Below are 124068 nucleotides of genomic sequence, written 5' to 3' on the forward strand. Positions count from 1 at the left end.
GGTTACGACCGTCCGATTTGAAACGCATTTAAGACGTCTATAATCAGGCCTTCAAAGGCCTTCATTGACCGTTTTACGATACAGAAACTTATAACACGGCTCGGAACACATTTGGACAGCTATGGTTCTACCGTGCAATGTAGTAGAAAGTGAGCGAGGTTTATTTTTCAAAAGCTCAAGCAACTGAAGCAGAGGAAGAAGGCACTATTTTTTTAAATAAAAATTTATACAAATGTATTTGTCAATTTAAGTAAAACATGTCACGTTCGTTTGACCTCAGAATTAATCAAATTTTATGTGCTAAATAAAAGTGGGTGGTGTGCATGAAGCAAATTTAACACAGCAAAAGGAAGCCATCCACTTTTATTCAGCACATCAAATTTCATACATTTCTGGGGTCAAAATGTATTTTCTACTTTTGAGTGAAAAAGTGTGTGCGTTCAAAAACTCGTGTTTTACCTAATTATTATTTTACCGTAAAAACTATTTTAACTATTTAACGACGAAATCTTGACTTAAAGCTTTCATTACTGCAGGAATTCATATTCTTTGGGTCTTTCGGTAACGTCACATAGATAGGTTGAAATGAAAATAACAAACCTATCTACGTGACTTTACCGAAAGACCCAAATCATATTTAACGACTATTTTATTTGACCAGGTATAGCCCACTGAGCTATGCAGCTCTTTTTCAGAAGCGACCTGGCAAGATAATGGCAACGCCAAACACCGGTTACGCGAATCTATTATCCTCTCGGCAAGAGCCAGACATCTTGAGACTTCTGAATCTCCGCTACTAAGTGAACTGGACATTGTCACAACAAAAGATCCCCCGTATAGCCTTAACAGACTGTAGGGGCAAGTGCTGTTAGCGAGCATCTATAAAGGCCGGCACGGCACACGAGGGGGTGGGTGGCCAACACCACGCCCGGCCGCCTTTGTCTCCCTAGTGGCGATGTTTACACATCGGACCAGGTACTCATTTGAGGCTGAGTCGACCTAGGGGAGGCCCAGGGCCGGTTCAGATAATTGTCACCGGTGTTGGCCGTGGGCGGGAATCGAACCAGGGTCGCCAGGTTCGTAGCGCAGCGCGCTAACCGCACACACACATCCACACACACTTCAACAACACAAGAGAAAGTTTGTAATCCCAACGTGACTGATAAACAAACTCATGTTACTGTGTTGACCCGAGTTTCAGTGTGCTACTCACCACTCCACTCACATTTAAGTTCGTGAAATATATCAAATACGAATAGAAGTAGCACTGGCAGATGTCTGCATCAAACAATGTAAAGGCTTAATTTGGAGCTTTCGTGACTGCAGGAATTACTCTTTGGTTTTCGCCTGAGGACGGCTGCTTGCGTTGTGGCCAAAACGTCGTGAGAATTGTTTTATTATGTTTTATTTTTATTATTTTATTACTTCCCTTCTACGTGACTTTACCGAAAGAACCAAGAAGATGAATCCCTGCAGTCACGAAAGCTTTAAATCGAAAAATACTCTTTGGTTCTTTCGGTAAAGTCACGTATAAAGAAGAAACAAAATGTAAAGGCTGACAATTTAAACCAGGAACTTGTGGCACTACGTAAAAAAGTATGACCAGGAGGAAGAAATACTGCACAGCAGAACACAATACACGGGCACGGCCATTCAATGTGAACACGTTTATTTATAGAGAACTTCATATGCGGAGCCTGGGACCATGACGGCTCCAGGTATGATCACGGCACCTAAAATCTCAAGTCTTGGAAAAGGGGTCACGGCATGGGCGTGACCCCTAGCCCCACCTACCCTTACCGCTGGTATACAAGGACATCCTGGCCATATAAATATCTAAGAGCCTCCCTATATATATTACACCAATGTTTAAATACAAATCATAGACTGCCTCGTAATATTAAATAAGCAACTTAAACCAACGTGTATGTTAATGTTTTTTCATATGCATTGAGATACACGTAAAATTGCACACACTACGTAGCTTCAAAATATCTCATTTAAATACTGCGATGAAATATAAAGTACAATACATGTGCATCGGTGCATGGCACATTTTCTCATTTACCTTCCTAACGGGTTGCAGTACAAGCTCAGGCACATGCCCAACAATTGCACAGTGATATTTTGCACCGAAAAACTGCTCTGCATCGTACGTTGCAGGGATCTCTGTGCATCTTTGCACGCAAAGACTACGGGGAACAAACAATGGCATGGACACGCTTCATGTGTCTCTACGTATGGTGTAAGTTCTGAAGTTAAACAGCCAGTCCGTCTCCACGTCGCAAAGCCTGTTCCCCAGCGGGTGTCAAGGTGAAATGGTCACCTGTACACATTTAATCGCCACGGCACGAGTTTGACAGCTTTTTCAAAGCCGCATAGAGAACGTACATCGTAACGCCCTTCCTACTGTGCACTAAATTCAGCGTTCCAAAGGTGTCGCACCGTTCTCCACGCCGCTCCAATCGCTCAGCTGCCGAGCGCTCCCACAGCAGCGCTACTGTATCGTACACGCTGAAAGAGAGCACAACAAACAACACCGAGCTGGTTTAAGTACAGCTGCTGACGTCACAAGTGATGAAAACTAAAATGTTTTTATTTTAACTTGAGCATGGTTGGCTACGTTTAGCATGGCCGGCTACGTATGGTGTAAAATAAGTTCTAAGTATATGTACTTAGAATGCTGAGGGCAGATTCACTGTGAATTGTACAATGAGAGCATCACGTGAAGCTGGGCTCATGGAGTGAATGGCGGCGTAGAACTGCCCATTGTCAGCATAGAAACGGGGTTCGACTTGAACCCAAGAGGTGATTTTGCCGACAGCGAGGAGCTACATTGAGAAGAGCTGAGGATGGAGCCTCGTGGGCCACCATCGCACAGTCCTTGCGTGGAGATGGAGGAGGAGCAGTTTGAGAGGGCGGAGCGGAACCAGGAGACGAGTGTCGAAGACTCCTGCGCGGTCACGAAGACGCTCAAAGAGGGCTTCTTTAATTCTTTAACGGGAGACTGTGGGGGTAATGTGTTGATTTCACAACAGCCGAGGGATCTCGCGAAATAAACGACATTTCGTGGCATCAGCAACAATAGCCTTGGTGACCTCTGGACCTGAACTCATCTGTCACGGGGGTGGAAGCTGCAGACACGCGCATGTCTGTGTTATTGGCGAAGCTCAATTCACAATGTACCTGTTCTCACAGAGTCGGAGAGCTCCCCTGCTTCCAGAGCAGTGTCCTTCGACTCCCGCATCTAGAATTAAACAAATCACAAATCAGTGACAAAACTTTGTTCCATTTAACACTGTAGCTCTTACAGGTCCCATAGCTTTAGCATTGGTCTCAAACATTATCTCTGCGCATGCATAACTGTCCGGAGTGGAGTACGTGTACCCCATGCTGCAGACACAATGAAAACAAATTAATGTAAGTCCTCTTCGTGTAACGCGTGCTCACAATGCGTTTTCGCTGCAACGCGGTTCTTCCATTTGGCAACACTTTTCGCACAACGCGGAATGCGTCCATTACAACGTGGACCGGGCGCATCGCGTTACAACGCGGTTTCTGAGAGGTTGATCACGAAGTACTTGTATCGACCACACAGTGTCGGAAACACTGACTATAAAAGCACAACTCAAAATGCAAACGCATTTGTAAAGCAATTAAAATATAATTAAATCGTATATTTTGAAAGGAACTTATTATTATTATTCTTTTGCATACCTTTACACATATGTCTGGCTGTACGTATGTATGCACATCGCTGTGCATCAATGTCTTACAAGTATTAGTCACCGTTATACACAAAAAAAGAGACGCAACACTGGTGGAGAGCTGCACCTTATTGTCTTGTTTGATGCGCTCGGCCCTGCTCATGACATTCTGAATCTGGCAATGAAAAGACATATGTTGTTCGAAGCTGATAAACAACACACACCACCTGCTCTGGATTGAAACGCACATGAGATCGAACAATTGTGAATTTGCGATTTGTTACGGAAGAAACATGATTCGCCTATCAAGCTTTGTGATGTCTACCAAACAGCAGTTGTTTATACGTCTTTACTGACACTCTTACACGGCACAGCTGTTTTTTGCCCCAATTTCTATTTACTTCATCGCTGCACTTTATTTTATTTGTTTTTCTCTTTGTCATTTTCGTGACCCAGGTCACTCGTGCAAGTGAGATTCTAATCCTGGGCTCTTAAGTTCCTCACTCGGTTAAAAACATTTACTAAACTTGACTTGAGAGCTACAATTCTGTTGCAAGATTTACCTCCGAGTGAAGGAGCTGCTTTCTTCTGCCTTCCTGTTCAGCTGTAAAAATAAATTACCTGGTTACTGGGATACAATGACCATTTTGTAGAATTGGGTAATTAATAAAACATTTTGACAAAACACACGAAGACCCGAGTCCTCGCTATGAGTGTCAATCTCTTGAGATGACTCACATTTAACCCGGGGAAAATGTATTTTTTGCGACTAGATTGATTTGTTAAAATCACCGTACAAGTTACCTCGTGAAAATACACTTATACAATCACGAGCAATTAGTTAAAACTTGTTCTAATTACTAAATTGTTACTAAATCAAAACCATGTAAATAAAGGTCATTAGGTCACGGATATAAATAGAACTCCAGGAGAAAAGCAGAGTTTGCATTAGGAAGCTCCTATCTGCATTGAGTATCACAATGCAGATAGGAGGAGGTCTCTTCTCCCGTAAATATGTTATATTATCAACTGCTTTTAAAATGTTTGTTATTGTCCTTCCCCGTACCTCCGATTGGCACGGTTGGCTAAGTACAGTTGCAAAAGAATTTCAATGTACATACGTACATTTGCAATTCCTTATCAACACTCCAATGGTGTGATAAAGCGTAGCGACGCTCGGTGCACTAAGATGAGCGAGCGACTAGACAAGCGATGCCCTGGGAGCGTGTGGGCACCCGCCATGCACTGCCCATCCACGCACTGCCCCTCCACACGCTCCCTGTGCTGCGTACTGCCCTGCCACACCACACGCTGCCCCTCCACACGCTCCCCGTGCCACGCACTGCCCTGCCACACCACACGCTGCCCCTTCACATGCTCCCCGTGCCACGCACTGCCCTGCCACGCCACATGCTGCCCCTTCACACGCTCCCCGTGCCACGCAACGCCCCACCACGCGCTGCCCCGTGCCGCCCTCCCCGCGTGTCCCAGTGCCGCCCTCACCTGCCAGCATGAGGATGAGCTCCCCCAGCGCCTCCTGGTAGAGCTCCAGCACCGGCTCGGCACCTTCCTCCTCCTGCGGGCCAACGCACGGGCTTCAGCATTCGCCGGCCTGCCCTCCCTTAACCAGAGTTAACCGGGTGGTGGGGGGTACTACACAGCCTTACGCAATGCGCTCTCAATGTTACACGAATTAATAGTGTTAATCGAGTGGAGGATGGTTTCATGTATGGATCTGTGACAACCGCTATTGGTGAACAGTGCCCAGTGTTGGCTTTATAAGCGTATTCAAGGCGGTTAAAACTAATTGGCTCTGTCTGCCTCTCGTGATCTTTGTATTTCTTCGGTGATGTTCAGGGAGGCGTGGGTGGCTTCCGAGCCACGTGTTCCCGATTTTAAGTTTTTATCCCAAACAAAATGACAATCGAGCTTGGATATGTAAATCATGGCACGCCAAATTGTTTGTTCAAGTAAATAAAATCCTGAAATGTGTCATTCATTGTGAGGAAACACTTGTATAATAAAATAACATTTTCTACGGGACCTTTTTGCCATTATCAAAAATTATGAAAAATAAAAATAGGTTTTACCCTTTCTGGCAATAAAACAGGTGTTAAGATATTCAAACACCAAACAGTAAATTTTGCAAGGAATCAAGTCAGCATTAAGCACATAGTTGTAGTAAAACATGCAAAAAACATGCTCCGATAATACAAAATGACAATTATATCATACAAAATCCCACGGTTACAGTACAAATAAAAAATGTTTTTTTTTCATTGGACACGTCATTTCTACCCAGCTAATGCGCAGCCCCCCGTGGACACGAGTTCGAGACGCAACAATCCGACGTCACGCAATGTGTGATGTTGAAAGCGACGGGACAACGGGTGACTGAAGAACACGGAGCCACGGCAAGAGCAATGGTCCACCTACCAGCGTGACGGCTTGCTGTGCCAGCTGGAGGGCCTTGTGGAGGCGGGGCTTGTCTTTCGACATTTCTGAGAGCAGAATCATACTACATTTAATCCATCGGCCGTTCACTCACGAAGGACAATGCCCGTTTGGCGCTGAACGTGGGTTACGCCCCCGCCAAAAACCCTCCGGCGAATATTCGCCGACCTTGACGCCTGTGGCAGAGCACCCGGAATGCACTCGATCCGGTCAGACCTGGAGGAGCTATGTAAGGTTTGATTCTGCCTAGTGCTTGCGGATGGTGACCACCGTGCACTTGAGAGATCCACAGTACGCCTACTTAAATTGTCATGGGGCGGTGCAAGCATTTAGAGCGCCGATTGTTCTCGTTTCAGCTCACAGCGGTGAGCCGAACAACAATACTCACAAACCAAATTTATCGGCGATTAAGATACGCAGCGTTTCTGCTGCGTATCTTAATCAAAAGCAGGCATCTTCGGGACAACATCCGGGAAGTCGGAATAACATTTGGTCAAAACTATTGTAAGGTCCAATCAAGTAAAAATATTGTCTACGAAAGTCTACGGGTTAAGTTAGCCAAAGGAATGTTCTCTTAAAATTAAGCAGGCGATGCTCGGCATGTGTAAGGCGCCGCAGTGGCGAGATGTTAACGACCTCGCTGGGTACACAGGAGGTCGTGGGTTCGATCACAACCCTGGTCACGTATATTTTTCTCCGGGTACTCCGGTTTTTCCTCCCACATTTAGAATGAACGTGCGTTTAGAGTATTTGACTGCTATAAATTTCCACATGATAAGCCACTTCGTCGAGCTATAATTTTTGAAAGAGAGCTACAAAGCTGAGTGGGCCTTACCTGATAAGTTAATAATAGTTAATAGAAAACAAGAGAGCGCACGGTGCGACGTCGTGGAAACAAGTACCCAGCAGGATCTCGCGGGAGGTGCATGCCCGCACGCAGGTCTCCTGGAAGTTGCACCTCAGCATCACCTTGAGCTCCTCGGCCCGCGCGATGTACTGAGTGACCTACGGGACGAGACGACGACAATGACGACGAGCCGGGGATGCCGTCGTCCAACGGCTGTCAACGTTTGAAGAAGTCAACCATGAGATGACGCAAACGACGGCAAGTTGTCATTCACCGTTAAGGCCGTGCCAGCACGCAAATTGTGGAGAGGCCCTCGCACGAATTTAACTGAAAGGAAAACAATTTTCGTGCTCAAATGAGCATTGAGACGGTGCTCATTTCACGTTCACAGCCCTGATCCACGTTCCTATGGCAGGAACGAGTCTGTAGATAAGAAAGCTACTGTTGACTTCCCCACAGGGTGGCACTTATTGTAATGATTACGGAGGCATGGTGTGTGTCTGTATGTTGAACTTCTTCTGCCACCGTATGCAGCGAGGCGTTATAGGGCGTCTTCTTCGTTTGCTACCTCGGCCGTGTCCACTCGGCTTGCTTCGCTGATCACATGGTCTGAGCTTACGGGCACATTGTCCATGTCTGCTGGACAAAGTGTTCACGGATTCGAGTGCCCCCGTTTCTTGGCCAAGCGTGGTCATCCTTGAACTTTGTTTGCAAGCTATCCACCTTTGTTAGAGCCATCGTGTTGGTACTCAACCCGCCTAACCGATTCTTTATAGCACCCCACCCCCAGTCCCCCCCGAAGCAGATTCCACAAACTCACATTTGTATTTACAAGTGCAGCTACAGAATGGAGTCCCGTGTACGGTATATATGCTCGTGTTATTACGCAGTGGTGATTCGTGACTGCGGGGACACCGGGCCGTCGTGGTTCCTCCACTCCCAATGTGCGCGGACGGCAGTGGCAGCTCAACGCACCCGTTGCCTCCTCCGGTCGTGCTGAGATCAGCCGGCGTGCCACGGCACTGCTGCGGGGGCCCAGTGGCTTTGGGAGTTGTGCTACATTGGGGCTCGCGAAACTTTGGCCCTGTAACTATCAACCTCAGACCACTCCTGCTCATGACACTGCTACTCCCCGCGACGACGGAGCCAGCCTCCCGCGACGAATAGCCCTGGGAACTGAGGCAGAGAAACGCCGTGTCGGCTGTGCCGCTGCAGCAGCGTGCACGGCCACAGGGGAGAAGTCATTCGCGCCCTGAGAACGCTTGTTTAAGGGCACTTTATACATTTTCATTATTTTTATCGTGAGCCGGAAGACACCGACCTTTTTCCTCACCGCTTCCTTCCGTCGGCAGTCAGTTTCATCTGCAATCGAAAGGTGACAACATCTCAGCTTTTGAGTCCATTCATGGAGCCAACGCTTTGGCTTCACAATAAAGCTGTTCCCACGTTCAGAGCCACTTGGAAGATCTCAGAAGCTAAGCAGGTTAGTGCTCGTATGGGTGAAGACCATGCATAACAGGCATTATAGGCTTCGGGGCTATGTGGTGGGGAGCAGATGGTAGTGCAGAAATGTTAGTTGTTGCGCTGTGCTTCTATGCTAACCACCTTTTACAGCTCACACCGACCAGTGACATGGAGTTTTGTTACATAGCCTCCTCGACTTACGTGACATGGGGGGCCCTCATCCAGCAGTGGATTGCCAATTGGTTGTGCATCTATCTACATGCAAAGAAACACGTGTTAATATGGACAGGCTAACAGCTCCCGGTTGTTTGCGAGAGAAAAATATTTTTAAAACACGGAAAAATACCGTTTAGCTAAGTCACCCAGCCAGTTTGCAAGGGATGTCTGTCATGCATCGTCACGGGAACAACAACAGCAAAGTGATCCGTACAGAGGAACAGGCGGCAACGTCGGAACACAACGGAGGCCAAAAACGTACAACGTAAACAATACGACACCGGCAAACTGCACCGAACACGAGGGGGAGAGGCAGTGTGGCGAAGCGAACGCGGCGGATCGAGGAGAATGCAGGTGACCCCCGACCCCCCCCGCCCCCCCCCCCCCCACCGCTTTCACGACCATTCTTATCGTAAGACCCCCACAGTAATGACCACCTAACGACTGCTACCGACGGCGAGGTGACGAGTCTGTGCGTGACGCGGGCAGACTCGTCGCCTTCCGCCGTATGTACAGTGTAGCCTGACGGTCTGCAGCTGCACCCGGAGCGAACGCATTGTCTCTTCCGTAACGTTCCTCATTGTTTGTCAATTTTCTTCAAATTTTTTTAATGTTTTTCGCCTCTCGTTACGTCTGAGAAGAGGAAATGTGATGCGCATGCAGAAACGTGCTTAAGGATTTTAAAATTTAAGTGTTTGTTCTTATTTAATAAATGTTTATAAAAGCATAGGAGGCTCTTTTTTGTCACGAACGATTTAAAACGGTGGAGAGAGGATAGGGAACCGAGCCTGAGCTCTGGGAGGCAAGGGGGGTCGCTCTCTCTCTCTCGCGCAGAGAGAGAGGGCGATTCAGAGGCACCAGGAGGAGAAAGAGCTACAGACAAGCGAAGGAAGGCAGCCTAAGCGGTGAGGAGCCGGCACCAACAAGCGTCCAAGCTCTGCGGTCCTCTACATATGAATGTGTTCTCGGGCGATACAAGAGGTTTTACCCGTAGGACGGCACGATGGCGAGTGTTTAGTCGGTCCTTTGGTGTGGCCACTTACAGTGCAGTGCGGGTATGAAGAACTCTAGGGACTGGCAGTAGAGGTTTAGGGCGCCTTGCAAGTCTCGCTTCTGGTCTTTCTGCACTGCTTCCGTCACCAGGGAAACCTGCGGGCACACGGCCCGCGTGAGCACGCTGCGGGCACTAATAGTCACTATATCAACTTGCAACACGCACAGTGTTCGCTCACTCTCTCAAAGAGAGAACGGATTCAAGAGGCCCCAGGAGCAGCTGCAGGCATCCCAAGCAGTGAGCATCCGGCACCAACAATTGTCCAAGCTCTGCATTCCTCTATATATCGAGGTGTTATCGGCCAATTTAACGATTGTTAACATGTGGCAGGAAACCGCAGCACCCGAAGAAACCTCACGTGTGAGAGGGAGCAACACTTTATTCCATTCAGACGGAATTGTTAACAGTGAGTACCTAGGGCTCATCTTGGCATCTACCTCGGAAGAAAGCTTACTGTACACACCCTTTGTTTGATAGACACTCGCATACATAGGCGTTTTATATTGTTTTTTTCACCCCAATAACGATATTCTCCATTACAATCTTTGTATCATTATCATTTGAAGCTTCCACAGTGACGGTGCTATCATGCATAGCTGTGATCCAGAGATAGAAAACTTGGAAGAAAATCCACGTTAGCATTTGGCCACCCTGGGTGTTACCGAATGGTTGTTTTGTTGGGCTCGCGGCTCAAGGACCGTTGAAGCGGTGGCGGCGGTGGACTCACTGCCATCTCCAGGCTGCTGGCGCTGGGCATGTGCTCCAGGTCGAGGAACGGGTGCGAGAAGAACTCCTCAAACGAGATGCGGCGCTCGGGGTCGCGCACCAGCAGCCGCTCCAGCAGGTCGCGGCACGCGGGCGACACGTGCACGCCGGGCGGCAGCTGCTCCGCACCAAAGGCAAAGGGCCCCCAGTATAGCCTTAACAGACTGTAGGGCCAAGTGCCGTTAGCGAGCACCAGTAAATGCCGGCACGGCGCACGAGGGGGTGGAGTGGACAGCACCACGCCCCAAACGCTTTTGCCTCCCGAATGCCGATGTTTACGTACCGTACCAGGCACTTATTTGAAGCCGAGTCGACCTAGGGGAGCCCCAGGACCAGTTGACATAATCGTCACCGGTGTTGGCCGTGAGCGGGAATCGAACTTGGGTCGTCGGGTTAATAAAGGCAGTGCATTAACCACTACACTATCGCACCCCAACACACACAAAGACTCCCCGTGTAGCCTTAACAGACTGTTGTGGCAAATGCAGTTAGTGAGCACCTATGAAAGCACAAGAAGGGGTGGGTGGCCAGCACGACGCCTGGCCGACTTTGTCTCTCCAGTGGCGATGTTTATACACCGCACCTGGTACTCATTTGAGGCCGAGTTGACTTAGGGGAGGCCCAGGACCGGTTCAGATAAAAGTCACTGGTGTTGGCTGTGAGCAGGAATCGAACTCGGCTTGCAAGGTTTGTAGCACAGCGCGCTAACCGCTGCACTACCACTCCCCACAACACACACACACTCTGTAACACACACATACACACACAGCGTGACACAAGGTTAAGCTGAACACAGCACATGTATCCTGTGTGTCTATTCAGCACTGGCCCAGAAACGCCAGCAGCGATGAACACTGCGTCACTCCTGTCTGAGCCAGGGGGGGGGGGGCCCACTGCGACTTGATTCTGACTTTTGCTTTACATTCTCACACGACACACGCTTGAGCTACTGGGGTCAATTTGTCAGCGTACAACAAGGCGGCACTTGTGAACACGGCGTACCTCGATGGGGCGATCGCTCTTGATTTTCTCCTCCAGCTCGGTGAAGGAGCGCGAGGCGAAGGGTGGCTCCCCAAAGATCGCTTCTGCAAGACACAAGAGCCAGGGTGAGCCCTCGCCCACCCCAACAACAACAACAATTCCACGGCGTTCTCTGTTCAAATCCCAATTCTTCCTGTAAATGACGAGAAGCCCCATCGCAGCGGGAGATGCATGCAGGCTGGTGTGCTGCTCACAAACTCCCATCATGCCTTGCGTGCATGTCATGTGACACCCACATTGCAATGCTCTCAGCCTAGTCTGCGCCACCAGATGAGGCGGTAACTATTTTATCGACTCTGGAATGAAGATTGGCAGAGTCAATTCCCAATCTGGATTTGAACTCGCAAGCTTCCAATTGCTCCACCGCTGAGCCACTTTGGCTCAGATAGGAGATGTGAACGGTCAATTGCCACGAGCAGGTTTCTGTTTGAATGTTGCGAGTGTTGTTTATGGTGGCCTACGGCCGGACTCTGGCCCCGCCGTACCTGTCTTGTGAACACCCCCTCCGCCAGCGCCGTCTACACCAGCACGGTAACACGGTTAACCCGCCCATACTGGAGATCTGTGAAAGACAGCTTTGTAATCTCCTCGGATTCCTTCAGTCCAAATAAAGATTCTGATTCTGAATCCCAGCCTGGGGGGGAAACGCGGTCATCATCCCACAATTTAATACCATCCTGTACAAAGGCTAACTGCCCAGTGGGAGGTCAGACTTGTCCCTGCCATAGGAATTAAAACTTTCAAATATTTACATTTGTTTTAAAAATAAATGTCTTGCAAAGCGAGCGGAGGACAAGACATACACCGTGGTGTGCTCACACACCGCAAGCGATAACACGATATGCTCCTGCATGAGAGCGTGGCCATCACGGACTACTGCTGGCACCCTCGCCGATCGCCAGGCACGGGTTCTACCGACCAACAGGGTTATCACCGGAACGCAGCGGCAAGCCGTGCAAAAGGACGCACCGTACAGAATGATGCCCACAGACCACAGGTCCGCTTTGGCATCGTACTGGCCTCGGCAAACCATCTCGGGCGCCATGTAGAGCGGCGAGCCGCGGAGTGAGCGGCAATCGTCCTCCAGCACCATGTACTGGGCAAAGCCGAAGTCTGCGGAAAGGCACGCAGCGTCATTGACACTCGCAGATCGTTCCCGCTTTATCACATGCAGGATCGCCACCTGGCCTGCATAAAAAAAAAATACTACACATTTTATTAAGTTCTTGTCTATAGTGTATTCTCTTTTGATTAATTTATCTCAGCATCTGCTGTAAAAAAAAACTTGGTAGGAACCTCCTGAAAAAGGTGTACTGAGACTCAGTGAGGCTCTTCTGGCTACTAAAACATGACGATAAAACAATAACAGGTGGTGGGCTACTGCAAGCACACAGAGCTAGAAGGTATGCGCGTCAACTCAAGATGATGACGTGATGGAGAAGGGCGATGGCATCAACGGGAATGGTCCCGACAGCCGTACCTGCCACTTTGAGAGTCGGGTGGCTGCAGGAAGTGAGCAGAATGTTTTGGGGCTTCAGATCCAAGTGGGATATTTTGCGCTCGTAGAGATGCTGCAAGGCTGAAGCTGCCACGGAAAATGTCACAATCAGGCACATACACAAAACACGAAAGCTGGGTCTAAGGTGAGTGAGACATCGTGACCAGTGCCGACAATGCTGCCAGATCCCAAATGTTGCATAATTCGCATCTGACCTACAATGGAATGCAATTGTTTCTATTTTTTTTTGCCTGCTTATCTCAATAATTGGTATTGTTATAACTCGGTCTCTCTGTCATGTCTTTCATTTGGCTTTTCACGTCTTTAATTGAGCCTGCATCTTCTCTCGTTCTTCCAAGTGTGTTTCAATCACTCGATTTGCCTCCCTTGAGTTTTGCAAGAGCTTAGACCTCACCGCAAAGTCCATCTGAAGCTACTGTAGCGGCACTCTTACAAGTCTTAAACTTCGCCCTGTCAAAAAATCCACCTGCAACTCTGACTCGTTTATCTCCCCTGATTGGTATAAATGAGTCGTAACTTTTTTGCACTCCACCACCGCCCCTCCAGTGAAGGTTTCCTGGCTTGCTTGGGAAGTTGGGAAGTTGGGATTGTGGTCTGGGATGTGTAGTAGACCTTATGGACCAACGTCTTTGTTGTGGCAACTGTTATTTGTGCTTTATGTTTTGGTGCCGATTCTTAATTTATTTATTCATCATTGGAACCTCATTTGCCAGTAAAAAAAAAAAGGTGTCAGTTTTGTTGCTAGATAAAAGGGTAAAAAACAATTATGTTATTTATTCATTTTAGATTTTTCCCTGGTAGTAGGGTTTTCATTTGCTTGGCAGTGGCTGTACATGGGATTTGGTCCTTATGTATATATATGATTGTCAGCATTATGGGAGGCTATTAGCATGAATGACGCTGTATGAAATGAAAGTATTATTATTAGCTTAACATCTGCAACTAAAAGCTTATAATCTGAATCCTTGACCACAGCCCCATGCAGAGCTTCAAATACCTAGCAGCTTAAATATATCTTGATTTAATTTAGCTTGTTGACCCAGAAAAGCCTCGCTGAGTCTCAAAACCTTTTCAGGAGGGTCCTGCCAAGTGTTTCCAAGTATGGGATGATGTTGCTGCTGTTGCTTCTGCTGTGTAATCCCGATTGAGTGTTCCCAGGTAATATTTCAGCATTGGGATGTTTGGCCAACGGCGGTTACATTGTATGGTTGTTTAGTTATGGGAGTAAATCACATACCTGTCAACCCCTTATCAGTGCCCTACCTTATTACAGACTAATTCAGACCTTATTGGTCACCCCGTGCTCCTTATGAATCTCAACGTTCATCCTAAAAAGTCCCATCACAAGGGAGAAACACAAATACACAAAAAAACATGTTTTGCCCGGATTGAAACGGCTGTATGCCGTATGGACCTCAAAACTCTATCTCCCCGTACAAGGATACGGGTAAACCGTATGGGTTGACAGCGATGAAATCAGAGCAGCTGAAGGAAACCAATTGAGACCAGCGGGGAAATACACAACCCCCCCCCCACCCCCAACGAGTCCGGAATTGAACCTGGGCCGTTCCTGCTGCGGGCTACAAGTGTGACCACCGCGGCACCCTGCCGCCCTATGAAGAAGTAACGTTCAGACGAAGGAACGGTAAAGCGTGGTGGTGCATGTACCACTCTCAAGGAAGCGTGGTTACCCATCCTCCCTGTGTAGGTGCGCTCTTTTCACTGGGGAATGTCTCGCTCCTGCCACTGCCGGAGGAAAAGCCTCCGAGAGCTCTAAGGGGGCATTTGGTCTACTCTTCCACGCTGACCACATTACCCCCACCCACACGCGACCTTCCGATCGACTGTGGTGAAGCTAATTAGTAACGCTGGGTGAACGTAGGTGGTGGTGGGGGGGAGGAATTTTGGAAACTGTTGGGTCGGGAGATGTAATTGAACTGATGGCCTCTGGATTGCAAGTTCAGTGTGTTAACGATGATACCGCTCTGGCGTGGCTCCCTTCGTTGCTCAGTTAAAAGGTGAAACCACCGTGTTTGTTGCTCGACATTCTAGACGTGCAGTAAACCGGTAACCGGTTTAAACCGGTTTCCTCGTTTGGTTCGCGGCAATGTGAAAAAAAAGTGACGATTTCAACGACCCTGGTGCGCACCCAGCTGCTGCAGGAAGCGGCGCACGGCTTTCTCCGGGAGGCGGCGTCGGCTGCGGATGAAGCGGGAAAGGTCGCCCCCCCCGCAGAACTCCATGATGAGGTAGATGTTCTCATGGTCCCACTGCGAGACACAAGGCATGAGGGTGCACACAGCGCCACGGTGGCAAGATTGTTAACTACCTCGCCTGGTATACAGAAGGTCGTGGGTTCGATCCCGAGTTTGCGTGTCTCTCTCTCCCCGTGGTCGCGTGGATTTTTCTCTGGGTTTTCCCTCCACATTTAGAACCGTGCGTTTAGAGTATTTGGCTGCGATCAATTTCCACTTGAGAAGCCACTTCGTTGAGATATCATTTGTGTCCAGGTCGCCTTTGTAAAGGAGCTATATAGCTCAGTGGGCCTTACCTGGTAAAATAAAAAAGTTTAGTTATCGGAAACAGAACCTTGATTTAGACTGGAGGAGGAATCTGATGAGCTATGAAGATCTCCTTCACAGATGTCCAGTCGGGACACGGCGTCAGCAGGTTACAACAACAAACAATGAAAAACAATGATAGGAGTGTAAAGTAGAGAAAAGATGAGCAAGTGGCACCACGTGTAACCCACAACAACAATAACACCGGGGAGCCACCCGGCGCTCATCTACACCGGTACCACCGAGGTGGAAATTCCACAGTCCCACGGCAGGTGGCCCGGCGATAGAGCAAGCGGCTCACAATCAAAAGGTTGCGCAGTCAAATCCTATTTGGGGGAATGGTTTAATTGACCATCATACCTCTGGGGTCAATAAAACGAGTATCACTTTGTACGGATGGTAAACCGAGTTGACCATTTAAAATACATACACAGAGACCCACAGACACCTGTACCCAGACACCCAGACCCATAGAGACTCACAGAGAGCCACAGAGACACCCAGAGAGACACCCACAGAGACCCACAAATTAGCACGGTTGGCTTACGTACGGTGCGAAGGGACTTCAACATACATACGTTATCCATAATACATGATACACAAGTTACATCCGTGGCGGAGTCGCGCGCGGCGCACCTGGAAGTCCTTGAGCTCCACGATGTGTGGGTGGCGAACGCTCTTCAGGATCTCTATCTCGGTGAGCAAGTTCTCCGTGGAGCTGCGCGTCAGACTCTTCTTGGAAATGCACTTCACGGCCACCACCTCCCGACTGTTAGTCTAGTGATGGGGGACAGCACAAAGGGGGCGGAGGCAGCCCAGAGACCAAGCCGAGTTACTGAAAAGAGACGGAGAGTTTAACAAACAAAAAAAGTTGAACAAATGTCGGAATACAAAACCCAGGAATAGTTACAGATCTTGTGGCCAAGACATGATCCATGTATTCCACATTAGTGTACCATAGTTATTTGTCAATTGGCCAATTGTCATTCGATATTAAGCAAATATAGCACACATTCATATTGTTTACAATATAAAGTGAATTAGGAGAGAATGCTATGGTTTTATGAATTTAACATCAAACAGTGTTATTTGTATCCTTGCTTTAAATAATATAAACCAGTACAGACAGAGGGCTAAGTTCAGTTGAGGCTGATGACATCAATTATCTTCATGGACAGATGCACGAGATGGCTATAAGAAGAGCACGGAAGCAATTCTTGACATACTTGAAGATTTCCACGGTCGCTTTGTGTTGCATGCATGCATGTACGTTGAACTTCTTTCGCGTATATAGTCAACTGTGCTTAATCGGAGGTGCGGTCTGGACGTGTCACAAGACCAGACCGGCGTTATCATGTTGCAGGGTCATTGACAGCAATTACTTCATCTGTTAGCAAGTGCACATTTCAGTTTCATCAAGTGGGCAGCATTGACAGTACTAGTTTCATCAGGGCACAGCCCAGCAAGCAGTTCCCAAATTGTTACTGGCAGAACTCAAAGCCTTAAATGTGTAGAGACAGTGCGTGGACTAGCGGCCACGAGTGGTAACTACGGGTGTGGAGACAGTATAGGAGACGAGTGGTAACAAGAGACAGTATATACGTCTAACTAGGCCAGGGAACGAAGAGGGGAACGATCTGGGAGCTTAAGGAACCTGCGAGAGAGTTGGAGAAGAGGGGCGTGGCCAGGGGCGGTCACTTTGGGGGATAAAAGGGGGCGAGAAGCGGGGTTCTGGGCTGCCGCTGGGGATCAGGGTCGACGTTGTCATCGCTCTCGCCGCTACATCGTCATTCGTCGCTTTATAGTCAGTCGTCGCTATGTCCTCAAATTGTCATTGTGTCATCGAGTCGACACTGTGAAGAGACCGTGTAAAAATAAAGAAACCCTCTACAGTCCGTGCCTCCGAAGTCATTACAAATCTACTCCTCAACAGTCCTCATTGGCGATGCATTGCAATGGCACTGCATCATTTGTCCTGTGTGGATTCTGGTTCCGAACGATGGAACCAGGCTCCATCTTGCATCACAATACAATACTCAGCAGAGATCCATTGCTTTCTCTGTACATAGCCTTACGTCCCATAGGGGATGAAGAGTAAGTACTTGTACTTATTATTGGTTTTAGGGCGCCGAGTGGTGAGATGTTAACTACCTTGCCTGGGATGCAGGAGGTCGTGGGTTCGATCCCGACCCTGACGCCTGCTGTATAAATGGAGGTTGCGTGTCTATCTCCCTATGGTCATGTGGATTTTTCTCCAGGTCCTCTGGTTTTTTCCCTCCACATTAAGAAGCAACATGCATTTCGAGTATATGCTCTCAATTTCCACACAATGATAAGCCACTTCGTTGAGCTATCATTTGTGATAGCCAGGTTGCTTCTGAAAAAGATCTAAATATAGCTCAGTGGGCCTTACCTGGTAAAATAAAAAAACAATAGTTTAGTTTAGGTTACTATGCTGACACCGCGTGAGCTTGTGGACACACCTCAACATCTTGATATTACACACAGACGAGGGTCAGCTTTACCGTGAAAATGTAAAAATTTTTTATTTTTATTGTTTTACATTTAGTCCGTCAAGTTATGGGGGGCTTATTATCCATTGATTTCTAAGCAGCATATGTTAAAGAAGTCAAACACCGGACCGGTTGAGTATGACCCATGCAGCCCAGCTCTGACCTGTACATCCGCATGGACATTAACTCACCTGTCAAACACCCTATAGAGATATAGTTGACCACTACGGTACACTTGGTTACACGCCTGCAGTTGCTATGTTTCAGACTCTGAACAGGACTCAATACGGACATACAATCTCCCATACAATAATAAAGTGTAACTTAATACAGCACCATTCATGCTAAAAGCATCCCATAACACCGCTACCATCACCGTCCACAGAGCCCTGACACAAACACGGCCCTGACACACACATACAGCCCTGACACACGCGCACAGCCCTGAAACACACGTACAGCTCTGACACACACACGTATAGCCCTTACACACACAGTACTGACGCACACACGAGCCTGGCACACAAATAGGTCTGACACACACACATGCCTGACACAGAGCCCTGACACACACTCACACACTACAGGCCTGACACACACAGGTCAGATACAGCTTTGACACACTCACACTACAGGCCTTGACACACACAGTCAGATACAGCTTAGACACACACACTCACACACTACAGGCCTTGACACACGTCACAGCACAGATCAAATATAAGACCAGCCGTGAGGCGACGGGCGAGCAGTGCGAGCGGGTGGTGTTGGTGTGGGCGTTGGTGTAGCCTGGCCACCTTGCTGTAGCCCCGGTAGACCGTGGCGTGGCTGCCCGAGCCCAGCCGCTCGGTCAGCACCAACCCGGGCAGCCGCGGCGGGGCCAGCGCAGACATTGCGCGGCTTGCTGGGCGGGTCACGTGACGCGCGGCGGAGCGGGTCACGTGACGCGCCGGGTGGTTGTGCTCCGTCAAGGCTGAGCGGAAACTGCCCCCCCCCTCCTCTCCCCCCATTCTCCTCCCTTCTCCCTCTCTCCTCCCCTCCTCCCCCTCTTCCCCCCCTTCTCCCCCCCCCTCCTCCCCCCTCTCCCCCCCCCTCCTCCCCCCCTCTCCCCCCCTCCTCCCCCCTCTCCCCCCCCCTCCTCCCCCCTCTCCCCCCCCCTCCTCCCCCCCTCTCCCCCCCCTCCTCCCCCCCTCTCCCCCCCCTCCTCCCCCCCTCTCCCCCCATTCACCTCCCTTCTCCCTCTCCCCCCCTCCTCTCCCCTCCTCCCCCTCTTCCCCCCTTCTCCTCCCTTCACCCCCTCCTTTCCCCCCATTCCCCCCCTTCTCCCCCCCTCTCCCCCCCCTCCTCCCCCCTCTCCCCCCCCCTCCTCCCCCCCCCTCCTTCCCCCTCCTCCCCCCTCTCCCCCCCTCCTCCCCCCTCTCCCCCCCTCCTTCCCCTCCTCCCCCCTCTCCCCCCTTCTCCCCCCTCTCCCCCCCTACTCCCCCATCCTTCTTCCCCCGCCCCCCTTCCCCCCACCGCTTTCCCACCTGTCACGTGGGGAGGGAGAGGTTCGGCTCCAGGGGTTGGAGGAGGTCCCGGGAAAATATCAGCATCGGAATATTTATTCATACTGGAGGAGAAATCCGATGAGCTCTGCCGCTCTTTTTTCGCTGATGTCCAATAGGGGCACGGGGTCAGAACTGCGGGTTGCTTGACCCGATGCTTTTGTAGCTCATCGGATTTCTCCAGCATCAATAACGATTCTGATTCTGACAGGACAATGGCTCATCGTGCTGCTGCTGCTGCTGCACTCTAGCGTCGTCTGCTCGCGGAAGCTCGCGAGCAGGGGGCTGACTCGCTCCCCCACCCACCGTCACTTGCCCAGGCTGAACCCAGCTGAGACGGGGGCTCACAGGGATCGTGGTGCGCTGCGGGTGGTCATGGGGCTTAGAGGCGAGGCGCCCGCTTGGTGCGAGAGAGGCCCCGAGACGCCTGGGATCACACAAGTAAAGCCTGGGCGATATTATACACTTTTGGCAACCCCAGCTACTCCCGTGACTAAGGGACGCGTTGACTCACACTCAGCGGGCTCCCACCACAGCTTTGTTTGTTGATAGAGAATGCGCGTGTCTGTCTGCCTGGCTCTTTGCGTACCTTCCCGTATTGAGAGCATGGCATGGCTTCTTAACACGGCCACGTGAAAACTCCATTCAGAGGCCGTCCATAAATGACGCCACGCACCTAGGGGGGGGGGGGGTCAGGCATTTGTGACGATGTGTGACGAGGGGGGGGGGGGTTGAGAAATGTGATGTCACATCAAAATGAGCAACTTTAAATAAATATAGAATTATATTCTTGGTTCTTTCGGTAAAGTCACGTAGAAGGGAAATATTTGTATTATTTTATTATTTTCCTTCTACGTGACTTTACCGAAAGAACCAAGAATATGAATCCCTGCAGTCACGAAAGCTTTAAATCGAAAAATATAGAATTGTTATAACAACACTAATTGTTATAACAACACTCCTACAACATCAGAGTGCAGCGCCACATTAAATACGCACTACGATGACAATAGTTTAAAGCGATTTGAAGCATGTTTTATTTTCAAAATGGAAATATGGTTTTGGGGGGGGGGGCAGTGCTTTGTGATGCCGTATGACGAGGGGGGGGGGGTCAAAAATCGTCCAAAATCGCGTGACGTCATTTATGGACGGCCCAAGAGACAATCTCCCACGGCGAATGACTATTCTTTGACACGGGGCATCCATGCATCAACGCCGAGAGAAACTTGCCAAGATGCGGTCGGCGCGACAGAGACACCGGCTCGCATTTTTGGTTTGTGCCGCATTCGCTACTGGTCCGACCTGTCGCTGCATATTCGGCGGAGAAGCCCCGGGGGTGACCACGTCGCTTGGGCTGGGTGGGTGTGCCACCCGACCCGGCTGCGTTAAGAGCCCTTTCCCCGGCCACACAGCGCAGACATTTGCCGAGGAAACGATCGAGGTGAGTTCCACGTCTGCCGACACCTAATCGCTTTGTGCATGGCCGTTGGCCCGGTCACCGCCTTATCGCTCCTTTATCGCTGCTGCCAGCGTGGCTCTTGTGGTTTCCGTGAACTTAACTCGTTTATTCGTTCACCCACAGTTACAGATATGCCACGCGTATTCTGTCGACACTTACCAGACAAACGTGCTCATCCACATGTTTATATTATTGTGCGTCGCTTGCCTACGTGAACACGTCAAAGTGTGTGTGTATACACAGTTTTTGGAGGAGCGGTAGTGTAGCGGTTAGCGCTACGCTGCGCTACGAACCCGGCGACTCGAGTTCGATTCCCGCTCAGGGTCAACACCAGTAACGATTATCTGAACTGGTCCTGGGTCTCCCCTAGGTCGGCTCCGTCTCAAATGAGTAGCTGGTGCGATGTGTAAACGTCGCCGCCGGGAAGACAAAGGCGGTCGGGCGAGGTGTTGGCTACCCACCCCCTCGTGTGCCGTGTCGGCCTTTATAGGTGCTACTCGCTAACAGCACTTGCCCCAACAGTCTGTTACAGGCTACACGGAGGGGTCTTTGTCTTTGTCATATACAGTTGTGAAATCTATGAACGCTAAGCACGGTAACGATTTGCCTTTTCAATTCCACACTGTGGCACGCAGCAGACAAACACACAAGCGCAGAAACATGGCCCAACCCAAACTGGACGGAATCATTAAAGACATCGTATTGGTGTTCAACGCCTACTCTTCCGAGTCTGGCGACGCGACCACGCTCAGCAAAGAGGAGCTTGGGGAATTAATGCGCTCTGAGCTTCCTGGATTCCTGGTACCGTATTCACACACGCACAACTTGCCACCGCAATTGTCTCTGGGTTTAATAATAATTTCATTTTATATAGCGTAAGTTATGCAATTGCATCCCACAATGCTGCACATCAAGTATCCAGTTCCGTACAAAAAATTTAACTCCACTAATTAGCAAGCAAATAAAAAAAGAATACATAAATAACGAGAAAAAATGCATCGCAGAGAACATAATTGAAGGAAACAAGACTGCCGGAAACTACTTCACGGAGAGACGGCTGCGCAGATGGGCTCGGAATGAATGTGAGAGGAAGAAAAGTCACGCACAAAATAATTGGAGACATCTTTCAGAGGCACCCAATTGGAAAATAGCAGTGAGTTGAGGGCCGACCGAGATCAAACTTCTTAAGAGATGCTTTCTGGAAGCTAATTTTGATCATGAAAATAAAGACATCAACGTATAAAAGCAATATGACGCTACGACGAAGAGATTTTTAAGCAGTGCATATCCAAACTCCAGATGATCCAAAATATCGCTGCCAGACTCTTCAATGGCACCCGCAAATAAACCAACATCGCCCCAGCGTTCTGCTGACTCCACTGATTCCTAATCCAATCCTGGTTTAATTTCAGGATCACACTCATCACTGCTTTCCTCTCATTTCACTCGATGCGCTCTCCTCTTCAGCATCCAGAGCTTTCTGTAAAAGCTCCCAGTCAACCCTTGATCAAGTAAGAAGCCGCTGATTCTCTCTCTCTCTCTGCTGCCCACACAAGTCTGAATTTTCCTTCACCCAGCCACCTGTGATGTGGACTCCTTGCCCCGGTTTAAAGTTCAAGACTTTCCGTTTTCTCAGCCGGTCACCACTCTTCTACAAAATAAATACACGCAGTCTCTGTGCAGTGTGCTGATGTGTGGTCGCATTTATCCGTTATGCAAATACACATTGCATAAGTATAGTACGCAAATTTCCTTAGGCGTGCTCGGAGCATGGGGAGACATGGCCAAGAGAGAGATAAAGGATTCAACAATCTGAATATCTGAATCCTGACCACCACGAGCTCAGACTGAGCCAGCCTGGACCCAAGGGCCAGTGCGTTTCAGCCTCTCTGCGCCGACGCACAGAGTCTTCGTGGGCTCTGGCTCAAGAGTCTAAACGGCTCCTTGACTCCGTGGACTTGCAGCCAATGTAGTGCTGCAGCCTCTCCACATGAGCATGAGCCGGAGGCGCGGGCGAGGCCCTCACGGGCGAGGCGCGGTGACGCATGAGCCGCCTCCTCAAGCCGCACCTGCCCAGGCAAGTCGCAGCGGGGAGTGAGGCTCACGTTACTTTCAGCACGTCTGTCCAGCGTATGGGTTTGTCCCGTACCATTCACGCAGCATCTCGTCAAATGGTATATTTATACAGCGAACGCCTTAGGGGCCGTCCATAAATGATGTCACGCACCTGGGGGGGGGGGGGGTCAGACATTTGTGACGATGTGTGACGATGGGGGTGCCCCCACCCCCATGTGACGTCACATCAAAATGCGCAACTTTAAATAAATATAGACAACACGTTCTACTTAATTAAATATACTTTTTTATCAATGTTTTCTCCTACAACATCAGAGTGCAGCGCCACATTAAATACGCACTACAATGACAATAGTTTAAAGCTATTTGAAGCATATTTTCTTTTTTTTGGGTGGGGCAGAGCTTTGTGACGTCATATTTGAGGGGGGGGGGTCTGACTTTTTGTGACGCCGTGTGACGAAGGGGGAGGGGGGGTCAAAAATTGTCCAAAATCGCGTGACGTCATTTATGGACGGCCCCTTAGCTCGAGGCGCTTGACATCGCTTGCAAAACGGCGCCGCAGAATGGAATGATGGAGTCGCAAGGGGGCGTACTAGGATTGGGGAATGTGTGACAGCGATCGAGGGGTACGTGAGGGTCACGAAAGGGTAGGGGAGGGACGGGAATAAGTGAAGGGGCCAGGGGAGCGAAGAGGTGAGGCTTTAAGAGAGGTGGCGAGCTGTTAACTACCTCGCCTCGTATACAGGAGGCCGTGGGTTCAATCCCGACCCTGACGGCTGCTGGAAATTTGGAGTTCGCGTCTCTCTCTCCCGGCCAGCGCAGATGAAGATGACTCGGATGTGGGTGGTTTTGTGCCGCTCACTGAACTTGCAATCCAGAGGATTTGATTTCCCACCGGTGGGACAGATGAAACAATGGGCACGTTTCTCAACCCCCCCCCTCCACCGCCCACCTCTGTCTGCCCAGCAATAAAAAAATAATACACGACAGTCGATAGTCATAGGACGCAATGTGGTGGGGTAAAATGTGTGTACGCCCATCTCCCAATACACACACACGTGACGTGCGGTCAACGTGGAAGAGCACTTTGTTGTCACTAACCCCCGCGCACCTCCGAAGAGCACGGTTGGCTACGTACGGTGCGAAAGAAGTTCAACGCACGTACGGCGCATGTCAATGAGCCTCTCGTTTGCGCCCTGGCGGAGGCCCCTTCGGCCAGGCATTTGGTGCGAGCGAGCAATTGCAGGGCCGCACCTTTAACCTTGCGTGTGTAACGTCACGTGGATCGCCTGCAGGGTTGTTGTTGTTGTTGTTTGCTCAATTGGGGCTCCACCCAATCCAACGCAGCAACGCAAAGTGGAGAGGCACGGATAACGAAACACTCCAACGCGTTTGTCAATAACACTGTGGTCGTTAGTGGAAATACAGGGTGCTTCAAAAAAATGTTAACGCTTACACGGGACTATCGTTTATAATGGAAAATAGAACGGACTGTAACGTGATAACAAATGTGATGTTAACAGCTTCAAAAGGTCAAAGAGTCTCCACTTGTTCGCCATCATCGTCAACGCGTGCCTGGAATCTTCTCCAGGTGGTCTCCAGGTGCTCGGAGACAGAACAAGTTTTTTGCAAATTCTTAGAAGTATGAAAACATGTTTAAGCACCCTGTATATATACAGTACGGGGAATACGAATACGTTTGACACTTTCCGGCAATAAAACAGCAGGTGTTAAGATGTTGAGAAATGTGACGTCACATCAAAATGCGCAACTTTAAATAAATATAGACAACACGTTCTACTTAATTAAATAGACTTTTTAATAAATGTCTTCTCCTACAACAACAGAGTGCAGCGGCACATTAAATACGCACTACAATGACAATAGTTTAAAGCGATTTTAAGCATGTTTTTTTGGGGGGGGGGGGCAGAGCTTTGTGACGTCATATTTGCGGAGGGGCCTGTCGTTTTGTGAAGCCGTGTAATGAGGAGGGGGGGGGGGTCAAACATCGTCCAAAATCGCGTGACGTCATTTATGGACGGCCCCTTTGAAACCGATTGGCCTACACCAGGGACAGCAGCCTTCTTTATGGCCCAGTCTCACCAGGTGTCAGTAGACCAGAGAACGCCAAAATGTTAACGAAGCCCCCTCCCACGTATATATTCTCCACTACGACACCCACGCTTATCTTGTGTCATAGTATTATATCATGTTTGCGTCGACCTAGGGCCCGTATCTTCAAGATAGGCTCTTTGCCCATAACATCGTTCAGTTCACCAGCATTGATTTAGAGCAACCCTGACTGCCGAAGAGACACAGCATGTCGAAACCGGTCCCGGGTTTGCTCATATTGAACCAACGCCACTGGCAATTACGCACTCCCAGAAGGTGTCTGAAGCACATCATCTGCCGTATCTTTATATTGTTGTTTAGAATCAGCTCGAACCGGGGATGCTGGACCAGTTGATGCAGGACCTTGACACGGACGAGGACGGCCAAGTGAACTTCCAGGAGTTCATGTCCTTGTTGAGCATCATCACCATCCAGTGCGACGAGGAATACATGAAGCTCAAGCAGAAGAAGAAGGGGGGGCGATCCTGAGAATTCGCGTGCCCAAGAGCGCGACCCATGCCTCGTGTTCCCCCCCCCCCCCGTGCCCCCCCCCCACCTGTTCAGGCGCATGCTGTGTTCATGGTTACACAGGGGTTTGGGTTATGTTGTCATTTGTTGTTGCAATAATCATGTCTACTGCACGCACGACACGTGGTTGTTTTAATCTTATATTTGGTTAGTGATCTGCAAAAAGTTCGCACTCTACAGAAATTGGGCAATCCATACGGCTACGTGTTTCAATGTCGGGGTAATTAACAACTGGGCGGTGTTCGCCTTACATTTGGCATAATTGTTACGTTCAAGATATCCTCACGTGTGTTTCCTTCGGCGTCACGTACTCACACAGACGTCGTCACGATGGCTGATGCGGTTCGACCACAGGCATTTGACGACCCTCGTGATTCAATGTACTCAGGGACTCTTCTACTTACGAACGAGGTCTGTTCGTAAGTCGATTTGTTCGCAAGTCCAACTTTGCTCCTGTCGATTCAAAACACGTTGGACAGGATGTACACTAAACGCGGGGAATGGTCTAAAAAGTTGTATAATCTCCTGTAGACGTAGATGCCACTGGTTCTTCATGTTCTGCCGATTTAGGTGCCACCACCGCCATCTATTGCGCGGCGGTTGAACTTACGGCTCTCGTTATCTCTGAAAGTTCGTAAGTCGAATGTTCGTAAGCAGAGGAGTCCCTGTATTGTCGTGTTTGCACTGATTACATCGCTTAACAACATCTCTGCTGTCTTGCCTTGTCATCATTCAAACGCATGAAGTTCAGCCGGGAGATCCAGCTGTGGCGAAGGCGGAAATGGAGTGATAATTTTCCTTGGTAACTCATCGACGACCAGACGAGAATCCACTTTCTCTCATGACTCAACTGCTTGGACGTGCGCGAAATTCCGCATAACCGTTGTGGCTGTGGCAGTGCGCCCACAACTTCCCACCGTGAAGCGGCTGACGACACCGTTGACGCACGGGGCATTCATCAGTCAGGAGTCAGGGGGTAGAGAAATATGGGCGCCAGGAGATGTTAACTACCTCGCCTGGTATACAGGAGGTCGTGGGTTTAATACGTGGGCTTTCGCGACCAATATCCATAATGGAGGGGTTTTTTTTCGGTTAGATCGCGTAAATTTAAATGTGTCGTTAAACCCGCCACCACCCGACACAGCTAATTGGTAAGGTTTGTCACGTGAACAAAACGTGCCAATTCGTTGCTAGTGCAGCACACCGGTGTGTTGGAGAGTAAACCCACAACATAGTGTGCTGTACGAGTAAGGAATTGGCATATTACGTTTACGTGACAAACCTTACTAATTGGCTGTGTTGGGTGGTGGCGGGTTTAACGACACATTTATATTTACGTGATCTAACACTAATAACCTCTATTATAGGAGGTCGTGAGTTCGATCCCGACCCTGGAGTTTGCGTTTCTCTCTCTCCCCGTGGTGGCGTGGATTCTTCTCCAGGCCCTCCGGTTTCCCCCCCTCCACATTGAGAAACCAACGTGCGTTTTAGAGAATCTGATAAGCCACTTGGTCCAGCTATCATTTGCGACAGGCAGGTCGCTGCCAAAAACGAGAGCCACGTCGCAGCGGAGTGGGCCTCTCCTCGTAAATTAAAAAGTACAACTTAGTATGTGTAATATAGTTTAACTTGAACAAATATGCCTACGGGTTAAACCCTACTGAGTAATACGCTTAGGTTTTTTCGGTGAAGTCACGTAGGATAAAAAATAAAATAATAAAATAATAAAAATAATAGAAATAATAACAGAAATAAAATAATAAATCACGACGTTTCGGAGGCAACACAAGTCTCCGTCATCAGGTGGGACCGTGTGTTGTTCGCGGACTTGTGTTGCCTTCGAAACGTCGTGATTTATTATTTTATTTCTATTATTAGTTCTATTTATTTTATTATTTATTTGCTATTTGTTAAATTCTTTCCTACGTGACTTTACCGAAAAAACCTAAGGGTATGAATCCTTGCAGTCACGAAAGCTTCAAATCTAGAACCTACTGAGAAAGTCTGCTGACTTATACAACGTGCCTTAATGAACGCGGGCAATGCGGGCTCTGTCTGGCTAGCGAGGTGCAGGGTTATTGGCGGCCACGAAGGCTGATAACCCACACAGACTTTGAACTCGACTCGATGCGCCTTGTGGGCGCAGGGCAGCTGTGAGTTGCCGTGCGAGCACCCAATATCACCTTTGCACTGGCACCTTTGAACTCGACGTTTGACATTCGCCCCGGCTGAATGTTGGCAGTTAATACATTAATGACTGGAGAATTGTAATTGGTATTTACCAATTACAATTCTCCGCGTAGCCATTAGTGAGCAATTTGGCACGAGACGCCACAAGTGCAAAGTCCATGCTGTACACAAATCCTCAGCATAGAATGCTCCCAAATCTGAAACACATTTTACATTTCACAAAATGTTCGCCGATCGAGAAGGGGTTCGCGTCATGTGATGGATCTTTTGCTTTCCTTTGCAGACTTATACGCCTGCGACTGTGTATTCACAAACACAAGGAATGTTGAGTGTAGAAAACAGTAGGACGAAACAGCAGATGGGGGACCTGGGGTGAACAGGGGATTCCGGTTTGTAGTAAAGGTCTTTGGCTGGAGCCACGCATGTGTTGGTAGTCTTGGGCACAAAGGTTGGACACTGGAGCCACAAGAGAAACACTTGAAGACGGTGAATGAGAGCAGTTAGAAACGGGGCTCCTATAGTCGGACAACAAGTGTCGCTAGCAGGATCGCATGTCCCAGTATAGTCTGTGGGTCTCTGTGTGGTGAGTCTATGGGTCTCTGTGTGGTGAGTCTATGGGTGTCTGTGTGGTGAGTCTGTGGGTCTCTGTGTGGGGAGTCTGTGGGTCTCTGTGTGGTGAGTCTATGGGTCTCTGTGTGGTGAGTCTATGGGTCTCTGTGTGGTGAGTCTATGGGTCTCTGTGTGGTGAGTCTATGGGTCTCTGTGTGGTGAGTCTATGGGTCTCTGTGTGGTGAGTCTGTGGGTCTCTGTGTGGTGAGTCTATGGGTCTCTGTGTGGTGAGTCTATGGGTCTCTGTATGGTGAGTCTATGGGTCTCTGTGTGGTGAGTCTATGGGTCTTTGTGTGATGAGTCTATGGGTCTCTGTGTGGTGAGTCTATGGGTCTCTGTGTGGTGAGTCTGTAGGTCTCTGTGTGGTGAGTCTATGGGTCTCTGTGTGGTGAGTCTATGGGTCTCTGTGTGGTGAGTCTATGGGTCTTTGTGTGATGAGTCTATGGGTCTCTGTGTGGTGAGTCTATGGGTCTCTGTGTGGTGAGTCTATGGATCTCTGTGTGGTGAGTCTATGGGTCTTTGTGTGATGAGTCTATGGGTCTCTGTGTGGTGAGTTTGTGGGCCTCTGTGTGGTGAGTCTATGGATCTTTGTGTGGTGAGTCTATGGGTCTCTGTGTGGTGAGTTTGTGGGCCTCTGTGTGGTGAGTCTATGGATCTTTGTGTGGTGAGTCTATGGGTCTCTGGGTGGTGAGTCTATGGGTCGCTGCCTGTCCCCCGCGCGGCAGCTGCGCGCATCTGGCGGAGGTAGAAAGAAAGGCGCTGGCGGTGACGTGCCCTGCTGTCAACAAAAGGCCCTTTCGGTCACGGTGACATCTCGATTCGCGAAAGTTGACTCGGGCGACGTGCACGCGAGTTCACTGCTAAAACTTTTTTTTTGTTACAAGCTCCTGAGGACACACACAGGCAGGCATGCACAACCAAATTTCACTTTCGTTATCAGCAGTTCCGGATTGTCCCAGCAGCACAAGTAGCTACACGTGTAGGAGCTACGGGCCCCGCACTTTCAAAGGCACCGCCCGAAATGCTTTCAAGCTATCAGATCTGGTTCAGTGATTCTGCACTTGCCCTATTACTATAGTACTATACCGCGTTCAACTCTTATGAACGACTGGGTGTTTACGATTAGTGATTTGTGGTATTATATGGCTGTATAGCAAATGCAAACATACAATTACTTTACTATGCGAGTTAAAAATGTATGTGTTTTAATATTTCAGTTTTTTCAAATTTAGGGCCCCTTTATAACATCATGCTACAGGCCCCGCACTAGCTTAATCAGGAACTGTTTCTAAGGGATGGGGGGGGGGGTGCTGTGGGGGCGGGAGAGGGGAGACGGCAAACTCCCTGCCCCCCCAGCCACGGGGAAGACTTCCCAGCAGAGGGCAGCAGCAGCAACAACCCACAACCCAGAGCAGCGGGTGGGAGTCGTGGCGCAATCGGCGAGTTGGGAGAGCGTGGCTCGCCCCCCCCGTGCGTTACAGGGGTGGAATAAAAGTGGCCGATTTGAGTCAACGCACGCGCCCCATAGTGCTCCATTGCACGAGCGAGACAGAGAGAGAGACAGAGAGAGAGAGCCGCCTCTGCTGCTGCTGCCGCTACTCACCGTGAGTCACCTCGAGTCACACCTCGACGTGCGCGCCACCCCCACCACCCCCACCCACGGGCACGCGCACGTGCCGGACTGCACGGGGGACGCCCGCGTCGCGTTGTGCCGCAGGGGGCGCCTCCCCCCCCCACTCCTGACGTGCGTCTCGTGTCACGGCGTCGATTTTCATTCATCCACCCCCGGTCGTTACCCCCCCCACGCCCGCGCTCCGCATCTACATCACCATCACCACCTTCATCACCACCTTCATCACCACCCAGCAGCAGCAGCGTTGGGAGTGCGGGGCGCAGCGGGGCAGCCGTACAAAACAGAAGTGCCAATCGGTTCTGCCCATTCACTACCCCCGGCACTCACCCTCCACTCACCCTCCACTCACCTCACCCTCCACCCAACCTCCACTCACCTCACCCTCGACTCGACTCACCTCACCCTCGACTCACCCTCCACCCAACCTCCACTCACCTCACCCTCGACTCGACTCACCCTAAACTCACCCTCCACCAACTCTCCCTCACCTCACCCTCCACCCAACCTTCCATTCAGCATACACAGCGTGCTGCTGTTACTGCTGAGACTACCCAAGTGACCACCGGTAAGGGCACGTGTGTGGCTCACAGGCGCTGTTGTTGTAGAGTGTCGCTGTTGTAGTTTACTGCTGTTGTAGTTTCCTGGATTCACAAACGTAACTCTCGCTGCTGCTGCTGGGGGCTGGCGTTCCGTCAGTCGAATCGTGTGGGATGTGTCTCGTACGGGAATTCACACTCCCTCGTGCTGATGAACCCAGACTCTGCGGAGTGTTTGAGTGCGGTTCGGGTACAGTGTTGGACTCGCGTTTAACACGAGGCGTGCGTTGATCTGTTCCCCCCCCACACACACATGGAACGTTTTAAATTCAGAGGTCATTGTAGTTCCGCTCCATCATCATCATCATCACCGCCACTACCGAGAAGAACCCGAGGGCATTAGAATGAGTGCCCCATTGTGTCAAATCCAGATTTGGTACCTCGACTAAGGGACTGCCTTCCTCCAGAGAAACGTCGAATGTCCACCACTGAAGCCTATCTCCAGCTGTGAACCCATCTGGGCTGTCAGTTCCCACCGATGTAGGAGGAGCTGCTGCGAGAGACAGCGCCCTGGGCAAGGGGCTGGCGGGGTTCGGGCTCCGGAATCAGTCACTTCGGGACGCTCCGCTGCTGCTCGTGGCCGCGGTCGTCTTTGGCTTGACCCACCTGGACGTCAAAGTGTAGCTGTCGATCAACATCGGCAAGAAGGAGTGGATTGCAATCTCGGCCGTGTCCCCTTTCTTTGGCTGTCGCTCCCGTCATTATTCGCCCAAGACCTCCGGCTATCGTCAATTCTAGATGTGTCGCCCCCCCCCCTCCTGCCTAATGCCCGCGGGCTCCTCTGATTTCATTTGAAACATTCCTGAACGTTCACCATCGCCAGCTCAAAGTAGCGCCTCTTTGCCAGTTATTATTGCCCAGGGGCAGCCGCGACAACGAGCCAAAAGCCACCGTAGGCTCCAACTTCAAGCGGTGGCAGGATAGACCCCCCCACCACCTCCCCTAGCTGTGACAACTTATACGTGACTCAATCTTGATCTAGTGTCGGAAGCGGTGAATCGCCATGAACCCACAGGGGGCTATCAGCCCCTTCATCACTTATTCTGCACGGTATCCGTACCGCAGCCTGTGCCACCACGTGCTGCTGCTGCTGTCTGTGTGGCTCTTCCTCGACGCGGCCGCAAGGCCCGAGAAGAGTCGCGTGGTGACCCCAGCCACGGACTCCCGGGGAGGGAACAAACGCCTGTGTGTGTGTGTAGGGGCTGTGTGTGTAGGCTGTGTGTGTGTAGGCTGTGTGTGTGTAGGAGCTGTGTGTGTGTAGGGCTGTGTGTGTGTAGGGGCTGTGTGTGTAGACTGTGTGTGTGGGGCTGTGTGTGTAGGAGCTGTGTGTGTGTAGGGCTGTGTGTGTAGGACTGTGTGTAGGGCTGTGTGTGTATGTGAGGTTTTGTGTGTGGGGCTGTGTGTGTGTGGGGCTGTGTGTGTATGTGGGGCTGTGTGTGTGTAGGGGCTGTGTGTGTGTCTGGCTGTGTGTGTGTGGCTGTGTGTGTAGGGGCTGTGGCTGTGTGTAGGCTGTGTGTGTGTGGGGCTGTGTGTAGAGCTGTGTGTGACGTTTTGTGTGTGTGTGAGGCTGTGTGTATGTGGGACTGTGTGTATGTGAGGCTTTGTGTGTGTGTGGGGCTGTGTGTCTGGCTGTGCGTGTAGGGGCTGTGTGTGTATGGGGCTGTGTGTGTATGGGGCTGTGTGTGGCTGTGTGTGTGTGGCTGTGTGTATGGGGCTGTGACTGCGTGTGGCTGACCGTGGCTGCTGTGCCTGTTGAGTGTAGCGGCCTTGCCGCACAGGAATGTTGCGCTCTGGGTACAAAGGGCCCCTTCTGTCTGGGTATTGGCGCTGGCGAGCGGGAAGGCTGCGCGCGTGGGCTGCGTGGGGTGCGTGGGGGGGGCGCGTGGGGTGCGTAGGGCGCGTGGGGTGCGTGGGGGGGCGCGTGGGGTGCGCGGGGGGGCGCGTGGGGTGCTTGGGGAGCGTGGGGGGGCGTGGGGGGCGTGCGCGCCCTGGTCACTGGCGCAACCGCCAGAACTTGCAAACCCGCAGAAGCGGTACCTGAGGCCCGACCAGCCCGGGGAGTCTCGTGGGGGGGGGGGCTTTCACACTGTGCCAGCAGCAACTGCGTAGCAGTGAGCGGGGGGTGGGGGTGAAATCAGCCGCGCATGGAGCCGTGAAGAAGAACACGTGGCGCGGGAAGAACACGTGGCGCGTTCCGGGGTTCAGCGGACGAGGGCGGTGCGTGGGCGCGGCGCGCTGCGGAACTGAGTCGTCAAGCACGGAGGCATCAAATGACGGCCGCGTGAAGCGGGTTCGTCACGCCGGACTCAATTCAGGTTGCCCCGGGCGCGCGCTTGTCCCCAGATGCGGAGTTGCGGAACGGGGATTGAGAGACTTGAGTGAGATTCGATCGATTCCACGCACCGCCCCGTGCTGGATCCAGCGCTCCGAACAAACCGCAACAGCTCAATTCCCACCACGCTCGGCCTCCTGCGGGAAGTCGCTGCCCTGACTCAGCGTCACCTCGTCTCGTGCGTGACCCCGCCGCAGTTCAGGGACTCCGCAGCAAGCAGTGGACCCGCGTGTGCGCGCTCGCAGGCTGCATCTGCACGGCAGCTCGCTCGCTCCCTTCTTTCTATTCAGGGAGCGGTGGTGCTCGTGTTAGCAGCTGTAATGGAATGGGGGCGGAGGGGGCACTCTCATGTTCGTCTGCCATCACTAAAAAAAAATCATTTTCAATAAATTAGTTTTCTAGATTGAAAACTCACTTCTTTAGAACTGATGTGTGTGTGTGTTTAGTTTATTGTCCTTGCCCCGCGCCATTCGATGAGCACGGTTGGCTACGTACGGCGCGACAGAAGTTCACAACACCGTACATGCACCCCCACCCGTTTCACTCGACACAAGCAGCGTGCTGCCTTCTCCAAGCGGCTCACTCCAATTTTGAGCGATTGGCCTCGAGCCAGGAAGTTGTCCGGGATTCAGGTGGCAACCCTGGAGGCAAGGCTCGCTGCTGTGTGTGGGTGGGGTGTGGTGTGTGTGTGGGTGGTGTGTGGGTGGTGTGTGCGTGGTGTGGGGGTGGTGTGTGGGTAGGGTTTAGGTGGTGTGTGGGTGGTGTGTGTGTGGTGTGTAGGTGGGGTGTAGGTGGCGTGCAGCATGGTCGAGTGAAGCCGAGCTTGCCTGTCAGCTGTTTGGTGACACAGACACCTTGACAGCATGGGTTGTGCGTTGCAGAATTGACCGACGTGCACATTTTCTTTTCCAAAACCAAGTTTCCTGTTACTTGAGTCGAGTATTTTTAGTTGTAAAATGCAACAAGTGGACGACATTTGTGTGATGGAGTGGAGGAGAATATTTCGACGAATCTTGTGGAGTGGATGGTGTGTGTGTGTACCGTGTGTGTGTACCGTGTGTGTGTATGTAGTGTGTGTGTATGTAGTGTGTGTGTATGTAGTGTGTGTGTATGTAGTGTGTGTGTATGTAGTTTGTGTGTTGTAGTGTGTGTGTATGTAGTGTGTGTGTGTAGTGTGTGTGTGTGTACCGTGTGTGTGTGTTTGTACCGTGTGTGTGTGTATGTAGTGTGTGTGTGTAGTGTATGTAGTGTGTGTGTAAGTACCGTGTGTGTGTGTATGTAGTGTGTGTGTGTATGTAGTGTGTGTGTGTGTATGTAGTGTGTGTGTAAGTACCGTGTGTGTGTGTGTATGTAGTGTGTGTGTGTGTGTATGTAGTGTGTGTATGTAGTGTGTGTGTATGTAGTGTGTGTGTGTATGTAGTGTGTGTGTATGTAGTGTGTGTGTATGTGGTGTGTGTGTAAGTACCGTGTGTGTGTGTAGTGTGTGTGTGTGTATGTAGTGTGTGTGTGTATGTAGTGTGTGTATGTAGTGTGTGTATGTAGAGTGTGTGTATGTACCGTGTGTGTGTATGTAGTGTGTGTGTAAGTACCGTGTGTGTGTGTAGTGTGTGTGTATGTAGTGTGTGTGTATGTAGTGTGTGTGTATGTAGTGTGTAGAGTGTGTGTATGTAGAGTGTGTATGTAGTGTGTGTGTATGTACCGTGTGTGTGTGTATGTAGTGTGTGTGTATGTACCGTGTGTGTGTATGTAGTGTGTGTATGTAGTGTGTGTGTATGTAGTGTGTGTGTATGTAGTGTGTGTGTGTATGTAGTGTGTGTGTATGTAGAGTGTGTGTATGTAGTGTGTGTGTATGTAGAGTGTGTGTATGTAGTGTGTGTATGTAGTGTGTGTTGAACTTATTTCGCCACCGCACGTAGCCAACCGTGGCTAATCGGAGCCGCGGCTCGAGTCGGAGTTGACTCCGAGCTTCGAGTCACCCCACCGCCGTGAACGACCTTGTCCGTGGTTGGGTTCAAAATAGAACACCCGAGTGTCCGGTGGCCCCGGGATGGATTTTCGTGAGCACAAAGCGGACGCCTCGCTCCAAACAAACAAACATCACCCGAGGAGACAATGTCCCCGGGCTGAGCGAGAACTCTTCCCTCGACGCACGATTTAGAAGACGCAAAACAAATCGCCTTTGCGGCAAAGCGCTCTTCCTCCGGTACCCAGATTTGAAGCTTTCGTGACTGCAAGGATTCATACTCTTTGTTTTTGTCGGTAAAGTCACGTAGGTAAAAAAATCAAATAAAAGACACACTTAAGCGGTTGTGCTTTCGCTACGTTGTCCCCACCTGAAGAAGGACGCTTGTGTTGCGCCCGAAACGTCGTGATTTAATTTAGTTGTTTTTATTTATTTGATTTTTTACCTACGTGACTTTACCGAAACAACCAAATAGTAGGACTGGTTCCTATTTTATCGACCCCCTCCCCCCGGGGAGGGACCAATGGGCTGAGTCAACCCCCTGCCAGTATTTGAACTCCTTCCGCTTGGGCTGAGCCACCCACACCTGCTCGACGTGTACGAGCTGCTCTTGTGTGACCAGCAGTGTGATTGGCTGGCATGTGTGTTGAACTTCTTTCGCACCGTACGCGGCTCCACCGCGCTAATCGGAGGCGATTGTTGGCGCTGCCAACCGTGAGGAGTGGTGGGGCAGGGGTTGGCGCACGGCGCTATGAACCCGACGACCCGAGTTCGATTCCCGCTCACGGCCAATACCGGTGACGGTGATTTGAAGCGATCCTGGAGCCTCTCCGATGACGACTCAGCTTCAAATGAGTCCCTGGTGCGGTGTAAAATGCATGATTCTAACAATCAAAATGTTGGAGTGAAACTAAAATTTGAATTACTTCGCCCACAGCGAAATTTCGATTTCCTGAACTCGGAGGTAGTCGAGTGCCTGACTCAGTAGAAACTGCACAGACGTGGCCATCAGTTGCGCGTTCCGAGTGGAAGTCACGTACGACGCTTTGAACGCAGAGTCCCTTCGAGCGGACGGCGTTGAGGAGGTCCCACCCGTGGTGGAACCGCGGAGCAGAGCGAGAGATTTCCCCCGCATTTTGTGGAGTGCAGGAGGAGCCATCGGCATTTGCCAGAACTTTTTTGTTTGCTCTACCAGGGCGACCCGGGGGACTGACCGTGGTGTTAGGACGGACAATCGCGAACCGTTCTGGGTGTGCGCAGAGCAGGCGGAGTCCGGGTTTTGACGGTGGCCACATTTCACCCCCCCACCACACCACACCACCCTGAGCGATGGCATCTGTCATCAACAGTCGGCTCATAGGTTAACCCCAGAGTCTTTGTAACCTGCTGGTGGTCGTCGTCGTCACAATGACCCCCCCACACCCGGGATCTCGTGGTGCCGCCCCATGGCTCTGCATACCAGTGAAATACAATGGCATGCCAACTCCTGCTGATACTCAAACAAACACAGACAAATGATCCTCATTTTTTCCAGGGGTGTTACTTAAACTCCGCGACTGGGGTACCTATCAATCCGAAATCAGTGCTACTCCACGATGTCGAAACGCAGCGAGGACGATTGCGCTGAAACCCTGAACGCTCATACGCACCGTGGTGGTGCATCGTGTACAACTCGTCGAGATGAGTCAATTGCCGCATCACCAACCATCAACAGACTAAAAATGACTGCATCACGGACATCGTGTGAGAGCCGAGGTACTATGGAACCCCAGGGTACCGCCATAAGGCTCAAATATCCCCCGTGTAGCCTTAGCGAACTGTTGGGGCAAGTGCTGTTAGCGAGTAGCACCTGTGGAGGCGGGCACGGCACGCGACGGGGTGGGTGGCCAGCACCACGCCTGGCCGCCTTTGTGTCCCCAGTAGCGATGTTTACTACACACCGCACTAGGGGAGGAGGCCCAGGACCGGGTCAGACAATCGTCACCGGTGTCGGTGGCCGTGAGCGGGAATCGAACTCGGGGGTCACCGGGGTTCGTAGCGCAGCGTAGCGCTAACCGCTGCACCACCGCTCCCCCAGCAAAAATCTGGCTGCCGCCCGACGATGCCGATTGTAGCTACTGGCGGAACGTCATAAATGTTGTGGATTGTCTCTCCAACACGCCGGTGTGATGTACTAGCAACGAATTGGCACGTTCTGTTCACGTGACAAACCTTACTAATTGGCTGTGTTGGGTGGTGGCGTGTTTACCGCCCCCCCCCCCCAAATATCTTATTATGGAAAATACCACGGCGTGTGCAGCGCCCGCCGATACACAAACGCTCGCCGCGCCACCGCTGCGGGAGTCGACGAAGTTCGGTCGCTCACTTTGAACGGACGTGAGCGACCCTGCAAGGTCAAAGGGGCCCTTTTCGTCTGAGCGAGCTGCCAAGTATTTCGCGTCGGTTTCAAAGTCGCGTGGCTGGAGCACAGCGAGGGGGTGAGGGGTTGGCAGTCGTCTCGTTTGCGATGCCCCGTTGCTTCGGACAATGGCGAGTGAATGTTTTGCGTGCGCTCGCCACAGTTCTCATGAACATCTCCTTACCCCCCCTCAGCCCCCCCTTACCGAACCCCCCTTAACCGCCCCCCACTAACCCCCCTTTCCCCCTAACCCCCTAACCCTCCCCTTACCCAACCCCCCCTGACCTCCACCCCCCCAACCCCCATACCCACCGATATGCATGGCCGTCTTCCAGCGGATTTGGGGGAAAGGATTCCGCGATTAATATTAGCGCTGTGTGTAAACTCGCTCACGCACGTAGGCGCTTGGCATGCGCGCTCGTTTCTAAACCCCGCGCTCCCAGCAACCTTCACACGGGAAACAATATTTATTTATTTAAGTTTTTACCAGGTAAGGGCCCCATTGAGCAATGTAGTTGAACGGTAGCTCTCTGTTTCAGAAGCGACGTGGCTGTAACAGATGATAGCTCAAGGAAGATGGCTCATCGTGTGGAAATGTACGAGCAGCAAAATACTCTAGACGCACGTTGGTTATGAATGTGGAGGGAAAATCGGAGGGCCCGGAGAAAAATCCACGCGACCACAGGGAGAGTGAGAGACACGCAAACTCCAAATATACAGCAGCAGGCGTCAGGGTCGGGGTCGAACCCACGACCTCCTGTATACCAGGCGAGGTAGGTAACATCTCCTAGCCACCGTGATGATGATGAGAGAGAGAGACACGCAAACTCCAAATATACAGCAGCAGGGGTCAGGGTCGGGGTCGAACCCACGACCTCCTGTAGACCAGGCGAGGTAGGTAACATCTTGCCACCAAGGCGCCCAATGCACTCGGCCTCACCTACGGGTAATAGAGGTAACACGGCATACTGTGGCTTCTCAAAAAGATCTGAGCGTGTGGGAGGGTTGGGAGATGGGTCGGGTTGACCCAGCTTCAGGTGTGATGGGAGTCCACTACTCACGCACCACCGCTCGCTGACGGAGCGATGGAATTCGCAATCCTCGTAGCCCGGAATCACCGCACCTGCTGCCAGCTTTTTTCGGTTGTCGAGTTCAAACACGTCGCAAGGGTTTGAGTGTGGTCTGGTTTGTGGGATCAGATGCGTGATGATCCAAATGGTAGTCTAATTCGGTTAATAGTTCGAATAAAAGCCTGTACAATACTAAGAGTTATTTTCTGTAGCTACACGGCCGTGAGCCTGGCCTATGTCCACTCGTTTTTAATACGCAGCAAGCTCAAAGCTCAATAACTTTCAATGTTTAGAACACTTTTTCTTTTAACAAATAACAATATTCGGAGCATTCTAAAATGTAAATATTCAGAGTACACGAGGGGCAAGAGAGCATATCACGGTTTCAAATGTAAAGTATTTATCACACCGTAAAATGCCAACCCCAGTTTTCTGATAGGAAGTGACCGCGTTCGATTGAATTAAAAAGGAGCATCTGCAACAGGATGAGAGAAGGGCCCACAGACGCGGTCTGGAAGGCTGCCACATCAGGAGTGAGAGATGGAGTCGCCACCTTTCCCCACCGAGCAAATCTGCACTCGTGTCTCCGTCGGTCTCATCAACACTGTGCAGTGTCCGGTGATAACGTTCAGCACAAAACCAGTACTGGATCTCAAATAAATTCCTGCCACCCGGACACAGATGCGAGTTTCCCAGACTGTGCGGATTTGACCCAGATTATTTTTGCCTCGTCTTGCCATCGCCTCCTGGAGTGGAGCAATTAGACAATTAGCCTCGGACCCCTCAGTGTAGTAATTACCCTGGCCACAACACGTTAACTACACAGTTAAAGACCCGGGCTTCCAAGAGGCCTGGTTAAGAGTACACGGGCACGAGATGGCCTCTCACCGCACGCCCTTGTTGCTGACAGAAATGGGTTGAGATGGAGCCTCAACCATTCCACTGAACCAAGGCAGTGAGGTGAAGAGAGAGAGAGAGGACACACGCCTGTTCTGTCAGTAGACATGGCACCCTCCGATTAGCACGGTTGGCTAACGTACGGTGAGAAAAGAAGTTCTAAATACATTAATACGAAGTGCGATTCGGTGAAAAATGTCAAAGAAAGTCAAGGTGCAGAAACCCAATTGACTCTACCCATCATCAAGAGGGCGCTGAGTCGTCAGATGTGGGAGCAACACTGTGCCGCTCGGCACCAGGTGTGCTATGCGGCAGCGACCCCGGTTAGTAGAGGGCCAAATGATCGCCTTCCTGCAGGTCAGGCTCCTCACCAGACACACAAAGTGTTGACACTCCGACTGATGCTCCTGCTGCTGTGGAGTGACTCATGCAGCCAGCTATGGCTGCAGAGTTTGTTAATACATGTTGTTGACGTCGTTTATTGTGAAAATTCGGTCACAGTTCCTGTGATCACTGTTTCATTGCTTTTATGGCTTTGTTTTGGTGAGTTTTGAAAAAAAATTCGGTTTGGCCATGTTTGTTTGTTGTAGTACAGAGTTAGACTGATGGCCTTAATCTAAGTTGTCTTGTGGTAGTTGTTGTTTGAGTTACATCCCACTTGGATTTTTGCACACAGTGTTGGTGTACGGTGCTTTTTCAGCAATATTTTGCTGTCTTTTCTTGGATTTTCTGTTTGCACATAGTCACTTTAAGATGTTTTCTTGTTCATGTTTTTGTTTGTTGCGGTTGCACCCAATTCAAGAGCCGAATGGCTCACAGGGCTATACCTAATAAATGAAACTTGAAACTTGAAACTAAGAGTCACCGGCTGCCTTCCCGTAGCCCTGTGCTCGCTCCGACCTCGGAGTCAGCTCTCACGATGCTCCCCGAATGTCTTCTCAGTCCCCGCTCTCTCTCACTCTCTATCACTCTCTCTCTCTCCCGCTCTCTCTCTACAATAAATCTGCGCGGCAATGCGGGTCGCGGACACCGCAAATTGCGAGTGGGACGGTGCGGTCTGGGTGGTGTCCCTGCCACGCGGCGTGTGCGTCCTCCCACGTGTTGCGCGTGGCTTCTGGCCGCCCCACGTCGCGCTGTGCGTGCGCGTCACGCGGTGCGGGGGTTCTCGGTTCGAACCCAGCAGGCCGCCCTGGTTATGACTGAGTATGCGTCAACCGTGAAATACTACTACGCGCCGTCTGCTTCACAATCGATGTTAAAGATTCCGTGATGTAGGCTATTGTGTCCCAGTGTCACATTCAACATTTTTCCAAATTCCAAAAATGAAAAGGCAAATTATTCCATTTGGATTACACACAGCAGCAATAATCATTTCCCCCTCCTGGCAGACTAATGTCCCGATTACAGGCGAGGCGCTGGGTCACAATATGCCCACAGGGAATGGCTGTCTCGGATGCGGGGGGGGGGGGTGCGCTTTCACCCGTGTTTCGACGAGGTGCGACGACGTAGAGCGCTCGGAGACGCCCGTGCGGCGATGCGTCGAAAACCACTCCACGCGTAACGTACGTGTGTACATATGCTGGACTTAATTTGCACTCTACGTAGCCAAGCGTGCTAATCGGAGGTGCGGAGGGAAGGGAAACAAGCTAAATATAAAAACGCAGTTCCAAAGAAATGAGTTTTCAATCTTTATGATTTAATAGTGCATAGCTCCAGTGGCTTCCTAATATCAGAAGAGCGTTCCAGACGGCCGCAGAAGAGCATCTGAGAGCGCGCGATGCTGCGACCGTCTTTGTTCAATGGCCAACAGCCAAAAGACGTTGATTTGCTGATAACTGGAGTTTGCGCGATGGTTTATGTTCCTTGACGCGATCAGCCAAGGTGGTATTGTGGTTCATGTGTGGCGAGCACTTTGTGTGTAACGAGTGCGACCTCGCAACGTGTTCGTTCGGCAAATAGAAGACAAAGCAGCTCGCAGCGCCCGTCACGACACGTGCCAGAGACTTTGTGTGACGCCAGCGTCGTGTCCCTCCCCGTGCCGCGTGCAGCTGCCGCCGCTGCCGCCGCCACAATGCCGGCGCCGGTGAACGTGAAGCTGGACTACGTCCCGCCCGACGGGGGCTGGGGCTGGGCCGTCCTCGTCGGCTCCTTCATCTCCATCGGCTTCTCGTACGCCTTCCCCAAGGCCATCACCGTCTTCTACAAGGAGATCCAGGAGGTGTTCGGCGCCTCCTACAGCGAGATCGCGTGGATCTCCTCCATCATGCTGGCCATCATGTACGCGGGCGGTGAGTCTCGCTACGCGCCGGGCGAGTGAGTCCGTTAAATGCGGCCAAGTTGCCCGTCGTCAAATTCTTGCCGTTGTCGCTGGTCTGGCGTTCGCTATGCAAGCAATGCTCGAACGTGCGGTGGCAAGCCGCCTTACGCGGCGCGAGCACGATGGGCATCGGCTGCAGTGTTGGGAGGCGGCGGTGCGATCCACGCAGATCTCGCGGCGAATTCATCACGGTCGCCCGTGGCTTAGACAAAAGGTGTAATTTGTGCACATGGACAATGGGATCCACACTTAGTGACTCCCGCATGAAATCGTACGGGAGGAAATTTCCGCTGCACACATCGGAATGTGAAGTCTCTCCACAACGTAAGCTGCATGTAAAGCGTTTTGAGGCTTTGTGCGAATTGCGCTGTGAAAGAAAACCGAGATTATTATTATTGTTGTGGGAGGAAACCACGGAGACAACCCATGCAGCACAGGGGGAGAGAAGCACACAAACTGCCGAGCCGGGAATAGAACCCTCGCTATTGTTGGTGAGTTGGCATCGTCGTCGTCGTCGTCATCGGCGTCGTCGGTGGCGGCCTGGCTCGTAGAGGGTGAGGCCGGACAAGGTGGAGCAGGGAGCCCGGCACGAGGGTCGTGGCGGGCACAGCACGTGCTGTGCCCCGTCGCCCCGGGACGCGCTGTGCCCTCCCGCGTGCTGACGCCCGCCGCACTCCGCCGTCGGGTTTCCACCTTCTCAAATTGCTGGACGCCGACACGGAGTCGCACAATTGCGTCAATCCCGATGATGCAACGGCGTCCCAAACGAGCAGCTCCGTAAATAGCGGCGCAGCACCTCCCTCCCCCCAACCCCCGCCCCCCCCCCCCGGTCCCGTTCTCCATGCCCCGCACGTGCTGCCTCGGAAGAATTTGTCCGTGACAGCCCCAGTGCAGTCGCACGTCGTGGGGACCGGTGGTGCAGCGGTTAGCGCGCTACGCCGCGCTGCGAACCCGGCGACCCAAGTTCGATTTCCGCTCACGGCCAACACCACAGTGAGGAGTATCTGCACCGGTCCTTGGCCTCCCCTTAGGTCGGCTCAGTCTCAAATGAGCACCCGGCGCGATGTGTCAACATCGATACGAGGGAGACAAAGACGGTCGGGAGTGGTGCTGGCCACCCACCCCCTCGCGTGCCGTGCCGGCCTTCGTAGGTGCTCGCTGACAGCACTTGCCCCTACAGTGTGTCGAGGCTATACGGGGGATCTTTGCAGTCACCCGTGACAGCCCCAGTACAGTCGCCGACGCCAGTGCGGTTTAAACGCTCCGCGTACTGCCAGGGTGAAATGTAAATATCCACGTTTCCTTTCTTTGTGTCAGGCGAATGTCTGACGAGAGCGCGGGGCGACGAGAGTGTGGCAACGCACGACGCTCCGCTCCGCGGTCCCCGAGAGCCCCAAAGTTGCGTCAAATGCAGCGCGCCAGCTCCAATGTTACAATCCTCGGGGTCGTGATGTGCAGCGGCGTCCTCGAACACGATAAGCGTTCTGTGAAACGCCGGGTGTCGAAATGATTGAAACGACGATTGACGTGGGTCACGCGAGGACACTCCTTTCGGCGTGGGGGGGGGGACCACGTGGCCATCCCCCCACGCAGACCCCGTGGCAAATGTTTAAAATTATCCCCCCGTCCCTGTGTGGAATTCTTCCAGGTACTACTGTACTCCAATTTCCTCCCGCAAGTAAAGCGCAGTCTTAATCACGAGATAAGGGTTGGTGGATTGGCACAAGATGGGGGGGGGGGGTTGGTGGATTTGGGGTTGTGAATCGTTATCGGCTGCTGCTATCAGCAGCGTCATTTTAATTGTCGCTATCTTCACCACCACCACCATCATCATCTTTGTCATCATTATTTTCATAACTGGCAACATTGTTTGCAACGAGCGCTAAAGCTGCCTTTGGCTTAGCGTTACCATCGGCTTTGGGCATCTCACTCCATGGGAAGAAAACAACTGGGCTCTTCACCAATGGGGATTGCACGTTCATGAGCGTTTCGCTTGAGGCTTCATGGCATTTAGGACTTGCGGCTGAACTTGCCCTACGAGTAACCGTGGCCATAACTTTGCGAGCTCACACCCAGCGCGTGGGATTTTATATTGTTTTAGGTGTGACCATAAACTTTTCGACAGCTGTATCCCTCGTACAAAAATTCATTATCATCATCATCGTCGTAAATAGGAATGGCTTTTTCCATTAGATACAAAAAAATAGGGATGTGTTTTGGACATTCCAACTCGACTCATCACCTAAAAACATACACCACCAGTGTCAACTTTTTCGCAAAAAAGGTAATTATAAAGGACATAAACGTAGAAAAATATATTTAATAAGTCATTAATTCGCACCAATTTTTTTTGTTATTCACCTCCTGAGGGAACTCGCCAAAAGATCATCCATCTGCGTGTTGGAATGACTGTCAAGGGCGTTCCTGCTCCCACTCTCGGGCACTGTCACGGGCGGATGACGCAGCATCCCCCCCACGTGGTTCTTCTTTGATCTCGCGGTGCGTGCCGCGAGTGAAGTTCAATTAACGCAGAAATTCGGTGTCTTCCCGAGTGGCGGTGTTTTTTTTTTACACACACCGCGCCAGGTACTCATTTGAGCCTGAGTCGACCTAGGGGAGGCCCAAATATTTGTCACCGATGTTGGCCGGGAGCAGGAATCGAACACGGGTCCCCGGGTTCGTAGGGCAGCGGGCTAACCGCTGCACTCCCGCTCCCCGCTTTCACAAAGATCCCCCGTGTGGCCTTACCAGACTGTTGGGGCAAGTGCTGTTAGCGAGCACCTATGAAGGCCGACACGGCACACGAGGGGGTGGGTGGCCAGCACCACGCCCGGCCGCCTTTGTCTCCCCAGTGACGATGTTTACGCACCACACCAGGTACTCATTTGAGGCTGAGTCGACCTCGGGGAGGCCCAGGGCCGTTTCAGATAATCGTCACTGGTGTTGGCCGTGAGCGGGAATCGAACGCGGGTCCCCGGGTTCATAGAGCGGTGGGCGAACCACTACACAACCGCTCCACACACACACACACTCTCGTTTTAACTCCCACACACACACAATCTCGTGTGCACTCCCACACACACACATTCGCGTGCGAGTTGCACAAGTGGGGAGGGCACTCGGCTGCTATTCGTCCGCGTTGCTGAGCGGGCTCCGCAAACACACAAGCCGTGTGAGCGGCGTCAGCGGCGGCGCTTCTCAAAGTCACGCCAAGGTCTTTTGTTCCTCCGACTGCAACGTGAGCCCCCCGCACGTGGCTACTGTAGCAGATTGATACAGTAGTGGATGCTTACGTTGCGAGGTGATGCACAAGGTTATTTGCTGCGTGCTTTTCCTTGCTACGGTCTCTTCCTCCTCCTCCTTATTGTTCTCACCAAGTTTACTTTTCCTCGAGCACCCCCAGCTGGTCTGGCCCGACCTCACCCCCCCCCCCCGGACCACTCCGTCTGGACGGCGATGAGACCCGTGGCCACGTTGCTGTCTGTCCCATCGACCGACTCGCAACACTTAAGGCGAACCTCTCCGCGCCTTCTGAATGGAACCAAGCTGCGTGGATGTCGCCAAGGATCCGGGATCCGGCCGCCGTTTGAAAAACGAGGCCGTCGGGGCGCGGATTGCCACGTGCCTCTCTCACAGTGGCCAAGGCGATGTGAAGTCGAGTTAAGAATCTAGTCGTAAAAAAAAATTCCCTTTGATCGGGCTGTAACCAAGGTGTCACCTGTAAAAACCCTGGTCCAAGACTCACCCCTTACCCCACGTGACAGACGGAACAGTGCACAGCGAACCACACGTACAATCGGTGATCAACACCGGTTGTGGGTGCTGCAGTTAGGGCCGTTAAAATAAAATAAAAATGCTGCACATTGTCCCCGAATCTCGCGCAGCAGGGAGATGAACTCGGGGTCGGCCGAGGGTTCCCGTCGCCCGAACGCACCAAACGCCTCCGCCCTCCACTCTCAAACGTCGCCGTGCCTCCACGATGCCAACTAAATGGCTACTTTCAAAAAAAAAAAGTTCATGAGCGCAACGTGATCACTCGCCCTGGTTTAAAAAAAAGAAAATCCCATACGCGTCGAGCGTTGCGTTTATTTAAAGAGGTGAAGAGATGCCTGCCTAATGTGCGAGTACCACTACCACCACGACCCAGTCATTGTTAATTGAAGCCCTTAAGTGCTCTCCGTAATCCATCGTGGAAAGTTGTTCTATCAGCACTTGGCAGACGGCCTCCACCGTCGCTAAAATAGGTTGCAGATATCGTGGGCGGGCGAGCGGCAGAGTCCACAGTCCCTGCAGCGGCGGATGTACAAAGCGCTTTGCCCACCTTTGAACCCTGGTCCCAGCTTGCGTTTGCAGCAATGCGCAGCGCCTCACCGTCTCATCCCACGCGAGATCGCAATTGGGACATTCTCTCTGGCGTGTAAAATATAAAGGAAGTCAAGAGTTGATTTCGCGTAGCCATGGTGGGAGCCCAAGGGACCGGGGGGGGGGGGGGTCACCAAACAGACAAAAGAAAGCAAATAAAATGAAGAAATAGCAATGAAGGAAACGTAAATAGTCGAATGATTAAACAATGATCTCAACTTGTAACGTGACGCAAGGAGAGAGAGCGACACGGGGACGTGAGGGGGAACCGCAGACGAGCGGGAAGGGCAGCAGTCAGGCACAAACATTGCCCAAGCTCTGCTGTCCTGTAAACATTACGGTGTTTTTTTTGGTATGAATCCAGATCAGCCGGAGAAAACCCCCGCGCGCGAGGGGGGGGGGGAAACACTCTACCCCATACAGATGGAACAGATTGGGAAGTCTGCATTTTTTGCGGCCCTGCATTTAAGGTGACATTTGCGTGACGATCCACCAACTCTCGCCTGCACAGTGCGGGATTACAACAGGCCGCGTGCACAAGCCACCTTCGAATTACGCTCGCGCGCACTTCCCAGCCCGCGGGGGTGAACTGTCGCAATCCGCTGACGCCGCCCTCCGCGGCGATTGCCGCTACGCAACGCTGCCCGTGCAGTCCTCGGCACGCACGCGACGCGCCCCAAGGTTACCTGAGGTTACCTGCCCACGGCAGCTCACCTCCCCGCCTGGAGGGTGTTGACGCCCCGCGGAGTCTGGAGCGTTGTTTTAAAAATTGCGGTTGGTAAAAAAAACAAGCGGTTTGATCCATTGCGCTTTAGACAAGAGCCCAAGGGAATGAATTCCACCTCCGATCAGCACGGTTGGCTACGTACGGCGCGAAAGAAGTTCGACGTACATACGTACTGATGGTCCATGTTTTCGTGGTGACGCAGGTCAGTCGAGCAAACGAGGCTATTCTGGTCTGTTGAGTTTTCACGTGTTTAAGCAAATAAAAGCCGACTTGAAACTTGACTTTTTTAAGGATAATCTGGGTTTCCTATTTACATGGCAAGTGTGGTTCATCGTTATCAGCCATCATCAATCCACTGCTGGACAAATGCTACCCCAGGCCATCACCGTCTCCATCACGATCCCACGATGTAATAATAACCAACACGCTCGACCCCAACACACGAGCCGGTGTAATCGCTCCGTCTCCTCGCTTGACATCCTCTCGTGGACACATTTCATCCCTCGGCTGCACACTCCGTGACGTGTTCCCTACCCAAGCCCATGTTTCTTAACACTTTTAATTCCACTATTAAAACCCACGCATGTTCTCCCATCCACGTGTTCCCCTTTCAGACTCTCTCTGCGCAATTCCAAGCCCGCATCTTTCCAGGTTTTTTTTTCACTCACTTTCTTTTTTGTCCGATCTTGTTCGGTCGATGACCAACGGTTCTTTCTGAACCGCACTTCTCAGCAGGCACTACGTGCGCACGTGCATTGAACGTCTTCCGTGTCGGCCGCACGTAGCCGGCCACGCTCATCGGAGCCACGCGTCGATTTAAAGATGTGCCCCCCCCCCCTCTGGGGCAACGCTGCTAGGTTACTTTTCGGATTTAAGTCCTCGACGCTGCTCTCATCCGCTTCTCTTGTCGTTTAGTTCACGGCGGCCGCCACCAACGCCCACCCCCCGTCTGTACTCTGCTGCGTTGCCTTCCAGTCTCGTGTCCCCCCTCCACGAGAGGTCTCCGCTCGTTGAGCCTTACTCGTCGTACGTGACCCCGTTGTTTTAATGTTTTTTTATCCCGAGCCCATCTTGGCAGACCTTCGCGCCCCTCTGTCGAGATCTTCTCACATTTCCCGCGGTTGAAGTCCCCGTTGGACGATACGTTGCCCGCTTTTAGTCGACAAATCAGAGACCGTGAATGATGATTTTGTCCGTGTATATTCCGAGCCGTTATTTCTCAAATCGAACTTTCGGAAAGTATTGCCGTATGTCTTCGCTGGGAATAACTTTGGCGAAAGCGCCGCCACCATCCGTGCGTTGGCACTCTCGTCGTGCAATCTCAGCGTGGCTCTTCTGTTTCTCTAGAGAGATGCTATTGTTTACGAATATTTTTTTGTTATCTAGGCCTCGGCTTACGAGGGCTTGGATGACTGCATCAATTTCCACCGAGATCGTAGTCTACAACGGCGAGGCGTAATGGTGTTTGATACATTTATTTATCTTTCCAGAATCTGATTCCTCGTATGTCATGTGGTCGCTGAGAGAGAAACCTTTCCTAAACCCTACCCATTCCCGTGGTTGTGTGCCCTCGAATGTGTGCATTATTCTGTTCCCATGATCTTCCTGAATGATTTCTGTACGTGAGATAAGAGGCTGATAGGCCTGTAGGTTCACGAGTCGGTTCCATCACCCTTGTCGAGTAGAATAATTATTAAGGCATCATTTAAACATCTCAATGTAGGACCACTGATATTGGGCAATTATCGGTGGCGCCAATTCTGGCTGCCTTCCCGCTTGGCTGTGCTTTCCCACGCCTCCGTGCGAAAACCGCACTCGTTATGAATCCTACAGCATGTGTGAGATGTCACCGGCATGAATGGTGCTAAGTAGAAAACATTACGATTAATAATGTCTCGAAGGCACAGCAAGCGAGCATCCCTGGGAAATGTGGCCCCACGTTAAACAGGCGATTGAGAAACGACGTGCGAACAGAAGCTGCGGACATGATTCCATGCAAACGGTTTTTGTTTGGTGTTTAAACATCGTGACACCTGTTGTATTGCCAGGAAGGGGTCAAACCTACTGCTTATACATCACCCGCTGCGATCGCAGGAAAAGGGAAAATCGAAAGCGCGCAAAAGTTCGTTTGTTGCGCGGCCGCTCTCCCGTTGCGGAGATCTCCCCCGAGATGTTGAGAACCTGCGAAGCGTGGACACGCTTCCTGGCCAGGGGAAGTCAACCCGGCCGAGACACCGCAGGAGCCCCCCCTCCCCTCCCCCCCCCACCGTGGGCTCGCTCTCCGGCAGAATTCCGTCGAGGCCTCCTGCAGTGGGCCGTGGCACCGGGGGACGAAACGTTTGTTTCTCCGCAGTCGCGGGCTTTGCCTTTGTGCGCCGTCGCAGCTGGGCGAGGCCATTTGGGTTCAAACGCCAAATTGTGAAAGGGGACCGGTGTTTGGTTGGTGTTGTTGTTGTTGGCGACTTGGCCGAGACGATCAAAGTCTCTGGCCATGGGAACATTTGAAACGTGTGTTTCAACCACAGGGCGTCGAGGGCTTCACACGCAGACCTCAGTGCTGGCCAATGAATGCCCTCACAATTTGGGTCACAGTGATGAAAATGTAATAGGATACATTTTTTTACCCTTTCCAGCAATGATACAAGGTGTAAAGATGTCCAAACACCAAATAAGACAAATTTTTTCATATCGGCATTAAAATAAATGTCCCCCTAGATAATTCGTTCGGTCACAGCTTTAAAACATCGAGGGCTCTATCGCTAAATGCCCACGGAGAAGCGTCACTCCGGTAGCCGTAGCGCTGCCCACAGATGTCGCAGACCGCAAACCTCGGGACAAATTGCTGAGTCAGAGGTTGGGTCTATAGAAAGACAAAAAACTACTGCGACTGAGACGGTCGTAAAGTTCGGAACAATACCACAAAGGGGCTTGGGAACAGCCTGGGCCACCGTGGCGCCGCGTAACCGAGTGGGGTGGTGGGGGTTGGTCAGAGCCGGCCCTAGACCTTTGGGAGCCCTAAGCAAAATTTGGTTGGAGGCCCCTTTGATGTATGATTTTTTTCACCCACGAGCTAGCAGTGACTCTAGGGGGCCCTCTGCTGGCCACGGGGCCCTTTGCAATTGCAAGGGTCGCTTAGTGGCTGGGCCGGCTCTGGGGTTGGTTGATCACACGCGAATTTGGTGACGCCCCCCCCCCACCGCTGCCCTGCGAGACGTCGCCATCTCCTGGCTTGGCGAGGGAATGGGCAGCGCAGCGAGCGGGCTAAAACTCCAGCCGCTGTCCACGTGGAGGGTACGGGGCCCACGAAGGTCTCACGTTTCCTGACGAGGGCTTCAACGGTGCCCACGCGCAGACCGCTGGCAACCCGCCGCTGGACGCGGGTTGGCCTACCTCGTGCGGGCCGTGGAAGTTGTTTGGGCCGTGCTTCACCGCGCTGGTCAACGCGGGTTGACGGAGACAGGGAGCAAAAGACGTGGAGCGTCAAAGCGCGATTGGCTACGTACGGTGTGAAAGAAGTTCAACATACATAGATCCGTCTACTGGTCGCTCATCCGAACACTCTCCAGGCTCAAACTCCGCTTAGCTTCTCAGATCTGATGAAATCTGCCGCGTCTCTGTCAAATTGGTCAGAGGCGATTTGTCCTCGCTGAGATCGAACATTTTAATGACGACGCTGACTCACCCGGGAGGATCCCGCCAAGGTTCCGTAAAAGGCTGCCACGTTGTTACGGGCAATCCGAATTCAGTGATTTGTGGGTAATTCTTCAGCACTAAGATGTTCGGCGAATGCCAGTTACAGTCACGTGGTGTGGTGTTTTGAATTAATGCAGAGAGGAGGGGGGGGGCACATGCAAACTCAAACCCATGCGCTTCTTGCTGCGAGGCACGGGTGCTACAACTGCCCTGCCACCCCCGTGACCCAAAATGAACAGCTTGAATCACATGATCATATGTAGGTCTCTTTTGTTCATTGCCACGAGAGTTGGAAACGCAGCCAGGTCGAGGATTAGCAGCTCTGACTAATCTCCCTTCCTGCAGCCTCTGGCTCACTCTGAGATTTATGGATTTTTCTTCTTGGTTTTTTCGGTAAAGTCACGTAGAAGGGAAGTAATAAAATAATAAAAATAAAACATAATAAAATGAAACAATTCTCACGACGTTTCGGCCACAACGCAAGCAGCCGTCCTCAGGTGAAGAATGAGACAATCCAAGCTAGGAGCTTACATATAAGCTGGGTTGGGGTGGGAGAAGAGCGCCTTAACAAAAAGAATGTGCATATCAAGAGGAATTTAGCATATACATGGGAAATGCGCAGGGGGCGGGGGGGCTTCAAAGTCATACCATGCCCACGCACTATGCAGGATGAAGAGCACCAAGGGGGGGTGCAGGGATTAGCATTAACAAAGGAAAGGAATGCCAATGATATGTAGCTGCAGTTACTAAACAACACCGTAGAAAACTAAAGTATAAACTACATACAAAAAACTAAAATATAAACTGCATAGCACCATCAGTATACTTACTATACTCTACAATAAGCTGAGTTACTAACAGCAAGTAATACATTACAATTCTACGTCGTAAAAGTTATATAATATGCTTCCATCTAAACTTTATTCTCTTACATCAACCGAGCATATACCGTACTATATACTGCCATAGATAAACCCAACATTAAATTATATACTGTATTGCAATAAACCACATTTCAACATAACACTATGTATTATTCTACCTACCCTAATGTGTATCAAAATGGTTTATTACGTCCTTCCAATGATTGCTAAGCCAGAATCCATCTTCTCGATTAAAATTGTCTCTGTGTTTGTATATGTGGATCGCCTCATGAACGAATCTCTCATGATAGCCAGGTGGCTTGCAGAGAACCTCTGTCTTGGAGAAGTCAATGTCATGTGAGCCCACTGAGTTGTAACAGTGATCTGCCACGGCTGAGGTGTTTGTCCTACCGTGTTTCAGGTCAGCTTTATGTTCACGGATGCGGTCCGAGACATGTCGTTTGGTTTGTCTAATGTAACTGCTACCACAGAGGCAACTTAGTTTGTAGACACCAGGGTGCTGTATGTCTGGAACCACATCTTTTACAGACGGTACCAGATCACGGATTTTATGTACTGTGTTGAATCGGACCTGGATCTTGTGTTTAATCAGGATTTTGGAGATCTTTTTTGTGACCCCAGCAATGTAAGGTAAGGTGATGGTCTTGAAAGGCTCCTCAACAGGATCCTTCTTGATGGTTGGAGAGATGGCTTTGCGGATTGTGTAGTCGGAGTAACCATTAGCCTTAAGAGCTTGGCATACGTGTTTGAGTTCACTGGAAATGTGTTCATGGTCGGATATGCATTGGGCTCTATGATATAGAGTCTTGATGAGGGAATTCTTCTGGGAGGGATGGTGGTGGGAATCCGGTTTTAGATAAGCGTCCGTATGGGTGGATTTCCTGTAGACAGAGTGGCTCATTGAACCATCAGGTCTCCTTTTGATTAGGACATCCAAAAAGGGTAGCTTGCCATCTTTTTCGACTTCCATGGTGAATCTGATGGCTGGGTGTATGGAATTGATGTGCTCAAGAAATTGGTCTAGAGCAGGTCGGCCATGTGGCCAGATGACAAAAGTGTCGTCTACGTACCTCTTCCATAAGGTCGGGCGTAGAGTGGCAGTCTGGATGGCGTCCGTCTCAAATTTCAGTAGAGAACTCTACTGACCTGGTATCGACAATCAAGGGGATTGCCCTGTCCCCAGACGACCTGCTTGTCAGTTTTGATGTGGTTTCCTTATTCACTAAGGTTCCTGTACCTGACACCATCGCAATCATTGAAGACTTGGTTCATCAGGGACTGAATGCTGGGGTACCCCCCCTGGTGAGACACTGCTTAACCAATACATACTTCACCTGGAATAAAACTTTCTACAAGCAAATTGAGGGCACCCCAATGGGCTCCCCCCTATCTCCGGTTGTAGCTAACATCTTCATGGAGAAATTTGAGACGGACGCCATCCAGACTGCCACTCTACGCCCGACCTTATGGAAGAGGTACGTAGACGACACTTTTGTCATCTGGCCACATGGCCGACCTGCTCTAGACCAATTTCTTGACCACATCAATTCCATACACCCAGCCATCAGATTCACCATGGAAGTCGAAAAAGATGGCAAGCTACCCTTTTTGGATGTCCTAATCAAAAGGAGACCTGATGGTTCAATGAGCCACTCTGTCTACAGGAAATCCACCCATACGGACGCTTATCTAAAACCGGATTCCCACCACCATCCATCCCAGAAGAATTCCCTCATCAAGACTCTATATCATAGAGCCCAATGCATATCCGACCATGAACACATTTCCAGTGAACTCAAACACGTACGCCAAGCTCTTAAGGCTAATGGTTACTCCGACTACACAATCCGCAAAGCCATCTCTCCAACCATCAAGAAGGATCCTGTTGAGGAGCCTTTCAAGACCATCACCTTAACTTACATTGCTGGGGTCACAAAAAAGATCTCCAAAATCCTGATTAAACACAAGATCCAGGTCCGATTCAACACAGTACATAAAATCCGTGATCTGGTACCGTCTGTAAAAGATGTGGTTCCAGACATACAGCACCCTGGTGTCTACAAACTAAGTTGCCTCTGTGGTAGCAGTTACATTAGACAAACCAAACGACATGTCTCGGACCGCATCCGTGAACATAAAGCTGACCTGAAACACGGTAGGACAAACACCTCAGCCGTGGCAGATCACTGTTACAACTCAGTGGGCTCACATGACATTGACTTCTCCAAGACAGAGGTTCTCGGCAAGCCACCTGGCTATCATGAGAGATTCGTTCATGAGGCGATCCACATATACAAACACAGAGACAATTTTAATCGAGAAGATGGATTCTGGCTTAGCAATCATTGGAAGGACGTAATAAACCATTTTGATACACATTAGGGTAGGTAGAATAATACATAGTGTTATGTTGAAATGTGGTTTATTGCAATACAGTATATAATTTAATGTTGGGTTTATCTATGGCAGTATATAGTACGGTATATGCTCGGTTGATGTAAGAGAATAAAGTTTAGATGGAAGCATATTATATAACTTTTACGACGTAGAATTGTAATGTATTACTTGCTGTTAGTAACTCAGATTATTGTAGAGTATAGTAAGTATACTGATGGTGCTATGCAGTTTATATTTTAGTTTTTTGTATGTAGTTTATACTTTAGTTTTCTACGGTGTTGTTTAGTAACTGCAGCTACATATCATTGGCATTCCTTTCCTTTGTTAATGCTAATCCCTGCACCCCCCCTTGGTGCTCTTCATCCTGCATAGTGCGTGGGCATGGTATGACTTTGAAGCCCCCCCGCCCCCTGCGCATTTCCCATGTATATGCTAAATTCCTCTTGATATGCACATTCTTTTTGTTAAGGCGCTCTTCTCCCACCCCCAACCCAGCTTATATGTAAGCTCCTAGCTTGGATTGTCTCATTCTTCACCTGAGGACGGCTGCTTGCGTTGTGGCCGAAACGTCGTGAGAATTGTTTCATTTTATTATGTTTTATTTTTATTATTTTATTACTTCCCTTCTACGTGACTTTACCGACAAAACCAAGAAGATGAATCCCTGCAGTCACGAAAGCTTTAAATCGAAATTTATGGATTTTGTTTTTGTACTAATGCTGATTCAACAAGAATATGTTAATAATTCATTCATGTTCATTAGTGCACTGGGGGAGGGGGTGGGTTTGGTTAATGGAGATGTCCTTTTAAAGGACAGGACCCGGCTAACCACAGACTCGGATCACCAGAGTGAGAACGTAGCAGCCGTGACTCATTAACTCCGTGGCCAAAGCACTGTGACCCACCACCAGGCCCGAATAGCATCCCCAACTACCAGCCCCTCTACGAGCATTAATGAAGTGTTTGGGTTTGGTGGTGGTACATGTTGTTCATGTCGTTTATTGTGAAATTTCGGTCACAGTTCCTATGATCACTGTTATTTTGGTGATTTCGAAAACTTTTTCGGTTTGGCCATGTTTGTTTGTTGTAGTACGGAGTTAGAATGATGGCTTTAATATAAGTTGTCTTGTGGTTGTTGTTGTTGTTTGACTTGCATCCCACTGGGATTTTTGCACACAGCGTTGGTGTACGGTGCTTTTTTCTGGAATTTTTTCTGTTTTTTTTCCTGGATTTTCAGTTTGCACATAGTCACTTTAAGATGTTTTCTTGTTCATGTTTTGTTTGTTGTGGTTGCACCCGATTCAAGAGCTGAATGGCTCACAGGGCTATACCAAATAAATGAAACTGAAACTGAAGTTCTAAAACTATTTACAATTTAGTATTTTATTTTACCAAGGTAAGGAGCTAAATAGCGCAATTTTTTCAGAAGTGATCCGTCTATCGTGAACGACAGTGGGTCGTGGCGTGGTAACCGCGCAAAAACGGTGGTAAACCGGTCAACGGCGGTTTTGCCGCACGTGTAGGAATATCCAGAGCAGCAAACGTAGCAGTGTCAGATTTCTATCTGAGAGACGGAGGGAGCTGCCACCACCATCTCGCGGCGCGGCAATTCAAACAATGGGCCAAGTTTCTTGAATCCCCCCACCGCGACCACTGTCCTCCCTGGAGTACAAATGGGTCCACCGCAGTTGATCCGCAGGTCACGTGTGCTGGTGGTGATGAGGTAAAGCGTGGGTTTGCTCATCTCGTTCGTCCGTTCCTTTCTCAGCCGGCTTGTCCTGGCGAGGGTCGTGGTGGCAAGCATGTCAGGCAGGGCGGTCCAGACCTCCCTGTCCCTTGCGACAGACTCTAGCTGTCCTTGGATGAAAATTCCCAGGCATTCCCAGGCCAGGCGAGCGACGTCGTGCCGCCAGCGTGCCCTGGGCCGGGCTCTTCGTTTGCTCATCTCTTCCTCCTCAAAATTTTACTTTCGGAACTGGTCGTTGATTTCCGACCCGGTAACATTGACTGTGGCGACGACCCCGATGGTGAGGAGTGGACATGTAACTGCCGGTGTTCTCTGGTGCACAGGCCCCATCAGCAGCATCCTGGTGAACCGGTTTGGATCGCGCCCGGTGGTGATCATCGGGGGGTTGCTCGCTGGCCTGGGGTTGATCATCTCCTCCTTCTGCACCAGCATCGTGCAGCTCTACATCTGTGTGGGCGTCATTGGAGGTCAGTCCGCGCACGCACACGCACGCGCACGCACACACGCACACGCACGCACACGCACACGCACGCACACACACACAAAGACAAAGATCCCTCGTGCAGCCTTAACAGACTGTTGGGGCAAGTGCTGTTAATGAGCACCTATGAAGGCCGGCAGGGCACACGAAGGGGTGGGTGGCCAGCACCACGCCCGACCGCCTTTGTCTCCCCAGTGGCGATGTTTACACACCGCACCAGGTACTCATTTGAGGCTGAGTCGACCGAGGGGAGGCCCAGGACCGGTTCAGATATTCGTCACTGGTGTTGGCCATGAGCGGGAATCGAACTCGGGTCGCCGGGTTCGTAGCGCAGCATGCTAACCGTTACACTACTGCTCCCCACACGCACACACACACGCACACACACACGCACACTGTGGCTGGAGTCACGGCAGAATTGTCTCGCAGTCAACTTGCCCCGGAGCAAAGTTCCTCCCTCCTCATCCCACCCGGGACCCACACAGGACCCACGCTGGGCAGTAGTTGGGGCCGTCTCGAGTGTGGCGCCGAAGATGTGGAACTCTCTCCCACCGGCCCTCAGATTGGCTCCGAGCACCGAACAGTTCATAAAACTCTGCGAGGCCTCTTTTCTTTTTAGCTTTTCCTTTAATGTGTCCTCTCATTTTAATATTTTATATGCGTCTTGATATCATAGGTAGGCCTACTTCCGTTTAATTTAATAATACATTGAATTAATTAATTGAATGGACCCCACCCCGGACCCACCACGGACCCACGGCTTTATTACGAAACTGGCAACCTTGCTTCGATTCCCCCCCTAATCCCACCCGGGAACCAACCAGGACCCACCATGGATGTCACTGCAGAGCCACTCCGGACCCACTCCAGACCCACAGCTTTCTGATGAAACTGGCGACCACGCTTCGGATCCAGGTCAATCCAACGTCAGTGCCGAACATTGTCCGAACGGTGCCCCCCCCCCCCACCTTCACCTGCACCGTGCCACGTTCGGCAGCGCGCGGCGAAGCACGGTCAAACAAACTCCCGTGGCCAGCAGGGCACGGAGGAGGGCTTCATCTGCCAGTGGATTGGCGAGGGGCCTGAGAACTTAATGATCGTTAGAAATCAAGCTGCACGTCCGTTGCGGCTCGTGCCACCCGCAGAAGGGGGCCCAGCACTGGCAGCCCATCGCGGTTGCTGCTCGCCGGCGCTGTGAGGAGGGCGAAGGCAGCGCGCGTGTGGAAACGCGCGTCCGGTGGAAAGCCTTGAAGCTCTACCACAAAACCTCACCACACTTCACCCGGAAAACGAAATGAATCTGTACATCACTGTTAAAGTTGTTTTGTTGCTAGTACAGTATTATTGATGGGTTCGTTGTGCGTAAGCTTCGTGCACCACTGCCAACGCACTCTTGATTTTGCTTTGTCATCAAATCTGAAACTCGACAATGGCATCGTCCCGTCACTGTGGAAAACAAAAGTCGAAGGTGACAAAAAATGTAGATGGCCAAAGAATCCACCGAGCCTCAAAGGTAGCAGAAATTATTGCAGACGGCAGTGGATGAAGGGGCCGAAGGCAGTGGTGTGCTAGCGATGCCAAAAAGGTCTTGCATGCGCACATTATACACTACACTATACACTACACTACATTATATACTACACTATACACGTACATTAAACACTTTACTATATATGTACATTATACACTACATTATACATTACATTGTAAACTACACTATATATTACACTATACACGTACATTGTACACTTCACTATACACTACACTATAAATGTACACTATACACTACACACGACACTATACACTACACTATACACTGCACTATACACTACACTATACACTTCACTATACACGACACTATAAATGTACACTATACACAACACACTACACTATACACTACACACTTCACTATACACTACACTATACACTACACTACTATACACTACACTATACACTTCACTATACACTACACTAAACACCACACACTACTGTCATCACGAACACTGCCCTATTCCCACACGTTACACGCGGCCTCGCGTGCAGTGACTACTCCCTGTGCTGTGTTTGCTTGGTGAACTATGACGCGGACAAACGCCGTGCGGTCATCACTCTGATTTTGTTTGACTCTTGGCCGTTCGTTTTCCCGGTCTCAAAAGAATGTTTCGAGTAAAACAGTGCAGCGGGGAGTCTGCCCGTACAGCAGAGCGCACGGTTCGGTGCGGTGCACGCGGCACTCGGGAGGGACCAGAGGATTAGGATTCAGCAGGACACATCCGTAGTAGGATGGGCAACGGCAGGAAAATAAAAGGTGTGTAGTTGTTGTTGTTGCTGTTCGGGAAAAATGGAAGGAACCGGAAAGAGAGGAAGACCTAACAGAGAAACGGCTTGATGGCGACATCGTAAGAGATCGGTGCCAGAAAGACGTGGCCACTCCAGGAGCATGTTGGCGCGAGACGGAGGAAGCGTGGAAGCAAATGACGAAAAGTGCGGTGGACACCTCTACGGGGCTATCTGCCCATGGACCGTGGTGATGATGATGAAGAGGTGCAAATGAAACGACTCCCAGGCCTGGCTGTGGGAAGCGTTAAGCAGACGCAAGTCTTGATTTGAAGCTTTCGTGACTGCAGGAATCCATACTCTCTGGCTCTTTGGGTAAAGTCACGTGGGTAGAAAAAATAATGAAAGAAAACACGGCGTTTCGATCGCAACACAAGCGTCGGGAGGGTAACAGCGGCGCAAAGTCTCGGTGCTGGGTGAGCGCAGGGAGCAGCGGGGGTGGAAGGTGGAGGAGGGAGCGCAGGCCGAGGGCTAAAGACGGGGTGGAGGGCCCGGTGTTGATCCACGTCCTGTGTGGTGGCCGAATGAAACAAGCACGCAATGCCCACACACACACCGAGCGAGCGAGAAAGACGCGCCAGGGGGCACCCTGCTGACACCACGGCACCCCCCCTCTCCCGCCCGGTGTGCCACTGGTGGGACGTGTCGCACCACTGGCACACCTTTCTGTGCCGCAGTGAGGAATGTTTTTTATTTTATTGCCGTTGACAGACGGCGGCCGTGTCGAGTTGCCTCCGTTTCGTGGTCTCGCATCGCGACAACCGGGAAGCGCTCGCGTGCTGGGAGCGTTGTGCAGGTGCTGACCCCACGTGATCTGAGAGAACAATTTGTTTGCTGCTGGTGCAGATTTTTATTGTTTTTATTTGACAAGAGCCCCGGGAAAAGGCACGAAGCGTAATAAGGGGGGCGCGGGGGCGGGGGGGATGCAGAAATTCCGCGGACCGAAGATCGAACTGAGTGCTCCTGGGTTCCGGGACGGGGAGGAGATTGGGCTCTCTGCCCCACTCACGTAGGGACTGCGGGTGGGTGCATCGTTTTTTTATGGTAAGGCTCACTGAGCTGTAGAGATTTTTTTCATAAGCGACCTGGCCACAAATGATAGCTCAAGGAAGTGGATTATCATTGTGTGGAATTTTATAGCTGCCAAATGCACGAAACGCGGGACGTCATTTCTAAAACCAGAGGACTCGGAGAAAAATTCACGCGACCGCCACGGGACGAGAGAGAGACACGCAAACGCCAATATACAGCAGCCGGCGTCACGGTCGGGATCGAACCCACGACCTCCTCCGTACCAGGCGAGGGAGTTAGCATCTCCTAGCCACCGTGATGATGATGAAAGAGAAAAAGACACGCAAACTCCACATATGCAGCAGCAGGCGTCAGGGTCGGGATCGAACCCGTGACCCTCATTGCCCCTGGCGCTGCCCCTTCCCGTCGTGCCGTCTCGCCCCAACGTTGACGGCATCCGAAGTGACGCCCGTTTTTGTGCCCTGGTCCTCAGAGAACAGGTGGGCCCTCACGCGTTCTGGTGGGCCACCGGATGAGCGGGGCCTTCAGGCTTTGCGCACCGCCAGGGCACACACAGATATCACGCCTCTCTCTCTCACATCGCGCCTCCTTTCTCAATCTCTCCCTCCACATACAATTTTTTTACACATCCCATCAGCAGCCACGGCCTTCTTGGAGCGATTTCTCTTTCGGCAGCATCGCTTCAACACAAGCGAAGTCTGTACGAGGTTCTGACATTGGGCGTCAGGCTCGCTTGACCCAGTGCTCGCGAACTGCCGGGTGGTCATAGGCCATGAGGCTCTCCGTTAGATGCGGGTCCTCCATCCGGCCCCGGACAAAGTCACAACTCAAGATGTCCCCCTGGGCCACCCCTCGGCAATCCTCTGACACTTCCACCTTCGTGAAGAAACGGCCCCTTCGTGTCCCAAATCCACCCCTCGCTTCACGCCGACGTTGAGGAATGTGGCGCAGGGCAGGGGGAGAAAAATGTGTAATTATTTCTGTCACTCTAAGTTAATGACCAAATTATTTAGCTCGGATGTGTAAATAATCAACTTAATTGCGCTTCGCTACGTGAAGCCACTGTGGCCCCATGACGGGGGGGGGGGGGGTTGTGCAGGGGGGGGGGGGGGCACGAGGGGGGGGGGGGGTGAAACATCGCAACATCTCCCCGTCTCTCGCCGTGTGGTGGGAACACGCGTGTGGTGGGAACACGCGTGTGGTGGGAACACGCGTGTGGTGGGAACACGCGTGTGCCCCACAGTAAAAAGCACCTTGATTCAATTTCCGACTCTTCGTGGAGTTTGTATGATCTCCCCCTGTTTTGCAGAGTGTGAGTAGTGATTGAGTGGAGTTTGTATGATCTCTCCCTGTTCTGCAGAGTGTGAGTAGTGAGTGAGTGGAGTTTTATGATCTCCCCCTGTTCTCAGCGCCAAACACAAAGAGCCTGCACACTGTAAACCGGTATTAGGCCAAACATCCCAATGCTGAAAAATTACCTGCAAATCACTCAACGGGGATTACACACAGCATCGCCTCCAACTAAACTGTGAAGAAACGTGGCAGCAGGAGAAGGCTGCCTGAGGGTTTCAAGAGAAGTCCCTGGTTGCTGAGTATGGGTAGATGAGACTACATGTTTAACTGTATGTGAAGTGTGGGTACGCTCGACTCTTCCAAAATGCCTGGGCAGCTTGGAGGAGTAGACCAAACAGCATATAGAGGTCCCTCTGTAAACTAAACTATTTTTATTTGACCAGGTAAGGCCCACTGAGCTATGTAGCTCTTTTTCAGAAGCGACCTGGCCACAAGTGATAGCTCAACGAAGTGGCTTATCGTCGTTTGGAAATTTCTAGCAGCCAAATACTCTCAACGCATGTTTCTAAATGTGGAGGGAAAGAAACCGGAGGACCCGGAGAAAAATCCACGCGACCACGGGGAGAGAGACAACGCAAACTCCAAATATACAGCGGGCGGCAGGGTCCGGATCGAACCCACGACCTCCTGTGTATCTAGTGAGGTAGTTAACATCTTTTAGCCACCGTGGCGAGATGTTAAGAGGGGAGGGGAGGGGTAGGCGAGGGGGCAGGTTTGTGGAGGAGCGTGAGGCAGTGGAGGGCGACGTTGTAGTCGGCCGTTCTCGATCGCACCTGAATGCATAGCTTTCCTACTTCCCTGTTATGAAACCGTTCACTCACTATTGTACAAAACTGCTCCACCCTGTCTGGTATGAATGCCGTTGTTGAAAGGCGGTGTTAATGAAGTTATTTCAGCCTTTTTACTTGTACACAATTACCAAACCAGTCTCTTGTTTTTTTTTTACATTGAACTGAGACGATGTGTGTTGTTTGATTTTGTTGATTTTGCTTTCTTCCTGCACCCAACACGGAAAGCACCAGTTCCAGCAGCGCTGGAGGCATAAAGGTAATTTCCTATAGGATTGCATGGGTTCCACTTGTGTGTGCGTGTGTGTGGGCAACGCCTTGCTCTGCTCTCCCCAAGTCACGAGAGCTCCATGGGCCTGCAAGCTCGAAGTCCGGAGCACGCATAGACAAAGATCGCCTTCAACAGACTCTTTGGGGGCAAATGCTGTTAGCGAGCACCTGTAAAGTCCAGTGCATGCGCACACACACACACACTCTCTCCTGTATCCGCAGCAGCGGCCGCGATCGTCCTGTCCTATGTTTCTCCCCGAGCCCTCTGGCCGCCCCTTCACGTGCTCCGTCTTTGCACTGCAGGTTTCGGCCTGGCTCTGAACCTGCAGCCAGCGCTCACCATCCTGGGCCGCTACTTCGATAAGCGGCGGCCGATGGCGATCGGCCTGGCAATGGCAGGCAGCCCTGTGGTGCTGAGCAGCCTGGCGCCCTTCAACCAGGTGCTGTTCGACGCGTTCGGCTGGAGGGGCAGCTTCCTCATCCTGGCGGGAATCCTCTTCAACTGCTGCCTGGCCGGATCGCTCATGAGGCCTATCGGGCCAAAGAAGGGCAGCGCCCCTGCAGGTACCGCATCAGAAAATCCCCCGTGCTCTCAAACACTGAGGTCTGTGTTCTTGGGCACGGCTCGACTCTGGCTTGGCTCTGGCTCAAGTGAGCTGGCTCAGAGCCACGCTTAACTCGAGCCGGTTCTTGATCACAGTCCCAGCCGTGCTTTGGAACAAAATGAAAAATTTGATGAAATAACATTCAATTCGAAAAGGGCAAAATATGTAACGGAACGTAATTTAATGTCTTTTGTTTTGGAATGTTCCAAAAGTGCATCCTCGTGGCAATTGGGAACATGCTGAATTGCAATAACATTCGGGAATGACTGCCCTTCACATGCTTCGACAGGCCCCAGTAGGTTCTCATACATTCTGCACATCCACTGCCAGTTGCAAAAAAACGCAGCGGTCTGGTGCCTCCACGCTCGCTGGGCCCCTCAACAGAAGCGAGACGGCTTGGGACAGCATCACTCAGCTCCCTCCATCGGGACGGCGAGACTCGGCAGCCACGCACGAGCAGGAGTCTAGCACGTTGACCGCTGCGACCCCTAGAGTCGAGGCTGTAAATCTGACGGTTGATCCTTGAGTGTGGCACAGGGCGTGGGAGGCCTTTGCCGCGCTGTGGCTCAGGGTCGCCACCTCTTCCACCGAAGACCAAACCCAGATATCTCTCTGTTGGCGTCGGCCTATTAAAACTGTGCCACATGCTGCAATCAACACAACACTGGAACTAGATTCGATTCCGGCCACCCGAACACGGATCTCAGTTCTTGGACTGTCCGGGTCAAACCCATCGGCATATTGTGAGCTTATTTATCGAGATAAAAGTGTGACATCTTAACGGATGACTCTGCCTGTAACTGCGCAGAGAGCGAGGGGTCCAAGGCGGCCGAGCCGGAGCCCGGCATTCTGGCCACCATCACCCGTCTGCTGGACCTCAGCCTCTTCCGGCACCGTGGCTTCCTCATCTACCTCGCCGGCAACGTGCTGCTCTTCTTCGGGCTCTTCGCGCCGCTCATCTTCCTGGCGCCGTACGCGAAGCACATGGGGGTGGACCAGTACTCGGCCGCCTTCCTCCTCTCCATCCTGGCGCTCGTGGACATGGTGACGCGTCCGCTCACGGGCATCCTGGGAAACCTTAAGGTGGTGCGCCCGCGCATCCAGTACCTCTTCAGCTTCTCGCTCATCTTCAACGGCTTCTGCCACCTCATGGGGCCCATGGCCACGGACTACAGCGGCCTCGTCATCTACGCCATCTTCTTCGGCATCGCGTTCGGCATGGTGAGCGCCATGCTGTTCGAGACGCTCATGGACCTGGTGGGCGCCGCCCGTTTCTCCAGCGCCGTGGGGCTCGTCACCATCATCGAGTCGTGCCCCGTGCTGCTCGGCCCGCCCATCGGAGGTGAGCCACTCGCCGGGGGACTCGCCGGCTCTCAACGCTCGCCGCTTGCCGCCCGTAGCGCGAGGGGTGATGCGGTTCGGGAATTTCGCGATGCGACGATGATCGCGACACAGTGGTCCCTCGGTTAACAGCGACATCGGTTCACGGTTTTCTGGTTAACGTTTCGCCTCCCATGATTTCGACGAACGTTAAAAATTTGAGCATAATAGAGATTTTGGGTTAAATCGTGTAAATATATAAAAGTGTCGTTAAAACTCGCCACCACCAGACACAGCCAACTAGTAAGGGTTGTCACGAAAAAAAGAACATGCCAATTCGTCACTAGTACAGCACACCGGTGTGTTGAAGAGCCAAGCCACAACATTTATAATCTGAGTACGACGTTTCGCCAGTAATAACAACTGGCTTCATCAGGTGACAGCCAGATTTGTGGAGAAGTCCACCTGTTTCGTTCCTTATATATAGGCGTAGACGTGTTGATCACCCTTCTGCGCTCTTTGAATCTCTGCAAACCTTACTAGTTGGCTGTGTCGGGTGGTGGCAGGTTTTAACGACACATTTATATATTTACGCGATCTCACCCAAAACCTCTATTATGGATGATATTGGTCGCGAAGGCCTACTACGTGTTAACATTTTTGATTAACGGTACGTTTACGTTGTGCACGCGAGTGCCAATTTCGGCCAATTACTACCGCCCGGATTAATGCTTTGAACACGTAGTTCCTATATTCGATCAGTAGTTATTTGGGTTAACAGTATTTTCCGTGGAAGGGATTAAAAACGCTAACCGAGGAGTATCAGTTTTTTTTGTGATCGTAATTGATCGTTGATTTTTGGGTAAAGGCACGTGATGAATTATCTGCCTAAAAGTTATGTCTTTAGACCCTCCCCACCACCAACAATAATTCAAATTAATTACAGTGCCAAGTGTGCTAATGTTTTAGCGTGCCATTGTTGCTTCAGCTCAGATTAGCGATGTTACTACACATTTATACAAACGCACATTTACGTGGGTAAATGTACGTATCATTTTATGGAATAAATAAAAGTTACATATTGAACCGTCAACAATATATGTTGATTGGAACTTTTGGTGAAAAAAAAATCCGTGAGGTAAATTTAGATGTTTTATTCTGCTGCTGTTGGTAACAATACCTTATGCAATCGGGTCTGTCGACGGTCAATATTCTCTGTTACAGGGGGAGAAAAGAAGCCCGCAGTACATTTTCCATTTTGGTTAAATTCACGCCTGCCCAGTCGTGTTTCCGGTCACTCTGCAGGTCGATATAAGGAAGGATACTCCGATCTGCGGTACGCAAATACTGCAGCCTGGCGCTCCTCCCCGATTCAAAGTGCCAAAGTGATTTTCTGCTCAAATTAGCATCGAGGCGTTGGTCATCTCCATATTACAGCCCTGAGCCAATGGTGGAATTCCACATTCCTCTGGCGTGGGGGGGGGGGCGCACCATAGGACAACTACTCTTGACTTCAAAGTGGTATCTATTTTATCAACCCCCAGAGAGAGGGGATTATGGTCTGAGTCAACCCACTCACCACCCCGACCCCCGAGTCCAAAAACGAGCGGCTCGCCGCTCTCGCGCTGAGCCACCGGGCCGATAACGTGACCGCGCGACGTCGACCGTTCGCCGTGCGCGACAACTTTTTTGAGCCGCGCGTTTCGCCCCGGCAGGCATGCTGGTGGACGTGACGGGCGAATACAAGTACATGTTCTACGTGAGCGGCGCCATCCTCTGCGTCGCCGGCATCTTCCTCTTCATCGCCAACTTCATCAACTACCGCCTGCTCGACCGCGAGCGCGAAGCGGCCGAGCGCGGCACCGAGCTCGCCGAGGCCGCCAGCTTCCTCAACGGGCCGGGCTCCGCCGAGGGGGCCCGGGGGAGGCCGCCGGGGTCCGAGGCCGGGGCGGCAGGGCCCGTGCCCCTGGCCCCCGGGGAGAGCAACGCGTAGTGCGTGTGCGTGCGAGGAGTCGCGGTGGTTGGAGTCGGGTGGGGGGCCGGCGGGGAGAGCCCGGCCACGAGCGCCGCATTGCTGCGGCGTAATGCGGCCCTGTAGGTTTGCCCGACACATGCATCTAGCAAAGAGGACACCAGCTCAAGTGCGTGTACGGAATCGCTGTCACCCATCTGGTGCCAGCGTCGCCCGTACGGGTGTCACTGTCACCCGTATGGTGCCAGCGTCGCCCGTACGGGTGCCACTGTCATCCGTGTAGTGCCAGCGTTGCCCGCACGGGTGTCACTGTCGCCACTACGGTGCCAGCGTTGCCCATACGGGTGTCACTGTCACCCATCTGGTGCCAGCGTCGCCCGTACGGGTGTCAGTCACCCGTATGGTGCCAGCGTCGCCCATACGGGTGTCACTGTCGCCACTACGGTGCCACTGTTACCCGTACATTGCCACTGTCGCCCATCTGGGGGCAGTCGCCCATACTGTGTTACTGTCGCCCACACGGTGCCACTGTCCCCTGTACAGTATCGATGCCCCCTGCACAGTACCAGCCACCTGTACAGTGTCACCGTCGCCTGTACAGTATTACTGTCCATAATAAAGCTTTTGGGGTTAGATCACGTAAGTGTGTTACACCGGTGGGCTGAAGAAGTAACTAAGTGGCACTTTATGGGAACCTCATTTGCCAGTAAAAATATGATAATTGGTTTTTTACCCTTCTATCTGGCAACAAAACTGACACCTTTTTTACAAGGAGTCATGTTTGCATAGACCGCAATACCTGCAGTCATAATACAAACAAAAGAACATAACTCTGATAATGTATGCACTGTCCTTGAAGTTGATTGGTCCACACCCGAGACAGCTTTCCTTAGAGCCTAGTCTCACATGGGTTGGACCAGATGACGCCAAAAGGCGCACAACTCAAAGACAATGCACCATCAGAGTATGAGAGCTCGGGGCAAGCATCTACACTATGGGAACCTCATTTGTCAGTAAAAATATGATAATTGGTTTTTTACCCTTCTATCTGGCAACAAAACTGACACCTTTTTACAAGGAGTCATGTTTGCATAGACCGCAATACCTGCAGTCATAATACAAACATGTGAGACTAGGCTCTAAGGAAAGCTGTCTCGGGTGTGGACCAATCAACTTCAAGGACAGTGCACATTATCAGAGTTATGTCTTTTGTTTGTATTATGACTGCAGGTATTGCGGTCTATGCAAACATGACTCCTTGTAAAAAGGTGTCAGTTTTGTTGCCAGATAGAAGGGTAAAAAACCAATTATCATAAGTGGCACTTTGTTAACGTGACACATTGTTTACTGATTGGCCGTGTCGGGTGGTGGAGGGTTGCGACACATTTATACTTACGCGATCTAACCCAAAAACCTTAATTATGGATAATACTGGTCGCGAAAGCTTACTACGTGTTCAAGTATTACTGTCACTCGAAGTGTTACTGTATCGTGTACAGTGTCACTGTCGCCTGTACAGTATTACTGTCATCTGTACAGTGTCAACGTCATCTGTGTGATGTTTCGCCGCTCATCGAGTTGAGTCCGCGTGGGACGTAACTGGAATGTCACCGCTATGTATTGACGTTTACAGTTATGGGAATTCAACATCAACGCTGCTATCGAGCGCAAACGGTAGCAAGGTGGCCTCCTGAACGGATGGTTCGAACCAGGACGGTTTGGCCAACTGAGGGCACTAACGCCCGGCCCACGTAGCCACCTCAAGGGCTTCCTGGGAGTTTTCGTGCGTCGGTGGACATTTCATTAGCTGATAGTTATATCTGAGTGTTTAGATTAATGAGAACCGAATAAATGAGAAACTATTATTAACTGTTGGAAGAATCAAGTGAGATATTGCGTGCATTTGTCACTCGCAGGAAACATTACCCGTGTGTCCTGAGATTGGGTTAGTTTGTTTTGCAATTACCATGGATTAAATTGTGAGTGAAGACCACGACATAGTTCTCAAACGTCCTTCAATTCATCCCGTGATTTGCAAAATATATATATTTTAAATGTGGCAGATTTACACATTTAGAGCTTTCTGCCTTGGCTCTTAGTTGTGCCTTGGCGCTGCGCTGCCATTTGGCCAGGACAACACGGATCGGGGTTGCGATTGCGGTGGCGGATTTAACGACACATTTATATTTACGTGATCTAACCCAAAAAACCCTCTATTAAGGGTTGCGATTCTTTGCCAAAATAAATGGCCGGATGGTCAGATAGTTGCATACACACACACAAAGCGTAACAACAAATTCAACACGTAGGATGGCAAAATCGCTGGTTGTAATTACCAGCGAAAAGAACGTCGTACTACTCAAGTTGTAAATGTTATTTACTCTCCAACACGGTGTATTCTTAAGTAGTAACCTATTGGCACGTTTTGTTTACGTGACAAACCTTACTAATTGGCCGTGTCGGGTGGTAGTAGGTTCACGACACATTGATATTTACGCGATCTTACAAAACAAAAACCTTTTATCTCTAACGACACATTGAACATGAAGATTTTTTTAAATGAATAGCTAGAAAATCACCTGCAAGCCTGTTTGGTTAATCTAGGAGTTTAATTAATTTTATCATTGCGCTTTAAAAAAAATATATTTAATTTTAAGAATGAATTCTGCATTTTAAGTCGTGTCGTGCCGTTTATTCTTTTCCGGCATCTCTTAGGATGGTTATTTTCCATCGCAAAGGGTGTTCAGAAATGTTATATCGTTAGAGGGAGCGCCCTGATGGTTCGAAACAGTGACGTTGAAGCCCATGGAGGCGTCTCCTGTTTTAAACTCGTGATGCCACAAGGACACGTCGCCCACAGGGTGGGTTGGATGACTGATGAAGTGTTATCTCAATTTCTCGATTGGATAAACTACGTACCTCTTTATTGTATGACACATTATTCTGTTTGAATGTCCTGCCAATTAATACGAAACCAAAACCTCGAGTGTAATTGAAAGCGGAGTACAAGAGGCGATGCCATGGATTTGAGAGATATGAAAACACTAGGTAAGAAACATTCTATATTTTATGAACACCGTAACATTTCCTACATTTAAGTAAATATTTGTCTGTACACTTTTTTTGGTTTTAAGTCACAAAATCAGAAGACATTTGTAATTGTATTGCTATGGAGTAAGTGCCACTGTTGGGGGCACCACGGTGGCGAGATGTTTACTCCCTCGCCTGGTATACAGAAGGTCGTGGGTTCGACCCCGACCCTGATGCCTTTCGCGTGGATTTTTCTCATCCACATGTAGAAACGTGGGTTTCGTACATTTGGCTCCCATACATTTCCACACGATAAGCCACTTCGTTGAGCTATCATTCGTGGCCAGTTCGCGTCTGAAAAAGAGCAGTATTGCTCAGTGGGACTTAATTTATTATAGCAGAAAGCGGTAAAATATTTCACCTGTATGGTCTTAGATTAAAAACATGTGGATATTTGGGTTGGCTGAAAAATATTCCTGGGGCCAAAGTCAGCAAGCGCATGCTTCGGGCCCAGGCAGCTGTCCCATGTAGATGTCTAAGCCCAGCTCCTGGCCCGCATATCAAATTAATAATAATAAAAAATGAGTCCAGTGCAGACGCATTGAGTCGACCGCAGAACCGCATGCTTGGCGTGAGAAGTGCCATCGCTGAGAGAACGCAGAGTCCGGAATGCGTTGCAGGTGACGCAAGATGTTGCAACATCACTGGACATCTGTGAAGGAAGAGCTTGATAGCTCGTCGGATTCCTCCAGCTATCAATAAATATTCTGATTCTGAGTGTGACCGAGACGAGTGTGACTGGAATGAGGGGAGTGATACAGCTCCGCACCGATAGCTTCACAACATCCATTGCTGTGGCTTCTATCTCGTGCCCACCTTTGCAGACAGTCCCAATCCTACAGCGTATGTTTATTCCCAATTAGTTTGCCCACTCAATCACGAACCAGGCCCAAGCCTGCTGGCATTGTCAATGCAACATTCTTCATGCGAGGCGGGGTGCGAATATCCATTAATCCAGAGCCCGATCGAGGGAAATCCTCTCCATCCCTCCCATCCAGTCACACCCTGGGTGAGACTCATTACGGCAAACTGTCACACTTAAGTGTTGGAGGGTTTAATGTTTGAGGACTGAGGTTCAGAGTGTGGGAAAGGAACATTGTATAGTTCGTGAGAATTAATTTTGTTATTTTATCGAATTAAAGGGCAGTGTTGGACATTCCAGAACAACGTGGTTCTTTCTGTCATACACAAGATCAATGATTAGTAATGCTAATGTGTATACTGTCAATTTAACAGCGTAACAGTCCTTAGTAATAAGCAGCGTGTTCTTGTACAGCCTGATTTGTCTTTGTGATGTCAGCTTGGATCAATAGCCCCTTGGTGTTATCAATATTTAGAAACATGCGTGTAGAGTGTTTGGCTGCTATACATTTCCACGTCATAATCCACTTCGTTCAGCTGTCATTTGTGGCCAGGTCGCTTCTGAAGAAAAAAAAACTACATAGCTCAGCTGGCCTTGGCTGGTAAAAATAGACAAAAATAGTTTCGTTTTAACCGATGTGATACACCTCTGCCATTGCTTAGCTTGGACAATTGTATTATTTATACCTCTGCCCTGTTGGCGTGCAGACATTTTCATGCCATTTGTAAAACTTCTACTGATGCAAATAGTTTAGAAAAGGGACAGTACAAAGAACCTCCCTTCTCATGTCAAGACAAAAGTGTGCATTAACTTTGAAAGGACCGCATGTAACCAAAAATGCAAGTGTGATTTAAGATTATAACTGACCAGGGTTAATTGAATCTCCATTGGAATGAGAACCTTGCTAAGTGGCACACACTTCGGTCTTGACGTACGCTGGGTACCCGCGCCATGCCTGCTGGATCCACATGTATCCGTGGGTACCCACGCATTGGCGAATAGCTTCTGCCCTCGAAGTAACTGTCGTACAAACGTGTAACAACCGTGCTGCCTTAACGCTTCCTGTAGCCACTCGCCTCTGCCGGATGTTGCAAAATTTGAAAACAGAGACCAGTGCCGTTTAAGCAGATTTAGATGGACAAAAAAACTATTCTTTATAAAACGTGAAATTCTGAAACTAGCGTTTGATTTTTTTTATACCCTAAGAACTTACACATGTCTCACAAGAATGTTGATCTGCTATGATTAAGCGAATTAACGATGGCCGTTTGCCACCGGGGTACATTTTACAAGGTGCAATGCTCGCGTGTTTTTTGGGGCAGAGCCGATCTTTGGGGCCCATTCGTCTAGGCCAGGGGATGGGAACCTGCCACTCGGGTGCCGCATGCGGTGGCTCTTTGGCTTAAAACAAAACTTCACATCAAGATAATAAGCAAGCAATTACATGTGACAAGGAATGGGTCCCTGTGGAAGTTCTCGGTGATGACAAAATGCGCAGTATTGTTCAACAAGGGGGAGGGGGGGAATAAGAAAATCAAATAGACGCAGTTTTTTTCCTTCAGCTGTTCTGTTAAAGTCCGAGTTAGATTGCCATCTGCTGGATACCCGCTGCTCTGTTCGCGTGGTGCTGGCCACCCACCTCCTCGTGCGCATTGCCGGGCCATCGTAGGAACTCGCTCACAGCACTTGCCCCAACGGCCTGTTCAGGCTATACGGGGGATCTTTGTTTTGCTAGGACTGAGATACATACAGGATAGTTGCCTCTCGAGATGCACAGCTGGTGGTGAATTATACCCTTAGAAACCGATCAGCGAGGTAATTAGTATGCAAGAAACTTAAAAAAAACATCCCTGTGATCCTGCATTTTTACTGCTTGACCCCGAATAATACAAAAACAACCCTGGCTAGAATGTGGAGAAACACATAACTCTGACTTGTTTACTGAACTTGATTCTCGCATTACAACTCTGCACACGGGGCGAGTAAGTGTAACCACGTCAGCCATCACTGTTTACAAAGCCTGCACTTGTGCACTTTCACCCGGCGAAATTACATTTATATATTTTTTTAAATGTCCGCGTACTGCACACGGGTTGTGTAAAGCAAAACGTATTACCTCCGGTCCAGCTGGCAGATTTTGCGTGTGATGTAGCATTGCTACAGGGAAGGGCAAAGTCGACGTGACTAGTCATCGTTATCACCACGATCTGTGGGCAGATAAGCCCGTAAAGTGTCCACTGCACATGTCGTCATTTATTGTTTCCACTTTCACATCCGCATTGCAGTTTTCAATGTGCTCAAAGTAGTGGCCACGTCTTTCTGGCAACCAAATGTCTTATGATGTCGTCAGTCGTCAAGTCATTTCTACTGTTAGGTCTTCCATGTCCCCCCCAAACAACAACACCAACAACACCGCACTTTTTAATTGTCCTTTTGATGTCCATCCGACATGTGTCCAAGTCGTGCCAGTGTCCTCGTCACTGGCTGCATCATCAGCATGCCTTCTCTCAGGCTGCCTTCTATGCTGCAACCTTTTTCTATCTTTACCGTGTCCAGTACAAACTCTTTATTCGATGTAAACTCTCTCACTCCATGTGACCCCTGAACAAAAGCGATCTCTCCTCCTCCTCCAGAGCAGCAGCAATGTCTCTGCCACCCAGGGCTGTTATTATCCAATAGGCACAGAAGGTACTACACCAATGCCTAGGGCCTACGGGAACTATGTTTGTACCACGTTCTTTTGTATGATGAAACAAAAACATGAGAATAGGTTTTCCCCTTATTTCTGGTAACAAAAAAAACATAACGAAGATATCCTCTTGAATAAATATATGTATAGAGCAATGATATAGGCACAGTGTATACACAAGGAGGCAGAGTCATGTCAATTTGTTTTTGTTCATAAGTTGAGCGAAATTAACGCCGGAGATGAACTTTTCGAGATTTTATAAAATTGAATTTTTTTTAAGTAAAATCTTCAAATTGTGTTTTTCGGACAACCTCATATCTCAACAGAGGTGTAGTGCAAGTCGAATACAAAGGCGTTGTTGTGCTACGCGTGAAACAAGCGGAGTGACTGCGGCGGAAGTAGCAACATGGGGCGGTAGTAACAGCAATCGTAGAGAGTGATCACTGAAGGCCAACGAAACATGAGTGACTTGGGCCAACAAGAACATTCATCCCACCCTGCTGCCACCGTCTAACCAGCCAAGAAACCTCTCTTCTCTCTCCTCCCTTCGTTTAGACAATGTCCCCCCAGCTCAGTTGGCTGCTGACTGGCCTGGTCGAGTGGCAAGACAAACTAGTACCCACAACAAGGGAACACACTTAAAAACACATCGGCAGCCACGGTTGTAATGCACTTGGGGGTGGGGGAAAAAAAGGACAAAAAATCGCCAAAACAAACCATTTACGGATCGCTTTCTATGGCTGTACAAAAACAAACCCTCTTGCTAGGCAGAAATAACATGACACGCAACCAGGCATCTCGCTGGGAGTTTGAAACATTAAGGCAAGCCTTGCCCGACTACGCTCCCATCCTGGGTTTCACCAGCGAGAATGGATGGTGCGAGGAGCCCCCCGCAGATTCTTGCAAAGATCCTGGACAAAGTCCCAATCGGTGAGCGCCTCCGGGCAAGCGAGGAGGCGTTGGCTTTGGTGAACGTAAGCCGACGCATGGCCAGCCAAGCAGCTTCTCGTGTGGCCGGATAGATTGATGGGGCTAAATGGGCGCGTTGTGACATGTGTATTTTATGTCAACCGCAGCACGGCTCTTCCATGTCACATTATGATGAATGCGGTAATCCGCGTGATACCTAGGGAAGCCTCGTTGAGTCTCAACTTTCTTTTTATAGGGGGAGTCCTGCCAAATTGTTGCAGTAGGGGGCGATGTAGCTGCTGCTGCTGCGAATAACAATACCCAATGAGTCATTTGCAGGTAATATTTTTAGCATTTGGATGTTTGACCAATTGCCGTTTGCATCATGTTGTGTTTAGCTATGGCAGGAAACAGACAACGAGAACACACAGCACACTGCAGGGCGCCCGAGTCACTGAATGTCTAATCCGGCCCAGAGTTGTCCTCGAAGGGTCTTTAACACTCTGGGTTTGTCATGCCGAGGTCGCCGGTTTGATTCCATCGCGCACCCAAATCACCCAGCCACTCACCCCCTCACTCACCCACACACCGCCTCACTCACCCCCCACTCACCCACACACCTGCTCACTCACCCAGTCAACGCATCACCCAAACAAAGACAAAGATGCCCCCGTAAAGCCTGTAACAAACTGTAGGGGAAAGTGCTGTTAGCGAGCACCTACGAGGACACACAAGGGGTGGGGGGCCAGCACCACGCCCGGCCACCTTTGTCTCCCTAATGGCGATGTTTATACACCGCACCAGGTACTCATTTGAAGCTGAGTCGACCTAGAGGAGGCCCAGGACCGGTTCACCGGTGTTTGGCCGTGAGCGGGAATCGAACTCGGGTCGCCGGGTTCGTAGCGCAGCGTAGCGCTAACCGCGACACCACCGCTCCCCACACGGGACAGACTCACACAGTGATAACAACATCCACAGGAGACCCAGTGTGTTTCAGAAAGGTTTACTACAAGGTAATAAAAATGTACAACTATACAACAACAAAAGCAGGCCAAGAGAACACTTCCACTACAGGACACCAATCTGCCGTGTGTATAAAATAACAACCGAGCCCATAGCACCGTAAAAAAAAAACACATTCAACAGAGTTTCTGCGTTCACACAGGTAAACCTCGACGCCTCATCGCTGCTCTGCAAGGCAATAATGCGTACGATACATAGCGGGGTTGTTCCAGTGACTTCGTTATGTTAAAAGTTCTACATTTATAGTTTCAACCACAGGCACTCAGAAAAGGCAACAATACTAAGGACATTTAAAATGAATATATAACTGCATACAATGTAATATTTTCATAACTGGAAGGATAACAAACACACACACACATGCACAATAAACATTAGGGGTCAGTGTTTCATTACATTATTGATCGGAAGCCGGCGGGCAACCGTGACGCGGGCGGCAATTCGCGCGGCTCCGTCTCTCCGAGTCGGCGGGTTCTTCTCCTGTGTGTGGGGGGGGAGCTTCACCTCTGGTTTACAACACCACCCCCCACCCCACCGAGCGGGCGGTGGCAATCCACACATTCCTATGCTGCGGAAAACCACAGGACAACCCACTGCTGCCATCTTAATTATCTGGCACACAGAGCAGCGTGGTCACACAGCGGTGTCGGCAGTGGCACATCCCACACACCCAGCGCCAGGCCTGCCCCAGTTTGGTGCCGTTTGATCTTCAATGGGCTCACGGTAAACGGATGGAAGCACCGGGGTGACCACAACAACGCCAAACGTAGGCGAGCCTCCGGGTAGGCCGATGGCATGGACAATACGGAGCCAACTCCCTGTGACAGGAGGCCCCGGATAAGGGCTCCCCCCCCCCCCTTCTTGGAGACTCGGACGGCACCCCAGTTATTGTTCCATGCAGTTCACACCCAAGTGCCAGGGTGCCAGGGCGACCTGCAATAGGGGATCACCAAAGCCGCCTACCTGGCCGGGAAATAACAGAGACCCGAGAGTCCAAGGGCTGGAGCAGAAATTAGTACCACGGAAGGTAGCAAAAAAAAACTCTTTGAAGTCTTATGGATTTATTTAACACGGCTAATACAAGCGAATGACTCGATAGCCTCACTCATTACAAGTGGTTATCACACAATTTCACTTTTATTGGCCACACTTAGAAATTGAAACCTTTTAAGCTACGCGACCTCAGGTGGTACCGACAAGCGAAATCTCTGTTCCGTGGGACCATGACAGGAAGTTGCTGATTAACGCCGAGAGAAGCCAAGGACACTTGAACGTACAGAACCCTCCGTGACGCTCGCAAGGCGAGCGGCACTGGTTAGTGCACTCACGCGATGTATGAAACGTGCGGTGGGTGAAACAAGACGCACAGAGACGCGGGACATCGTGACATGCTTTGGCATCGTAGGAAAAACGGATGGAAGCATCAAGCAGGGGACAGGGATTGTCGTTCGTTGTGAGTGCAAGAGGATAATCTCGTGCATGGCTGTGGGTGAGCAGTCTGGGTGATGTTTAGCAGTGTGTGCGATATGAAACCTGCTTAAGAGACGATGTCACGAGCACCTCTGACTCCGCGCTGTACTCTCGGGTACGAGGCCTGAGCCCGACATCCCGCTACAAGGATGCTTCGAGACGCGAGACGGCACAAGGGAAGCATGGCGTGGAGTCGTAGCTGCGTTACGAGAATATGTGGAGGCGCTGTGGATCTGCTTTGGACACTGCTAAATAGATTCACAGCCTATCATGTTCTTCCAGCTGAATAATAATAATGTCCAAAATGCAGGAGGTTGAGGAGAGGCACATGAGGGAGGCATGGTAGTTTAGTAGAGCGGGTTTAACGACTACGTCGTAAGAGTACGCTAGGAATGTCATTTGCAAGGCAGGTCAGCGACCAAGGAAGCCCGAGATAGAACAGGGAAAACAATGTAGGCCCCAATCTGGGACAACACGGGTTGTGATCGCTGGGGCACGCGCGCAGAATGGGGGCGGCCAAGTTAGAGGGGGGCGAAGGGGAAAACCGGAAACCAGATGGTGGGATACTTTGGAGGCGGCGATTTGGGAGGTTCGGTATCGAATCTGACAAAGTCACAGTATTTAGCAGATGGAATGGTGCAAGTACATTAGCATGGTGGACACACGGTGGACATGTCGTTCACAAGCGGCACCGGTGTTTTAATTGGCGCGGCTCTCAACGTGGTGGGAGCCAACCTCTATGGTCACCACGCAAAATCCGACACACTCGCGTGACGATCGCAGAGTGGCATCTACGACGGAATCTATTCGGTGAACAGTGATGAGGGCGCAGCAAAGCTCAACACTCAGCACTCGTGGAGTAGACACAACATTCAGTGCAGTGTATATCACATCCAGTGCACTGAACCTATAAAGTATACAACATTGCATTAGTAAACAATAAACTGACAACACAGAACCATGCAGACACGCAAGGGGCAGGGTGAACCGCGATCCACGCGCGCGGTGGCAGGCACGGCAAGAGACCGGAACGCGCGGCGGGGACTCCTCCTCTTCACAGCTCCCTCGGCGTGTCACTCACGCACCCCTCTCTGGCGCTGCCAAGACATCATCATGGCAAAACAGGAGCAGTGATCATCATCATCATCGTCACTTTGACAAATTTGTTCAACGACTCACGCTCAACACTGTGCTCTTTGTCACGGCGATTTCTCGCAAATTCTACCCTCTCGCGATGAGCAGATGCCGACCGTTAAACCTGAGATTTACACGGAGGAAAGGTGGACGCCCCTAAAATGACAAGATATCAAAGACTCCCTAAAACAGCCCGAGTCCTGCGTGAGGCCCAGTCGGGCAAGCGTGGACACGTGGACACTTCACTGAGCACGTGCGCCACCTCTGCACCTTTGCCATCGCCGTTCCCTTCTGACAACATGGATGTAAGAAACATGGCGGATGTAAAACCGACGGTCGCAAGGGAGTGTGTTTGGTTAGCCGACGGACAGAGAGCCAAACTGTCATCACTGAAGCAGCCTTGAGTACAGGAAGCTGGGAATGGATTTGGGTCTCACGGCAATCCTCCTGCATACGTCATGCTCGTCACTGTTCGTACAAATGGAGCAAGGCAAGGTTCACGTCAAAATACAGAGGGGCTCTTTAGTGTAACAATAAGATAACAACCGAACTACATTTTTCTACGATTGTGTGATTCAAATGTAATTAATCTGTTAAGTTTATTAGCGTGAATTTGAAATTAGTAAAAATAAGTACGTTAATAAGAAACACCGATAGTGAAACTTTACGTGGGTAATACTGAGCAACATTATATGCTTAAAAATCTAAAATACTCAATGGACCTAATTACTTAACAAAAGGTCAAAATTATAATTAAAGTAAGCGGAAACGGAGCGTTCTGTGTTTTTCATGTCATAGCCCAGATTAAGAAGGGGGAGATGGACTCATACTCTTTGGTTTTGTCGGTAAAGTCACGTAGGTAAAACATTGTAATAAATTAAATCACGACGTTTCGGGCGCAACACAAGCATCCTTCTTCAGGTGGGGACAACTCAGCGAAAGCACAACCGCTTAAGAAGGACGCTTGTGTTGCGCCCGAAACGTCGTGATTTAGTTTATTTGAATTTTTTACCCACGTGACTTTACCGAAAAAACCAAAGAGTAGGAATCCTTGCAGTCACGAAAACTTCAAATCTAGAGATGGACTCGGTCGCTAGCAGAATGAGCGGCACGCACGCCGAGATAAAACACCCTGCAATGCCTACTCATGCTGCAGCATAGCAGACAATCGTTCAAAATCGAGGCTTTTATATTTTCGTCCGAAATGTCATTTCAACGTTTCTATCGGCGTTACATCGCGAGATGAAAGACTCCATTTGGTAATCTCTCAGAGCAGTTAGAGAGCGGTCTGCAGAAACGGATATCAGTGAGCTACCTCCAAAATCCGTTCAAATGACCTCAGGTCTACCACTCACCCTCCCAATGGTACGAGAATTGGTTTTACCCTTGCTGGCAATAAAACAGTTGTGCTAAGATGTTAAAACACCAAACAGAAACCATTTGCAAGGAATCATGTCTGCATTAAGCGCATTTACTTGTGGTGAACATGCAAACCAAAACATGCTCTGGTAGTATATGATGATGGATTGTCTTTGATACCGATTGGTCCACACCAGAGACAGCTTTCTTTAGAGCCGAGTCTCAAACACTCGACTAGGCTGTAAAGAAAGCTGTCTATGTTTGAGACTAAGCTCTAAAGAAAGCTTTCTCTGGTGTGGACCAATCAGTTTTTACCAGAGCATCTTTTTGTTTGTATGTTCACCACAATTACGCGTGGTTAATGCAATACATGATTCCTTGAAAAAGGTTTCTGTTTGGTGTTTTAACATCGTAACACAACTGTTTCATTGCCAGAAAGGGTAAAACCTATTCTTATAGATTTTGATACTGGCAAGAAAGGACCCATATGCTGTACCTCCCAATGGTGTCCAACCTGGGCGGGAAGAGCCTTCAAGCGGCTTCTCGGTGAGGAATGATGGCAAGATCAACAGTTGTGAAGAGCGTGCCAATGTTTCAAATGCCTCGATTGGAAGTTGGAAGACGAGGTGAGTGGTTGAGAAAGGCGTGGAGATCTTTGACCCACAGCTTGTGGCCCGCAGGAGGTTTCACTGCTCGTAAGGCGACTGCCCTGACTAAGCAGGAGGATCGAAAAATTAACCAAAGTGCGGCGTCGCGTTCAATGTTTAAACGATCGGACAAAAAGACCGAATCGGTACAGAGGACACGCACGAAGGTTTATGCCCTCCACCCTCCACCACCCACGCAGCCGTACGTCAACTGGGCAGCAGGAGCAGGAGCGTCGCTGGAAGGTGGGTGGCCGTCTCGTATCCACGGTGCCACGTCCGCGCAAGGTCGTCCGCTCAGCCGACACGGCCTTCCACCCCTGTTACAACTGCATGTCGGTCGTCTGTGTGTGTGTGTGCAAAGCGTCCAAAACTGGCTTGCGGAGTCCTTAACCCGAGTTGAAATAGCGACGCGAGACGGTCAACCACGATCTCAAGGAGACAGACCTCCCTGCTAGCGTCGGCTTTCTGTGTGTGGGGGCAACGCACGAGAGAGCGAGGGAGGGAGATTCAGTGGAAGTGTGGCCAAAGCTTGCCCGCTCCGGCCAGCGTTAATTCTGTCTGTAGCGTCCGCGTGGGTGCGAGGCAGAGAGTTCAGAGTGGCACAGCAAGGCCCCGTCGGGTGTTGTTTTCCTGGGACGAGGGCACACGCGCGCGCACTCGCCGGCAGAGGGAAGCGTGCCCCCTCGTTGCGACGGCAGCCGGAGCCGTCAAGGGGATGGCCGTGGCCGGGGGCCGAGAGCCCCCCCCACCGGCGGCCGTCAGACCTGGAAGTCTCGCTTCGAGCAGCAGATGGGCGCCACCAGGGTCCACGTGTAGAGGGCGAGGCAGAGCCAGCAGGAGCCGGCCTTCACCCAGAACGTCGACCAGCTGCCATGCACGAATGTCACCTCCAGCCGCGCGTTGTCGTAGCTGCCGAAAAGAAAACGGTCACAATGTCGTCGACAGCCACTAAACCGGTCAACTGTTTTCAGAATCAGCGACCGGTTGTGAAAGTCAGGAACGCACGGATCGGCATGCGCGAGCGTACCGACCGCACGGCGGCCTATGTCACCGGCGTGCTTCGTTTCTCGGTTAAACGGTAAGAGCCAAGCCGCGACCGAGAGCGTGGGGCCATGAGGCTCCGCTCGGCGCTTGGGGACCAGGTGCGACGTCGTCACTGAAAGGTGAAATGCGACTGACAGAACAAACCGGTGTCTGGATGACATCGCTGTCATTATTATTCATGACTATGCTTGTTTAACCAGGGGAGCCATCACTGGGCCACAAGACTCCCTTTCAATGATCCTGCTAAGTTATTGCAATAGGGGGCAATGTCGCAGCCGAGAAGTTGGGGCATCAACGGATTTACCGAGTCTCCCGAGTCGTGATCCAACAACAGCTTTGTCTGTTTCATGAAATCTGCGCCTGTTGCAAATTGTTTTAATTATTATTTGATCCGTGATGACGTGTTGATCTTCGTCCGCCATAACAGCCCAAAACGCTGCAACTAAATATCCCCCGATTAGCACGGTCGGCTACGTATGGTGCGAAAAGAGTTCAACACGTGCATACGTACAAACCATTTCAAGTTCGGAATTCCACAAACATTGCGTATATTTTTTTTAGACACACCACCAACACACTAAACGGCACCCCTGCCGTTAGGGTACCCGGTACGTGCCGATCGCGAGGGGGGGGGGATGTGGTGGGGGGAGGCGTCACGACGCGCCGTGCCGCTCCCCGTCCGCTCACCTGAACCAGTTGGTGAGCGTCATCATGACGTAGAGCGAGGCGAGGAAGAAGATGAAGTGGAAGAAGGAGTAGCTGTAGACAACGGCCTCGCACTCGTTCTGGATCACCTTCTGGCCGCCCTGTTGCACCTCGTTCACCTCGTTCACGGGGACTGTGGAGCAAGGAGGAGGACTGCGGATCACAGAGGACGACTGTGGTAGCACAGAGAGTGGAGCAAGGACGACTGTGGTAGCACGGAGAGTGGAGCAAGGAGGACGACTGTGGTAGCACAGAGAGTGGAGCAAGGAGGACGACTGTGGTAGCACAGAGAGTGGAGCAAGGAGGAGTGTGGAGCCCAGAGGGCGCCTGCCCGCCCACACGCCCTCGTCACCTGCAGCAAGGCGGCTCTCTCGATGGTGCCACGCCTCCGACGAGCACAGCTGGCTTACGTTCGGTGCGAAGGAAGTTCAACGTGTACGTACGTACGTAGGAACTTCTTTCGCGTCGTACGCAAGCCAACCGTGCTAGTCGGAGGTGCGGTATATGCGTGCGTACGCCACACGCAGGCGCTGGTGGTCGCACTGCGTGTAGCTTTACGATAAACTAAACTTATTTTAATTTAACCCACTGAGCTGTACAGCTCTTTTTCAGAAGCGACCTGGCCACAAATGATTGCGCAACAAAGTGGCTTATCACGTGTAAATGTATTACAGCCAAATACTCTAAACGCACGCCGATTCTAAATGTGGAGGAAAAAACAGGAGGACCTGGAGAGAAATCGACGTCACCACGGGGGGAACTTGCAAACTCCAAATATACAGTAGGCGTCAGGGTCGGGATCGAACCGACGACCTCCTGTATACCAGGTGAGGTAGTTAACATCTTTCCACAGGAGCATCCCAGCGCGGCGGAGACCGGGGGACAGGTGGATCAAGCGGGTTCGTGAACCTCCCTTCCTATCCGTGGGAATCAAGGTCCATTGCCATCTCCTGACTTGCCAGGGTACGGAAGTACGGCAAGTGAGTTAATTGTTTGATATAGTTTTATTACGCTTTCTCAGGAAAGCCTCACCGAGTCTAAGGACTCTTTATTGGGAGGGTCCTGCCAAGTTTTTTCGCAGTAGGGGATGATGATTGCCATGTAGATTCCAATTGATTAATTTGGAGTTGGCCAAACATTTCACTATGAGACCACGGGGCTTGAGCTATTGTTGGCTGTGGTCTTGAATGCCTGAACACGCTTGTCTGTTGTTTTCCCTCGCCCCGGTGTGAAAATTGTTGCGCATTACAAATTACAGAGCAGCGTTTGAGAAGCAACTTGCCTGAATGACACCAAGTAAATATAAAACATCATCATCGTCATTGTTATCTTGGAAGACAACGTCTCGACTTTCGAAGGGTGTTCGTTTGAATATCTCACCTTCATCATCGTCGATAAAGCAGAAGCAGCAAGCAGCTCTCTGCAAAAGAAATGCTCACAGTTACACGTCCACCAAGACCAGCAGCACTACGTTCATTTTATAGAATATTGCAGTAAAATATTTAAAATTATACCCATCGCATACGCACATTGGAGACAGAGGGAAGGATTACAATGAAGTTTAGAAACTCGTTTGCGGCTGGTGGTGACGCGGCCCAGCGGCAGCACGTTCGCCGCTTGTTGCCGAGGTTCACGGTTCGAATGCAGCCGAGTGCGGCGACACCGGAGTGCGGCTACAGCAGCCGAGTGCGGCCAAGCCCGAGTGCGGCTACAGCAGCCGAGAGCGGCGACACCGGAGTGCGGCTACAGCCGAGTGCGGCTACAGCAGCCGAGAGCGGCGACACCGGAGTGCGGCAACAGCCGAGTGCGGCTACAGCAGCCGAGTGTGCTGTGAAGGGGGGCGCGCACCGTGCTGACACTGCTGTACGGCTGGCTGACACCCAGGGCGGCTGTGGAGGAGCGAGTGGTGGAGCGGAGGCTGTGGAGGTCCCCGCGGGGGAGGAGGGGAGTGGGGGCACAGAAAGAGGGACGGTGGAGGGAGGCACAGGACGGAGCACGTCACCGCCGTGTTCTCGTGATGACAGTCACCCGCCTCTGGCTGCTGCTGCCGCATTGAGGCAGGCATACTGGTCACATGGCTTGAACCCAATGTGGACTACTGCCCCGGATGTTTAACACGTAGGCTTTCGCGACCAATATTATCCATAATAGAGGGTTGTTTTTTGGTTTTTATCGCGTAAATATAAAGGTGTCGTTAAACCCGCCACTACAGCCAATCAGTGAGGTTTGTCACGTAAACAAAAATGCCAATTCGTTACTAGTTCAACACACCGGTATGTTGGAGACTAAAGCCACAACATTTGCAATTTGAGTACGACGTTTCGCCGGCAATTACAACCAGCCTCATCACGACATGCCTTGCCTGAACAGGAGCCCACGTGAGGTCAGGATCGCGGTGGTCAACAAAATATAAATGCGATTGTGTCTTGAAAAATGTTGCTTTAAATTAAAGTTCACTGTCGAGGTAGCATACCCGTCAACCCCTTATCAATGCCTACTGTACTACAGACAAATTCAGACCTTATTGGTAACCCCGTACAACGTTCATCCTACAAAGTCCCATCACAAGGGAGAAACACAAAGACCTTTTTTGTTGTTTCCCGTATTGAAACGGCTGTACGCCGTATGGACCTGAAAACTAAATTTCCCTGTACAAGATTATGGGGTTAACTGTATGGGTTGACAAGTATGAGGTAGCCTTGTCAAGGCAGTCTCATATTAAGAATGCAAATTAATGTTCACTCTCTGCTTTCTAAACACGGACAATTGGCTGAGTGGACAATGTTTTAACTGGTGGCTCCGAGTCACAGTCCTATGACCAAGCAATAATTCATTCGGCGCTCGTCACTGTGTAGAGACCTTCATCCAGCAGTGGACTGACACTGGCTGATGATGATAATCGTGAATACATTTGTAATGGAAACGGTGAAGCTGTTATTGGATGTTAAACCGATACCGATCGAATTTGAAAACAAGCGTGTTATGTAACAATCCCATTAATTTGTTAACATTTTTATATACACGTAATTATGTGAATTCCTTCAAACGTATAATTTTACTTTACAGATCCGGTAGCATTACCCCGATGTTAACGCGACCGCCGACGCGATGACCGTGGTACGGCGAGCGCGCCCGACCCTTCTCTCCGAGCACCGCCGCCGCCGTCGCCGTCAAACTCACCACGCGAAGAGCACGCAGCCGTACATGATGATGGCGCCAACCACAGCCACGGCCGCGTCGCTCATCTTGAGACCGGACTCGGTGACGCTCGGCAGGCAGATCTTCACGTTCTGCCCGTCCACTACGACTGCGGCGGCGACAAAGGGGCACGGCGGTTGGTGCGCGGCGTCACGCGCCGGCACGGTGGCGGGATCGTGGGACGCCGCGACCCGGTGAGCTCCCAAGGGGAGGACGTTCCCGCGGAAGGCGGAAGGTGACCGAACGCGCCTCCCTATCACGACGGGCGCTGACGGGCACCTCCAAGGCCGTGCAGGGGCAAAAGCTCTCATAGGGGCGCGGATCGTTCCAGGAGAGTGGCGTATTGTCATGTGGAAATTTACAGCAGCCAAATATGAACTTCTTTCACACCGTACGTAGTCACCGTGGCAATTGGAGGTGTGGGGAAAGAACACACTAAACACAAAGTTCTAAAAACATCTAGAAAATCCTCATAACGCATGTTATTAAATGTGGAGGGAAAAACCGGAGGACACGGAGAAAAATCCACGCGACCACGGGGGGCGAGAGAGATACGCAAACTCCAAATACACAACAGGCGCCAGGGTCGGGATCGAACCCACGACCTCCTGTGTACCAGGAGAGGTAGTTAACATCTCGGGGCTTACGGTTCTCTGCCGGGCGACTGGAGACGGCAGAGAAGGTGAGGTACATGACGTAGCAGGAGATGATGGACGCCTGGAGCAACCCCGAATTGCTTTGGTCTGAAATTGACGAACAAAGGGGTACCACAACATCATCAGAGTCCGCGACGCACAAACCTGCAGCGCGCACAGATGGAGAAGCAACCATTGTCAGTGTGCGCCATTCATCGATGCGCAGTCTCGTGACCAACCAGGCAGGAAGCCGCATTTCTACATATGGCTAGTCGGTGTGCAATAATTGCTCGGTTGGAATATTTCAGAAGAGAAATCGTGCATTATTTATTATTTCACTCGTTTACCCAGGAACGCCCCACGGAGTCCCCAGACTCCCTTTCAGGAGGGTCCCGCTAAGCTTTTTACAGTTGGGGGCGATGTTGCTGCCGTGCAATCCCAATTGAGTAATTTGCTGGTAATTCGTTTTTGCAGATTGTCTATGCAAGGAAACCGGAGAACCCAGAGGAAACCCATGCAGACCATGGGGAGAACATACAAACTACAGGCACAACCACGCACACTGACAACCACAAACTCTTTCATACGTACACTCACATTTAGACAAAGACACAAATCCCCATATAGCCTTTAACAGACTGTTGGACCAAGTACTGTCAGCGAGCGGCTATGAAAGCCGGAACAGCACACGGAGGAGTGGGTGGCCAGCACCACGCCTAAGTGGTGATGTTTACGCACCACACCAGGTACTCATTTTGAGGCTGAGTCGACCTTGGAGAGGCCCAGGACCGGTTTAGATAATCGTCACTGAGGTTGACCGAAAGCAGGAATAAATCTCGGGCCGCCGGGCTCGTAGCGCAAAGTGCACTAACCACAACACCACCGCTCCCCCACACTCAAATTAACACGCTCATGCACACACTCACCACACACACAAACTCACTGACAGCGCGCGAACTCTACGCGGGGAGGCGCCCGTGTCGGCCACGAGGCCCGCGCCGCCCCCTGGGTAAGCCGTGGGCGGGCATCACGACTCACGTTTCTGCACGCAGGGAGAGATGGCGAGCGCCGACGCGAGGGCGCACAGCGTCACGTTGACGCCGATGAGCATCTTGTTGAACGTGCAGCCGTCCCAGTGCGTGTAGTAGACCAGCATGAGGATGGAGGAGACCACGGCGACGCTGTAGAAGACCAGCGTGACCGAGCCCAGCGCCAGGTACCAGCACTTGTTGCTCTCGATGCCGGACGTCCTGATGGGTGGCGGTGGGGGGGGGGGGGGACAGCGCCTCGCACGCTCACGCCACTTGCCACACTTTGCACGTGCACCCGCGCACGGCAAGTCGGTACAAATCTGATAGTAGGGGTGCTGATGTTTGCTATCGAATGAGGTGACTGGGTTCCTAGCAGTGCTCTTAACCATTGCACTACCACTCCCCAATGACACATGCACACACACACACACCTCGCCAGAAAGACTAAGATCCCCAATAAAGCCTTTAACAGACATCCGATTAGCACAGTTGGCTACGTGTGATGCGAAAGAAGTTCAACTTACATACATAAAAGTGCTCTTAATGAGCACCTATAAAGGGCGGCATTGGCACACGAGGGTGGCCAGCACCACGCCTGGCCACCTTTGTATTCCTTGTGCTGATGTTTACACACCGCACCAGGCAGTTATTTAAGGCTGAGTCGACAAAGGACAGATTAGGATCTTCGTTAATAACGTTGGCTGTGAGCGGGAATCGAATTCGGACCGGCGATTTCATGCCACTAAGTGGTGTCACCAAAATGTTTACGCCAGGCTCGGTGCACTACGAGCTCCTCGCACAATACAGTCTGGTTAAACCCAGGATGGATCGTATGCAGGTAACAGCCGCAATGTTTTAAACCGGCACAGACGTTCCTTCGGAGGGGTCCAGGTTTTTTGCAAGTAAAGAAAAGAGAGGGCAAAACTGTGGCCGAGAAGCCCAGAGATTCACGTGGAACGATAGGATGGGCAGCTTCCACACAGCATTACACAGCCATTAAAAATAAGTTAAAGCTGCTCGACTGATTCAAAGTGAAACCTTTGTTGCCAAAATGGAGCTGGTCATAAGCACACTGCCTATGTATGGGAAGCGGTTCACTCTCTACACGTACACACACACATACACGTCCCCATAAAGACAAAGACACACACCTCATCACACACACACACACCAGCCACCGGATAATACTCATAGTGAGCTTGGCAGGCCACAACATTCAGGAAGCCTCCGCTTTGCTCAGGGCTCTCACTGTTGTGAGCAATTCTAAGAAAGCCTGTGGACACCCCGGGACGTGTGTAGTTTCCACTCACCAGTTTTTGTTCCAGCTGTGTGTGAAGTCGACCAGCAGAATCAGCTGGATGATGATGAAAAGGAAACCTCCAACGACCCCCACGTACATGAACACTGCCAGACAGCGAGCACAGCAGGAGCAAGCCACATTACTCTTTCATTTAAACTGCCAATTTCTCACTTTAATTTCCATGATTTTACCTAACGCCTCTTTCGTTAGGCTGCTCTTTGCAGAGGTTCACTGTTGGAATCCAGTGGCTGCCCCGATTAATAATGTGGTTGTGTAAAACATTTACAAATACAAAGAAAATACCAAAAAATACTAAAAAATACTTTTTCATACAAAAAGTTGAAAAAAAATACAAAAGTACAAAAAAATACTAAAAATATACAAAAAAAATACTACGCGCCGTCTGCTTCACAGGAAGATGTTAGAGATTATGTGACGTCATTGGCAAGAGTAGCCCACTGTGTGTCGGGCGTCATGGTAAAAAAAATTCCAAATTCGAAATCGCCCACACAATTACTCGTTTGGCATTACACACGGCAATAACAACAGCGCCCCCCCCTCCCCTCCTGGAAAACCCTGGCAGGACCCCCCTAAAAATAAAACTCAGGTGGGCTCTCACGGTGTAAACAAAGTGTAAATGAACACGTTTGTAAACAACCAAAAACTATTCCAGGTGGCATTTCACCGAAGAGATGTCCCACTTTCACGACCAAGGTGTATGATATATGAACACACAAAAAGTAATGAAGGTCATGGAGTCGAACTCGAGGAATCCAGAATCCAGGTCAGCCAGGAAGGCTCTGAGATAAACAGTCACAAAACAAACGACCCCAACACAGTTACACGCCAAGCCGCTTGCCGCGGGATACATTGTAAAGCGCGATGCCACCCTTGTGCAGGAAACAACTGGGCAGCGGCCCGCGGATTCTGCCTGTAGATTCTGTGTTGATGTACTCCGATAAGGGACGATGGGGTGCCACGGTGGCGAGATGTTAACTACCTCACCAGGTATACAGGAGGTCGTGGGTTTGATGCCGACCCTGATGCCTGTTATATATCTGGAGTTTGCATGTTCTCCCCTTGGTCGTGTGGATTTTCTCTTGGTCCTCTGGCTTTTCCCTCCACATTTAGAAACATGCTTTTAGAGTATTTGGCTGCTATAAATTTCCACGCAATAAGCTGCTTCGTTGAGCTATTATTTGTGGCCGGGTGGCTTCTGAAAAAGAGCTGTATAGCTCGGTGGGCCTTACCTGGTAAAATGTAAAATAGTTTTTTTCACCTTTAATGAAGTTGTCCTGATCCGGAATGAAGAAGGCCCCAGCACATATGGCGATGAGCACCACCAGTTTGATGAACCAAAACCTGCAAACAGCACACAAGGCACGGCATCTCTCCCGAAGCCTCGAACTCTCACCTCGCCATGTCTCATCACGTTATTGGCCTGCAGGGTGGTCGTGCAGCGGCTAACGCTTGTGCCCTGTGGGAAGAAGTGCCCGGGCATGTGCCGAGTGTGCTAGCAAGCGGGCGAGCGGTTGAGCGAGCGGGCAAGTGAGCGCGCGCCGTACCCGTTGTGCACGGAGGCTCTGCAGTCGCTGCTCTTCTTCACGTTGATGAGGAAGAGCGAGAAGAGGAAGAAGAAGACCGCCATGCCGAAGCACACCTTGTAGACAGCCGAGTAGCCCACCAGCCGCTCGCAGTCGTCGCCCGCGTTGATCTTTTGGCACAGATCGGCGTAGAAGGGGATCTGCGGGCAACGACGACATCGCAGGGCGGCAGGGTGGCGCGCGGCGGGAACACTCGCGCCTCACCAAAAAATGACCCGGGCTCGATTCACTCTGTGTGGGGTTTGTATGTTCTCCCACTGTTCTGCAGAGTGTGAGCGAGTGTTCGAGAGTGTGCGTGTGGCCAGCACGGCACGTGATGGGGTGGGGTGGCCAGCACCACGCCCGGCCACCTCTGTGTCTCCCTAGTGACGATGTGTAAACATCGCACGATTAGAGGCACACACTGGGAGCAGCGCAATTTAACACAAAAGCACGAGAGGGCTCCACCCCCCCTACCACCCCCCCTTACCACCCTCCCCTTCCACCCACCCCTTCCAACCCCCCTCCACCCCCGCGTGGCTCGAGCCACACACTGCACGTTCTCGACGCCGCTGTCATTGGAGGTTGAAAACAGTTGAAACGGGCGAAACTCGACGACGCGTTTGCTCACGTGTTCCTTGAGGAACTCGGAGACGGTGGGGGGAGAGCATGAGGCAGCACGCGACGGTGCCCAGCACGTGGTACAGCGTGTACATGATGCGCGTGCCCGTCGACGTCTTGATGCCCGGGCAGCAGCTGCAGCACAGCGAGCAGGCGGCCGAGCCGCAGCAGCAGGCCAGCTGTGGGGCAAGGGGCACACGTCCGCCACGTCCATCGCATCAACTGCAGTCGTCAACGCAGTCTCGTGTAACATAAGGCGATTTGGGTCATTTCAGTAATTTTTACTAAGAAATGCAAAATCACGCGAGAAGGATCTCTAATGCGCAGTGTCTTCTGACACATGGAGGCCGTGCACACACGCGCACACGGGAGCCCTACACCAGAGAGAACTGGTGGTGGCAGTCGCGACGGACGGTGGCGCTGGTGGCGATAAGAATAGAACTGGTTGAGGGTGTAGTGACAAATGGGCCTGTGGCGGTGCTGCTGGCGGCAATGAGACCGGTGGGAGTGCTGCTGGCGGTGAAGACCACGGGGCACGCATCTCACCCCCTCGCTAGGCCGGAGCGGACGGGGCGTCTAGGCGGGGGACAGGGCCTCGTGGTATCGTGCACGCCTCTTGTTCCAGAGGTTCACGATTCGAACACGGTGGCCAGCCTGATTATGAGTGCGGGTTGGGTTTAATCACCCGCAGCAATACGAGGCGTTGTCGGCTTTACAGTGGACGTTAAAAATTCCGTGACGTCATTCGTAAAAAAAAAAGTAGGCCATTACCTGCCGGCCGTTAAGGGTCCAAATTTGCCAAATCCGAAAATTACTCATCGCCTCCTGTGGGGAGACTTATGCCCCAGGTGACTAGCAAATGAGAACATCCTGGTCTCTTGAGTTCTCACGTGGTTCAACAACATAAATTTTAAATTCTCGGGAGCATTCCCTATTTTGCCACCATCACGATTGTGGGTCACCCACCACCACACCCCCCCCCCCCCCCTTCAAGCGACGTTCGCTACCCAGGCCCGCTCACTTTCTTCACGGTCTATACGACGTCTCTAACCTGCGCGTATTTTCTAATCCAAGTGTTCCTCTCTCAATCTCTCAGCGCTATCGCAAGCATGGGCCTCCCTCTCCGTGCTTGCGTGTGCACTTTTCAGCTTCCGTTCCATTTTCTTTTGACGTCGTCCACATTTCCAACCCACGAGCGATGGCAGACGATCACGTACCCACTGCAAGTTCTCTCCTCTCGCGGCTCTGTCGCATTGCTTCTCAGTATCAGGATTCAGTTTTACAAAAGTGCTCCAACTTGCTCCAATCCACCTCTGTCTTTCATCTTTTTCACCCCGGTCACCCATCGATGTCCACCCTCGCTGTGCACACCCTGCCGTGTTGTCCGGCTGTGTCCATAACTGTCAACCCCTCATCAGTGCCCTACCTGATTACAGATCAATTCAGACCTTATTGGTCATCCCGTGCCCTTATAAATCTCAACGTTCATCCTACAAAATCCCATCACAAGGGAGAAACACAAACAAATAGACAGTAAAAAATGTGCCCGTATTGAAACGGCTGTACGCCGTATGGACCGGAAAACTCAATTTCCCTGTACAAGAATATGGGGTAAACCGTATGGGTTGACAGGTAAGTGTGTCTCTCAAGCAGACGTCTCAAATTGATTTGCGACTTTGTTGCAAGCAGTATAATGGCTCTCCTACGCACCCATTAGCCTCTTACCGCCGCAGCCTTCAGAAAGCGCCAAATAATGGATAATGTTGAGGCCGCGACCACATTTGTGCGTTAAAATCAGAGACTGTACCGGAAAACACGAATGAATAACCAAATCCCGTCACCACATTGTGCATAACTGGAGAATTCGACTGAAGAAGGCGATACACAAAAGGCTGCAAGTTAAAAAGAGCAACAGCCTTTGATGTTGACACTAAACCTTCATGCCAAGGTAACACAAAGCTCACCATCATCCGAATAACAAAAAAAAAGAATAATAATTTATATTGGAGGAATCCGATGAGCTCATAAGCTCTTTTTCATAGATGTCCAGTGGGGGCGGTTAACAACGTTACAACAACAAACAGTACAATAACCCGATAGTCGTGCAAAGTACAAGAAAGACAAATCACCCATACACGTAGAAACACAACTAGACCATCCTACCAGACCAAGCCCAATGAGGTATTCACTTATTTTTCAAAAGCGACCTGGCCACAAATGACAGCTCAACAAAAAGTGGCCCATCATGATGGTTCCCCTCGATTCCATCTGGTGAGAGCGAGCTCTCTCTCAACCCTGCACAGCGACAATTGTTGCAATTAAACTAGACGCCATGATTGGGAGGCAAATTATGCAATAATGGGAATGAGTGCGCGTCCGAGACGCCAAAGCCGCGTCCTGTGAATGATTGGCCAAGTCTGGCAACGACTCGTTAGCGCCTGGCTTAACACCGAGAAACTCCCCTTTGTAACGAGACACCCCCGGACTTCCACCCGATGGCAATTACATAGACACGGCCTCCCGCGTGTCGGGGCTCGCATCTACACCAGACGCAGCCCGTAGCAAAGCCACTTTGCAGAGACGCGATGTAATGCCAAAGGTAATTTCAGCAGCGCACCATCCCAGCTGGAAGCACCTCTACTCGTATTGCAAGACCTCGCTCGTTTATCAAATTAATTTTTATTTTAAAAAATTGCGCGTCTTGCAAAACACTCGCAGACAGAGTTACTCGCAATTCAAGGTTTTACTGTATCTACAAACAACAGTCGTGAACAACGACAAGTTCCATAATTTAGTTTGGGGGTAAACCGCCAGAAAACACAGCGGTGGCGGACAAAAGGAGGAAGTGGTGGTTTTGGAAAACTAAACTTAGGAAAAGCAACGCAGCAATGTGCCCACAGAATGAAGTTTTCCATAAGAGGTTTTTGAGTGAGATCGCGTAAATGTGTCGTTAAACCCGCCACTGCCCAACACAGCCAATTCGTACAAGTTTGCCACGTAAACAAAACGTGCCAATGTGTGACTCTCGAACACATCGGTGTGCTGTGCTGGTATCGAATTGGCATGTTGTGTTCACGTGACAAACCTCACTAATTGTTTGTGCCGGGTAGTGCCGGTTTCAACGATACATTCATATTTACACGATCTAACCCAAAAACCTCTATTACGGATAATATTGGTCGTGAAAGGGTATTTGGTCTACTCTTCCAGGCCGACCAGGCGTTTGGGAAGAGTCGAGCGTACCCACACTTCACCCCACCACAAGTGGCACCCGCTGATCAACTGTGGTGGGATCCATTGGCGCCGCTGGGTGGATTTCAGAAACTTCCATCCACTGCCTCGCGTGGGAGATGGGAAATCAAAATAAAACGCCCACCTCTGGACGAGTGCAGTGTGCTGGCCATTACACACCCATCACTGCGGCAGGTCCCCACGTTTTCTCAGTTATAAAAAGGCAGAAAACGCCGTGCGCATTGCTCCCGACGTTTCTGTACGCACGGGGGGAAAAAAACGCAATCGTGTTTTTTTTCCATCGGGCTGTTCCTGCGGCCACCGGTATTGCAAACCAACTATTGAGACAACCCCCAGCTTGGAGCAACTAAATAAATAAGCGATCCACCCCCCTGATGTGCGTTTCCTTCCAACCATAACATCAGCCTGTAAACATCTGGCGGTTCACCAGCATTGGATCAAGCGAAGCTTGACTCCTACTCATCAGACACCGTACGTCCAACCCGCGGTCCAGTTTTCTTGCAATGAACCAAAGCTACTGAAATCACGTGCTCCCAGAAAGTTGTGTGGTTGACGGGATGGTGAAGATAACTTTTATACTGCAAAGCCTAAAGGGACAGACATGCTAAGGCGATGTATTTTTTGTTAATATTTTGAGTCTAGTTTTCAAGTCAATAAAAAAGAAAAGACCGATGATGTGTTTTAAACACAGCTGTGTGAAGATACACAAGGGCGGGGCCGTGCAACAGCATAAAAGTTCAAAAGTAGCACGCGCAGAATGTTTAATTTGCAGACGTAGCGTGCGTGCTGTGGGCGAGCCGTTCAAGTTCTGCTTCGTAAACAGCCTCCAACGCCCTGGCGCTTGACCAACTTCGTTTTTTTTTGTTTTTTGCCGATTCTCAACCAGACTGAGACATTGTCTCTCGCGTGAAAAAAAAACCAGTCTCACAAAACAAGAGCCTCTCAAAATTGTAAACACAGCCATTCCATTCTTGAGTTATGGCAGCGATCTGTTCAGGAGCTAAATTCCAACTTGGTGAGGTCTGCCAGCCGCGATGAAAGGTCTTCAGGCGGAAATTTGCGCAGTTATGCTCTTCGCCTAGATGACGCCATTCAGTTGCGTTGAAGGCAACGCGACGAACACAGAAACGAGCGAGCCACCGTATGAAGGCTACCGTCTCTCTTCATCTTAAATGTGTAGCTTAGTAATTCACGAAAGGTTTTTTTATTTTCTTTTCTAAAATCGCATGTGCCCAAAAAAATGATCAAGCTCCCTTGGACTCATTCCCTCCGCAGGCTTCTCAGCCTGCCCTTTGACAGCTACGTAGGAGTGTTATGCCGGTATTCAAGCGATGCCGATATGGATCCCGGTACCAGTTGCCTCGCAGGAACTGTTAATAGACACCCATTAATGGATCTCTCAGTCTGCCTCTGTGAGCCTCCGACAAAGGAAGCTTAAGCTTCAGGCAAAGTGACACACTTCAGGCCCTTAGGGTTCCATGTCAACGACTGAGGCTAAATATCTTCCGTTGACAGCGGCAGAACCAGGGGGACACCGGCCACTGAGAGATATCTCTGTTTGTCTTTTTCCGTTTTTTTGGTCGCTGTGACTGCGGTCGTAGTTGCAGAGACCGGGGGCTGAAATGTTTCCGTGGCATTTGCTTGGCAATTGTTATGGTGGTTATGGTTCGAGTGAGAGAGATTCGTCGTGCGTTTATTTTGTCCCCGTGACGACGAAGGAATGGCGCTCGGCCACCACCACCACCAGACGGCACAGACACGGGTCTCTGTGTCGACGTCGCTCCAGCGCACATCTCTCTCTCTCTCGCAGCACTGGGCAAACACGTTGCGAGTTGATTTTGCTTAAAAACGACGGGAGAACTCGAAGAGATCATCAGGAACGGGTCTAATTTACGAGTGTGACCTGGGGCATTAGTCTGCCGGAAGGGGGCAGATAGATGATTGCCGCTGTGTATAATCGCAATTGAGCAATTTGCGAGGAAGTTTTAAACACATAGGTTTTCTCGGCCAATATTATTCATAACAGAGGTTCGTTGGGTTAGATCGCTTGAATATAAATGTGTTGCTAAACCCGCCACCACCCGACACAGCCAATTAGTACAAGTTTGGCTGTTGTCTGATGAGGCTGGTTGTAATTACCAGCGAAACATCGTACTTGATTTGTAAATGTTGTGGGTTTACTCTCCCCAACACATCGGTGTGCTGAACTAGTAACTAATTGGCACGTTTTGTTTACGTGACAAACCTTACTAATTGGCTGTGTCGGGTGGTGGTGGGTTTCACGACACATTCACATTTACGCGATCTAATCCAAAAAAAGCTATCGTGGTGTAAGTTTCTAATTTGCTAAATTTGGACCTTGACGCCAGTCACACAGTGGCCTCCTCTTGGCAAACATCAGGGGGGTTGGTACACACCGTAGTGTTAACCAGGGCGGCCTCTGGATTCCAACCGCGATACCACGGCAACAAGTGGCGAACGTGCTACCGCTGGGCTGCGTTAATGAAAAATGTTCCTTTTGGCCCCAAAAAAAACACAGGATTATTCGGCTGCAATAAAATGAGCCGTTTGCAATCACCGCCGTCGTAATCACCATCAACAGCGGCAGATATCCGTCAGAAGAGGGGGCACGACTCGAAGGCACAGGAGAATATACACCACTGTAAGGGGCAATTACTGATGATGAAAACGAATAACAAGCGGAGCAAGAGCAGGACGGTGAAACAGAGTCACGTTAAAATAAAGAAAACCCGATCAGAGATAATCGCACGCAAAGCTGACCACACCACAGTTTCATCATATCTATGCATGATATTCTCAGCCATGGAGAAACCGTTCATCTGCTTGGCGCAACATCTGCGTTACTCATCTGGCTAAGGAGACATGAAAGAAGCTCAATTTTCCTTTCTGTGCCAAAGCCGCAGACACGCTCCCAACTATTCCCGCTGCTACACGCAGCGCGCACGTGGCAGCAGGTGGAATCCCGCTGCTGTCCTGGCTGGGATGGAGTTCCCAGTTCCTACCTCACTGGCAGAATGCAACGTAAAGCAGCAGTCAGGGTGATTGATGATCCAACGCTCCCCAATTCACTCCAGATCACTCGCTCGCCGGCGGTCAGTCACGGTGGCGAGATGTTAACTACCTCGCCTGGTATGCAGGAGGTCAACAGTTCGAACACGACCCTGAACGCCTGTAGTATTTGTGGAGTTTGCATGTTCTCCCCGTGGTCACGTGGATTTTTCTCCCGGTCCTCCGGTTTTTCCTCCACATTTAGAAACATGCGTTTAGAGTATTTGGCTGACATACATTTCCAAGTGATAAGCCACTTTTTGGAGCTATCATTTGTGGCCCGGTCCCTCCTGTAAAAGAGCTATGCAGCTCAGTGGGCCTTACCCTGGTAAGATGAAGAAAGTTTCGTTTAGTCGCCTCTTTATCACTCTTCCATCGCGACTACCGTTACCCATAAACTTCACTCGTCGATTCCTTCCACCCATGATGGGTCTCATTCTACCAGCCAGATGTTGCCCGTTCCATCTCATCATCCACTGCTCCGCGTTCAAACACCAAATCAAACCGCAGGTCACAAACTCTTCTCATTATTACTGCTCCACTTTGTAACTCCCTCCCATCGTCTCCTATTTTCACCCCAAGCTCTTATCATAAAAAAAAAATCTTGCTCCATTCAGGAACCATTAACTCTGATCTCTTTACACTTTCAATAGTGTCGTTTGTTGCTCGCCACGTGGCACTTTGAGCAGGTGCTTAGCAACCGTAAAGTTGGGGGGAAAAAACAACCCAAGTGCTCGTTAGCTGCTATTGAATCACGAGAAGCACAGACACTGACAGAAATCATGGAATAAAAGCTGTAAAGTGCAAAGCATACATACACATGCTGGGAATTACAGAGACAGAATCAGGAATATATGGAAGTGGGAAATAAACCAAAATTAGGCATCACATTATTAAATATTGAAGAATCAGAACATGTATTTATAATCGAGGAATCAGAGGAACTATAAAGCTATTTTTCACAGATGTCCAGTAGGGGTGGGTAAGAACGTTACAACAACAGACAGTACACAAACATGACAGTAGGGCAAAGTACAATCACAGGTAAACAAATCACCCAAACGCATGCAAATACAACTAAAACATCCCCATCCTACCAGGCAATTCCCACGGAATTAACCTGACCATGTGGGCTTGTGCTGGAGACATCACGAGAAGGGGGTGATGATGATGGGTGACGGTCGATAGTGGTGATGGAGTGACTGCCACCAAAGGAGAGGGAACACACCCCGAGAGAAGGGACGATGATCAACTGTGCAGAGAGGAGCCACGAGATCGGATCGTGCCACTGCACCACTGCCAGGGACCGCACTGGAGTAGGGAGGCATTCTCGTCCATTTTTCCAGTTAACTTCCAAAATCTAAATCACAAAACAAAGTGAAATTCTTACGTGGGTGGGGGGAGCCTTGGGGGTGGGGGGCATTGTAAGTCCTGCACTGGAACACAAGGCAGGCTTCAGCTTGGTTACTGCGATTGGAAAGGTCACGAGGACTCGAAATGGCGAGGGCCTTGATCGCTGTGTGAAGTCACAGATGAAGAACGCAGACCGAGACAATTTTGGGAAGTGGGACGGGGGTGGGGGGCGGAAGCCTGCGTCGACGGCTGTGGGGTATTTATTTTTAACTTTAATTGTGACGTTTCCTTTGAATTGTTGTTGCGAGCTGCATTGTTTGATCTTGTACCAACTACTAAGGCGTAGAACTCGGAGGGTTCCCGCTGGCCCTCCGCTTGGTTAAGGGGTTCAGCGTTCGTACCGAGTCGGGAGCGCCGCGACCCGGCACCAACGCTGGAGCTTATGGCTGTTTCACCACCACCACCACCAACCACAACAATAACAACAACAACAGAGCGAAGCCAAAATGCCACAAGGAAGGAGGGAGGCCAGCCGCCGTCAAACACGCGGCGTCCGGTGGAGTTCGGGGCAGTCCATAAATGACGTCACGCGATTTTGGACGATTTTGGATCGCCCTCGTCACAAAAAGTCAGATCCCCAATCAAATATGACGTCACAAAGCTCTGCCCCCCCCCCATAATAAACATGCTTCAAATCGCTTTAAACTATTGTCATTCTAGTGCGTATTTTATGTGGCGCTGCACTCTGATGTTGTAGGAGAAAACATTTAATACAAAGTATATTTAATTAAGTAGAACGTGTTGTCTATATTCATTTAAAGTTGCGCATTTTGATGTGACGTCACATTTCTCACCCCCCCCCTCGTCACACATCGTCACAAATGTCTGCCCCCCCTAGGTGCGTGACGTCATATATGGACGGCCTCTTATAGAGCGGAGCGCCTCAGACATGGAGCAGCGCTCCGTTTGCCTTGGTGGATACGAAGAGCCAGGGATGGAAATTCCACGTTCCTATGGCAGTGTCAGTCGCTCGATCACCGACCGGGTGGCTTCACGCCACGCGGCGGCTGCGGAGGGGGAAACACTTGGCGACCACAGCTCCCACGGCGGCAAGGCCACAGCCCCGGAGCTCAGTCCCAACCCTTACCCCAACATCAAGCCATATAACCCCAACATCAAGCCATATAACCCCAACATCAAGCCGTATAACCCCAACATCAAGCCATATAACCACAACATCAACCCCTTACCCCAACATCAAGCCATATAACCCCAAACATCAACCCCTTACCCCAAAATCAAACCCTTACCCCAAACATCAAACCATAACCCCAACCCTTACCCCAACATCAACCCCTTACCCCAACATCAAGCCATATAACCCCAACATCAAGCCATGACCCCAACCCCTAAACCCAACATCAAGCCATGACCCCAACCCCTAAACCCAACATCAAGCCATAACCCCGACATCAAGCCATATAACCCCAACATCAAGCCATATAACCCCAACCCTAATCCCATCAAGCCATAACCCCAAACATCAAACCATAACCCCAAACCCTAAACCCAACATCAAGCCATATAACCCCAACATCAAGCCATAACCCCAAACCCTAAACCCAACATCAAGCCATAACCCCAAACCCTAAACCCAACATCAAACCATAACCCCAAACATCAAACCATAACCACAACCCCTAACCCCAACATCAAGCCATGTAAACCCCAACCCCAATCCCATCAAGCCATACCCCCAAACGCAGAGAGATGAGAGACAGGCGAGAGCGAGCGAGCGAGTGGAGACGGGAGATGAAAATCCGCGCAGCGGCCGAACTCACCTGCCCCAGTACACAGCCGCACATCTCTGCGGAGTCGACGAGGAGCAGGAGGAGACGAGGGGCAGCAGGAGACGTGGTGTCGATGATGATGATGAGGTGGTGTTGTTAAGGCGGCGGTGTTGTTGAACACCCCCAAACAAAGCGCGAGACGGAGATTTGAGATCGATTCGATTCCTCGTGATTAACTCGTTCTTATTTAACGTGGAACCGACTCCATCGGCACGCTCCACGTAATCGATTCCTCGCGCATGATTCACGAAACCGCCGGTGGAATCGTCTCCGGTGGGCAGGGGGGGGGCGGGAATCGTTGTCGTTATTATTGCCGGAGCCGCGAGGAATCGACGCGCGCGTCCAGAGCCCGACTGGAATCGATAGTAAACGATTCCAGAAGTGATGGCACTGTTTAACAATCAATTTGTGTGTTCCTGGGTAGTAGTACGTGTTATTTCTTAATTGCTTATGCCTCAAAAGTACAGAGAATGGCTATGATTCCCCACAAACTTTGCTTTTATGACCAGGACAGTGATATTTTGAAATGTACCTATTTGCAATGAGGAAACGTGCGAATTTGTGTCTTTTCGTTCACATAAAGTCAGAATTAAACAACATTAATCAAAATTAACATGTATTTTTACTAAAGTAATACAAAAATTACTGCAAAATATGTAGACACCAAGGCGCACTACCACAGGCGGGACTGGCCACAGCGGACCGAGTTCTCTGTGGGGAGGAACAATCTGGAAAAACTACTAAATCTTTCGTAGTAATTTTTGTATTACTTTAGTATAAATACATGTTAATTTTTATTCATATGTTTTTTTATGACTTTATGTGAACGAAAAGACACAAATTCGCCCGTTTTATCATTGACAATAGCTACATTTAAAAATATCACTGTCCTGGTCACAAAAGCAAAGTTTGTGGGCGATAATAGCCATTCTCTGTACTTTTTAGGCATAAGCAATTACGAAATAACACTTAGTACCCAGGATCAACAATTGTGTTACAGAGTGTAGTCGTGAGCACAGTGACTGCCACCATCAGATGACTGACTGCTGCGTGACTCAGTGGCTGAGTGACTGGTGGAGTAGGGGCTGGGCTGAGCTCTCGGCACCACGATCAGTGACTGACTGCTGAGTGACTGAGTGGCTGAGTGACTGATGAGTGAGGGCTGGGTTGAGCTCTAGGCACCACGATCATTGACAATCACAATCAGTGACTGACTGCTGCGTGACTCAGTGGCTGAGTGACTGGTGGAGTAGGGGCTGGGCTGAGCTCTCGGCACCACGATCAGTGACAATCACAATCAGTGACTGACTGCTGAGTGACTGAGTGGCTGAGTGACTGATGAGTGAGGGCTGGGTTGAGCTCTAGGCACCACGATCATTGACAATCACAATCAGTGACTGACTGCTGAGTGACTGAGTGGCTGAGTGACTGGTGGTGTAGGGGCTGGGCTGAGCTCTGGGCATCACGAGCAGTGACAATCACAATCAGTGACTGACTGCTGAGTGACTGAGTGGCTGAGTGACTGCTGGAGTAGGGGCTGGGTTGAGCTCTAGGCATCACGATCAGTGACTATGAGGAACAGTGACTGACTGCTGAGTGACTGAGTGGCTGAGTGACTGGTGGAGTGGGGGCTGGGTTGAGCTCTCGGCATCACGATCAATGACAATCACAATCAGTGACTGACTGCTGCGTGACTGAGTGGCTGGTGGAGTAGGGGCTGGGCTGAGCTCTAGGCATCACGAGCAGTGACAATCACAATCAGTGACTGACTGCTGCGTGACTCAGCGGCTGAGTGGCTGGTGGAGTTGGGGCTGGGTTGAGCTCTAGGCATCACGAGCAGTGACTATGAGGATCAGTGACTGACTGCTGAGTGACTGAGTGGCTGGTGGAGTGGGGGCTGGGTTGAGCTCTGGGCATCACGATCAGTGACAATCACAACCAGTGACTGACTGCTGCGTGACTGCTGTGCTGAGCTCTAGGCACCACGATCAGTGACTGACTGCTGCGTGACTGCTGTGCTGAGCTCTAGGCACCACGATCAGTGACTGACTGCTGCGTGACTGCTGTGCTGAGCTCTAGGCATGAGACGCAGTTGTCCGCCTGATGGGATTTGACTGCACAAAGACGTGAGCCAACAAGTGGCAAAGCAAACCCGAATAGAACTGTCGGGATTCCAATGCTGCCCAGTCTGGGGGGGGCAGCTGCCCGACTCCCACGCGCGTTCAATCCCCTTGGCATCGTGCCCGGGTCTAAATCCATCTCTGGGCGCGGTCGCATCGTCACAAAGATCCTTGCAAAGGTCTCCCATGTCAGATCTGGTCTTGTCCAACTCCCCACACAGCAATATCAGCAGGAGGCCTGGCAGTCGCTTTTGCACCACATCAACCAAAGTACAACCCCCTCCCCCCCACCAATAATACACGAACTTTTAAACTGAGACCCTAAGCAATGGATCGAAGACTTCCACTTAACGGACCGGCTGCTGGGTTTGAACTCTCCGCATCACGATCACTGACTTATCACGATCAGTGACTGCTGGCGTAGCTGCTGGGCTGAGCTGTAGGCATTACGATCAGTGAGATCGTAAGGGGCCGTCCATAAATGACGTCACGCGATTTTGGACGATTTCCCCCCGCCTCTCGTCACATGGCGTCACAAAAAGTCAGACCCCCCCTCAAATATGTCGTCACAAAGCTCCGCCCCCTCCCCAAAATAAATAAAACATTCTTCAAATCGCTTTAAACTATTGTCATTGTAGTGCGTATCTAATGTGGCGCTGCACTCTGATGTTGTAGGAGAAAACATGTATTAAAAAGTATATTTAATTAAGTAGAAGGTGTCGTTAATATTCATTTAAAGTTGCACATTTTGATGTGACGTCACATTTCTCAAACCACCCCCCTCGTCACACATCGTCACAAATGTCTGACCCTCCCCCCCCCCTAGGTGCGTGACGTTATTTATGGACGGCCCCTAAATGTAACGATTCATCTGTCGGGATCGTAGGTTTAAACATTCATCAGTAGGGGTAGTAAGTGCAAATATTAATTCCCGCTAGAAGTGCAGAATAGCGCAGCATAAGAACAACGATCTGTGAAACTGATATCAGCGGCAACTATGATGATTATCGAGGCGCCGCAGTGGCTAAATGTGATGTAGCTACATCGACCGATGCAGTAAAGTCACGTAGAATAGAAAACATAATAAAATAATTCTCACTATTTATTTTATTTATTTTATTATGTTTCATTTTATTATTATTATTGTTTCCATTCTACGTGACTTTACCGAAAGAACCAAGAAGATGAATCCCTGCAGTCACGAAAGCTTTAAATCGAGATGCAGGGAATGTTTTGGAAGTTGCGTGGCTCCACAATCGTCACCAGGGGGCACGCGCGCCTCCCTCGGACTCTGCGTCGAGAGCGCTCTGTCGCAGTCGGGAGACCGGGCAGATCGATGATCGATGGACCGGGCAGATCGATGACCGATGGACCGGGGAGATCGATGTTCGACGTGCGGTGGCAATCGTCGTCGATTCTCACTCCTACGATTACTGTTGTTACATTGTTTTTGTAGCTTTATTTTGGTCATTTCGAAAACGTATGGTTAAGCCATGTTTCTAGCGGAAGTGCAGAGTTGGCCTGATAATTCTCGATTTGAAGCTTTCGTGACTGCAATGATTCATACTCTTTGGGTTTTTTCGGTAACGTCACGTAGGTTAAAAAAGAAAAAAAGAAAAACAAATAAATTAAATCACGACGGTTTCACCTGAAGACGGAAGCTTGTGTTGCCTCCGAAACGTCGTGATTTCATTTATTTGTTTTTTTAACCTACGTGACTTTACCGGAAAAAAAAAAGAGTTGGCCTGATAACTTTAATCTAAATTGTTTTATGGTTGTTATTGTTTGACTTGCATCACACTGGGATTTTTGCACACAGCGTTGTAACACGGTGTTTTTTTCTGGAAGATTTGCTGGTTTATCCAGGACGTTTCTGTTCCGCGTTGTCGCTTTAAGAAGTTCTCTGTTCATATTTAGTTTATTGCGGTTGCACCCGACTCAAGAGCCGCATGGCTCACAGGGCTATACCTAATGAATGAAACTTGAAAAACTCGACAACAAAGAGTGGGTCCGCACGAAGTGGCGTGCTATCTTCCATTCCTACCTCCACCCCTGTCAACCCCTGATCAGTGCCCCCTACCTTATTACACACCGATTCAGGCCGTATTGGTCACCCCGTGGCCATTATACATCTCAACGTTCGTCCTACAAAGTCCCATCACAAGGGAGAAACAAACACACACAAAACATGTTTTTCCCGGATTGAAACGTATATTTTTCCCTGTTTTGCCAAGGACACGCATTTATAATACAATTCAGAAGAAAACGACCAGAAGCAAATGTCCCCGCGAGTTCGAATGCCCCTTCCAGTGAGTTTCGACAGCGCTCGCCCGCGTCTCCGTTAGAACGGTGACGACGACCAGTGCCGGATTATCCCACCAGCACAAGTAGCTACACGTGTAGTAGCTACTACACGTGTCGTCGCTGCGACAGGTGTAGTAGCTGCAACACGTGTAGTAGCTACAACACGTGTAGCAGCTACTACACGTGTAGTAGCTGCAACACGTGTAGCAGCTACTACACGTGTAGTAGCTGCTACACGTGTAGTAACTACACGTGTAGTAGCTACAAATGCTACGGGCCCCGCAGTTTCAAGGGCCCCGCGCTAAATGCTTTCAAGCTGTCAATTCCGGTTCAGTGATTCTGCACTTGCTCTATTACTATAGTACTATACCGCCTTCGACTTTTATGAACGACTGGGTGTTTAAGGTTAGCGATTTGTCGTATTACCTGGCTGTATAGCAACTTAAAAATACAATTACTTTACTGTGCACGTACATTTTTTTATGTGTTTTAATAATTACGTGTTTAAAAAAAATGTAGGGCCCCTTTATAACATCATGCTACAGGCCCCGCACTAGCTTCATCCGCAACTGGTGACGATCCTTAAACATCGAGCAATCAGCAACGAGAGACCGACTGCCTTTGCAAGGAGTCACCATTTCAACACTGCCCATTAGATGTTGACCCCCCAGTAATTAGAGGTGTAATGTTTTGAGGCCAGGCAATCCGAGCACACGTCTGTAACCGGAGAGCCGCGTTCAACAGCTTCACGTCGGTTCGCGCGGCACGAGAAATCTCCGTTTTGTTTGATCTGCAAGGGGCTGGTGGTAGTGGTGGGGAGGGAGGGGGGCGCACGCAACTCCGTCGAGCGATTTAACTCAACTGCGTCCGCTCTTTGTTCTGACCCAGGCTGCCCTCTGTGAATGGCTTTGTTAGCCGCGGCAGGCTCACCCCCCCTCTCAACAACAATAACAACAGCCGCCATTCGCCACTAAGTGGCGGTGACGTCCCCACGGCGCTTGTGCCAGGCTATGTGCACGTTGAGGCCACGTGAAGTGTCGAACGTCCGCCGGCAGGAGGTCACGGGGCAGACCCAGCAGGTGCCACGGGTCGACTGACTGAGTTGAGTGGCCGATGCACCACCTGTGCCCCCTACTGTGCCAACTCGCTGTGCTTTATCCACCCGGCGCTCCGCTCGTTGTTGTGAGCGTCACTCCTCTGCCCTCCGTTGTTGCTGGAGGGCGACTGCCTCCAACTGGCCAGTAGCCTTAAGGTCCACCTAGCCTGGCACTACCCTAGTAGTGTCCTTCTCGCCCCCCCTCCCACGGCCAACGTGGCGCTAAAAGCGGGGGGCATCGCGAAGCCATCCGCGCGCGCGTGCGCTTGGGTGGAAATGTTTGCGGAAGCAACTCAGCCGAATGTTTTCGTTCTCAATTAGTCTCGTTTATAAACACCGCCAGCACAAGGCAGACCCGTGACTGCGTTCTTTCATCTTCAACTTGTCAGACTCGACAAGGGCTTTGGTTCGCCGATGTTCAGGCGATCGGCTCTTGGTGTTGTTGTTTGTCGTTCACAGTTTGGCTTTGATGTGCCAGTGTCTGCCGTGTCATCACGAGCTGTCACGTCGGCCCGTGTTTACCCGTGGATAACGTCCGCAGGGTATGCCAGGCGGAAAGCCCCTTCCGTAATCTGTGTGTGGTGTGGGTGGTGTGTGTGTGTACGGGGCAGGGCGAGGACGATGATGGTGATGCTGGTGAAGATTAATGTCCCGCACATACCACACGGAACACTTTGCACTGTAAATGTTCGCTGTTGCTGGTGGAGTTTGTGTTGAAAATGTGCACCATGTGAGAGGAGCACATCGACACGTTCTGAGTAGCAACAGTTGTCAATTATTCATTAGAACATTACCGTGATTTCAACACGTGTATACATTTTTTATCGCGTTCCGAAGGTGATTAAAACTTCATGGCGCAATATCAACATTTACAACGAACTCTAACATCACCAACCCCGAGAAAGAACTCTAGATGACCCAACCTCTAGAACAGTGGTTTTTAACCTTTGCTGCAGCCTTGTAACCCTTTGGTTCTCAATCGTAAACAAAATGTTTGATGTTAATAAACCTACAGGTTTGATGAAACAACGTAGTTGTACTTACGTGCCCGTTCCCAATTTGTGTTTCGAAGATTTACCTTAAAAAAAAAAATCTCCCCGCGTGTCTCGCACCCCCAGGGAAGAACCGCCGCTCTAGAACAAACTCGACATGACCAACCCCGATAAAGAAGTTCACACGAGCAACCTCGAGAACGAACTGAATAAGGGAAACTTATGGGGAACTGAACGAACAGAAACAAGTGACAACCCGAGCTGGGAACTCGCCCGAGAGGACCACCACGTGGAGATGGAGCCACGTGTTCAGCTCGCGCACAGGAACGATATGGCTCGTTGCGCCCTATGATTGTTATGGTGGTGACGTTGGGAGGCACTCATCTTGCAGTGGATAGCTCATTCGCGATCATGGCTGTCTCGTGACATAGCGAGACGTTCTCCAGGCCGGAGAGAGGAACACTTCCCACCTGCAAACACCAAGCCCAAGTTATTTCATTTAACAATTCAGCTGATGTTGTCCATGGACGCACACGAACAACAACGGGGCAATTGAAAGTGTGCTGCTGTTGTTCCGACAAATGGAAGGAACCGGAAAGACGGGAAGACCTCACGGAGAAATGGCTTGACGACGACGACGACATCGCCAGAGATTGTCGTCAGAAAGATGTGGCCCCTTACTCGAGCACATTGGCACGGGACGGAGGAAAGTGGAAACAAAATGACGAAATGTGCGGTGGACACCTACGGGCTCTTTGCTCACGAATCGCGATGATGAAGATGACGACATTCAGCTGTACCTAAGTTATGAACATTTATATATATATATATATTTCCTATAATGTTGAAAATTATGACGAACAAAAAACTCGCGGATGGCGCGCGCCACGATGACGAATGCCAACGCCGTCACCGATGAAGCCTCCCACGGCGCCATCCCTCGGCGTGGCCCCCTGCGCGTGCGCATCTGCGCCCCTCCATCCGTCCACGCCGTCTCTCCGTGTGCCCCACGCGGCTCGCTCGATTCGCGGTGGACGTCGGAGATGCCCGTGGCGTTGTTCGCAAGGGGGAGGCATCTGCGTGCCGGCGTCGCGGTGCAAATTTTGGCAAATTAGAAATTAATTTTTGACACCGCAAGTTACTCGATTGGAATGGCAGCACGCGGGTGCATTGGAGTCATCATCGCCCCCCCCGCCCAGCTGTGAAATATCGACAGGATCCTCCTTCAAACGAAGTCACGAGACTCAAGTGAGAATTTCCCCGTGTGATCAATGCGTAGTCGTACGCACGTGACGTTTCGAGATATGAATTGCGCTTGAAAGGACTCGCGAGAGGCGTCGTGGTTGCCAGCTCGGCAGCCTCGCGGTTGAAAGTCCCCTCACCCTCCCAACGCAACAGGAGAGCCGCTGACAGAGGGGCGAGGAAGCGAAGCGAAGCGAGAGGCAAGCGCCCTCGCTTTTAAATCTGATCCCGTAGCCGCTCTGCCGCCAGATAACGGAGTCTCGTGTGATGGGGGCGAGATAAGTGGGCAGTGGAATTCCGTCTGTGTTTTGCAGAATTGTCATGTATGTAGGCGAGCGAAGCCCACACTGAAAACTAAACTTGTTTTTTTTTCCATATTTCACCAGGTAATGCCCACTGAACTTTGTACAGTAGCGATGTTTTAGAAGCGACCTGGCCACAAATGATAGCTCAACGAAGGTGGCTTAGTTATCACGTGGAGACGTATAGCAGACACATACTCGAAACGCGTGTTTATAAATGTGGAGGGAATAAACACAGGAGGGACTCGGAGAGAAAAAAAATACAAACTCGTGTGGCCGGGTTCGTAGCGCAGCGCGCTAACCAGGTCGCCACGCGCGCGCGTGTCAGACGATCGACCACAGGCTATGGCCTGCAGAGTAAAAACACACACGCACAGAGAGAGTAAATCAGCTGCGCGTGACTCATTGGAGGCAGCTAAACCTCGCGCGGTGTGTGTTTGAGACGTTCCAGAGTCAGTAGCGACACGGGGCGCTGTGTTTACTCCGCGTGGCATTGCGTGTTTGGGCTATAGAGGCCGTTATCAGTCTCGCTCTTCCTCCATCCCCGTGTGCTGCGCTCCCTGCCCGCTCCGGGGTCTGGCCCTGTGCCCCCACCTGCAGCTGGAGGGGCCTGCGGGGGCCCCCACCCCACCCAGCATGCCTGGGACGCCAGCGCCGAGCGAGAACGCGGCCGTGTTGGTGTCGGCCCAATCTACCGCGCAACCCTTCCCCTTACTCTCTCCCCTCGCGCTCTCTCTCTCCGACTCGACTCCACTCACGGAAATTAAGAGGACCGTCCGTTTAAATGGGTAATTGTTGGGAAGTCTTCTCCAGAGTTTGCTTACAGAGCGCGGAGATGCGTTTATCGTATATAAACAAGTGGCCGGGCAACGCTGTTCGTCCCAGATCCAGTGCGGATAGATCCGCCTGGAACCCACCACCCGAGGCCCATGTGTGGCACCACCCAGAGCCCCCCCCCCTCATGCTATCTTCACAGCCATTGCCCTGTTGTGAACATCTGAGCACTCAACAGCGCAACACGCAGCAACGAAAGTGCCTGTGGTCTCTGTCGCTGCAAAGTTCATGAACGATAGCACCGCGTGTGCTGAATCCATTCCAAAAAATGCACGCTACAAGCCAAGTTGGCAACCACGGAGCTTTTCGATGCGTGGCGCATGTGGAGCTCCGTGCCAAGGCGCAGCACGGCTGCTGGAGGTGGTCCCCTGCTGGAGGTGTCCCCTGCTGGAGGTGGTCCCCTGCTGGAGGTGGTCTCGTGCTGGAGGTGGTCCCGTGCTGGAGGTGGTCCCCTGCTGGAGGTGGTCCCCTGCTGGAGGTGGTCTCGTGCTGGAGGTTGTCCCCTGCTGGAGGTGGTCCCCTGCTGGAGGTGGTCTCGTGCTGGAGGTGGTTCCCTGCTGGAGGTGGTCCCCTGCTGGAGGTGGTCCCCTGCTGGAGGTGGCTGTGGAGCCGCAGCAGCAGCAGCACTGCGCTCTGGAGCTCGATCGCAATGTCTAGATCTGCTGGCCACGACGAAAGGACTTCAGCAGAAAGTTCGTGTAGCTTGGCCGTTCCTCCTCCGTTAGAGGAGTGCACATTACAGCGGGGTCACTGCGTAATCCGTGTATGCTTGTGTTGCATGGTCACAATTGCACTACTGTGGCCTGTCATTATTATTCCTTCATTCATGTGCGCATCAGTCTGTTGATGTTGTGATGCGGCTGATGGTTGCACCGCCCGTGTTCTCGAGGAGGAATGTCGCAGCCGGGATGTGCAATGTTTGGGGTCCCGGATGCGGTGTTTATGATCGGCGTCCGCGTCGTCTCCACTCAGCTCGCGCAAGCAGCCTTCCTCCAGATTTAGCTGAGATCCTCGGAGGCTTTGCGCGGGCATGGACAGGGGGTGGGGGCGCATTCACCTTGACACGGAGCAGCGTGATCGGAATGGCGTCTCGGCTCGGATACGGCAAGGAGACCAAAACTTCACTCGAGCTGACATTGTAAGATGCTGGGGATATCCCCCGGTGACGCAGGGATGTAGAGCCGGGCAGTGCACGGGGCGATACATCGCGACTCGCGGTCCCGTTGGGTCGTGATGCAAATGAGTACGTGGTGCTGTGTGTATTAAACATCGCCACTGGGGAGGCAAAGGCGGCCGGGCGTGGTGCTGGCCACCCACCCCCTCGTGTGCCGTTCTGGCCTTCATAGGTGCTCGCTGACAGCACTTGCCCCAACATACTGTTAAGGCTACACGGGGAATCGTTGTCTTTGTTGTTTTGTACGGTCATCACGCGCCGGCGTTGAGACGCGATATAAACTCACGAGTGGTTGCCAGCCTTCTGCAAGCGTGCGCAGCGGGAGGGGATCTGAGTGAATGGACACTGGCAGAGCGTGGCGGGTGCGGGGCGTTTGTCGGTGATGAGAGTGCGCGCGCGTGCGGGGTGGAGGGGTGCAAGGGTGGCGGAGGGTTCAGGCCAGGGTGGGTGGGGGGGGCGTTCAGGCGGAGGGGTGCAGGGTGGAGGATTTTTCATGACCGTAATCGGAGCCGAAGAGCGTATCGGCGATAACTTAGAAGCGACGGACGGGACGAGAGCGCGGCTAAACGCGGAGGCCCGCGACCTCCTGGTGAAGGGACGCATTATCCACGGCCTGGGAACGACGCCGCGCACAATCGTGCAGTGAGTCGCCGTCTTCACGCCCATCACCAACCGCGACGCGTCGCCCGTCACGCCGAGAACATCAGCGGGGGAGGTGGTGGCGGTGGTGGGGGGGCATTACCCCCCCTCCCCTACCCCATGCCCCCATTGCACACGAGCCCCTCCCCCCTCCGCGTCCTCACGCTGCCTCTCCGTGCGCGTCATCAGCCATTGGCTCTGCGAGGCCACGCTTGGAGGAATTCCCCGTGGCTTTTAAACACAAATGATGCTAACATATTTTTTGTTATATATAAAAAATATATATTGTCATCAGTTATGCAACACTGCATCCCTCAACACCGTACAAGCCGCAACACACAGAGGCGCATGGGTATGAAGATGCGCGCAGCCAATGAATGGATAAGAGTCGCGTTTATGATGCAGTGTCGGAGGAAACCGGAGCACTGGGATTGTGTTGTGAAACGCTGCGAAGCCCTGTGCGAATGGCGCTATACAAAAAACCGAGTTTTACTTCCTTACTCTACTTACCCGGAGAACACGTACGCGCGCGAGCGAGGGGGCAACGCTCTATCCCATACAGATGGGACAGATGGAGATTTAGTCCCGACTCGCTGGCAAACCAGGGTACGGCGCATCCTGGACGCCCACGGGGAAACGGGAGTTTCGCAACAATGCGCGCGATGATCCTCCAACCCCAGCTGCTGTCTCCACAGCGCTGGACGACAGTGGCCATCGCCTCGGTCGAACCTACCAGGAAGTCGCCTGCGTCTCATGAACTCGGCGTGCCCAGGTCTACTGCGTACCGTGTATGGCAGGGTTCGTCTCCTGAATCGACTGCGGACTGCTGCGATTCGTGATGCATTGTTGGGGAGACTGCGGAACAGCGAATTCACAGACAGGCAACTATTCCCGTGGAAGAAGCTTGCCACCTCTTCGTGATGCCAGGGATAATACAACAACAACAACGACGACGACATCGGGATGGGATTCCTCCTCCTCCGATACAAATACTGGCATCGCATCCGCGACCTGAGCCTCCGTTGTCCGTTCGCGAGGATGCGGGGTTCAACGTTCCAACTCACGAGACACGGATAACGAGACGCATTTCGCGAGAGTGAGAGCCGGGTCATCAAAATAACAAGAACATCACAATAAGACGCAAACAACTGCGTCATTTGGTGTGGGAGTTGAGCACATGCGGACATAAATCGATATAAATTCCTCTGCAGTACAAATCGGCTCGGGCAGATGCCCCCCGAGATTGAACACGGCACGAATAACACAACGAAGCTACGGATACATGAAACATTAAACATGTGTAGGGGGAGTGGAGTACAGCGCTGTACGGACTGATGTGCAAACAAGCGGGGATATACGAGTCAAACGCAAGGCAATTTGCACCGTGGTTTCAAAGCTCATGGTCGACTCAGCCTTAAATGAGTACCTCGTGCGGTGTATTAAACGTCAGCACTGGGGAGACAAAGGCTGCCGGGCGTGGTGTTGACCACCTACCCTCTCGTGTGCCGTAGCGGCCTGTATCGGTGCTCTCCCACGGGACGTGCCCTAACAGTTTGTGAACGGCTACATGGGGGATCTGTCTCGCTGTCGTTGTACCTGTCGGCAGGTGTGGGGCAAGAGACCCTTGGCAAAGCAGAACGTCGTCTCAGTGAGCGGCGAAGGTGATGCCGGCTGCTCGTGGGACAGCGCTCGGTGCTAACCTGGGTCCCCGGTCATTTGTCACGAGTCCTGACTCTAACAACAACAACTACAAAACCACCACCGTGCTAGGGGCGCGCGTTCCGCCGCTCTGCTCGCAGCGCATGAGTTGGATTCCGGGGCAGGATGGAGAAGGATGGGGAAGGATGGAGGAGGAGGATGATGGAGGAGGAGGATGGGGCAGGATGATGGAGGAGGATGATGGAGGAGGATGGAGGAGCCCGCTGCGATCCGTGGCTGATCCGCTCCCCCTCCCCTCCCCCGCGAGAGTCGCGCGCACAAAACCGCCAGCGACGCGTCCATAATTGCGTTCGTTCCGCCGCGAAAGCGCGAATTCAGCGCCGAGAAGAGTTCACTGTAGACAACAACGGCGAGAAGCCCCTCTCACTCTCTCACACTCCCCCCACTCACTCTCACACACACTCTCACACTCCTCCCCACACACTCACTCTCTCACACTCCCCCCACTCACTCTCACACACACTCTCACACTCCTCCCCACACACTCACTCTCTCACACTCCCCCCACTCACTCTCCCACACACTCTCACACTCCTCCCCACACACTCACTCTCACTCTCTCACACTCCCCCCACTCACTCTCACACACACCCTCACACTCCTAACCACACACTCACTCTCTCACACTCCCCCCACTCACTCTCCCACACACTCTCACACTCCTACCCACACACTCACTCTCACTCTCTCACACTCCCCCCACTCACTCTCCCACACACTCTCACACTCCTACCCACACACTCACTCTCACACCTCGCCCACACTCACTCCCCCACACTCTCCCCCACACTCTCCGCCACACTCTCCCCCACACTCACTCTCTCACACTCACTCTCCCCCACACTCTCCCCCACACACTCACTCTCACACCTCGCCCACACTCACTCTCCCACACTCTCCCCCACACTCACTCTCCCCCACAATCACTCACAATCACTCTCTCACACTCACTCTCCCCCACACTCTCCCCCACACACTCACTCTCACACCTCGCCCACACTCACTCTCCCACACTCTCCCCCACACTCACTCTCCCCCACAATCACTCACAATCACTCTCTCACACTCACTCTCCCCTACACTCTCCCCCACACACTCACTCCACACACTCACTCTCACACCTCGCCCACACTCACTCTCCCACACTCTCCCCCACACTCACTCTCCCCCACAATCACTCACAATCACTCTCTCACACTCACTCTCCCCCACACTCTCCCCCACACACTCACTCCACACACTCACTCTCACACCTCGCCCACACTCACTCTCCCACACTCTCCCCCACACTCACTCTCCCCCACAATCACTCACAATCACTCTCTCACACTCACTCTCCCCCACCCTCTCCCCCACACTCACTCCCCCCACACACTCACTCCACACACTCTCTCACACTCACTCTCCCCCACACTCTCCCCCACACTCACTCCCCCCACACACTCACTCCACACACTCACTCCACACACTCTCTCACACTCACTCTCCCCCACACTCTCCACACACACACTCTCCCACACTCACTCTCACTCACCCCCCCCCCACACTCACTCACTCGACATGGTGGTGTGGGGTCATGCGTGCGTCGCTATGCCGGACGAGGTGCGCAGCGCTAACCCAGGAGATGCGGGCTCACAGCGCGAGGGGAGCTCACAGCGCGGGGGAGGGGGGGGGGCTCACACCGCGGGGGGGGGGGCTCACAGCGCGGGGGGGATTCACAGCGCGGGGGGGGCTCACAGCACGGGGGAGGGGGGGGCTCACACCGCGGGGGGGCTCACAGCGCGGGGGGGCTCACAGCGCGGGGGGGGCTCACAGCGCGGGGGGGCTCACAGCGGGGGGGTTCACAGCGTGGGGGGGGCTCACAGCGCGGGGGGGGGGGCTCACAGCGGGGGGGGGGGCTCACAGCGGGGGGGGGTTCACAGCGGGGGGGGGCTCACAGCGCGGGGGGGGGGCTCACACCGCGGGGGGGGGGGCTCACAGCGGGGGGGGGGCTCACAGCGCGGGGGGGGGGGCTCACACCGCGGGGGGGGCTCACAGCGGGGGGGGCTCACAGCGGGGGGGGGGGGCTCACAGCGGGGGGGGCTCACAACGGGGGGGGGGGCTCACAGCGGGGGGGGGGGGGGGGGGCTCACAGCGTGGGGGGCTCATTTGGCCGGATCACACCGCTCGCGGCGCGCTGATTTACCTCCCCGCATCCCCGCGAGCCGCGACGCAGCGACGTGGGTCACTCGCACCTCCGATTGGCACGGTTGGCGGGAGACTCCGTACGGTGCGAAAGAAAGTTCAACGTGCGTACGTGCACGGTGAGGTGGGCCACAGTCAGTCCACCCACGGTGCACCAGAGGTCACCGAGAAAAACACCTTCCGCAGTGGTGCACAAACAACAACAACAACTCAAGCTCCACACATTCCTCGACAGCATCGTGACCTTCAAAGAAAACGAAACATAGACTGGGTGCCCGTGTGATGTCACGCGTGAGTCTCGTGGGGTGGGGGGCTCCTGGTGAGTCTCGTGGGGTGGGGGGTCCCTGTGTGGACTCGTTGAGACCCCTGGGGGGGGGCATGTGTTGACTCGTGGGGTGGGGGGCCCTGGTGAGACTCGTGGGCAGGGTGGGGGGCCCCTTGTGAGACTCGTGGGGGGGGGGGGGGTGGGGGGCCCTGGCGTTGACTCGCTGCGCCGTGATTTGTGTGCGCCGCCTCCGCCACCTCCATGACAAAGGCCGCCGCCGCCTCCTCCTCCTCGAGAGCGCGCAGACAAAGCGGCCCCGCTCGAGGGCCCTCAGGCGCACACACACACAGAGTGGCTGTGTGTGTGTCATACTGTAGTAGCACACACACACACTCTGTGTGTGTATGTGTCACTATTGTAGTATCACACACACACAGACACACACAGACACTCTGTGTGTGTGTCACTACTGTAGTAGCACACACACAGAGTGTCTGTGTGTGTGTCACTACAGTATGACACACACACACGCTGTGTGTGTGTGACACACACACTGTCTGTCTGTGTGTGATACTGTAGTATCACACACACACAGACAGTCTGTGTGTGAGTGATACTGTAGTGACACACACACATAGTGTCTGTGTGTGTGATACTACAGTATGACACACACACAGTGTATGTGCGGTGTGTGTGTGTGGTGGAGCGGTGGTATAGCGGTTAGCGCTACGCCGCGTTTCGAACCCGGCGGACTGAGTTCGATTCCCGCTCACGGCACAACACCGGTGACGATGATCTGAACCTGGTCCTGGGCCTCCCAATGGGTCGACTCAGCCTCAAATTAAGTACCTGGTGCGATGCGTAAACATCGTCACTCGGGAGACAAAGGCGGCCGGGCGTGGTGCTGGCCACACACCCCTTCGTGTGCCGTGCCGCCCTTCATAGGTGCACTTCCTGAGAAGTGTGTTAAGTAAAGTCACGTAGAAGGGAAATAATAAAATAATAAAAATAAAACATAATAAAATAATTCTCACGACGTTTCGGCCACAACGCAAGCAGCCGTCCTCAGGTGAAGACCAGGTCTGTCGGGGAGACAGCGTCTGAATGACAGACCTGGTCTTCACCTGAGGACGGCTGCTTGCGTTGTGGCCGAAACGTCGTGAGAATTATTTTCTTTTCATTATTTTATTATTTCCCTTCTACGTGACTTTACCGAAAGAACCAAGAAGATGAATCCCTGCAGTTACGAAAGCTTTAAATCAAAATTTAAGTGTGTTAAGCTTATACGGGGATGGGGACCTTTGCCTTAGTCATACACACGCACAGGTGTTAACCCGTCTCACGCCACTGCACAGCAACACGAACTCCAGCCTGGGATCTCCTGCCACACGGCAGGGACGAGGGGTCGCTGGACACAACAACGATCCCCCCAGGACAGCCTCAACAGATGCGCGTGTTGGCGAGTGGCACCAATGAAGGCCGGCACGGCGCACGTGGGGGTGGGTGACCAGCGCCATGCACGGCCGCACGTGTCTTCCTCGTGGTGATGTTTACTCCGCACCGCCACGAGGTACTCATTTGAGGCCGAGTCGACCTAGGGGAGGCCCGAGACTGATTCAGATAATCGTCACTGGTGTTGGCCGTGAGCGGGAATCGAACTCGGGTGGCTGGGTTTTTAGCGCAGTACGCTAATCGCGACACTAGCGCTCCCCACTCGCTGCACACAGAGACGCAGCAGTGCTGAGCAAGAGGGCGCGAGACACGGAGAGACACGGACCCTGAGACACGGAGAGCGACAGCCATGGAGAGACAGAGGGACTCGAAGACAGACACAGAGGAGATAGACAGCGAGGAATTGAGACACCGACCATGTAGAGACAGGGCTATACTCAAAGACTGACAGAGAGAGATAGACACGGATAAATACACGAAGACACAGAAAGACAGCTACATTAATGAGACAGAGAGAAAGACACGCCGAGACGCTGAGAGCAACCCGCACAGAGACAAAGACAGACTAAGGCACGGAAACACGGAGAGCCAGATTCGCTAATGCGGAGATGCGCAAATATCACGGGGACACGCAGACTAAAGCCAACGTTTGATGATCCACATTTTCTCAACTATCATCGCAGCCAAACACCGACGCTTTCCGACAAAACAAACTCATTGTACTTTCCTCGCCTTCTAATTAAAATACTTCCACTAGGGGACGTGGGTTAATGTTGCTCGTTAGACAAGGGCATCCCAACACCGACCTCGGGTGGCATGTTTAGCTGCTGCGGCGCATACATAGCGCTGCAGAGTCCAGCGAGTGCAGAATGACAACACATGGAGCCTCAAGGTGGGAAGGGTGGCCGAGGCCTTGGGCGAGGTTGCCACAAACCACCTCCTATCACGCATCCCGTCGACTGAGCAGGGAAGATTATTGGCGCCGATGTTTTGGTAAGACTCGGGGGAGAATGACAATGGGGGATTCATAGTTTACACATGCGGGTGTTTGTCTTAAGAAGAGGCGGGTGGTATGTGTGTATTTGTCACCCGAATTCAAGACGCCCTGCAAAGGTTGACTCCCGCAGGGCCACGAGTATTTGACAAAGGTGCACAGACGAACAATTCCATGACTGTCAACCCCTTATCAGTGCCTACCTTTTTACAGACAATTCAGACCTTATTGGTCACCCCGTGCCCCTTATACGTCTCAACGTTCATCCTACAAAGTCCCACCACACGGGAGAAACAGACAAAAATTGTTGCAAAATAATTTTAGCTGTATTTAAACGGCTGTATGCCATATGACCTGAAAACTAAATTTCCCTGTACAAGAATACGGGGTAAAGCGTGTGAGTTGACAACTATGGATTTCTCATGGAGGAAGAATCTTGCACAAATCACATGATCCCTCACATGCCAAATATCTTGCTCAAGGTCCAGATAGCTCACAAATTGGGAATCTCATGAACCAGATATCACACGGAGCCCATACTGAAACGGCTGTGCGCCGTATGGACCTGGAAACTCAAACCCCCTGTACACAAGAATACGAAGTAAACCGCGTGGGTTGACAGCTATGCAATTCGATTCAACTCTAAAGCCAAACGACCAAGTCGAATGTTTATAAACTGAAAAAGTCCCCCTCCTTCTCCTCTTCCACGTCAATAGAGATGCACTCACAATGCCAGCTGTGCGAGTGGAGCGGGTCTTTTATTGTGTGTGCTCTGTGTCCAGGGAGTTGGTGCCGCTTGACTGCTCTCACGCCGGAGGCGAGAATCTCCCTCGCACAGAACCCGGGACTCCCGGAGAGTGAATTTTCCTCCTTCACCACCCATCATCACCACCACCACCATTGCCTCCCAATAGATTCGATGCGATTTTTTTACGGGGAGAAACTCAAACTCATTTACTGGCCACAGTAATAATACAGTAAAAAAGAAATGCCACACACCGTGATTTCGAGGTCGTAAAAACATTATTTTGACTTGGCTTAAAATAGATATACTTGTATATACATATGCACATATTATACAGAAGAGCGCACACGACGATCCATCCGTCGCGTCTGTACAATTGGTTGGCTTCCACTCGATATGGCGATGGTGACAAAATAAATATAAGCGTGACCCCCCCTCGCCACTCATCATTTGCCAGATTTCGTTCCCGTGTTTGAAACCAGCCGACTCGCCCAGTGGAGGCCCCCCGGGGCGAGTTCGTGTGACGGCCGTCGCAGCCACGGTCAAGCGCACAGCCTCGGAGCAAGCTCTGTTCGCTGCGATTCGTGATGGCGATTATGAGCAGCGGTGCAGCATCCACGTGGGGAGACGAGAGTCGAGGACCATCACCTGGTAAACCAACCAGGTGATGGTCCCGGAGAGGTGGATCATCGCAAGTCGCCGCCGCTGTGGCGACGCGGAGTTTACTCAGTGTCAGGGCGACTCGTGCCCCCGCCGTTGCTCGAATCCCATCGAGTCCAGCAGTGGCAGCAGCATCATCAGCGGTACCGGCAGCATCATCAGCGGTACGTGAGAAGTCCTCGGAATCCCAGTCGAGCGAGATGGCGGTGATGATGCTGCCGCTTCGTTCCCGCACGTGAGACTTGTGCAGGCACGCGATAAACGTCTCTCCTTTGAAGTGGCCACGCGGGCGATGTGATACATTCCCACGGCGGTGAACACGGACAAGCATCTGTGCGGCGTGTCTGCCTGGTGATGAGTGGGGACAGCGCGGCTGGAATAGGGAGTGTGGATGAGGGAGTGTGGAGGAGGGAGTGTGGAGGAGGGAGTGTGGATGAGTGGCTGGAGGACCGAGTGTGGATGAGGGAGTGTGGATGAGGGAGTGTGGATGAGGCAGTGTGGATGAGGGAGTGTGGATGAGGCAGTGTGGATGAGGGAGTGTGGATGAGGCAGTGTGGATGAGGGAGTGTGGATGAGGGAGTGTGGATGGTGGACGACTCCGTCACGCAGCGTGGGCCGCGTGCCACGCGACCCACGCGAGTGCGCCGAGCTGGGCCCCGTAGGAGCTCCGCACCCGGGCCCCCCGGGAGCCGAGCGCGGCCCGTGGCCCGTGCGGCCCGGGGACCGGCGGGCCGGGCCCCTCGTCGCCGTGAAGTTCCTCGTCGTCGTAGAAATCGTCCGTCGAGGCGCCGCTGCCCGACTCGGCCGCGCCGCCGAAGCACAACCTGGCCATGTTGTCCTTGACCACCTCGCAGAAGGGCCGCTCCAGGCCGTCGCACACACACTCGCTGAGGGCCAGGGCCCTGGGCACGGCCAGCATGCGGCCGATGATGTCCCGGCAGCCCGCCGTGCATCGCGCCCCGTTGAAGAGTTTGCCGCAGCTCATGAGGTACTGCTCCATCGCCCCGCCGCACTCGGGCTCCTCCTGGCAGCGCTGCCGGGCTTCGGTGCAGCCCATGGGGCCGCCCTTCTCCTCCTCACCGCCCTCGCCTCCATCCACGGCGCGCCTCGCCGAGTAGGTGCGCGGCATGCACGGCTCGATGATCCGCTTGTAGCCCAGGCAGAGCGCGTCTTCGCGGCAGTCGCAGCTCTCCAGCTGGGGCCCGCTGCGCGTCTGGTTGAGGCGAATGAGCGCGTGGATGCAGTGGCTCGGGCACTGCGTCCCAGGCGCATCGTCCTCCTCATGCTCCTCCTGCTCCTCCTGCTCTGCGCCTTCCGCGGGGTCGCGCCAGGGCGCGGACCGCAGCACGCCCTCGCAGGCGCGCAGGTACTGGCTGTAGGCGCGCTTACACTCGGCCTCCTGCAGGCAGCGGATCTCGGCCTCCCAGCACGGACGCCTGCCCGCGGCCTCCCCTTCCTCCCGCAGCCCCGAGGCCCCGCGGCAGAAGCGGCAGCAGCAGCAGAGGAGGAGGAGGGTCACGCACAGCCACCAGCGCATCGCGGCCATGCGCGCCGCGCTCCCTCCGCAACCGGCGCCGCAGGTCGCGCCGTGGCCACGCGGCGGCGGCGGCGGGCGAGGAGGAAGAGGCGGCCACGGGTCCCGTGGGGACGCGGGGCCTTACCGGCGGGGTGGGGGGGGGGGGCTCTTCACGTCGCTGGCAGCGGGAGCTCGGGGTCTCCCCGCGCCACGCCGGGGGCCCGGTCGGATCCGCTCGTGCCGGCAATGGCGACCCCAAGAGGCCGCGGAGGAGACCGCGGGGGGCGCGTCGGCCCGGCCGAGCGGAGCCCGAAGTTCGTGAGTCGGCGGGCGGGCGAGCGAGGAGCCGCGTCGACCCCCTCCACCCTCTCGAGGCTTCTCGCGGACGAGCGCGGCCGCCCGTGAGCGCGCGGCCGCGTGGTTCGCTCCGAGCCGGAGTGAAGGCTGCTGCTGCTGCCTGGAGAGAGACGGGGGGGACGAGGGAGCGAAGGGTGGACGAGAGAGAGAAGGGGATGAGAGCAAAGGGGATGAGAGAGTGAAGGGGGTGAGAGAGAGAGAGCGAAAGGGGGGACGCGACTTTGGATGCGCGGCCCCAGTCTCTGCGCGCGGCCCCGCGAGCCCCGCGCTTTGTGGGGCTCCCCCTCGCGCCCATTGGCCGAGAGGAGCGCGGGGTCATCGCCATGGCGACGCGGGGGAGGGAGGGGCCGCGCGGTGGGGGCGGGGCTTCACGAGGGAGGGGGCGGGGCGCGGGGGGGGTGGTCGCGGGGGGGGGGTGTGAGACCCCAGGCAGAGTTTGTGGTTCATTTGCTTTGACGCAACTCAAGAGGACCGGGATTCTGAGTCTCCTTTCGTTGTTGCGAGCGTGGCTTATCTCGCTGCCCTTCGCTGCTGTTGTAGGGTGACTGCCTCCAACTGCCCAGTAGCTTTATGGTCCACCTAGCCTGGCACTACCCTAGTAGGCACTAGCGCACTACCCTAGTACCAGTCGTCGGAAAGTCCACTCAGCTCCACATCCTCCTGTACCACTTCAGTCCAACTCTTCTCTAGCCCGTGCCGAACCCGTTTAGCCGCCTCCATCCGGACAAATACGAGTTGATTCTAGATTTGAAGTTTTCTTTGGTTCTTTCAGTAAAGTCATGTAGGTGAAAATAATAATAAAATATTTTAGTGTTTTCACTTTTTCATTTTATTATTATTTTCACCTACGTGACTTTACCGAAAGAACCAAAGAGTATGGATACCTGCAATCACGAAAGCTTCAAATCAAGATGGAGGAGCTCACTTTCGGGACTTTGTCCAGATAGAAACACACAGATATACATAAAGACACATATAGATACACAGTTTCTAAATGCCAGTGTATTTTACGTAACCAAGTGAAACTCACGAGATAAGGATGACTTGGGAGTCTCCAAAATTACAAAAGCAGAACACGTAAACGAAGCACAAGCAATCCGAGAAAAAACACATCCAAAGATAAATCAGCTCAAGAACAACTGTTACAGGCGAAATTAAAACATACTCCACAAACACAAATTAATCTTACAGAAAATACAAAATACAATTCCCAGAAAATCCATATTACGCATGTTGGCTCGGACAAATCACTTTTAAGAATGTATTTACTTAAAAACTAAAAAAACCCGCAGTGCGATTAAGTTCGAGAAGCATGAAACAGATGCATGGCGGCTATTGCAGGGTGGCTATAGATGCAGGACGGCTATGGAATAGAAAGCTACAGAAGAGTATAGGGCGGCTATAGGATATGGGAGAGATGCAGGACGGCTATTGCTCTGTGGCGACTTTTTAGCGCGTCCGATTGAAAATGAACTGCAGTAAATGTGGGGAAATCTCAACAGAGACGAAGTCTCAGCATAAATACGAGCAACGCAGGAGTGTCGTGCAAACGCCACGTGGAGGCGCGGGTCACAGCAGAGCGCGTGACCCTGGGCCGGCCAGGGCAGGCGGAGAGAGATCACATTGATGAGAGCGGGGAGGCAGGAGCGCATTTGAATGAGCTGAACTTGATGCTGAACGGCAAACGAACGCAGCACACGCGGTATCGAGACCGTGCGTGTCGCCTGCTATGTGACACAAGGCTCAGGCAACACCCGTGGTCACTCACGAAATATATCGTGGACAAAGAAACGGGGCGATTCTTAGATTTGGTCTTTTCACAGATTTCTTTTGTGTGGGGCTAGAAGGTCATCAGGCTTCCGTCCATGATAACCCCGAGACATCTTGGAGTGGGGTCACAGCGCGCTCCGCTACCACACAGAAGGACACATCACGGGTGGCATCTGCCGCATGATTGTTCAGGTGGGAAGCGCTTGTGGTGGTGGATTTGGAAGGGGTTGGTCGCATTCTGTAGCGCCGTGGTAATTCGCGTGGGGGAGTGAGCAGGGGCATTGATGAAGCGATACAATGACAGGCACTTGGAGCATTGAGATTTTTCTTTTGTCCAAGGAACCATGAACTTTAGTGCTAAAGAGCATCGTTCCGATGGCGGGGTCGAGTCTATCCATAGGACAACCACGGTTGATTCCTCTACAAAGGGGTACTGATTGTATCGACCCCTGAGGTATGATGGGCTGAGTCAACCTCCAATGAGGATCTTCTGAATTCGCAGCCTTCCGATTGGGCGCCGCTCGCTCTGCGGCTGAGCCACCTGCTGGGTCCACGGAGAAGTGGGAAAGAGTCACGAGGGAAGTGGTGGGGAGTCACGGGGGAGTGGGAGGAGTCATGGGGGGAGTCATCGGGGGGAGGGAGTCATGGGGCGTGACAGGGGGGGTGGGAGGAGTCATGGGGGAAGTCACGGGGGGTGGGAGGAGTCATGATGGAGTCACGGGGGAGTGGAAGGGGTCATGAGGGGAGTCACGGGGGGGAAGTGGGAGGAGTCATGGGGGAGTCACGGGGGGTGGGAGGAGTCATTGGGGAGTCACGGGGGGTGGGAGGAGTCATGGAGGGGTGGGAGGAGTCATGGGGGAGTCACGGGGGGGTGGGGGAGTCACGGGGGGGGGGGTGGGGGGAGTCACGGGGGGTGGGAGGAGTCATGGGGGAGTCACGGGGGGGGGGGGTGGGGGGAGTCATGGGGGGAGTCACGGGGGGGGGTGGGTGGAGGAGTCGTGGGGGGGGGAGTCACGGGGAAAGTGGGAGGCACCACGTGGGAGTCGCGAGGGGAGGGGGGAGTCTCTGGATGAGTGGGAGGAGTCAGTGGGGAGTGGGGGGAGTCACGGGGGAGTCGGGCCGCGCTGTGTGGTCCGCGCCCCGTGTTTGTCTCTCCCGCGAAGCGGGGCGGCCAGGAGGCGACTGCCTGTGCTGATAATTTTGATAAATTTACACAAACATCAATTAAACAGCAATTAGCTTGAGACATTCCTGATTTAAAAAGCAACATTGGCTGTTTTTGTTTTCCCACATTTTAGAGAATTGTAGTTTAAAAAAAAAAGTTTTTAAACCAAATTAAGAGCGCTCCCCTGCGTTTGTGGTGGGTTGTTATCGGGGTCACATCCAGCGGAGTTCCCATCAGACACCGCGGTCATCCGATGCCCCAGCGTAATGTCCCGTCATCCAAACTTCCAATTCGTGGAATTGTTTTAAATGCGTGTCTGACAAAACAAACGCGTGTTTTGAAATCTGTTTATGGAGCAAAAATAAAGATACACGGGGTGGGGGGGGGCTACATTCAACACGAAGGTTCATTTTTAAATAAACATTGCATTCTACACACACACACAATAACAACCACCGTGCGTGTCACTAAGTGGCCGTGACATCCACGCGGCACTTGTGCCAGGCTAGGTGCACTGTGACACTACTGGCACCAGTCGTTGACGAGTCCACGGGTTGTCCCGTACCACACGGGGCCCCACTGTCTTTGCTCGCCCACCTCACGCCTGTCGCCAGACCATTGCACCAAGTCAGATGCCCCCCCCCCCCAACAGTCAGACAAAGCTTCCGCATTTTACTGGTAGGAACCTCCTGGTTACACCAGCCCACAGGGGATTATTGTGCCCGTCGTGCAGGGAGGGGCTGGGTGGGGAGGGGCTGGGTGGGGAGGGTGGGAGGGGCTGGGTGGGGAGGGAGGGGCTGGGTGGGGAGGGTGGGGCTGGGTGGGGGGGTGGGAGGGGTGGGGCTGGGTGGGGAGGGGCTGGTCACCCCGTGGTGCCCTTATAAAACTCAACGTTTAACCTACTCACGCCGGCTTGTGCCCGCCCTCACAGTCGGGCATATTTGCGGAATACACCACGCCGCCGTTGACCCTGGCCATTGACCGAGCAACCCAACGTTTCTACCAGCTCCCTCCGCAGCAGAATGTGTTCTGGGATGCTCAAGCAGGCCACACCGTGAACTGCCAGAGCCGCTCCACTCACCGATGAACAACAAGGCCCAACTCCACGGCCACGCACACATCGAGTCACCTCCTCCTCACCGACACTGCTCTGCCAATCACGAGTCGAGAGCGAGACCAGAAATTGTTAAACTGGTGGGGGGGGGGGGGCCTGAATGGCGCACCCCGTGCCACAGCATCACCCAAGCTGCGTACGCACGTGACGTGCTCCGTGGCATTCGTCATGTACTCGAATTGTAGATGTTGTAGTGGATTTATCCTCCAACACATCGGTGTGTTGAACCAGTAACGAATTGGGCATGTTTTGTTCACGTGACAAACCTTCTTACTAATTGGCTCTGTCGGACGGTGGCGGGTTGATCGGCACATTTATTTTTACGCGATCTAACCCCCAAAATAACCTCGAATATGGATTTGTATCTTGAACTCCCGGTGCCGCGTACTCAGGTGAATCACCGGGCTGCCTGTGTCGTCTCAGACGGGCGAGCACGTGGCTTGTTTTTTGCCCTCACCTGAGGTCACGTCTGGCCAGGGGCCCATCGGAGTTAGAGGGCACCGCTCACAAATAGACGGCCGTGCGTTTGCAACTCCTGGGCGCGGTTGACTTCAGCCAATCGTCGATCTGGGGACGTTCAACGGCTCTTAATATAGAGAGGACCGCAGAGCTTGGATACTTTTTGGCACCGGCTCATCGTCTGTCTGCATGTTTTTGTTTCTCTCCCGTGCCTCTGAATGTCACGAGCGCTGCGCGTGCCTCACCAACGTGCTCATTCTGTATTCATACAGTAATTGTATTCCAAGTCGTGAAAGTTGCCTGCATTG

General features: G+C 51.7%; 5 protein-coding genes across 13 annotated transcripts; 2 read left to right on the plus strand and 3 right to left on the minus strand.

Moving 5' to 3' along the window:
• Positions 1 to 1652: 1652 nt before the first annotated feature.
• Positions 1653 to 42656, minus strand: ULK3 (unc-51 like kinase 3). 7 transcript variants are annotated; one of them, XM_078612493.1, is made up of 18 exons: positions 42559 to 42656; positions 41546 to 42232; positions 20275 to 20361; positions 16265 to 16405; positions 15217 to 15337; positions 13029 to 13133; positions 12518 to 12661; positions 11510 to 11592; positions 10470 to 10625; positions 9732 to 9837; positions 8330 to 8370; positions 7064 to 7166; positions 6144 to 6208; positions 5211 to 5283; positions 4271 to 4311; positions 3835 to 3882; positions 3187 to 3247; positions 1653 to 2514 (listed from the first exon to the last, which is right to left on the minus strand). In XM_078612493.1, exons 3-18 carry the CDS (start codon positions 20296 to 20298, stop codon positions 2498 to 2500), a joined length of 1329 nt encoding a protein of 442 aa, XP_078468619.1. In that variant the 5' UTR covers positions 20299 to 20361; positions 41546 to 42232; positions 42559 to 42656; the 3' UTR covers positions 1653 to 2497. The 7 variants fall into 7 exon arrangements, 5 of the variants coding, with proteins under 5 accessions (XP_078468619.1, XP_078468618.1, XP_078468617.1 ...); XM_078612492.1 differs by lacking the exon at positions 42559 to 42656 and adding an exon at positions 42343 to 42552; XM_078612491.1 differs by lacking the exon at positions 42559 to 42656 and having other exon boundaries at positions 41546 to 42552.
• LOC144731450 (protein S100-A1-like) lies at positions 20881 to 26566 on the plus strand. Of its 2 annotated transcripts, none has more exons than XM_078612495.1 (3): positions 20881 to 21126; positions 21780 to 21945; positions 25654 to 26566. In XM_078612495.1, the coding sequence occupies exons 2-3, from the start codon at positions 21805 to 21807 to the stop codon at positions 25819 to 25821; spliced, it is 309 nt and encodes a 102-aa protein (XP_078468621.1). In that variant the 5' UTR covers positions 20881 to 21126; positions 21780 to 21804; the 3' UTR covers positions 25822 to 26566. The 2 variants fall into 2 exon arrangements, with proteins under 2 accessions (XP_078468621.1, XP_078468622.1); XM_078612496.1 differs by having other exon boundaries at positions 21014 to 21126; positions 21783 to 21945.
• Positions 30099 to 70962, plus strand: LOC144731446 (monocarboxylate transporter 2-like). 2 transcript variants are annotated; one of them, XM_078612488.1, is made up of 6 exons: positions 30099 to 30263; positions 41597 to 41836; positions 55999 to 56142; positions 62240 to 62500; positions 63350 to 63883; positions 65577 to 70962. In XM_078612488.1, the coding sequence occupies exons 2-6, from the start codon at positions 41620 to 41622 to the stop codon at positions 65852 to 65854; spliced, it is 1434 nt and encodes a 477-aa protein (XP_078468614.1). In that variant the 5' UTR covers positions 30099 to 30263; positions 41597 to 41619; the 3' UTR covers positions 65855 to 70962. The 2 variants fall into 2 exon arrangements, with proteins under 2 accessions (XP_078468614.1, XP_078468613.1); XM_078612487.1 differs by lacking the exon at positions 30099 to 30263 and adding an exon at positions 30365 to 30857.
• Positions 70963 to 74370: 3408 nt separating this feature from the next.
• LOC144731448 (serine incorporator 5-like) lies at positions 74371 to 98746 on the minus strand. Its single transcript, XM_078612494.1, is given in 13 exon segments — positions 74371 to 79925; positions 80748 to 80898; positions 82146 to 82185; positions 82614 to 82683; positions 83946 to 84072; positions 84611 to 84706; positions 85637 to 85848; positions 86940 to 87033; positions 88209 to 88291; positions 88495 to 88673; positions 89144 to 89173; positions 89175 to 89312; positions 98649 to 98746. Coding segments are annotated over 13 exon segments (1395 nt in total). The 5' UTR covers positions 98673 to 98746; the 3' UTR covers positions 74371 to 79774.
• Positions 98747 to 116713: 17967 nt separating this feature from the next.
• Positions 116714 to 119531, minus strand: LOC144731451 (growth arrest-specific protein 1-like). The gene has a single exon (XM_078612497.1). The coding sequence runs from the start codon at positions 118923 to 118925 to the stop codon at positions 117981 to 117983; it is 945 nt and encodes a 314-aa protein (XP_078468623.1). The 5' UTR covers positions 118926 to 119531; the 3' UTR covers positions 116714 to 117980.
• Positions 119532 to 124068: the final 4537 nt, after the last annotated feature.

Source organism: Lampetra planeri, chromosome 39, assembly GCF_965212315.1.
Source record: "Lampetra planeri chromosome 39, kcLamPlan1.2.h2, whole genome shotgun sequence".
NCBI classification, from domain to species: Eukaryota; Metazoa; Chordata; class Hyperoartia; order Petromyzontiformes; family Petromyzontidae; genus Lampetra; species Lampetra planeri.

Coding starts and splice junctions, on each gene's coding strand:
- ULK3 (XM_078612489.1), bottom strand. CDS start 19,034: ATGTCTGCGCTGGCCCCGCCGCGGCTGCCCGGGTTGGTGCTGACCGAG. Junction 13,134..15,216: donor CCGCTTCCTGCAGCAGCTGG/GTGCGCACCAGG, acceptor TTTCCGTGGCAG/CTTCAGCCTTGCAGCATCTC. Junction 3,248..3,834: donor GCATCAAACAAGACAATAAG/GTGCAGCTCTCC, acceptor GTTTAATTCTAG/ATGCGGGAGTCGAAGGACAC.
- LOC144731450 (XM_078612495.1), top strand. CDS start 21,805: ATGGCCCAACCCAAACTGGACGGAATCATTAAAGACATCGTATTGGTG. Junction 21,946..25,653: donor CTGAGCTTCCTGGATTCCTG/GTACCGTATTCA, acceptor ATTGTTGTTTAG/AATCAGCTCGAACCGGGGAT.
- LOC144731446 (XM_078612488.1), top strand. CDS start 41,620: ATGCCGGCGCCGGTGAACGTGAAGCTGGACTACGTCCCGCCCGACGGG. Junction 41,837..55,998: donor GGCCATCATGTACGCGGGCG/GTGAGTCTCGCT, acceptor TCTGGTGCACAG/GCCCCATCAGCAGCATCCTG. Junction 56,143..62,239: donor CTGTGTGGGCGTCATTGGAG/GTCAGTCCGCGC, acceptor TTTGCACTGCAG/GTTTCGGCCTGGCTCTGAAC.
- LOC144731451 (XM_078612497.1), bottom strand. CDS start 118,925: ATGGCCGCGATGCGCTGGTGGCTGTGCGTGACCCTCCTCCTCCTCTGC.